General features: G+C 42.5%; 1 protein-coding gene, 1 long non-coding RNA gene and 1 pseudogene across 4 annotated transcripts; 1 reads left to right on the forward strand and 2 right to left on the reverse strand.

The window, feature by feature from the left end:
• Window positions 1-21,205: 21,205 nt before the first annotated feature.
• On the reverse strand, window positions 21,206-100,805 carry LOC139361720 (uncharacterized). 3 transcript variants are annotated; one of them, XR_011619301.1, is made up of 5 exons: window positions 100,756-100,805; window positions 94,488-94,661; window positions 80,920-80,985; window positions 74,897-75,130; window positions 21,206-22,101 (listed from the first exon to the last, which is right to left on the reverse strand). It is a non-coding gene; the product is annotated as an uncharacterized lncRNA (long non-coding RNA). The 3 variants fall into 3 exon arrangements; XR_011619300.1 differs by lacking the exon at window positions 100,756-100,805 and adding an exon at window positions 100,298-100,419; XR_011619302.1 differs by lacking the exons at window positions 21,206-22,101; window positions 100,756-100,805 and adding exons at window positions 72,929-73,238; window positions 100,298-100,419.
• LOC139361719 (ubiquitin carboxyl-terminal hydrolase 17-like) lies at window positions 76,806-78,380 on the forward strand. The gene has a single exon (XM_071090483.1). The coding sequence runs from the start codon at window positions 76,806-76,808 to the stop codon at window positions 78,378-78,380; it is 1,575 nt and encodes a 524-aa protein (XP_070946584.1).
• A 2,629-nt stretch (window positions 100,806-103,434) lies between the features above and the next one.
• On the reverse strand, window positions 103,435-117,561 carry LOC139361722 (zinc finger protein 705A-like; annotated as a pseudogene).
• Window positions 117,562-144,179: the final 26,618 nt, after the last annotated feature.

Genomic DNA, 144,179 nt, shown 5'->3' on the forward strand with positions numbered 1-144,179 from the left:
CTGGGATAGCAGCCCATGAATGTGAATGCTGCCTCCTACGGCAATTGCACATTTAGCTTTTTAAGAAACTGTCAAGCTGTTTTCCAGAATGGCCCTACCATCTTCCATTCCCACCAGCCAAGTGTGAGTGATCCGGTTTCCCTGCATCCTCACCAGCATTGGTCTTGTTACTACTTTTTATTTTAGGCATTCTGATAGGTGTATAGTGACGTGGCTTTAGTGTGCATTTTTCTGATGGCTCATGATGTTGCACATCTTTTCATGTGCTTATATGTTATCTGAAATGTCTCTTCAGGTCTGCTATTCATTTTCAAACTAGATGATTTGGTTTCACTGCTGAATTTGGATAGTTCTTTATATATTATAGATATGAGTCCTTTATCAGACATGTGGTTTGCAAATAGTTTCTCCCAGTCTCTATCTCCTCCTTTCATCTTTATTTTGTATTTCACGTTTTAATCCATGATCTATTTTGAGTTAATTTTTGTACGAGGTATGAGGTTTAGATCAGAGTTCAGGTTTTTTTTCGTATGAATAATCAGGTAGTCAGTAACTTTTTTTAAGAGACAAGGTCTCACTCTGTCACCCAGGCTGGAATGCAATGACAAGATCAGAGCTCACTGCAGCCTCAACTCCTGGGCTCAAGTTATCCTCCTGCCTCAGTCTCCTGGAGTAGCTGGCACCACAGGCAGGTGCCACGGTGACCAGTTCATTTTTTTAGTTTTTGTAGAGACAGGGTCTTGAGCCATGTTACCCAGGCTGGTCTGGAACTCCTAGGCTCAAGTCATCATCCCACTTATATGGGGCCAGGCAGTGGCACATGCCTGTAATCACAGCACTTTGGGAGGATGAAGCAGGAGAATCACTTGAACCCAGGATTCCAGACCAGCCTGAGCAACAGAGGAAGGCCCTGTCTCTGCAAACATTTTAAACATTAGCTGGGCATGGTGTTGTACACCTGTGGTCCCAGCTACTTGGGAGGCTGAGGTGGGAGGATCTCTCGAGCCTATGAGGCTGAGGCTGCAGTGAGCCATGATCGGACCACTACACTCCAGCCTGGGAGAAAGTCAGACGCTCTCTCCAAAAAAAAAAAAAAAAAAAAAAAAAAAAAAAAAAAAATCCTAGAGCATCACCCATATTAAAGACAGGTATTGTCTTTTTCAAATTTAATTACTGTTATATAATGGACATGTAAAATGTCCAGTTTGAAAGTTTGAAAATATATAACTCTAAGTATTCTTACCTTAAAATTCTGATTCCTACCTAAGATATTGCATACTGTTTACATAAGTATCACAATGCCTGGACAACAACTAAATATGTGTAAGAGTAAGAAAAATGAGCATGTATGCCTAGTAATTAAGGTATATTTCCCCCTTATTACATAAAAAAGTCATCACTGCAAATCCCTATGACCGTATCGAAAGTAAACCTACAGTTTTACTTCTCTATATTAAAAAATGCAAGGTTAAAAGTCGAATACTAAACATTTCCTGAAGCCAAGGGTAGTTTACTTAAAATAAATGCCTAGGGTCTATATCAAAAATATGAAAAAGCTAGCTACTTCATAGCCATTCCAATCTAAGTTCAGCTTTTTTTTAATTGACACATAATTGTGTACTGTACATATGTATGGAGTACACAGAGTGATGTTATAATACATGTAATGTATGTGATCAGCATAATTAGCATATCCACCATCTCAAACATTTATCATTTCTTTGTTTTGGAAACTTTCAATACCCTTCCTCCAATTATCTGGAACTATATATTCTTTTTTTTTTTTTTTTTTTTTTTTGAGACAAAGTCTTGCTCTGTTGCCCAGGCTAGAGGGCAGTGGTGTGATCTCAGCTCACTGCAACATCTCCTTCCCAGGTTCAAGCTATTCTCCTGCCTCGGCCTCCCTGGTAGCTGGGATTACAGGCACCCACCACTATGCCCAGCTAATTTTTGTATTTTTAGTAGAGACGGGGTTTCACCATGTTGGCCAGACTGGTCTCAAACTCCTGACCTCAGGTGATCCACCCACCTCAGCCTCCCAAAGTGCTAGGATTACAGGCATGAGCCACCGCACCCAGCCTGAAACTACATGTTCTTGTTGACTATAGTCATCCTATGTTATAGAACACTAGAACTTATTCCTATCCAGCTATAATTTTGTATCCTTTAACAAATTTCTCCCTATCTTCCTCTTCCCCCACCCTTCTCACCCTTTAGGATCCTCTGTCTACTTTCAACTTCAATGAGATCCACTCTTTTTTGCCTTCCACATAAGAGAACATGTGCTGTGTAACTTCCTGTCCCTGGCTTATTTCATAATATCTTCCAGTTCCATCCACGTTGCTGAGAATAACAGGACTTCATCCCGTGTTATGGCTGAATAGTACTCCATTGTGTATAAACACCACATTTTCTCTATCCATCATCTGCTGTTGGACACCGAGGCTGATTCCATATCTTGGCTATGGTGAACAGTGCTGGAGGAAACATAGAGGTGCAGATGCCCCTCCGACACTGATTTCCTTTTCTTTGGGTATCTACACTGTAGTGGGACTGCTGGATCACACTGTAATTTCATTTGCAGTTTTCTGAGGAACCTCCATACTGTTTGCCATAGTGGGTGCCCTAACTTACTCTTACTCTTTTTCTTTTTTCTCTTCGAGACAGTCTCACTGTGGCCCAGGCTGGAATACAGTGGTGCAATCTCAGCTTGCTTACTGTAGCATCCGCCTCCCGGGTTCCAGTGGTTCTCATGCCTCAGCCTCCTGAGTAGCTGGGATTACGGGCACCCGCCACTACACCTGGCGAAGTTTTGTATTTTTTAGTAGAGATGGGGTTTCACCACGTTGGCCAGGCTGGTCTTGAACTCCTGGGCTCAAGTGATCCACCCACCTCAGCCGCCCAACAGTGCTGGAATTACAGGTATGATCCACCGCTCCCAGCTAATTTTTGTGTTTTTAGTAGAGACGGGGTTTCACCATGTTGGCCAGGCTGGTTTCCAACTCCTGATATCAGGTGATCTGCCCGCCTCGGCCTCCCAAAGTGCTGGGATGTCAGCGTGTGCCCCACGCCCAGCCAGCTGCTCTAGTGTACACCCCCCTACAGTGTGTAAGAGCTCCTTTGTCTCCATATCCTCGCCAGCACTTGTTACTTTTTGTCTTTTTGATAATACTCATCCTAACAGGTGAGATGATACCTCACTGCGGTTTTGATATGCATTTCTCTGATTATAAGTGATGCTGAGCATTTTTTTCACGTATTTTTTGGCCATTTGTATGTCTTCTTTAAAGAAATGTCTGTTCGATTGGGTGTGGTGACACAAACCTGTAAGCCCAGCACTTAGAACGCTAAGGCAGGAGGACAGCTTGAGCCTTGACCAGCCTGGGCAGCATAGCAAAACCCTAGCTCAAAAAAAAAAAAAAAAAAAAAAGGAAGAAGAAAAAAGAAATATCTGTGTCTGTTCAGCTATTTGACCTCCAAAAACTAAGAGCCCATTTTGCAATCTAACAACCTGCCGGATTCAGAGACAATCTGTGTTTGGTTCTACTCTGCTACTTCTTATGTGACTTTGGGAAGTTCCCTTAGCCACTTTGAATTCAATTTTCTCAACATTAGCCAGGAATAAGTACCACCTGCCTCTGCTGGTTAACGCTGAGGACTGAAAGGAGAACCTCCACAACGCCACATGAAAATGCCGCCTGGCGGAAGCCCCTCAATGCGGGGCTGGTAGGATCATCTGAAGCTAAGTACAACTTTCCTTTCCACTATCCCAGGCTCACTCTGCATACGATTAGCAAGGAATAGAGAATAAAGGAAACAGAAATAATTGCTTAATTTTTAATAAGAAATTTTTAAAAAGTTGAGGTGGTGGAAAAATAGGAGGGAGAGGAGGGGAAGGAAAAGCAGTCGGTCACAAGTTTTAGTCCAGGGCTCATACCTGGCCTCCTCACTCAGGCAATCACCAGTCCCCACTCCCTGGGGAGGGGTACTTTCTCGGCTGGCTTCACCCACATGGAAGGCACTGCCACAGGTGTTCAGAAACCAGGAGCACCTTGAAATGGGCAATGTGCTTTGGGTAGGAGACCTACAATTTCCCCAAAGAAACCAGGGCATAAAAGTGACCCACATAGGAGGTACCAAGGCTGTAAATACTTGGTGGCAAAAACTGATGTCATATCTGCTGTACAGGAGACACACACCCAAATAAAACTTGCCAAAATAGCAGAGAAAAAAATACAGCAGACATCCAGTGCCATTCTGTTACATAAATATTTATATCCCAAAGCCAGGGACCTCTCTGAAACACTGTGTTTATTTCCACGTTTCATGGAAGATGTTTGAGTGCGCTCACGTGTGTGTCAACAAACTTCCAGTCCCTGCTCTAAACCCTGTGGCTCCTCAGCAAAACCCAAAAACAAATATCAGTTTTCCTTCCAAATGAGAAGTTTCCTGACTTAGCGAAACCAGCATCAAATCCACTTATTATGAGATAGCTGATTACAGGCGAAGCCCTCTAGTCCCAGGATGACTCCCCTCCTGCAGGAGCGGGAAGGATGGCCATAGCACTGGCCTGCCAGACCACATCTCCAGGCAGTTAGAAACCATGGCTGCTCAGGTGAGCCATGATAAAAATCGAAACCAAGTATCTCTGAAAAGTGTACATGTCAAGAACCAGACCTCGGACCGGACTCAGCAGAAATGGATGTTGCAAGGTTTGTTCAGAGACCTCCTTTCCATGCCCCCTTTCCCCGGGACCTCCCTCCTTGCACTAGGGGCCCAGGGCCAATGGACCTCTCCCTTATCTCTAGCCCAGTGCATTTTCAGGAACAGCTCCCAGACTGTACCAGACCCTGAAATGTATTCACTGAATGCACTATTTCTTCAAATGATCATAAATCATCTGACTATAACAACAATTGTTTTAAAAGTGTTCTCTCACTCTCTCTCTTGGGAATTCTGTCATGAGTTTGAGCAAGCAGCTTTGCTTCTCCTTACTGCAATTCTATCATTTGCAAAATGTTAACAATTACTGTGTTCACCCATAGCATTGTTGTAAAAAGCCTTAAGACCCACTTCATGTAGCCTGCCTGGAGCACAGACACTGTCACATGGTAAATGCCCACTGAAGGTGAGTTATCTGTAGCTATTATTACCCGCCACTCCAGCGAACGAAAGGAGTCGATCAGGTCTCATCGTATCACCATGAAAAGATGTCCATGGAGACTGTGCAGTGGGAGTAGGGGGACTCAGTGTTTATCAGGTACTATTTTGTTTTTTACAAAGTGTACATATATATTTGTAGGTACACTGGAAAAGATCTGGAAGGAAATACACCCAGTGTTAATAGTGACTACCCCAAAGACACATTCATCCAAACACACAACAGAAAAACACTCACTATCTTTCTGCCTTCCATATCATTTGAACTATTTTCAATAAGCATCTATGGCTTTTGTAAAGTTTTTGAAAGGAATTTATTGCAATTTTTTCTGGAGAAACAAGCAGGAGCATGAAAAAGGTGGAAACAGAAGGTAAAATGGAATGGGACTTAATGGAATTGAGTCCAAGCCAGGCACACGAACCACGCACCTCTCACTACAACTCAACACCAGCTCTCTCTTCTCTTGGTCCAATGGCCCAAGACTTAGAGATAAAATGTTTATTGTGATCACATCAATCACACCAAGGAGCTTGGAACCACCCTTTCAAACTCCTCTGGTTCTGTGTACCTGCCCGGGGCTGTTAGTTTTTCTCCTGTGTCTTTGCTGGACTGTAATCCCCTAGTGGTGGAAATGCACCCTGACACTTAGCCATCATCCCCACAACACTCAGCACCGCATAGAGACCAGGGCAGTGATGTCCACTCGGACTGTGATTCCACTTATAAAGCAAAGGACCAGGGACCAGATGCGACTTGTCTTTGGTAACTCACCAGCTGTGGCTTGAACCAGAACAAAGCCAGGTCTCCTGATGCCCAGAAAAGAGCTAGTGCCTGTCCCACTAGAAACGCGGTAAAAATGTTTTGCTTGCTGTGAAAAGATGCACTACTGGAGAAGATGGGTGCAACTTCTCATGGAGGCATTCAGCCCAGATCACCAGGAAACAGAGCTGCCGGATGAGACACTCGGCCCAGATCACCAGGAAACAGGGCTGCCGGATGAGACACTCGGTCCAGATCACCAGGAAACAGGGCTGCCGGATGAGACACTCGGTCCAGGTCATTAAGAAACAGGGCTACCCGATGAGACACTCGGCCCAGGTCACCAGGAAACAGGGCTGCTGTAAGAGACACTCGGCCCAGGTCACCAGGAAACAGGGCTGATGGATGAGACACTAAGCCCGTCCACTGGAAAGGAAATCTGACTGGGCAGTGGAGGGAAATTCACACAGCCCAATGGCAGCAACAACATGAACAAAAAATACCTGCCTGGAAAGCCATAGCCTGGCTAGCAAATTCGAAACAGAGCCACAATCCTAGTAGCACACATCACTGCAACACAGGGCTTCAGTCAGTGTGCGCACACTTTAAGTAGAAATGTAAAATGTCCATGTTTTATGGAACAAGGGGGCTATTTGTGTGTGTGTGATGTCAAAGAAAACAGCTGAGAAGAAACTGTTGGCAAGGAAATAGAAATAGGCGCCCTTACACATTGACAGTGAGATAACGGTATGGCCCTAACAGAAGGGAATCCAGCAACACCCATCAACATTTAAAATTCGCAGAACACTGGATCCCACAATTCCATTTCTAGCAATGCATCCTATGAACATATTCATGCAAATATGCAAGAATTATGTACAACTCAGCATTGATTAATCCAAACGGTTGGGAACAACCTAAATACTTACCGGTGGACAACCGTGTTTATCTTATGCCAACATCTGTGTTTTTAAAAACAAGACACATAGGCTGGGCACAGTGGCTCACTCGTGTAATCCCAGCACTTTGAGAGGCTGAGGCAGGTGGATCACTAGGCCAAGATATCCATACCATCCTGGTCAACATGGTGAAACACTGTCTCTACTCAAAATACAAACATTATCTGGGCGTGGTGGAGCACACCTGTAGTCCCAGCTACTCAGGAGGTTGACGCAGGAGAATCGCTTGAAGCTGGGAGGCGGAGGTTGTAGAGAGCTGAGATCACGCCAGCCTGGTGACAGAGCAAGCCTCTGCCTTGGAAAAACAAACAAACAAAAACTGCCAAGAGTGGTCACAGAGCAGTGATGGGAGTAGGACTGCCTTTCACTCTCCAGGACCTTTTGAATGTCGCTCATATTACGTATTCAAAATATATGACTATAGCAAATATTTTCAAAGTAACTATGAAAAACTGGGAGAATAATAATATCTAACACACAGGACTGCTGTATAATTAAAGGATGAAAAACATTAAGCACTATCAGAGTTCAAAGGAAGAAGGATTAATTCTAGCTTGGATGTCACAGCGGGGATCATGTAAAGGAAGTGAGTTTTTCAAGTCTTGAAGGATGGAGAAGATTTAAAGAGGCAGAAGTGTGGAGACGATGTCCCAGATGGAGATAAGAACATAGGCGAAGACGATGGCCCAGATGGAGATAAGAACATAGGCGAAGACGATGAAGAGATGAGAAGGTACAAATTCTAAGTGCAGCTCTCAGGCTGAGCTTCAGAACAGGGCTTAGGAAACAAGCTGGAGCGCAAGGCTCATGGCGGGAATGGAAACACTGAAACCCAAACTTGCATATCACGACCTGATCATGAGCCTTGAATGCCAAGCCAGGGAACCTGTCCTTGATCTTAACAATGAAAAATCACTTGGCCGGGTGTGGCGGCTCAAGCCTGTAATCCGGTGCTTTGAGAGGCTGAGGCGAGAGGACTGCTTCAGGCCAGGAGTTTGAAACCACTCTGGACAACACGGCAAGACTCTATCCTTACAAAAAATTTAAAAATTAGCTAGGCAGGATAGCACACCTGTAGTCCCAGCTACTCAGGAGGCTGAGGCGGGAGGATCACTTGAGCCCAGGAATTTAGGGTTACAGTAGGCTGTCAGGGCACACCTGCATTCCAGCCTGAGCAACAGAGCAAGGGCATGTCTCAAAAATCAAATAAAATGAAATAAAATCACTAAAAGTTTGTATAGACATAAAGTATAAAATCATACCCTATATGATTTAATCCAGATATATAATATAAATTAGAGGGGGAGAAGAGAAATTAGGAAGCTATTATAAGAAAAGAAGACAAAACTAAGACACGAGCAAAGGCCCTGGGCTCACAGCGCTATCTTTATATAAAGGAATGAACTACCACATTTATTTTCATGGCATCACCAACTCTGATACAGGCTACAGTATTCTGGAACCATCTCTGTATCAGTCAAATCAGATGGCCATAATACCGTAGGAAAATACCATCAAAAACACCATAGGCTGTGTGGTTTAAACATTAGTTTATTTCTCACAGCTCTGGAGGCTGGAAGTCCAAGATCAAAGTGTCGGCCAACTCAGTTCCCGGACAGGGACCTCTTCCTGGCTTGCAGACAGCCACCTTTCTTCTTGTTTCCTCACACCAGGGCAGTGGGAGCTCTCTGCTTTCTCCTCTTTTTTTTTTTTTTTTTTGAGACAGAGTCTTGCTCTGTCACCAGGCTAGAGTGCAGTGGCACAATCTCAGCTCACTGCAACCTCCGACCCTCTGGTTCAAGCAACACTCTGCCTCAGCCTCCCGAGTAGCTGGGATTACAGGCACGTGCCACCACACCCAACTAATTTTTGTATTTTTAGTAGAAACACGGTTTCAGGATGGTCTCAATCTCCTGACCTTGTGATCTGCCCACTTCGGCTTCCCAAAGTGCTGGGATTACAGGTGTGAGCCACCACACCTGGCCTGGTTTCTCTTCTTCTAAGGGCACTAATCCTGTCAGACCAGGGCCCATGCTCATGACCTCATCTAACCCTAATCACCTCCCAAAGGTCCTACCCTAATACCATCACACTGGCAGTTAGGGCTCCAGTACAAGAATCTGGGGGAGACATAAACATTCAGTTTATAACAATGTCTTTTCAATCCTGTTGGAAAAAACAACCAAATGAGTAGGCGACAAAGTACCTTATATGTAAACAAGTCGGGACTTTTCATATTTCTGCTAACACATTAAGGTCAATTTAAAATGTCTGATAACAAGAGTCAGAAGCAGAGATAAATGAAAGTTAGTTACTCTGCATTTTAGGCCCACATTGAGCTGTCTTTCAATGACATTGTGGTACAAGGAACACTGCTTTCTATTCCTGGTTTTGTCACCAAGAAAGCTGGAACATTTCCCTGTATTTCCATTTATCTTGAAAATCACTGGGCTGACCTAGCAGACCTCCAAGGTCCCTTCCATTCACAAATTCCACAAATAACTTCCTACCAACAGATACTACACAAATAAACCACACTGACGAAGGGGAAAGCTAACACTAGCAAACAATGAGATGTCAAACAAGACAAGACGTATAGAGAAGTGGATCAACCACAAACTGGTGGACGATGAGCCGGCAGTGGATGAAAACACATTCCCTATCGATGGACAGACAGGCAAGGGCGCCGAGGTAGTATTGTTGAAGACTTCCTATTTTAAACCTTCTAGATAAATGGCCCAATTGTTTATATTCATTCTGATTAAATGTGAACGTGAAAACTTCCTCCAGGGGACACAGACATCTAAAAAGTTCCCAATGTATCCAATTTGTCATTTGATATTTTTACTGACAAGAAAAATGAGGGACTGAATATACAAACAGACCATGCCTGATCATATGTAGACATACAGAACTCAGACCACAACCTGTAGCTGCCCACCCAGGAAACCAATCTCCTATCTACAGTCAACAGCCAGGAGGCCAGCCAGGCTAGCACTTCAGACAGGAAGCCAGACTGCTCTCTCTCCACAACCCAGAAACTAAGAAACGACTCTGTCCTAGGTGGCCAGGACTTGACTCAAAACTAACAGCCACCCTAATTTTGGCCCCTGTTTCCAGTTAGGATCATTCAGAGAAAGCCAAATATGCCCCTAACCAATCACATAGGACACCCTGCTTCTGCACAGCCGCCTCCAGCCCTCACAACAGCCTCCACTGGGAGCTGTTCTTTTCCATCCTGAAGCTTCCCCACTCCTCATCTGCCACTCACTTGCATATCAGTCTGTGCCACACGCAAGTGATGGTGCCAACTCCCTTGCCACAGCAGTTCTGAGAAAGTCACCTCTGCCTGTCTCATGTGGGCAGCCTTCCTTTATTTCCCCCAAAAAACAAGTCTTAAATTAGGGGCTTCTCTCTATATGGCCACGCTATACCATTCAGAAGCCCAGCATGGCAGATTCCAAGCCTGGAAAGGCCATACACCCCTCAGGTCCTCTTTCCACAAAACACAGCTTCCTTAAGTTCTTCAGTCACCCCCACCAACCAGGGAAGGAACCACGTGTTATGGAAAGACCAAGGGCCTTGACGTGAAACTTCTGGGTTCATCAAGTACTTCATCTTTCCACTTAAGAAATTACATGGCCTCGGCCAGGCGTGGTGGCTCACACCTGTAATCCCAGCACTTGGGGAGGCTGAGTCGGGTGGTTCAACCGAGGTTGGGAGTTCAAGACCAGCCTAACCAACATGGAAAAACTCCATCCCTACTAAAAATACAAAATCAGCCTGGCATGGTGGTGCATGCCTGTCATCCCAGCTACTCGGGAGACTGAGGCAGGAGAACCACTTGAACCTGGGAAGTAGAGGTTGTGGTGAACCGAGATCACGCCATTGCACTCCAGCCTGGGCAAGAGCAAAACTGAGTCTCAAAAAAATAAAAATAAAAATAAAAATAAAAAATTGACGTGACCTTGAACAATTTTCTTAACTTCTTTAAGCCTCTATCTTCATCTTCAATAAAATAATTTTACCTCCAAGATTGCATTAAATGGAATCCCACAGGAAAAACAGCTGACAAATTTAGGGGACCAACAGCTGTGCACTCCTACTGTCGCCCCACTTTACTCCAAGAGAGAAGCGGAAGATGTCCAGAAAAAGCCTGTTGATCCCTACACCTCAGCATCCTGTGTTCACACAAGGCGCAGTGGCACCCAGACTTACCGGGGTCACCCAAATACAAGACATGTTTTGATTTTTCAACTTAGGTACACATGACTTCTAACGTTCACCATATATGATCCATATTTTAGAAGAGATTTTCCTACACTACCCCGTGGTTCTATTTTAGCAGACTTAGATGTGCCATAATAGCTCACTATCTTAAGCCCTCTTCAGTATCAAAAACAAAACTTTAATCTGTAACACAGTTATCAGCAGTGAAAGTGGAAAAGGTACCTACGAGTCAAAATGACCCTCTGCCCTGCCCCACCCTACAAAAAGCTGTTCAGGAGGACTTGGGCTGCTTATGAGAATGCTGTCTGTATTCCCAGGGACAGACAAACGCCTACCCTGGTTAGAAGCTGCGCTGCTCAGCCTCCGGGCTAGAAAGCTCCCCACGCCCTCTACCCAAGGAGAAGAGAAGCAAATGGGGTGGCCAGGCTCCAGGATGTGGACTGTTTCGTTTGGTTTCTGCAGTCCAGGTCACCGCCATGGGTGAAGCTCTTCCTTCCTTCTTTTCCACCCAAGCAGTCCTACGGCTGCTGTGGGGCCTCTTCCCTATGAGTCAGCCTAGCCATTGTTCTTCTTCTTTTTTTTTTTTAAGACGGAGTCTCACTCTGTCACCCAAGCTGGAGTGCAGTGGCGTAATCTTAGCTCACTGCCACCTCTACCAACCGTGTTCAAGCAATTCTCCTGCCTCAGCCTCCCAAGTACCTGGGATTACAGGCACCTGCCACCACGCCCAGCTAATTTTTATATTTTTAGTAGAGACGGAGTTTCAACTTGTTGGTCAGGCTGCTGTCGAACTCACGACCTCAGGTGATCCACCTGCCTCGGCTTCTCAAAGTACTGGGATTACAGGCATGAGCCACTGCATCTGGCCGAGTCAGCCCAGCCATCCTGACTTTTTGTTCTGGTAAAATTACTGTCTTCCACGTCTACCTTCCAAGTAGCTAAATCAGAGATCTGGCCCTTGGAGCAGGCTTGAAGAATCCCTGTTTTTGGTCCTCAAGAGGTCCTACCAGGGTCTGGGACAATTCCAAGACTTGTGTTCTTAAAGAGGAAAGAAACCTCACAGACATGGCTCTCGCAGAGCTCAGGCGAGCCCGTATTGGAGGCAAGGTTTGGAAGGCGGCCCTAAGGTTTGGGTGTGCCATCTATGATAACAGATAAGAGATCTGAAGCCAGCTGTCTGGGTTCAAACCTCAATTCCAACAGCACCGGCTGTGTGATGTTAGACGACGTCCCCAGCCTCTCTGTGGTTCAGTTTCCTCACTGTAAAAGGGCCACAATAATAGAGCTGCTCTAAAAATTAAGTGAATTGGTGCATATAAGGTATTCAGAACAATGCTTGGCACATGGGGGAGTTCAATAGACACGTATTGAACAGAGTAACTTAGCAATTAGTAAATATACTCATGCAGGCCAGGCGCGGTGGCTTATGCCTGTAATTCCAAAACTTTGCGAGGTTGAGGCGAGACGGTCACTTGAGCCCAGGAGTTTGAGACTAGCATGGGCAACACAGCCATATTCCATCTCTAAAACTGTGTGTAACATACATGTCTATATACACTCAAATGTTCACAGTGTATTTATAGTATACAAAATAGCTGGAATACAGAGTTAACTATTCACAATGGTTACTTCTAGAGAAGGCGGAATGCAAATTTCAGCTTTTTACCCCACATATATATTCTTGTATCATCTGAAATATTTAAGCAAATTGTATGTATAAATTTGCCCCGAAACACATAGCAGAATAATGTAGTTTTGACTCAAAAATCTTCAAATCATGATGGAATTGTCCTGTGAAAGTAAAGTTATAGAGATGAAAAGCCTGCCTCCAGCCTAAATGCTCGTTCATATGACCTATAATACACAAACCAATGCAGACGCCCCAATCCTTTCCCCACTGTCATAAGAATTTTTCAGTGAACTGCATTCGCCTTTACAAACTAGATGATAGTTAGAGTTACCAGGCAAGAACGTGGATCCAGTTCTGCTTTTTCAAAGCCCAATGTTCCTCCCATAATAGCAATGCATTCTTCAACCGGTCAACTGCCCCCAACACCTGAGCTCTCTGTTGTACACAACTCAACGAGGCCTGGGAGAAAGCAGGTGCAAATTTCACTTACTCAGTAACAACACATCCCACCTGATTCCTCTGCTGGGCTAGTTCTCAAGTCATCTTTTTCTAAGCTTTCATTCGGCTCTACCACACGTACCTAGGCTGGGTAAAACACTTTACCAAGTTTTTTTTTTCGAGACGGAGTTTCACTCGGTCGCCCACGCTGGAGTGCAGTGACGTCATCTCGGCTCAGAAGCCAGCGCCCGGGTCCATGCAGTCCCCTCCGCGGCAGACGCGGGGATCCGGGGAGCAGTGGGGACCGGCCCCCACCCGCAGGGCGACCGGGACCCCCGCGCAGGCCCACGCGGTATCGCAGCAGGCGCGAAGCCCCCGGTGCCACCCGAGGCCGAGACAAAGCCCAGGCGCAAGGACCTCGGATCTCGACTTCGGATCCTGCGGAATCCAACTCCAAGCCGCCACGCCCGGCGTAGAGAACCCCGTCCGGTCCGCAGACCCCGTCACCCGGTCTCACCTCAGGCCGCCCGCTCACAGCGCCCGCTCCTCGCCGCGGCGCCTGGGCCGACTGGAGCGCAGCTGAGCAGCCTACAGAGCGGAGGCAGCCTCAACAATGGAGTCCCGGGGCGGGGCCGCCGCCGCCGCTTCAGCGCGTGTTCCCCGCTCAGGATCCGGCTCGGAGCAAGGAGCTGCAGCTGGCGCGGGGCTGCGGCCGGGACACACACCCTGCAGGTGCACACGGCCCCGCCCGCCGCCCGCCACCCCGCCCCCAGCGGAGGCGGGCGCCCAAGGCCCGCCCCCCGGCCAACGGAGAGCGAGCTGCACGGAGAGGGCGGGGCCTGGGGGAACAAATGGAGGTTGGGCGGGAAGGCGCTGGGACTGGGCGTACAGGGTTCCGCGGGAGGACTGGACCCAAGAGCTGACCGGATCCTGGCCTTCTAGAAGACCCAGCTCAACGTCCACCCGCAGTCTGGTCTACAGGACGCGCTCATCTCAAGCCCAGAACTCAGGCTTTTAGGGCAGAGAGCGAGAGACAGGCTTGCTTTACAAAAAGGGAAACTGAGGTCCAAGGAATAGGATTGCCTGCTGCCGGAAGTCACGTAGTCCCATTCACTCGTTCACCTTGTCATTCAGCAAACATTTGGAAGCACGTATGGTGGGCGGTAGGACTGAAGAAGGTCCGGGCGCGGTGGCTCGCGCCTGTAATCCCAGTACTTTGTGGGGCCGAGGCAGGTGGATCACTTGAGGCCAGGAGTTCGAAACCAGCCTGGCCAACAAGATGAAACCCGATCTCTGCTAAAAATACAAAAACTTAGCCTATCGTCGTGGCGTGTACCTGTGGTCCCGCTACTGGGAAAGCTGAGGCAGGAGAATCGTTTGAACCCGGGAGGTGGAGGTTGCAGTGAGCTTAGATCGTGCCACTGCATGTGCTCCAGCCTGGGCGACAGAGTGAGACTCTGTCTCCAAAAAAAAAAAATTAATAGATGGGAAGTAGAAGCGAACTTAGGCCTTCCCTGAAGGAGCTCGGCCAAGGAGTACCTGAAATGTCTCTGCATCTCTTTAAGGTCTGATAAAGGAACCAGGAGCAAGCACTAATCACTTCCCTTTCCTGCCTCAGAGCTTTCATGTGTTTGCTGTTCCCCACCCGAAATGCCAAGTACCAATGGTATTTATTTATTTATAGAAATGGGGTCTCCCTATGTTGCCCAGGGTGGTCTCAAACTCCTGGCCTCAAGCTATCCTCTCGTCTCAGCCTCCCAAAGTGTTGGGATTACAGGCATGCACCACTGTCCCCAGCCCTGATCGTCTTTAAAACCTCTTTCCTCATCTTATTTGAGATTCCTGCTTCATGTGCCCCCACACCCTTGGTTTTTCTGTACTTCCGTAGCTGCTCTGCCCAACTTGTATATGTCTGGGCTCAGGCCAAATGCCCTTCCATTTGCAGTGGGCACTGCCACAGGAAATCTCATGCCCTTCCGGGCTTCACAAACCATCCTCATGCTCTGCTGCCAGCCAGAGACATCCATCCCAGTCAGATGCCGAGCCCTCACCTTTCCCAAAGCCCCAGTTGGACACAGGGAAGCATCTCCAATTTTCCGCGGGCCAAAACAGAGTGCTTTATTAGTGCCCTAACCTGCTCATCCACATTCTTGTGATTCTCTGTAAACAGCCCCTCCATCCACCCAGCTGCTCAGGTGAAAATCTCAAATCCTCCTCCAGTCCTTCCTCCCCGAACCTCTCATGCAGCCCTCTGCCTTCCTAGGACACTGAGCACCCCTCACTCCCAGCACCAGCTGGGGTGCTGTCTGAGTCGCTGCCACCCACTTGGCATGAAGTGTGACCTCTCGCCCGGTGTGGTGGCTTACGCCTGTAGTCACAGCACTTTGGGAGGTTGTGGCGGGCAGATCGGTTGAGGCCAGGAGACTGGGACCAGCCTGGTCAATACAGTGAAACTAAAATACAACAATTAGCCAGGCATGGTAATGCGTGCCCATCGTCCCAGCTACCCTACCCAGGAGGCTGAGGCAGGAAAATTGCTTGAACCTGGGAGGCAGTGGTTGCAGTGAGCCAACATCACACCACTGCATTCCAGGCTGGGCAACAAGTGAGACTCTGTTGCAAGTTAAAAAAAAAAAAAAAAAAAACCCAAAAAAAACAAAAACAAAAAAACAAAAAAACAAAAAACGAAGAAGAAGGAGAAGTGTGACCTCTCTAAGGCAAGGCAGTGTCCTACTCTGATTCACTTCCATGTGCAAAACAGGACCTGCACCCTGAAGGCACTCACTCAGGGAGGCTGCTGGGATGGGTGGATGCTGGGGCTGACCCCATCCCCATCGCTTTTCCCACAGACACCTGTACACTCATCACTCCCACACTCGCACCCACCACTGAAAGCCTGGCCCCTAATCTGATTTGCCTAACAAGCTCCCCAGATGAACAACACATGCTTCCCTACCTCTCCCCTGCTAGGGCCCCACCGTGTTCTGGGATGTACTCAGGGATCAGGAGAACAAAACCTCAGGGAGTGAAAGGACATTCCAGGGTGCAGGCCTCTGCATCCCCCTCCATGCCCTCACCCCTGCCTGACACACCCTCACCCCTGTACCTGGCCAGCTCCTACCAACCCTTAAATTCTCACCAAGTTCAGTGGTGGCAGCCACACCCTAAAGTGACTGACTACCCAATAACCTATGCCCTTGCATAGTCTTCCTGACCTTGGGTACGAGCAAAACCGGTGACTGGCTTCTAACGCATAGAGCCTGGCAAAAGCAATGCGATGTCACTGTCACGGTGCATCACCTTCGCACACTAGAGAGAAAGGTTCCGCCTGCAGGCGCTCTAGGAAGGAGATGCTGTGCTGAGAAAGGACCTTTGGAGGGGCCCCCGTAGGCAAGGAAGCAAAAAGCTGGGCCCTTGCCAAGCGGGTCTGAGGAAATGAATTCTGTCAGTAACCTCAGTGGACCTGGAAATGGATTCTGCCCTGGTGGAGCCTCAGATGAGGATGCCTCCCAGCTGCTTGGCGTGAGATCCCAAACACAGGATCCGCTAAAATGTGCTCAACTACTAGCTTGCCAAAATTGGCTTAAAGGTGTGTGTTGTTTTAAGTTTCTCAGTTTTTAGTTATTGCCTACAAAAGTGTTAAAATGTGAGACAATAACTTAGGTCCCCTCCCCATCACACACATTCTTCTTTTTGGCATTCATCACAATTCTACTTATTGATTTAAAATCTCCCTCTTGACTGGGTGCAGTGGCTCAGGAGTTCCAGACCAGCCTGGCCAACATGGTGAAACCCCATCTCTACTAAAAATACAAAAATTAGCTAGACGTGGTGGTGCAATCCTGTAATCCCAGCTATTCTGAAGGCTGAGGCAGGAGAATTGCTTGAATCCAGGAGGCAGAGGTTGCAGTGAGCCGAGATGACACCATTGCACTCCAGCCTGAGTGACAAGAACAAAACTCTGTGTCAAAAAAAAAAAAATTGTCTCTTGCCACTAGCATGAAGGTCCCATGGGAAGAAAAATGGAAACTCTTGCTCATAACAGTGTCCCAAATGCCCAGCACGGTGTAGTTCTAGGGCAGTGGGTCGATGGTGGACACTGCTGGTTGGAGGACCCAGCTGGCCCTCCCAGCTGCCTTCTCCCTAGTCTGTTCCATTATAGAGAACAGAATAGTTTCCTGTCTTTCCAGAGTCCCTCTTAGTGGGGATCGGCCAAGTGACATTGTCTTGCCCCGGGAGACATAATTGGAAGTTGGCTGAAAGGTTTCTAGCCGTGGTGTGCTGGGGTGATTTGAACCAGGACATGAAAGCTGACCATCCATTGTTCAGGAATTCTGCAAGTTGATTGTTCAACACATTCAGTACTTAAAAATATCAAATAATATGAACTCGCAAATTAAAAAATGCATTAGACCAGATGCAGTGGCCCACGTCTAACATATTGGAAGCCTGAGGCAGGAAGATCACTTGAGCCCAGGAGTTCAAGACCAGCTTAGGCAAAAAAGGAAGACCCTGCCTCCACAAAAAATAATAAAATTAGCTACGCATGGTGGTTTGTGCATCCAATCCTAGCCACTCAGGAGGCTGACGTGGGAGGACCCCTTGAGCCATCTGTTCAAGGCTCCAATGAGCTATGATAGTGCCACTGCACTCCAGCCTGGGTGACAGAGCCAGACCCTATCTCAGAAATAAACATATTTCATATATTAATAAATTTATAGTAAATGTATGTTTATATACACATGTATTGTAATTATATATTTAGACATAAATACATATTTCTTGCTTTATTTATTTATTTATTTATTTTGAGACGGAGTTTAACCCTTGTCGCCCAGGCTGGAGTGCAATGACGCAATCTGGCTCACCGTAACCTCCACCTCCGGGGTTCAAGTGATTTTCCTGCCTCAGTCTCCTGAGTAGCTGGGATTACAGGCACGCACCACCACACCTGGCTAATTTTTGTATCTTTAGTAGAGATGGGGTTTCTCCATGTTCTCAGGCTAGTCTCAAACTCCTGACCTCAGGTGATCTGCCCATCTCGGCCTCCCAAATTGCTGGAACTACAGGTGTAAGCCACTGTGCCCAGTCTATATGATATATTTATATATTATAATTATGTATATTAATTTTATATAATTACATATAAATATACAAACTTCCTTGCCTTCTCTTGTTTCTACCTACAGTCAGTCCCATGACTTCAAATACTATCTACATGTAATAATTATAAATGTATATTATATATATACATATATATATATATTTTTTGAGACGGAATCTTGCCCTGTCGCCAGGCTGGAGTACAATGGTGCAGTCTCAGATCACTGCAGCCTCTGACTCCCGGGTTCAAGCGATTCTCCTGCCTCAGCCTCCCAAGTAGCTGGGCTTATAGGCACCCACTACCACGTCCAACTAATTTTTGTATTTTTAGTAGAGACAGGGTTTTGCCATATTGGCTAGGTTGGTTTTGAACTCCTGACCTTAATTGATCTCCCGCCTCGGCCTCCTAAAGTGCTGGGAATACAGGCGTGGGCCACCTTGGCCAAAATATTTTTCTGTTTCCAAGCATTTTACATGAGAGGAAAGTGGAGAATAAGTCATCTGACACTTTACTGTAAAAGAAATCTTTGTGCCTCTCTTCTTTTCATCTTTCCTAAGTGTACATATTACCAAAATGTCTTTAGGTTGAGGTCCCTCCGTGAAAACTTTACAGGGTGTTGTGTCCTCAGCCACCCTCCTGTCTTTCTCTAGTCCTGGAATTTTAAAACTGTCTGGGGATGACCCAGGATCCCACAGTGGCCATGTCTATTGGAGGGTCTAGTGAGTATCAGCCCCGGGGTCATCTCATCGCCAAGGACAGCCTGAGGTAGGGGGTAGAGTCGCTCAGGGGAGCAGCTGGATGCTCTTGGCCTTGGAGGAATCTCTTGGTATAGTTTTATCTAAAATGGTGACCCCTTGGGATTATTAAAATTTTAGGACATTAAAATGAATGGACAATTCAACGTAATGTCATTAAAGTTAGGTCATTAAAACTGTTCCTCCAGCCGGAGCTTTTATTCCTCGGAGACACATTGATGGTCTGCCAGTGGGATACTGATATTGAGAGGAAAAGGTAGAAATGATTTCTGCTCTCTAGATTGTCTCAGACTTGTGAAGAGAGAAAAACTGTCCCAAAGGACAAGGAAAACCCACCCCAGAGAGGATGTGCAACAACCTGAACATGAAAATGCACTGAAGGCGCACAGGAGGACAAAGAGCAGTGCCAGTGCCTCCTAGGTGGTCACTGAGCACTTTACTGAACAGGATGGGTGTCCCGAGGGATAGAATGGCCTGCCGTGACACTTAGAAAGCTCTGTGTTGGAGTCAGCACTGCCTCTCCCTGAGTTTGTTACCTTGAAAAGGCTTGTCCGCTGATTTGAGTTTCAGTTTTTCATTGACTGTAAGATACATTTTATCAGTACAGTTTGAAAGATAAACATACTATTTCCAAAGAGGCAAGGTAAAATGGTGTATTTTATTTGCTAAAAATTCGTATTTATTTCTTCCCCAGAGTGAGTGTAGTAAGTTTTAAAGGTCTGTTCTTTTTAAGGGTAATTTCAAATGGAATTGTAGGACTTAGCTTTATCAATGTTACTGGTGAAATAAAAGTGTGATAGATAAATTGATGATTTACAAAGATTCACCAAAATGTCAGTTTCCCTCTTGTAGCATGGTGAAGAATTAATGACAGTGGACACATCTGTATCCTCTTATCTGGATATTCGAGGGTTTTGTTTTGTTTTGTTTTGTTTTTGGAGACACTGTCTTGCTCTGTAGCCCGGCTGAAGTGCAGTGGCGCCATCTCTGCTTACTGCAACCGCCACCTCCCGGGTTCAAGTGATTCTCCTATGTCAGCCTCCCGAGTAACTGAGATTATAGGCACCCACTACCACACCCAGCAAATTTTTGTATTTTTAGTAAACAGGGGGTTTTAGGCCTGACACAGTGGCTCAGGTCTGTAATCCCAGCCCTTTGGGAGGCCAAGGTGGGCCGATCATGAGGTCAGGAGTTCCAGAGCAGCCTGACCAACATGGTGAAACCCTGTCTCTACAAAATATACAAAAAAATTAGCTGAGCCTGGTGGCAGGCATCTGTAATCCCAGCTACTCGGGAGGCTGAGGCAAGAGAATTGCTTGAACCCGGGAGGTGGAGGTTGCAGTGAGCCAAGATGTTGCCACTGCACCCCAGCCCAAGCGACAATGTGAGACTCCGTCTCAAAAAACAAACAAACAAACAACAGAAAGACGGGGTTTTGATATGTTGGCCAGGCTGATCTCAACCTCCTGACCTCAGGTGATCGCCCTCCTCAGCCTCCCAAGCTGCTGGGATTACAGGCATGAGCCACCATGCCCTGCCCATTGTATTTTCTTTTTATTCCCTAAATTTTAATATGTTTGAGTTTGTCTGTTCCTTTATCACTGTTTTCTTACATAAAAGAAATTCTGCCTAATCCTTCATAAAAAAAAATCTTCCTGTAACTTCTGAAAGTGTTCTGGTTTTATCTTCCATATTTGAATGTATAATAAGTTGATTATGGCTCACGGAATAGAGAAGAATGCAATGCATTTTCCCAAGTAGATGCCAGCCTGGTTTGCCTCATATTTTAAAGTGCATGTGATTTCTTTTTCTATTCTACGGTGCCTACTCTATCATTCCTTAATTTTCCATATAAATGCTGGGTCATTAAGACTTTCTTTTCCCTTGGTCTGCTTGCTCATCTCTCTGCTAATACTGTGCTGTCCTGAATATTTTCGTTTGAAAATCTTAGAAGTATGTTAGACAAGCCATCACTCTTTTTTTAGATGGCTAAAAATCATTAGACATTTGTCATTTTTACTACGTGTGAAAAAGTAGTTTTTCTTGCCTAAAAACAACCTGATTTGGGAATTTATGTGATTTCATAGGAATAGCATCTGGAAGTGTTGACATTAATGTCATTTTAAAAAACGTGTGTCGTATTTCCTCTTATTCTTTTCTGCCTTGACATTGTGCAATAGAAATTTTTAAAATTGTTCTATTAGTATTGTCAAATATCAATTATTGGTTTTATTTACTACTCAATTAAATTTAACGAGCCTACTCTGTCTTGGTGTAATCACATGGAATGGGCTCAACTCCCCAGTTAACAAGTGACAGCACGTGTAAAATATTGTCTACCAGGGAAACTCATTGAACACTTAGTGTTCAGACAGTGTTTTGGTGTCTGGTTCCCTAAGCACCACTGCAGTGACACAAAATAATAGACCTTCAGCAGAAAAAGTTTTGGCAAATACATTGCATAAGCCATTTACATGCAGTGAGTCATTCTTATTAGGGTTGGTGGAATCCCTTTCAAAATGTAAGTTACTAATACAAAGATGGAACTTTGCGAGCAGACGTTTTTAAGAATAAGTAGTCTCAGGACTGATAATATTAACTCCCTTATGCACATCAGGTAGGACTTTATTATGACAGATACTAGAAATGTACAAAGTGAAGTTAAAAGGTAACTCCTAGCAGCACATCTTACTCCCTGGATTCTCTAATAAGATGGGTGTTTCTACTTTGCTGTTGCCTTTTTGAATAGTTAGATTCTAGCATTAGTACTGCTGTATGGGAGGGAGTATGTGTGAACAGAGTAAGAGTTCTGACAATCAAGGCACAAAATAAATGCTTGGAAATTTTAGAATCATGCAAACAGCTTATGGATTGAGTACAGATTCCCAGTGCTGTCAGTCTCACCCATCCTTCTATCCCCATGTGTGGAATGTTCTAGGACTCCATGGCTTTTGAGGATGTGGCTGTGAACTGTACCCAGGAGGAATGGGCTTTGCTAGATTCTTCTCAGAAGATTCTCTGCAGAGAAGTGATGCAGGAAACTTGCAGGAACCCGGTTTCTGTAGCTGAGAATGACAAAACATTTCACTTAATTACAGAATTATTTCCCTATCATCAGTGCTATTTGTGATTTGGAATGTGGCAAGGGAATGATTTGGTGAAGAAATCAGGCATGGGCACTGTGTACAATGAACATTAAATCTAGTAATGTTTCTATAGTTTGTAATAATTCATGATAATTTTGTGGGTCTGTATTTTAGGAAACAAATGGAAAGACCAGAATATTGAAGATCACTTCAAAAAACCTGGGAAAGATATAAGATAACTTGCACTGAGAAGAGGAAATAAAGTCCTCTGAAGGAATCTTAGCTTGTCATGAACTTAAAAACAAGCAATCAAAACAAATGAGAGTCACTTGAAATTTATTTCTTTTTAGAAAAATTTCACCCGAAATGCAATGTACTTCAGTGTAGCAGTCAGTGTTTGGAAAACAGTTTACTTGAAAATAGTACTACAAAATTGTGTACATGAATGTTACTAATTTGGTCATAGCCATGCAAGTGGTAGCTGTGTTTTCAGTAGTAACCCATTTACTTTCAAATAATTCAGTCATGGCAAAAAAAAAAAAAAGCATTTTCCTTGGTATTGGTAGCAGTGTAAGTCCAAGACCTATTAGTAAGTAGAAAGTTATTAAACCAAGCAATAATTATGTGCTTTACATTTGTTTTTACAGAAATCATATGATACAGAGACTGTGTGAAAGCAAAGACGGTAGTCAGTATGGACTGTTGTCAGCCAAATTCCAATGCTTGATCTGAATGAGAACATTTCTGCTGGATTAAAACAATGTGAATGAAGTATTTGTGGAAAAGTCTTTGTACGTCATTCTCTCCTTAATAGGCACATCTTAGCTCACTCAGGATACAAACCATATGGAGAGAAGCACTATAAATGTGAACAGTGTGGGAAACTCTTCATTTCTGTTCCAGGTGTTAGAAGACACATGATAATGCACAGTGGAAATCCAGTTATAAATGTACGATATGTGGGAAAGCTTTTTATTTTCTCAATTCATTTGAAAGACATCAGAGAACTCACACAGGAGAAAAACCCTATAAATGTAAACAATGTGGTAAAGCGTTCACTGTTTCCGGTTGTTGTCTAATACATGAACAAACTCACACTAGAGAGAAACCCTACGAATGTAAGGAATGTGGAAAACATTCAGATTTTCTTGTTCTTTTAAGACGCGTGAAAGGACTCACACTGGAGAAAGACCCTATACATGTACCAAATGTGATAAAGCCTTCAGCTGTTCCACTTCCCTTCGTGACCATGGAAGCATTCATAGTGGAGAGAGACCCTATGAATGTAAACAATGTGGCAAAGTCTTTAGTCATTTGAGTTCCCTTTGTAACCATAGAAGTACTCATACTGGAGAGAAAGCCTATGAATGTAAACCATGTGACCAAGCCTTCAGTCGTCTCAGTTCCCTTCACCTCCACGAAAGAATTCATACTGGAGAAAAATCCTATGAATGTAAGAGATGCGGTAAAGCCTACATTCGTTCCAGTCATCTTACTCGCCATGAAAGAAGTCATGATATAGAGGCTGGGTGTAGTGACTCAGCCTATAATCCCAGCACTTTGGGAGGCCAAGGAATGTGTATTGCTTGAGCCCAGGAGTTCATAACCAGCCCGGATTAAAACAGCGTGAAACAACCTGGGCATCAAGGTGAAACCCTGTCTCTAGAAAAAATAAAATAATGCCAGGCACGGTGGCTAACACCAGTTACTCGGGAGACTGAGGCAGGAGAATGGCGCGAACCCAGGAGGCAGAGCTTGCAGTGAGCCGAGATCGCACCAGTGCACACCAGCTTGGGCGACAGAGCGAGACTCCGTCTCAAAACAAATAAATGAAAATAATTAGCTGGGCATGGTGGCACATTTCAGTTGTTTTAGTTCTTTTTCAAGGACATAAAAAGCAACGTTGGGTTGGGGAAAGCCCTGTGCATGCGGATCACGAGATCAGGAGATCGAAACCATCCTGGCCAACATGGTGAAACCTCGTCTCTACTAAAAATACAAAAAGTAGCTGGGTGTGGTAGCATATGGTTGTAATCCCAGCTTCTCAGGAGGCTGAGGCAGGAGAATCACTTGAACTCAGGAGGTGGAGGTTTCAGTGAGCCGAGACTGTGCCACTGCACTCCAGCTTGGCGACAGAGTGAGAATCCATCTCAAAATAAACAAACAAATAAATAAAGCCCCTTGAATGTAAGAAATGTGGTAAAACATTTACTCTTTCCCATTCCCTCATAAACATGAAAAGGCTAACACTGCAGAGAAACCTTAAGAATGTAGGAAATGTGGTCAAGCCTTCAGATTTTCCTGTTTTTGAAGATTTGGGAGGACTCAGAGTGGAGAAAAGCCTTTTGAATCTAAATTTGTGGTAAGGCCTTCAGTTGTGTTAGTTCCATTTGAAGACATCAGCTCATTCCTGAGAAAAACCCTATGAATGTCCAGAATCTGGGAATGTTTCATTTCTCTCATCCTCACTCAAGGACAAATGAAAATGCACACTATAGCTGGCTGGACCTTGTAAATACAAGAACGTACACAGGATTAAAACTCTAATAGTTTAGAAACTGCAAGAATATTTTCAGTTTTCACATTTACTTGAAACGTCATGTGAAAACTCCCACAGGAAAGAAGTTCTATAAGTGAAGCTTTTCTAATTTGGAAAGCCTAATGCAAATTAGTTATCGTGTAGTGCTTGAAAAAATGTATGAAATGTTACACAAGTTACAAGTATATTGTTTTTTCCGTGACTCATTCTTAAAGAGTCTTGAGAATGCATTTCACCTTGTTTTGCAGGGAAACCTTGAGGTGAGAGTTTTGTAAATGCTCTTTAAGCAGTAGTACTTGAGTTTCATAGATAATGATATTAAGTTTGTTGGTAGAATTTTTGTCTATTCATTTGATAATATGCTGTATTCATGGTTGAATTTTGATGTTTTTCTAACATGGAGGTAAGTTTAATTTTTTTGTTTCATTATTATCTTTTTTTTGAGATGGAGTCTCACTCTGTTGCCCAGGTTGGAGTGCAGTGGTGCGATCTCAGCTCACTGCAACCTCCACCTCCTGGGTTTAAGCGATTCTCCTGTCTCAGCCTCCTGAGTACCTGGGACTACAAGCGCCCACCACTACGTCCAGCTAATTCTTTGTATTTTTAGTGGAGACAGGGTTTCGCCATGTTGGCTAGGCTGGTCTTGAACTCCTGACCTCATGATTTGCCCTCCTCGGCCGCCCAACATGCTGGGATTACAAGCATGAGCCACCACACCTGGACAGGTAAGTTTCATTTGTATGTATTGCCCTGTGATTAATGGACCAGTGAATAATGATTGTCAATTGTTGGGATAGTCTTACTAGCCTCATTTGGAAAATTTTGATTATCCCTTGTTCATTATACACATTCCACCTTTCCTTGTTAAAGGAAAAACTACTCTTGATGTAAAGATGTTTATTTTTTGCTAATACTGAGTTGGTATTAATTCCTAAGTACATAAAGTTTACCATAGAGTATCATCTTGTGAGTTCTTTGCATCTGTTGCCCTTTATTCTTTATTATTTCTGTCTGTTATTTGGATCGTTCACTTTGAATGAAGGAGAGAGGACTGTGATAGGAGGATATGTTGTAACCAATCTGAGGGAGGAAGCATTCAGTCTCTCAGTCACATATGATAGCGTTGGGCTTTTCATCGATGCCTTTGGTATTGTAGTAGATCGTATTACACCATTATGGTATGATGGTTTATATATTGTATTTTAGAGTATTACAGTCTTACCAGTCAGTGTATCATGATTCAGTTCCCTACCAGCCAACAGACAAAGCAATCACGTACTCCTGTAGGAACAAAGGAACATCCTCGGCCTGGCGCGGTGGCTCACGCCAGTAATCCCAGCACTTAGGGAGACCGAGGGGGGTGAATCACAAGGTCAGGAGATCGAGACCATCCTGGCTAACACGGTGAAACCCCGTCGCTACTAAAAATGCAAAAAATTAGCCGCGCGTGGTGGTGGGTGCCTGTAGTCCCAGCTTCTAGGGAGGCTGAGGCAGGAGAAGGGCATGAACCCGGGAGACAGAGCTTGCAGCGAGCCGAGATCACACCACTGCACTCCAGCAAGGGTGATAGAGCGAGATTCTGTCTCAAAAAAAAAAAAAAAAAAAGGAAATTCCTCACGTTTTTTAATGTGATACCACTCTCTGCTCCCAAGTTAATCCGTGTTTGGGCCTGTGGGAACTTACACCATTCTCCTATATGTAATTAATAACTGATGACTGGTTTTTCTGTTTAGTAGGAGATGTTATGTGTTTAACGGTGCCAGTAAAAGTAGGGTGCGAATTCCTTCCTCACCAGTGGGGTGCATGAGACGGTATTGAAACAATTGACAACACAAATGGAATGGACCAGCCCTCATGAAGGACACCTGCTCAACTTGACCTACCTGCTGTCGGCTGATGGTTCCGTAACACATCAGCAGTCACCTGAGTCAGAACCATGAGCTGATGATGGGCCTTCCGTTTGGTCTGCACAGTGTTTTGTTTTCTTCAGGTGTTGTCATCTTCTCCCACACTAAAACGCTCTCATCTCCTAGACATGAATGTTTAATTGCACCCCAGCATGACATTTGACCTGTGCTTAGCAAGCGGTTTTGAGGCCCTGGCTTATTAATGCATGGAAGCACAGCACATAAGCCGACACTTATGTCCTAATTAGCAAGAATCCGGCTGTATCTCTGTAGTCCCTGCATCTACTCTGGTCACCATCTCTGTATGTTGAGGGCAGCCATGTGAACATTATTAATTATTGTACACTCCAATCAATAGTTATTATGTAGGCAGAAGTAGTGGCCTTGTTTGTTTCTTGTGCTGCTGCTCCCCTTGCCACTGTCCGCTACACCCTCCTGATCAGGTGTACATCCATGGTGCCTCATGGTTCAGTCACTGATGAGTAATGAAAATGGGAAGAAAGAGTTTGATATTAGCCACTATCGAAGCATATGAAGAAGCATCTCAGCTGCTTGCATTGAAAAATTCCTAGCCAGTGTGTGGGCTTTTCTTATCACTGCTGTTTATCAGCATGTCAAAAGTTGAATCTTCGGATTGCAAGTCTTGCTGGCCTTAGACATAATGGCCTTACTGCATGTGGAGCTAACCCCAGGAAGATGGAGTGACAGTCTCTGGAGGATTAGGTGGTCTCCTCCAATGTGGCTTGATGGGCTCCTGAACTCTTTTCTGTAACTATACAGAGAGTCTACACTGCCAGCGATCGTGTGCCTCAACTCTAGATGTAGAAATTAAAAATATTCAAAATATTCTGAAACAGTTTCCATTGAAAGGAAAGAGAAAAGCAGTCAGGTGCCACGCTCTGGTCAAGAGAACTAGTAGATGGCTCACAAGAACACTCTGTCGCTACTGTCTGTGCCTCTGTCACAACAAATATCCTGATCCTTCAGTTTGAAGGGTGCAGGGCCATTTTCCTCCCTTTCCTACTGGTAGTTCTCAAGATAACTGTATGATATGCTGGGAATGCAATATCCTGATAATCTGGTGACATTGGTCAGAACAGCCCAGGCTCTGTTAGAGTCCCTGCTCGAAACAGAACGGCCTTTAACGCTTGTGTCCAGCAAACCACATCGTAGGAGAAAACCCAAGATGAGCTGCTTTCTGGGGTCCCTCAGTTGTAGTGCAAGTGAAGCATTTACAGTCAAAACTCCATCCATCTGCTCTGGATAGCCTTCCTGATCTTGTGGTAGCGGTTCATATTGAATCCTGGACTTCTGTTGTCTTTTGTTTGCTATTTGTAAGTAATAAATTCACTTCATGGAATTTATGTATGAATGTGTTTGGTCTCATTGTACTCAGAAAAGTTGATAGCCATTGCACAGTGAACCCGCTTCATAATTGGTGAAAACACCTATGGCCCCCTTGTGCCACAGCAAGGAGGTTAATTCAGCCAAACATAAACTTCATGTTCGAAAAACCCTGTAGCACAATTATTACCATGTGGGAGGCCTTTAACAATGGTGATGCTGATTTGAATAACTCTGAAAGAAGAAATTTACACAAATGGATTGGGTACACAGGAGTCCCTCCTAACTTAAAGCAAACCTTGCTCCCCTCTGCCTAAAAAGAGTGGAGAGGCCAAGCACGGTGGCTCAGGCCTGTAATCCGAGTACTCTGGGAGGCTGAGGGGGGCAGATCACAAGGTCAGGGGTTCAAGACCAGCCTGACCAACATGGGGAAGCCACATCTCTATTAAAAATACAAAAAGTAGCCATGCATGGTGGTGGGCACCTGTAATCCCAGTCACTTGGGAGGCTGATGCAGGAGAATTGCTGGAACTTGGGAGGCGGAGGTTGAAGTGAATCAAGACCATGCACTGCACTCCAGTCTGGGTGAGAGGGCAAGACTCCGTCTCAGGGGGAAAAAAAAAGTGGATAAGAACTGAAACAGGTTAAAATTTCACCTAATTGGAAATACAAAGTTTACAAAAATAATATTTCAAATAAAATGCTAAATGAGTGCTCGTTGAATTTTATGCCTCCACAAAGTAGGTTGTGAATTAACTTCCACATCTGTTGAAAGCCACCAAAGTTGGGCAGCCTCCGTGTCTGAAATTCACATGTGGCTCAAATAAGAATTATACCTGGGGATACCCCAAAGTTTAAATATGGTATCCACTGTGATATTATGAGGAATTACTGTACATAAAACAGGTTGCCTTCCTTTAACTCTGTAAATAATATTATCTTGCCTAAATTCTCCAAAACGCATCGCTCTGCAGTATCCTATAATGGACATAGGTTTCCTGACCAATGAGCAGTAAAAGTAAGTGTGTGCGACTCACCTATGTTCTTATCAAAATGGAAATCCCCGAATCCCACCAGTTAGAACAACATGACAGAATGTCAGATTTTTGGAATATATAGGTTTTCTGTAAGGTTATTAGGTACTGATTCCATTTTTAAAATAGATATCAATATATTTAGATAACCTATTTCTCCTGTGTTTTAGTATCAATAGGTTGTGTCTTTTAATTCATTCAGTTGGTCTAAGTTATAACTTTGCCGTTATGGAAATTGTAATATTCTTTATTATTTTATCATCCATGGGCTTTCTAATATAAAGGCCTCTTTTAATTCTTCTATTATTAGGTTGGTGCCAAAGTAATTGTGGTTTTGGACCGTGAATTTTAAATTTTTATAATTAGACTGCAACATATCTTTATTAATCAAAATAGAACCCATTACAATGGACTGGGCACAGTGGCTTACACCTGTAATCCCAGCACTTTGGGAGGCTGAGGCGGGCGGATCAGGAGGTCAGGAGTTTGAGACCAGCCTGACCAACATGGTGAAATCCCCTCTCTACTAAAAATACAAAAAGTAACCGGGCGCGGTGGCATGTGCCTGTAATCCCAGCTACTCAAGAGGCTGAGGCAGGAGAATCTCTTGAACCCAGGAGGCAGAGGTTACAGTGAGCTGAGATTGCACCTTTGCACTCTGGCCTGGGCGACAGAGTGAGACTAGGTCTTTAAAAAAAAAAAAAAAAAAAAAAAAAAACAAAAAGAAACCATTACATTGAACACATTTTTGCCAAAGAGAAATAAACTTGTTTATTCCATGCTTTCAGGGTTCGATGAACTCTTGGAAAGCATTTTCTGCACTCTGCTGGTTGTGTAAGTGTTTTCCCTGCAAAAAGTTGTCAAGATGCTTAAAGAAGTGGTAGTTGGTTGGCGAGAGGTCAGATGAATATCGCAGATGAGACAAAACTTCACAGCCCAGTTTATTCAACTTTTGAAGTCCTGGTTGTATGACATGTGGTCACGCGTTGTGGAGAACCGGTCCCTTCATATTGACCAGTGCCAGCTCCAGGTGCTGCAGTTTTCCATGCATCTCATCGATTAACTTGGCATACTTCTCAGATGTAATGATTTCACCAGGATTCAAAAAGTGTAGTGGATCAGAAGACCGGCAGCTGACCACCAAACCGTGACCATGACCTTTTTTTGGTACAAGTTTGACTTTGGGAAGTGGTTTGGAGCTTCTTCTCAGTCCAACCAGTGAGCTGGCTGTTGGATGAAATCCACTTTTCGTGGCATGTCACAATCTGATCAAGAAATGGTTCAATGTTGTTTCATAGAAGAGAAGATGACACTTCAAAAGGATGATTTTTAAAATATTTGCTCAGCTCATGAGGCACCCGCTTATCAAGATTTTTCAGCTTTCCAATTGGCTTCAAAAGCTGGATAACCATACAATGGTCGACATTCAGTTCTTCGCCAACTTCGCGGGTATGTGTAAGAGGATCGAATTCAGTGGTTGCTCTCAATTGGTCGTTATCAACTTCTGGCCCAGAGCTTGGGGCTGAGGCTGCCATGACCACCCTGTTCTCTTCCTTCTGGGGTCCCCAGGAAGCTCCCAGGACTGAATGATCCCCATAAAACACAGTGTACAGGATGGGAGGGCTGGAGGTCAATTACGCCCAACACCTACCACCACAACCAAGAGGCCCCCATAGAGGTTGGCCCTGAGCTGTGTGTCCCTGTGGGATGCAGGCTCCCACGGATACCTCAGGGGATGAGCATGGGTCCTCCTGGCTGACAGAGCCTGGTGGGCACTGGGTGTGTGGGGCCTGTGTAGGTAGGTTGGACAGCACTGGGCCTAGCCAGGGAGCCAGGGACTGGTGTGGCCAAGTTGGGCAACAATATGTTGCCAGAACCGAAACTACAGTGCAATCAGCCCAGCTGGTAGGGAGAAGGAGTCCTGCCTGCCTAGCAGGACCATCCACCCCTGTACTGGCCCCAAGTCCAGACTGCCTGCCTGTACTGGACATTGCCTTGTCCAGGAGGCCTGGGCATGATGGTCAGGTGGTGTGTCCCTGGGTTCCAGGCCTTGGTGGTCCCTTGGGAGCCGAGCATCCTCTGGGCAGGAGGAGGGCCCGCGGTCCACTGTTTGCATCGGCCCCTGGGGGTATGCCCCCACCCCAGCTCCTCAGTGCACATGGGGACGTGGCCAGGGCTCCTTCCCTGCTCTGTGGCTCCAGCTCTGAGCAGCTCTTTGGGTGACTCTGACAGCTTCCTCCCCAAAGCTTGGGTCCTCCTCTGTGGGAATGGGGTGTCCCAGGCCCCCTGCAGGCAGGAACCCACCCCCAGCGCCTCTGGTGGGCCCTTCTGGGCTTTCTTACCTACTGGCTTGTGAGACCCGGTTGTCCAAACTTCGTGTCCTATTTTTATTTTGGCCTTTTTGTTAGTGTGTGTTTTCTGTAACTACTGCTGTGTAGATCTTCTATTTGAGTTTTAGGTAGAGAATCTTGCCCACCCAGAGGTCCCCCACCCCAGAGAGCCTTCACTTCTCCCCCCACCGGGCTGGCCCTGCCTGTGCTCCGCTTGGTGTGAATGTTGAGTGTGATGGATCCACACGGCTGCTTGACCCTGCATCTCCCTTCTTCTTGCTGAGGCCGGTTCTGTTCTCTCTTTCTCCACCTGAACTGCACTTGAAGCCAAGACGAAGGATGAGAAGTGGTTGCTACGAAGGACCCTCCTGCAGCGAATCTGCTGTGAGGAGGCCGCGCTGGCCCAGCCTGTCATTTCCTTCTGTAAGCTCATTCCAGAGGTCGGCAAGGGGCAGCCTGTCCCTGCCTGCTCTTGTCGCCTGTGAATCAAGAATGGATTTTACATTTCCAACTGGTTGAACAAATAAAAAAAATAACACTTCATGACACTGAGAAGTTTCCATGTCCATAAGTAAAGTTTGATGGGGGTGCAGTCATACCCATCTCTTCACAGGCCACCTGCAGAAGGCTGCTGTTGTGCAGCCATGGCAGAGTTGCATCCTTGAGGCAAAGGTCAGTTGGCAAAGCTGAAAATACCGACTCCTAGCTCTTTAGGGAAACAGTTTCCAGTCCCTGGTTTAAGGGTTGTGTGGCAGAACCCCAGGATCTTGGTCAGTTTGTTCCTCACTCAGGGCCTGCTGTGGCCTTCGCTAGTATGTCTGCAAAGTCTGTGTGTTATGGTGCCTCTCATGGGACGTTGAGCTCTGTCGTGCTAGATTTCAGGGTGTCTGCCTCATAGTCACCTGTCTCACCAACAGAGACCCTGTGGCCAGACTGAAACTAGTAGGAACTGTTGGTCTTTGGCAGCAAGGATACCTTAGAGCTGAGCTTCCACCCACCCTGAGGTGGTCCCATGACACTCAATGTCTGGGTCAAGTTTGGGGCAGGGCTGGTGTCCTGCACTGCCCTGCGATGTGGATCGTAATAGCCAGTGGGGAGAGGGGGATGCTATTACTCCCCATATCCCTCCTGCAATGTGTGTCCATTCTTAGCAGTCTCTTTTTTTCAGGATATTACGAACAATTTCAAAGGTTGTGTGTAAACAGCCTGCGATAGGAGAACGAATACCATCCTCTGCACCTCCGGATATTAGGAACCATATCACACAATGAGTGTACACTTTTTGGGAGATTTGGGATAATGTCGTCCTGTGTTTCCCTGAATATTTGGAGAAATATCACAGGGTGGCAGTATAGCCACTACTTCTTGGCTGGAACATCATACTTTACCTACTGGAAATTAGGAGCAGTATCACAGACTGGGTGTCAAGCCACTGTCATACTGGAAGTAATATCATGCTCTCCCCCACAAGTCATGAGGAACAATATCACAGCGGGTGTGTACCTTCTCCGGTAGTGGGAGTAGTATCATCATCTCTTCCTTTAGATGACAGGAACAATATCACAGGGTGGGTGTACAATCTGTGTGTTTTTGGAAGCAATGTCATTCTCTCTTCTTCTAGGTTTTACTACTCATATCACAGGTGGGGTGTACACTCCTTGTTATATTGGATGGAATCTCATCCTCTTTCAACCTGTAACTTTAGAACAATATTCCATAGGGTGTGTCCATCCCTTCAATATTGGTACTAATGCCATCTTCTCCTTTCCTGGATATGAGAAACAATATCACAGGAGGGTGTACACCCCTTGCAATGTTGGTAGTAATATCACCTCTCCCCTGTTGTTATTGAGGACAAAATCCCAGGGTGGCTGTACGGTTCCTACTTTATTGGGAGTAATATCAACCACTTACCCCCTGGATATCAGGAACCATATCAGACAAGAGGTGTCCACCCCCTTCGATATTGTCAGCCATATCATCTTCTTCCCGTCTGCATATTAGGAATGATACCCCGGCGCTGGGGGCGGTGTACACCCTCTGCGATATTGAAAGTAAAATCAGCCTCTTTCCCGCTAGATATTAGGAACTATATCACAGGTGTGTGTGCACCTTCTGGGATATTGGTAGTACTCTCAGCCTCCACCTCGCTGCATATTAGGAACAATATACGGGGGGCAGGGTGGTTACACGTCCTGCAATGTTGAGAGTAATATTCTTCCCTTTCCCCTGTACGTTAGGACTACATAACAGGGGTCTGTATGCCTTCTGCGATATTGGGATTAATGTTATCCTCTCCCCCACTGAATGTCAAAAACAATATCACAAAAGGGTGTACACCCCCTGCGATATGGCCAGTAACATCATCGTATCTACCTTTGGATACTAGAAACAACATCACAGAGGGTGTGTATACTCCCCTGCGATATTGGGCATAATGTTATCCTCTCTTCCCCTGGATATTAGGAATGATATCCCTGGTGGTGGGATGTGGAGTACATTAAGAACAACATCACTGGGTGGGTGTACACCCCCTGCGATATTGGGTGTAGTATCATCCTCTCTTCCGGATATTAAGAACAATAACACAGGAGGGGTGTACAGCCCCAGCCCCTGCGTTATTGGGAGCAATAGCATCTTCTCCCCCTCTCGATATAAGGAACAATATCCCAAGGTTGGTGTACATCCCCTGGGATATTGGGCGTAGTGTCACAGGGGGGTGTACGCCTTCTTTGATATTGGGAGTAATATCATCCTCTCCCCTCAGGATCATAGGCAAAATATTGAAGGGGTTTCACCACTCCTGTGATATGGTCAGTAATATCATTCTCTCCCCACCTAGATGTTAGGAACTATATTACAGGTGGTTGTACACTTCTTGTGATATTGGGAGTCATATCATCCTCTCTCACTCAGGATAGAAGGAACAAGATACTGAAGGGATGGACACCCACTGTGATAGTTTCAATAATGTCATCCTCTATCCCCTGGCTATTAGGAATAACATCATAGAGGGGTGTACACTTTCTTCAATATTGGGAATAATATCATCCTCTCCCAGCTGGTTATCAGGAACAAGTCTATTAATTATTAATATTAATAAATATAGTAAAAATTAATAGCAATCATCGATATTAATAATCACAATATAGTATAAATTAATACTGGTAAAAAATATTAATGATTAGTATAACCATCATAATATCACTATTAACAATAAAATGATGTCAGCAATTAATGTTACTTAAATCAATACTAAGTGATGTAGGTAATAAAATAATAATTAATATTAAGAACTAATAATATTGTTAAATGACATTAATATTACTAATTATTTTCAAGCGTCCATAATCATATATTTAAAATAATTATCCATAATTAATAATGGTATCCTATTAATAGTGTCATTGATAATTATTAAAATCGACATAGATGTTTAATAATTAATCATATTATTACTCCTAATACTGCAGGGGGTGTACACCTACCTGTGATGTTGTTCCTAATATCCAGGGACGGAGAGAATGATTTTAGTTTTAATATCATAGTAGGTGTGCACTCACCCTGTGCCACTGATGCTAATATCTAGGGGGTAGAGTATGACATGACTCCCAACATAGCAATGAATGGAAAGCCACCCAGTGATATTGCTCTTAATATTCAAGGAAGAAGCCTATGATATTACTCCCAATATTGCAGGGAGGGTACAGCTCTTCTGTGATATGGTTCCTAGTATCCAGAAGGGGAGAGGATGATAATAATTCCAGTATCGCAGGCTGTGTTCACCCACCCTGTGATATTGTTATTTATATCCTGGAAGGGAGAGGATGATATGACTCCCCGTAGAGCAGGAGGCGTACACCCAGCCTGGGATATTGTTCCTAATATCCATGGAGAGGAGAGGCTGATATTACTTCCAATATGGCAGAGGATGTACATCCACCCTGTGATATTCTTCTTAATATTCCAAGGCCGAGAGGTTGATATTACTCCCAGTATCGCAGACACTGTACACCTCCGTGTGATACTCTTCCTGATATCCAGAACAGGAGAAGATGGTTTTAATGCCCATATCGCAGGAGGTGAACACCCACTCTGTGATATCTTTCCTAGTATGCAGGGGGAGAGAGGATAATATTATTCCCAATATTGCAGAAGATGTACACATGTCCACCCGTGATATTGTCCTTAATAATCCAAGGCACAGATGATGATGTTACTCCCAATATCACAGAAAGTGTACACCACCCAGTGATGTTGTTCCTATGATCCAGGATGGGAGAGGATGATATTACTTTCAATATCGCATGGAGTGTACACGCCCCTGGTGATACTGTTCCTAATTTCCACCAGGGAGAGGATGATACTACTCCCAATATCACAGGGATTAAAAACATGGGGGTATACAGTGTCTGTGATACTAGGAGTAATATCAATCTCTCGGCCTTGGAATATAAAGAAGAATATCACAGGGTGGATGTACACCCCCTGCCACATTGGGAGTAATATCCTCTCCCTTCCAAGATATTAATAACAATGTCACAGGGCCGGTGAACACAGCCTGCAACACTGGAATTATTATCATCCTCTCCCCCTCCAGATATTAAGAATCATAACACAGAAGAACTGTACCCTCCCTGCAATACTGGGAGTAATATCATACGCATATTCCGTGAATATTAGGAGCTATATCACCGGGTGGCTATCTATTCATTGCTATGTTGGGAGTTATGTCATACTCTACTACACTGAATATTAGTGTAGCATCACAGGGTGAGTGTACACTTATTGTGATATTAAAACTAAAACCATGCTCTCCCTCTCTGATATTAGGAAAGACATCACAGGTAGCCGTATACACACTGCAGTATTAAGAGTAATAATATGATTAATTATTAAACATCAATGACTGATTTTAACAATTATTGATGATACTAATAATTAATAGGATACCATTACTAATTATGGATAATTATTTTAAATATATGATTATGCATGCTTAAAATTAATTATTAATATTAAAGTCACTTAGCAATGCTAGTAGTTCATAAAATTAATCATTATTTTATAACCAACATCACTTAGTATTGACTTAAGTAACATTAATTGCTGATATCATTAATTACTAACAGTGATATTGCTATTAATTATTAATACTAATCGTTAACATTTTTAACCAGTATTAATTTTTACTATCTTTATTATGATTATTATTATCGATGATTCCTATTAATTTCTATTATATTTAATAATAATAATAATTAACAGACTTGTTCCTGATATCGAGCTGCGGGAGGACGATGTCAGGTGGGGAAGCTTCGTGCAGGTTCCCCATGACAGGGGGGAAAGCAATGGAATCCAAATACTGGTCCTTACTTGGGAAGCCAAGAAGGCCACTGGGAGAATGGGAAGGTTGGCACATGAGGGAAGGTGCAGAGGTGGAAAGGGCATAAGAGTTCCATTTATTTATCACAAAACACAGAACAGGACTGGGCCAGAGACTGAATTCTTCCTGTCTCCTGGGGAAAACCGGATACATGGCCTGAACTTTTTCTCTTCTGCAGGCAACAAGACCCGCAGAGGAAGGCTCCCTTCCAGACCTTTTCTGGGAAACCTTTAGAGAAGCAGCTGCCAAATCGAAAAGAATCCATGGAATCTTGGATTTATCTGAGGGTGAGTGTCACCATGGGTCCCTGTTCTTTGCTCCACTAGGTCACTCTGGTTGATTTTCTTTCAGGTTCTCGTGTGTGTGAGGGGATCGGGGAACCCTTCTTCCCTGCCTTCTTGGGGTCAGGGACTCCACGATCCTTCCAGGTCCATTTGATTCCAGGTGAAGGCATCTGAAGATGCCATATTTCCTGTTGCTTTCTTTCTGTGCAATGATGGCAAGCCTGTCAACAACATCTTCCTAGCAGCGTGAGGAAATTAGTCCCTCAGGGGCCCCAAACATGGAGGAGGCTCACCCTAGGAACATGCATGTTTTCAGAAAAGGCGTCCTGGGAACCCTTGAGCCACCAACCTGCCTTCAGAAGGGCATTAGTCCGTCCCACTTCATGGAAGGCTGAGTGGAGGCGCTTTGATCCAGTGAATGCCCAAGACACAGTCTTTAGAAAAATGGTATTCTTAGATCATAGCTCAAGAGTGCATTTTTCATGGGTCTTGTCCCGATCAGCACTCACGTTAAGGATCTGTTCCTACTTCCAAGGACCGCCTGTCCATACCGTATTAAGAATTTCCTGCTGTGTGCACCTTGTCTTTGGATGTGGTTGATTTCCATATTGGCTCGATGCTGACGAACTTCTAACGTGTGTGGTCTCCTTTCTTTCAGGTTGTAAGCAGGCCAATGCCGGTCCACACAACCAATAAGAGGCCACGCGTGGACCCTGCCCTCACTGATGGCTCAGCTACGAAAATGTCTGACACGGTATCCGTCTTGGCTTCACTGTCTCCCCTCAGAAAAGCCAGTCCGAGCTCCTCGTCAAGTCTCCGACCAAAGGAACGACAGACAGGGGCTGTGGCCGACATCCCTCAGCCTGGAGTCAGGCAGCAGGGCCCGGAGCCTCTCGTCGTGGTGAAGCCGACACACAGCAGGCCTCAGGGTGGCAGTCGAGAAGTTCCCCAGGCTGCCTCCAAGCCCCACGGCCTGATCCGGGTCATCAGCCCCCAGGCACAAGACAAACGTGCTGCGGTGACCTCACAGCCCTGCCCACCAGCCGACACACACAGCTTGGGCCTCGGCTCCAATCTCAGTTTCAGGCCAGGAGCCAAGAGAGCTGCCCAGACTCCGACTCAGGCTTGCCTGAACTTCCCCAAGAAACCGAGAATGGGTTCCTTCCAGATGCCCGAAAATGCCCTCCAGGGAGGTGAGCTGGGGGTCCCGGAGACTCTCCAACCTCCGCCAGCTGCAACCGAACTCAGACCAAGTCCGTCACCCCAGATGAGCAGGGGGACACCCGCCCAGGTGCCCAGCACCAACCGGCAGCCTCTGCACAGCAGACCTTGCCTGCCTACTGCCCAGGCCTGCACCATGTCCCATCACCCAGCGGCCAGCCACGATGGGGCCCAGCCTCTCAGAATGCTCTTCTGGAGACTGGAAAACGGATGGTGGAGCTCCAGCCTCCTGACAGCTCCCTCGTTTCCCTCTCCTGAGAAGCCGGGAGCCTTCCTCGCTCACAGCCCTCATGTCTCAGAGAAGTCTGAGGCTCCCTGTGTTGCTGTCCCCCTGAGTGTCCTCTATGAGGACCTTCAGGTTTCCTCCTCCTCAGAGAACAGCGATTCTGACCTGGAGTGAGACTACAGGTGGCCGGGGCTCCATTGCATCCAGCTCCCGTGATTTGGAGGGGTCTGTGGGACTGAGGAGCACAGAGCAGAGAGCAGACTGTGTGTGGTGACTCCCAAGCTCCCCGGCTGGGGTGCTTCTGTGGATGTTGGAGCCCAGCCCAGGCAGGGACCAGATGCAGAGACTCTGCCTCATCAAATTCTGGTGAGGGACATTGTAGTTCGCCGGGATCTCCGGAAACCCGCCACCAGAAGCTTCTGTGCCAGTGATTCGTTGCCTCAGAAACTGGGTGACGGTGACGCGCGGGATTCAGACTTCCGCTGTGATGTCAGTAGGAAACCGGGGAATGACTGTGTGTTTGCTCTCTAGATGACTGAATCAGGGAACAGTTAGGCAACCCTGAGAGATGCAGGCCTTCAGCTGTGCCCCGCCCTGACAGCAGTGTTTTGGACGCTGTGAAGCGTTCTGCGCAATGCGTTCTTGGGGTGTTTCCTCAGCCTCGAAAATTGGGCTCTGGAATGCCATTAGAAATAGGTGTGTTTAATTTGTTTTGAAGTGAATAAAATTCTCAAAAAAGATGACGTACTCTCTTTTGACTTTCATTCCGTGTTTGTGTGTAACTGATTTTCCAAGGGCTTGAAAATTTCTTGACTTGTCAGCAATCCAAGTCATTATGTCTCCGAAACAGAGTTGATTGAAGGGACCACAGGTCTTCGCAGGACCTGTGACTTCTTAAACATCCACAGGGGCAAGAGAACCTCAGCCCCACTCTACCAACACGCACCTAGTCAAATTCTGCCAAGTGAATCTCACGCACGCTAACACGTGGGGAGGGTTGCTTGCACCACGAGTCCCCATTTGGCTCACGGCGATGCCACGTGTCGGGTTTCACACGTATGTGTTGCACCACAGTCCATTTCACAGTGGTAGAATAAATGTATTGGCTTTCTGTCGGTTTGTTGGAGGCAAAAACCTGTGATGTTCTTGGTTTTTGGTGGGAGAGTTTCACTCTGGAAAAGAAAATATTCTGAAAATGGAGGTTTTCCTAGATTGTATTTCAAGGTGAGTCTACTTGATGCCAGTGAAGCATATTTTGGCATATAATACACATGGTTGTATTATATTTTGTCTCTATTACCTCATTTTAAAAAACCATTTTGTGAAAAATGTCAGAGTTAGATATACCAATGTTAAATTTCTGATCACGTGTCCAGAAGCACTGGAAAATGCGGCCTAGAATGCAAAATTCCCAGCCACTTCTTTGTTGAACTCTCTGCAGAGCGGCATTTACATCCAGGGGTTTTCAAGGTGCACTAGTGTGGCATGAGCTGGTCTTTGGCTTCCTGTTGTAGTTGGAATCGTGCAGATTGTTTAGGGGTGGTGTCTGCTTGTCCCATCTTTCCAAATCATCATTAACCTTTCCTCAGCACCCACATGGACTCAGAACTTACCTAGAGTCACAGGCAGGTCTGGGAAGCTGCCCTTGAGCCTTTGTGCAGTCCATGATGGTTCCATCCTCTGATCCGCTGGGGCACATTCTGCAGAGGGACAGGCTGGCATAAGCTGTCCCTACCTTTCTGAAAATCATGGAGATTCCTGGTACCTGAAGCCACATAGAAATATCTGTGGAGTCTCAGGCAGGCCATGGATGCCATTCACAGGCTCCTGTTCTTCCACTTAATGGCAGCAAGAGTGATTCCTGAATTTTCTAATTGACGTCAAAACATTTTGGTGACTTTGTTGTGTCAATGACCACTCCTGTTTCTGTGGCATCCAGTTCACCTGTAAGGTTTTTGGGGATTATGTGGAAATTCGTGCATTTTTTCAGAGCCTCACTTCATCCTGGATGCTCTCAGGCATGCACAAGCAGATTCCTGCCTTGGTGGCATCTTGGAGCATTGCAGGAGACCCCTTAGGTCTAGGAGGCACTAGGAGGTCCATCAGGAATTGGGAGGGCATGTGTCTGCCCATCTGTAGTGTGAACTTCTATTCACCTTCAGAATGCAGATTCTTCCTGAACTAATAAATTATCTTCATCTTGGTGTAAGTAGCCACAAAAGAATAATTCATACTAACTCCATTAATAAAAATAACTGAAAAGCAACAATGAAGTTAATAATGACAATGTTAATTATTATAATATTGATAGTAATAATAAAACAAAGGCATTAGAGATTAGAGATTCCCTTAAGTGAAGGACAAGGTGAAGATATAGGGATACATGAGTTGTTTGGACTCAGAGTCCAATGAAACATGTTCCTCAAAGGCAAAGACAAGAAGCATAAGGAAAATATAAAGTTCATGGATGACCACCTGGGCTACTTTGGAACCCATGTGGGAACACTGCAGGCAAAGTGTACCTTGTCCTGGGACTGCCCACCACCCAGCCCCCACTCACCTTCATGAGGTAGGACAGCAGGATAACGGGGAAGGAGTCCATGCAAGGGATGCAAGACTTGTGTCACACCTGATTCAAAGAAGCACTGCTTATGACAGATGTTTCTCTCCTAACACTGTGTCACCTCTAACTGCCTGGCTGCATGTCTGCCATCTGTTCTTCTTAGGTCACAGGAGGGACAGACATTACTGTCCACCTATCTGCATACAGAGCCATTGGAGGACGTTATCCCTGTTGCTTCCTCTTTGAAAAAGGGCAACATACACGGCAGATGCCATTCTCTGTCTCTTTGGAAAACTTTGCCACCACATTTAAGGTTTTCTTCAGCCACAGAAAGCCACCTGCTTCAAAGTCTCACCCTCCACAAGTGGCAAGCACACAATTATTAATGGAGGCAAGGGATGCATAGGTTTTGCCATTTGATTCAATTGGGACAAATAGGGGAGGTCTTCTTAGCTGAACAGCTCTGTCTGTGCGGCCAGTTGACAAAGTCAGGCTGCATTGCCATTAGACTTGTCCCTTTGCACATAAGGCTTCCCTCCAATCCTTTCCACAGATGTGGATCCTGACATTACTTCCTAATAAACATCCTGCACACTAAACTTCATCTATATCCAGCTCTCTGGGAACCAAACCTGTGACAAAAGTGAAGTTTCTAGGGAAAATATGGTTTCCTTATCAGACAGGGATCAAATTCTGCTGAGCTAGAAAATAAGGTAAAGTCTGATGCCATCTCATGATTTTTTTTATTAGGACATTACCACTGCCAGCAAGAATTATGTGTATAAATTCATGGGGACAAAAATCATATTGGAGTGGGATGAGGTTGTTGTGAGTTGAGGAGAAATTTTGACAAATGAATTTTACCCTCAACTTGAGTTCAGGAGAGGAGATGAAGATGAAAACAGCTGGAAATAAAAGGTGTCCAAAAATATTTTTCTGGTTTTTCAAAAATCAAATTTCAGGTTGGGAGACACTATGTTTAAATTCTAAAAGGATGTAGCATACTGAGAGGAAATAACTATAGATAAATTGTCCTTTTTGTAAATAATACACTTCATGATATGACAGGAGACCAAGGGACACAACACAAATTTGGAGTTAAAGAAATGAACAGACATTCTCGATATTCAGCTGTTATGGCAGAGATGCCAGAATGATGGATGTCCATGTAGCAGTACTTTTTTTTTTTTTTTTGAGACGGAATCTTGATCTGTAACCAGGCTGGGGTGCAATAGTGTGATCTCAGCTCACTGCAACCTCCGCCTCCTTGGTTCAAGAAATCCTCCTGCCTCAGCCTCCCAAGTAGCCAGGACTACAGGTGCGCACCACCACACTCAGCTAATTTTTGTATTTTTAGTAGAGATGGGGTTTCACCATGTTGGCTAGGATGGTCTCGATCTCCTGATCTTGTGATCTGCCCCCCTTGGCCTCCCAAAGAGTTGGGATTAGAGGTATGAGCCACTATGCCCAGCCCATGTAGCAGTACTTTTGAACTTAATGGCTGAAAGCATCCACCTCCAATTATTATATTTGCAAAAGAGTACAAACCATGTAATGAATTTTAAAGGGAAGACAAGCCTGTGGGAGCTCAACAGCCATAGCAATGTTTTGAACTTCTTTTTATTAAACACGTAAGAAGTAAGTGAAGTTCAAAACCTAACAGAATTGCCAGGAATTATTTGAAGAACTACCAAGATGACTTAGACACTATGAAATCCTTATGATACCCTCTGGTGGAGTTTCCTCCTGGAGCCAGTGATTTTAAGCCAGAGGCAAATGTCTCTGCAGGCATAAGAATTCGACCCAAATGTACTATTCAATTTTAAATGAGATGACAATAAAATTATCTGCTATATAGTAACAACTTTTTTTTTTTTCTTTCGGACAGAGTCTTTCTCTGTTGCCTAAGCTGGAGTGCAGTGGGGCACTCTTGGCTCACTACAATCTCTGCCTCCTAGGTTCAAGTGATTTTCCCACCTCATCCTCCTAAGTAGCTGGGATTGTAAGCATGTGCCACCATGTCTGACTGATTTTTGTATCAGCAAAATTATTTCTGGGGTGGAGAGTTAGGGACCTTTATTCTCCCACATCCAAAAACGTGTTCTCCAAGTGATCTGTCAATAGAAATAACTGATACCTATATTTGCTAACCTATCTTTTTCTTTCTTTAAATTCAGAACTAGAGTGTGGAAAAGTTATATTAAGAAGGTTCTCTCAATTTTCAACACAAGTGATGGGCTAGGCACTATTCTAGGTGCTACACATACACATTCACATACCCACAATAGTTTTGCCTTATTACCTCCTACATTCTAATAATGCATCAAAAGAAAAGTATAGATTAGCTTTTTATTTTTTTGAGATGAAGGTTAATTCTGTCACCCAGGATGGAATGCAGAGGCAGGATCTCAGCTCACTGCAACCTCTGCCTCCTGCGTTCAAGCGATTCTCCTGCATCAGCCTCCTGAGTAGCTGGGATTACAGGCACGTGCCACCATGCCCAGAAAATTTTTGTATTTTTCAGAAAGACAGCTTTCATTATGTTGGCCAGGCTGGTCTCAAACCCCTGACCTCAAGTGATCCATGCACCTCGACCTTCCAAAGTGCTGGGATTATAAGCATGAGCCATAGTTCCCAGTCAAAGAGAATAGCTTTAAATAGAAAGCATGAAACCAAAAGAAATGTATGTCCATCAATTTTATACTGTATTTGGCCAGGTGCAGAAGATCGACTTGTAGTATTGTAAGGGAATAAGGTCAGTTCACATCTAATTGTTTGGACAAGTCGCCAGAAACCAAAAGTTGGAGGAGTTGTATCTTTTGAGGTGGGTTGCACAGGCAAGCAGCAAGTTGTTATCTCTCCAAAGTCCTAAGCTGTTCTATTTCTCCTACTGTGGAAAAATATATCTCCTACTTGATTTCAATTTATATAGGAAATTGCTTAATAAAACTAATAAGGGCTACATTCTAGGGACACAGCTAGACCACACATATACTGAATCTTGATTCTGGAAACACATCTTGTTCAATGTAATTGGATTTTCATGACAACAAAAATGTAACCCTGACACAATATTGGAGAGTCAAAAGGAAAGGACATTTTGGATTGAAATTTTTTATTTTAAAAATATGTCCAGGCCGGGCGCGGTGGCTCAAGCCTGTAATCCCAGCACTTTGGGAGGCCGAGACGGGCGGATCACGAGGTCGGGAGATCGAGACCATCCTGGTTAACACGGTGAAACCCCGTCTCTACTAAAAAATACAAAAAACTAGCCGGGCGAGGTGGCGGGCGCCTGTAGTCCCAGCTACTCGGGAGGCTGAGGCAGGAGAATGGCGTGAACCCGGGAGGCGGAGCTTGCAGTGAGCTGAGATCCGGCCACTGCACTCCAGCCTGGGTGACAGTGCGAGACTCCGTCTCAAAAAAAAAAAAAAAATATATATATATATGTCCTTGAGTTCTATTAACAATAGCCAAAACCTGGGAACAACTCAAATGTCTATCGAGAGGAAATCAAGAAACAAATTATATGCATATTATAGAGCAATATTGGGCAATAACGGGGGATAATCCACTCTATTAATCAATAACTTGGATCAATATAATCTTTCTCACCCTGAGTGGGGAAAGCTAAGCTAAAAAGTGTCCTGTAATATAAATAAATGTACACAAAATTCTAGAACAGACAAACCCAATATAAGCTAAAAAAAATTTAGAAAAGCCAGGTGCAGTGGCTCATGCCTGCTATGCCAGCACTTTGTGAGGTGGGTGGATCACATGAGCTCAGGATTTTGAGACCAGCCTGGCCAACATACTGAAGCTACTCCGTCTTTACCAAAAATACAAAAATTAGCCCAGTGTGGTATTGTGCGCAGGAATAGAAAACCAAATACTACATATTCTCCATTGTAAGTGAGAGCCAAACATTGGGTTATATGTTGTTTAGCTCTCACTTATGTGGAAACAATAGACACTGGAGATTCTTAGAGGGAGGAGGGAGGGTTGAGTACAAGGACTTAAAAACTGTCTATTGAGTATTATGTTCACTAGGTGTGTGATGAGATCATTCATACTCTAAACCTCAGCGTCACACAATACATCCATGTAACAAACCTGCACATGTATCCTCTGTGCATAAAATTAAAATTAAAAAACTAAAATGAACAAACAGATACGAGTAGGAATTTCTCAAAAGAGGAGATACAAATGGACGACATATATATAAACAATTCTTACCCTCTCTAGTCATCACGGGAATGCAAATGAAAATTACCATGAAATATCACTTCACACCTGTTAGAATAGCTATTATCAAAAAGATGGATGATAACAAGTGTTGGTAAGGATGTGGAGAAAAGGGAGCCTTTGTATACTGGTGGTGGGAATGTAAATTAGTATGGCCATCTTGGAAAATAGTATGGCGGTTTCTCAAAAAATTCACAATAAAAATACCACTTTGTTCCAACAATCCCACTTATTTTTTATATATATAAAATGGTATTTTTATATGAAGTGGTATATATATATATATGAAGTCATTGAAATCAGTATGTGAAAGAGATATCTGCACTCGTATATTCTTTTCAGCACTGTTCACAACAGTCAAGATATATGAAAACACATATGTTATCATTCATTCATGGACGGAAGAATTAACGTTATATATATATATATATATATATATATATATATACACATATATATATATATATATGTATGCACAATGGAATATTATTCAGTATTATACAATAATGAAACCCTGTCATTTGTGACAGCATTGATGGATCTGAAGGGCATGAAGTCATGTGAAATAAACCAAACACAGAATGACAAATATTGTATGATTTCACTTGTATTTGAAATCTCAAATGAACTCAGAAGCAGAGAGTAGACTGGAGGTTGCCAGGAGCTGTGGTGCAGGTAAATGAGTAGGTGTGATTATAGTACAAAGTTTAAGATATACAAACATAAATAAGTTCAGGAGGTCTAATTTACAGCATAGTGCTTTTAGCTATGAATGCTGTATTGCATACTTAAAATATAATAGGAGGGTGAATTTTTTGTTAATTGTTCTTACTAATAGAAATAATAATTAGAATGGGAGGGAGAACTTCAGGAGGTGATGATTATGTTTATAATCTTGATGGTAGTGATGCTTTCACAACGTATCCTTATCCTCAAACTCACTGAGATATACACATTAAATAGGTACAGCTTTTTAATGTAATCATATCTCAACAAAGTGTTTTTAAGGGAGGTTGGTTAAAAAATGTAAAAAGGAAAAGTAGATGTTCCTTTGCCCTTCTCCCACGCCTTTTTTCTCCCTGATGTCTAGAATTCAGAAATAATAGGTGGAAATTTAGCAGCCAAACTAGGGTATTTTCTAAAGTATAGCAGAGCAGATACCTGGAAGGGACCAGCATCCCTAATGACATTAGAAATAATCTGTACTAGCCCTGAATGGTGTAACTACAGGATAATTTTGAGTGAAAAAGAAATCAACTTCTGTCTTGTTTAAGTAACTTCATTCAGGCATTAATTTTATAAACATGTAGAGAATACATACTCCTTATGAGTAGAAACAATGTTTATAAATAAAACAATGGTGATAAATAAAAGAAAATAAAAAGCCTTGAAAAAAAGTGGTTTAATAGCTATACATAGTTATTTTGTTGAAAGATTCTGCTGCTAATATTATTCAATATTTTTGCACGCTGGTGCAAGTAAGGAAATTTACATTGTCTAATAAAAATTATTTATCAGTTTATAAAACAGTAAACATTTCATAGAATGGGGCTAACAATCTGCATTGCAAAATAACTTTCAGTTGATTTTATGCACAGTAATTATTGAGAATCCCAATAGATCTGGACCTACATAGGTGCTATCAAGACTTAAGGAAGAAAATTTTCCTGACTCTATCCCTACCTCCAGTTATTAACAGATCTAGAGATTCAGAACTCAAATCCAGACCTCCTGCTTCCATGTGCAGTGGCCTTTCACTGTCCTGTTTCGCTTCACTTGTTGAAGAGGATTTGAGAATAAATGACCACGTGATTCAACTCTCTCCTCAGCTCTGAGGAATATAGCCCTGTCCTGGCAAACAAGAAGCTCACACAGTTGTAGAGGAGGCAAATAGACATTCACTAATCTAGCATACAAGCAGTAGGCACTGTACCATAAACAAGGCACTGTAGGGGTTCAGACCAGGAGCAAAGCAGGGATTAGCAGGGCTAGTAAAGTCTGGGAAGTGTTCACTAACAAAATGTCTAAATCATTAACTAAACCAAATTATTTCTCAACATGGCCTAATTAATTGTAACTTAATATAAATTGTTGGTTGCTCATAAACCTTAATCTTTTGCCAAAATATTTGTAGCTTATGTTCCCATTTAACAAGGTTTTCTGGTCAAAACTATGCACCCACATCCTCCTAATGAACTTAGTGTCCAATAAAACATGGACTTTCAGTCATCCCATGAAGGTGATTTTATGTGCATAGTACATCTCTGTCTGCGAATATGCCTAATGAGGTATGGAAGGACACTTATTATCCAAACAAAGACATTCCACTGGTGCTAGAGAGCTACAGACGGAAGTTTTTTCTGCCTACTGGAAATAAAGCCAAGCTTTCTTCTTCCTTCAGCAGTGAGGATTGCTGTCCTCCTCTTTATCATTCTCTCTCTCTCTCTTATTTTTTTTGAATGGGCCAAACTCTACCAAATAACAAGATAAACTTTGTGTAAGCCTTGGTAAGAGCAGAGTGTCTGACACCTTATGACCTTATGGTGCTATAATACTCAAAGCAAAAGCAAAATCACCTATGACCAGAAAAGGGAGTCACAGGAAATCTAGAAGACTTATTGGCCAAGAGACCTGCAGCCTCATAGTTCCTTAGCTCTCCAGAAGAACTCTCACGTGAAATGAAGTCAGTGGTGTTTCAAGTGCTTGAAACCCTCGTTACTCTACCTCTAAATGTGAATTAATTAGGCAAGTTTACTAGCAGTTACTAGACCTCAAAAGCAAGATAATCAGGCATTATTCTACTAAATATTGGTCTCCATAACTCCTCTATTTTCTTTAGGAAAAGTTAGTTAGCCTAAGACATTTGGCATAAGGCCTATGCCAAAGCTATGTTGGGGTCAGCCAGGAAGGATTCCTGGGGGTCTCCTTGAAAATATTATAGTAATCGAAGAAATCTTCAACCTATTGCCCCTCAGTACTGTTGGTCCCTTGTACTTGATTTTTCCCCTTAAGTTTTATTCCAATTTCTAACATTACCATTCCCTCTTCCTTCTCAGCAACTAGTCCTTCAAAGTAGAACTTAAACAATGACCAGACATGGCCCTGCAACAGAGCGTATCCTTCTACGTTTAGCATGCAATCATGAATCACAGGTATAAGACCCCTTGAACAGACGTGGTTTTGGTGACTACATGTAGGACTTACTGCTTTTACCCAAGAAGAGTATCAGACATCCTAAGTAGCTCAGAAATTTTTCTGGAGCTCTTGAATGTGTAGAGGCAAGAAAGATTAAGCAACCTGTTGCCTTACATGAGGCATACTATCTTCTTATGTTTTCTTTTGAATTCAGGATTTCAAGGTTGGGGGAGGAGTGGGAAAGTAGCCATGGACATGTGAGAATGTGGATGATCCTTTTACATAGTCAGGAACGGTCAAATTCTATGCTTTATGTTGTTTGCTAAAAGACACTTTCCAAAGCTTTCAACAGAAAATGTAATGGCACACATTCCTATTCTTGGTGAACCCAGAGTTTTTGTCTAGTCTGTGATAGTCAATTTTGAAGGACTGCTTAGGGTAATGAATCCTTCAAGTTGTAAAGATGAAGGGCAGTTTTTGGACAATTCCCATTTTGCTGTAGGAAAACTAATCTGGAAGAAGTAAAAGGGAGAGATTGAAGTGGGAGAGAACGGAGGTGGAAAATGAGTTCCGTTGATCAAATATTTGTTAAGCACCCACTGTATGTCGGGCCCTTACAAGGAAGCAAGCAAAGAACAAAAGCATGTGATGGCCTTGCTCCTAAGAAGCTAGAGACCAGTAACTTGGATTGCTATAGAGCAGAAAAACGTCCACAAGCCCCTACAATACAGCACTGGCATAGGATGAAGAAGAAGTTTCTTTCTATGAGATCAATAGCATACAACCAAATAAGAAAGTCAAAAGTTACACAAAGTTCAAAAACCTAAGGCACCAACCTTTAAGAGATCTGACTGTTGGTGGTGACTTTGGAAGGAAAGTTATTATTAGGATTATTTTAGTACTAAGAGTTTTGAGCTGTCTATCCAATATTTTCATCTGCACCTCTGCTTTGGTAATACTGTGTGTGTGTGTGTGTGTGCGTGCGTGTGTGTGTGTGTGTACGTGTGCCTTTTCATGTGTTTGAAATATATTATCTATCCCACACTCCACATTGGTTTGGGGGTTAATTACATACAGGCTGATCTGAATCTATACTCTTAGGAACGGGGTTAAGCTACTCTACCACATTGTGAAGAGTTGATATGTAAGAGACTCTGAACATCTTATAAATTATCTTTAAAATGTTTCCTTTTTCGTGAAGGGAAGAATAAGTATTTGTAAACAAATGCAAAAATTTCTTTAACTAAATGAAAGAACAGTTAGTTAACCTTGTTGTGATTAGCAGAGAGGATAGCTGCAGACACTATAAAATCACTCAGCAACAAGATTTGACAAAACGTTAAAGATGGCTCTATTTTTCCTGTTTTATACAGGAAAATATTAAGGCCCTGGGAATTGAAGTACTTTTCCCAACAGTGGAGTAAATGTCAGAGTCAAGGCTGTGTTTTACATCTCGGTTTCCCCACACATCCCACCCTATGGTTCTGTTGTGCTGTTCCTTTGTGTGACTCCTCAAAGCCTGGTTAAAGGTGATACCGTATCAAATTGTATTAACTCAGTAGCACAAAACACCAGGGAATTGATTTATAAGAGTATTAACCTTGTGGCATTACTGAAGACCCATCTGATTAGTAGTTATCGAGTAGTCACCCTGGCTAAATATATGGGTTTGATTTTTAATTTTGAAAATGAAAAATATTTTAAAATCTATGTCTTACATCCATATCCCCAGGAAATTTTAATCAAGTTTTAAAACTTCCAAATTTAGATAAACTCATGTTTTTTGTTGTTTTAATTTTCACTCAATGAAAATAGAAAAAAACTAATTGGATAGAACAGCACAGCAGAAGCATTACTTATCGCCAAAAATGGGATGCAACAAGACTGAAGAAGAAAATGCAGGACAGTGCTTAAAAAAGCAGTCTAATGAAAAGTGGGGTCTCCTCAGGGTGTCCTTAGGTAGACATTGCAGCAGAACTGCAAAGTTTTCTTTAGAAGGCTAGGGAAGAGAGGAGGAAACAGAGAAGGGGCAAGAGTGGAAAATAGAATGAGGCTCAGAATACCAAGCGTTAGTGCTGTCCCTATCACCTTCCTCACTTGATCACTGGGTGATCTTGGGCAAGTTTCTTCCTTTCCCTCAGCTCATTTCCTCATCTGGAAGGTAAGTCACTAGACAAGATAGTCTTTGATGTTCGTTGTAACTCTAACTGATCTTCCCCAAGCAAATAGCTGGGAAAGACACTGTGCCCACAATATGCAAGACACAAGGTTTACAAGCAAAGAGCAAATCAAAACAAAAGATGTTTTAAAACCCCTAATGTCACTTGAATTCTTACAAATAAGCAATGGTACATCATACTTTTACAAAGTCCTTCTGTGATTTCATTTTTAAAATCATTTCAAGTTTTATTTTACTTCATATTAAGATAATGGGAGATAAAGTGTTACATGGGTTCATGCAGGAATATATGTAAGAGACACAAAAATCCACAATAGGTAATTGTTATGTTAGTAGTTCCCTTTACTGAGGGGGAGCAGACAAAAGAATGTTAGAAAAAGCTTCATAAAGTGGATTATATAGAATGTGCTTTAAAAGAGTTTGGTATTTTATTGAGTGGGAAAGAGAAATATGAGGAGTTATTGTTCAAGGGTTAACGCTATGCAAAATGAGTCAATTACAGAGATAGGCTCTAAAACATAGTACCTATAGTTATTACTGAGGTATTTTGTATTTAACAATTTGTTAAGAAGGTCTATCTTAGGGGTTCTGACAACAACAACAACAACAACAATAAAGGGACATAGGAAACATTTGGAGGTGATGGATATATTATTACCTTGATATTGGTTGTGGTAACAAGAGTAATATCTATGTGCAAATTTGCCAAACTGTATGCATTAATTACGTACAGTGTTTGTATAACAATTTTACTTCAGTTCCTACTATATTACCTGGCAAACAATACTTTATACTTAAAGTAAGAGCAATGATTATTGCATGTGCATGTTGAAAATAATAAAGAAAGCAGGTGACAGTAAGACATCCTGAGTCTTTTGGAAATAAATAGCATTCACCTGCTTTCTCATCCATTGAGATATCACCACATTTATGTACTTGTGTGTCCCTGGAAGTTTCTTGTGGGAGATTTAGTTATTCTCTTTTCGTTAGGCTCTACTAACCAAGAACAAATCACAGACTCAGACAGCATCATAAAAAGGCCCAGACCCACGATGTCCAGAGACTCCAGGCTCAACCCACATTGATGCTGGCCCTTCAGCCATGAGACTCCATTTGCTTCTTCTTATTCTCCTTCTTTTTTCAATTCTTTTATCCCCAGGTAAGTTGGTAGCTGATTACTACAAGGTTCTGCAGATTAGAAGGCTATATCCCTGGCCAGACAAGATCCTAGAATCAGTCCTGTGGGTTCAAGAACCTAATATTTACAGCTTCACTAGGACAATAATAGGGAAAAATAGAAAAGAGACTCATTTAGCAGTAGTTCCTGTTGATAAGATTCCATCCATGTTTTTTGATCTAGTGAGTGGATATAATAATGGATGCTGCTGAAATTCAATCCTGTCAGATCAAACTGCCTACATATAAATTTCCATGTCCCGCCAAGGCATCTCAAGATACAAAGTAAGAATACAACAGAATGTGACCTCAATGAGATGTCTTTGTGGGACCTGGAAATTTATATGCAGGCAGTTAGATCTGACAGGATTGAATTTCAGCAGCATTTATTATTATATTTGCAGAGGTTGCAGTGAGACAAGATGGCGCCATTGCACTCCAGCCTAGGCGACAGAGTGAGACTCCAAAGAGAGAGAGAGAGAGAGAGAAAGGAAGGAAGGGAGGGAGGGAGGGAGAGAGGAAGGAAGGAAGGAAGGAAGGAAGGAAGGAAGGAAGGAAGGAAGGAAGGAAGGAAGGAAGGAAGGAAGGAAGGAAGGAGAGAGAAAGAAAGAAAGAGAAAGAAAGAAAAGCAAGCAAGCAAGCAAGCAAGCAAGCATTAGTGAGGGAGAGTGAGTGAGAGTGAGTGTGTTTGGGTCCCTACTGATGATGCTAAACTATCACAAGCCCACACTCAGCCTTTCAACATTTGCTGGAGATTCACTTGTTTCCTTGTTATCTCCACCAAGGGCAGCTTCCTCCTGCTTCTGCTGCTGCAACTCAGCTAGGCACAAAGCATCTGTGGATCCGTTCTTTTTTCAGCAGGGCTTCATCACTCTGAATTTAAGTTAATTAGCTTTTTTTGAGACCTCAGTTCTGTGTTTTAAAATGAAATCTATGATCTATAGATTATCCAGCTTATTCTCTTTGTCAGGGCAAGAGCATTTTTCTATAACTTTCTAAATTCTAAACAAAAGTAAAAGTTCACTTCTTTTCAGAATCCCCACGTGTCAGAAAGTGTTACTATTATCATCAGTTTAGTGATATTTATGGAATACCAAGTTGACTCTAATATCAGCTTTTGGGTTAAATTCTTTCTTTCTGATATGTAGCCTTTGAAATTTTATTTGCTGCAGATCTCTTGGTAGTGAACAATTTTCATTTTTATCTGTCAATTTCATATTGTGATTTTTGATCTGGAAAGACAGCATTACTGAGTACCCAATTCTGTATTAACAGTTATTTGCTCTCAACATTTGTTGATACTAGTTTACTCATTTTTAGTTTTTGCTTTACTACAATAATCAGATAAATATTATTTCATTATAAATTATCCTTTTTTTCAATGTTTGTATGGTCTGGTGTTTGGTTTTAATGTTTTATAATTTAACTAAAGTGAGTTTATTTTTATATCATCTGTTAGAAATATATTCTTTGAATCAATGGATTTATACCTTTTCTTAATTTCTTTTTGAGAATCTCTTGAAATGGTGAATCCTTTTACACTTCTCTCCCCCCATATTTGAATTAAATAAATGTTAGACCTTGTGTTTCCATGTTACATTCTGGGTATATCATTTAAACATTTTTTTCTTCACTAGTTATCCTCTTACCTGTGTCTAATATATCATTAATAACTTGCATTTATTTAAAAAATTTTTTTTTGGAGATGGAGTCTCGCTCTGTTGTCCAGGCTGGAGTGCAGTGGTGCAATCTTGGCTCACTGCAACCTCCACCTCCCGGGTTCAAGCGATTCTTCTATCTCAGCCTCCTGAGTAGCTGGGACTACAGGCACCTGCCACCATGCTCGGCTAATTTTTATATATATATTTTTTAGTAGAGACAAGATTTCACCATCTTGGGCATGCTGTTCTTGAACTCCTGACCTCGTGATCCACCCATCTTGGCCTCCCAAAATGCTGGGATTACAGGCATGAGCCACCACGCCCAGCCAGACCTGCCCGTTTTTTCTATCATCTACATTGTTTTACTATTGTTTTTACATCTTTGTAATAGTAGATTGTTTCTTTAAACAATTGATACATACCTGCTTAATTATTTCTCCACATTGACGATTTCAATACATCTAGTTTTAAAGGGTTTAGATATGCTATTCATTTCATTAACTTTTATTCATGGTGTCTTGCTTACCTGATCATTTTTAATACTGAACTCATTGTTCATCCTTAACCTGACATCATTTTATGGTCTGAAATGAGAATGCTATTATCCAGACTTCCTCTGTGAAGCTGACTCAATGCTTTAACTCAATATAGAAGTTTCAGCATTAACAAACTGGAACTTCTGATGGCCCAAGAGTCAGTAGTACCATCATTAGCATTACTGATCATAGCAGATCTTCCCAGAAGCTCTGGGAAACCCTCACCCCCTCCATCAGCTATCCAATACAAAGTGCCCACTGCTCAAGCTCCAGTTCACAGACTATTTTTGTGTTTGAAAGAGGAGATATTTTAAGAACTTGCCTAACCATTTTCAGGGATAGAAATGTTTCAAAGAGATCCTCTACTATATATATGTTCTATAGCAGCAGTCACTTGAGAGCAGCTCACTTGCAGTCATGGCCAAAAGCCTAAATCTTTCTTTCATTCTAGTCACACCTATTTTGTATCTTTTGGGGATATCTCAGATTCAGATGCATTCATAGTATTCTATGATTTGCAACACTACTATAGATTCTTCAAAATGTTACAACATTCCAATGGTATGTTGGGAGGTATAGAAGGAGAGGAAAAACAATGGGCTCAAATGTCCTCTGACTTCTCTTCTTACAATATGTTTCATTGTTCAAAACTTTTAGAACTATATTAATACAGCATTGACAGTGGGCATTCTTCTTTTCCTTCTGACTTTAATAGGATTGAAGGAAGTGTTTTGCTATGAAATTGCTATATGGGTTGTATTCAGATAAATTTTGACTTTATAAAGCCAATATTCTCCTCATTATTTTTAAATGCTTACCAGGATTCACAGTATTATTTTCAGTTCTCCCTGTTTAAAGGCATATTTAAATAACTTGATGACTTGGGTATAGTATATATGTTACTGTGCTACAGAAACAGAAAAACCACCACCATATTATATTCTAAGATACTTGGTACACCAATTGCACCATCTTTTTTTCATCTAAGACATTCAATTCTTCCACAGGTGGGAGCACATGAATTAGCATCATTTACTACTCGTAGCTTTCACTACAGACTTTCAGACTTATGGTGCCTAAAAGAAATAGAATACTTCTAGCTGGGTTTAAAAGCTACAAATAAACATAGAAAATATACACTATTTTGAAAGTATCACTTGAGTGTTATGCATGTATTTCAATATTATATTGCTAATTTTAATTGTCCAAAGTTAAAGAGCTTAAACCTCCGCCTCATGCATTCCTGAATCACCCACTATTCCCACACATACATTGTTCGATACAGCATAAACCTAAGTAAATAAAGATGTGGCAAAATGAAAAAAATAAAATAACATTATACCATTCTCATCTGTGAATGGCATCAGTAGACAAATGTGAATAAAAGTAATGTGATTATAATTTTAAAAATCATATTTAATAGGATCCATTTATTATTAAATGAACATTAGGCTACTTAATGAATAATAAATCTTTGACACAATGAAAACTCTTAATGCAGAGTGAGACCAAAATGAAAGTAATAACTGTTTTTCTCCTAACCCTTGCTTTAGTTGGTCTTTCCACTAGACTGTCACTTTAAGGATATTATAATAGCACAAAGCCACCAGCTTTACCATTAGAGAGATCTTCATTAAATTATCTTTGTTGTAATAAAGGTTATCTGGAGGAAATACTGGTCTGGACACAATAATAAATGTCAAGCTTTCTAATATTTTCCACTTTTAGACACAAATTGAAAGGATCATTTATAATGTCAAAAATATACTTTTTTCTAACTAATCTATCCTATGACTAAGACGCTATTAGCAATTAAAGTAGATAGAGCAAATCTAAATGTGGAGAGAAAAAGTAATTTCCACTTGTTTGAACAGATGAAAGCACGAATAAATTGAAAGCCTGAAATATTAGCTTGGGGGAATAAAATCACTCAGGGGAGCAAAAGCAGGATATACCAGCCTTTAACTCTACACTTCCCCCAAGAAAAAATTTATAGATAGCTATGTACAAACCAAAATAGCGCTGGGAAGGTTCAAGGGACCACTTAAGAAACTATAGCAACACAGTGAAGCCAAAAAAAAAAAAAAAAAAGAGAGAGAGAGAGTGAAAGAAAAAACAAACAAACAAACAAACAAAAAAAACAAAAATGAATAGCCATATAGAAAAAACAACTCCTGAAATCAGCATACCTGAGACAGCAGAAACATCTTTTTTGGCTAGGAACGAAAAAAGCAGAAAGGGACTATCAGTATCAGCCACAAGGTGGAACCACTATGGCCCTCAGTAACCCTCTCTGGCAGAAGACACTGGCATTTTTGCCCTGCAGTAAGCAACAGCCATTTCTGAGAGAAAATCCAGAGGAAAAGATGAAGATGTACCATCCCCTCCCACATCCCTTTTCCCCCACCAAAAATACCGTGACTGTTGTGCCAAACCAGGATCGGAACTACTACCTTTCTTAATCTGCATGTGTCTCTGACATATGAGCAGCAACCATTTCAAAAGCTCCCACATAGAAACGCTCATACTAAATTTATTCTGTTACTTAAGAGTGTTTATGGATTTACATTCCATTTGTGGACTATCTCACTGGATCTTCTTTCCTGCAGTAAGAGGTGGTTTGGGTGCTGCTGAAGGTCATTGTCTCAATTTGTCTGGTGTTTGCTGAAGAGATGTCTGCAAAGTAGTAGAAGATCAAATTGGTGACTGCCGAAGAAGGATGAAGTGCTGTAGAGCATGGTGGATTTTAATGCCAATTCCAACACCACTTATCATGTCAGATTATCAAGAACCCCTTAAACCTAAGTTGAAATGAAACTGATGTAAAATAAAAATACATCAAAAGTGAAGTTATTTGCATCTAAGAATATTGAAGTATACATATTAAGTACTTCCATCTTGATAACCGTCTTGTGTTTTCACTTATCAACATAAATGAATAAATACTAATTTCAAATATACCCAATACTATTTCTTTGTGAGTCATTAACAGATCTTAACAAAACCTTTAAAAATGAGAAAACTGTTACTTTTGTTTTCCAAGATGGTGGATTGAAGGCATTGTTAGCCTGCCTCTTGCACTTGGAAAGACAAAATGGTGTGTAGAGATTCACACTGAACTTTCTTTCAAGAAGCAACACAGGAACTTAACAGGAAAATTGAAATAAGCCACAGACCATTTGAAAGAAGCAGCAGGATGCAGCTTACACCATAAGCTAGGCAGAAAATTTTGAGTTTCCAGGGTGTGAGAGGGGGATAAACTGACTGTAAGATATACACTTCCATTGGGAAACCTATCAATCTAGGCCATGGGGGAAGGCCTTAATAGTACTCAGGGCTGGAGTTGATTCAGTGAAGAGTGACGAGTATATGAGGAGTGGCATTGGGATGTGCTTTGAGTCTCCAGCACGTTCCCAGTTTCTGGCAGGATGGAGGGAAGCCATTTCTGATTCTACCTCAGAGAGGACCTCCCAGAAGTCTGCCAGCTAACTCAAATGGTGGTCACAGGTTGAGAGAACCTCCCAAATGAAATGTTTGATATAATTTTCTGTGGGGACAAACTCCCCAGGCCAGAACTGAGAGGTGAGTGGGACGTGTGATGCAGCAGCAAGCACAGGAGCTGGATGCCCCTGCTCTGCAGGTGGATCAGGAGGGGTTTGGCCTGAAGGCTGCAGTTACTGTCTCAATAGGAGAGGCTTATGGTATGGGTCAGTTTTGAGCTCTGAGTTTAGACTTCTTGAAACTTAGCTAACTACTCCCAGTGGAACACTGTGGGTGTGAGACCTGCCTCGCCAAGGATGTGGGAGCTGGATGGGGCTTACTGCCAAGCTGCTACTCCCCATTCTTCATATGGACTCTCCTTGTGCAGAGGCAGAGGCAGCTTCACTTCTCTCTGGAAAATTACCCCAGTGGCCTAAGAACTGCCTTCCAATTCCCACTGGAGCCACTGCTTGTCCCACACGTAGAGAGCCAGAGCATCACTTTACCTGACCTAGTTCCCACTTGGTTTTGCTCAACCACCTACCCTGGTAGATTAACACAAATAACAGAAGAAACTTTTAGAAGCCCTTTGGCTCTACCCATTCCCTGAGACACCAGAGTACCTCCCATGGGTAACATAAGGCAAGTCCAAATCTCACCACTACCACCACAGCTGGCAGTCTTTTGCAAGCACCACCTCCTGGCTGAAGGCCAACTGACACAGTCCATTAGAGCATCTTGAATTCAGAACATACAATGTCATGACAGGCCAGGGAGCCTCCTCTGCCCTAATTTGGCTCTCTATCACACATTCACACACACACACACACGTCACACACACACATCAACCTACTGGCAAACCGAGGTAAACACACACACACACACACACACACACACACACACACACCTGCTCAATTCAGGCCATTATCCCTGATGAACATCGATGCAAAAATTCTCAATAAAATACTGGCAAACCGAATCCAGCAGCACATCAAAAAGCTTATCCACCACGATCAAGTGGGCTGCATCTTTGGAGTGAAAGGCTGATTCAACATACACAAATCAATAAATGTAATTGATCACATAAACAGAACCAAAGGCAAACACCAGACAATTATTTTGATACACGCAAAAATGCCTCTGATAAAATTCAACATCCCTTCCTGTTAAAAATTCTCAATAAACTACGTATTGATGGAACATACCTTAAAATAATAAGAGCTATTTCATACAGCCAATATCATAAAGAATAGGCAAAAGCTGGAAGCATTCCATTTGAAAACCGGTACAAGACAAGGAAGCCCTCTGTAACCACTTCTATTCAACATAGTATTGGAAGTTCTTGCCAGGGCAATCAGGCAATAGAAAGAAATAAAGGGTATTCCAATAGGAAGAGAGAAAGTCAACTTGTCTCTGTTTGCAGATGGCATGACTTCCTATTTAGAAAACCCCATCATCTCAACTGAAAAACTTCTTGAACTGATAAGCAACTTCACCAAGGTCTCAAGACACAAAATCATTGTGCAAAAATCACAAGCATTCCATTACACCAACAATAGTCAAGCAGAGAGCCAAATCAACAATGAACTCCCATTCACAATTGCTACAAAGAGTAAAATACCTAGGAATACAATTAGGAGTACAACGGATGTGAAAGACCTCTTCAAGGACAACTGCAAACCACTGCTCAAGGTAATAAGAGAGGACACAGACGAATGGAAAAACATTCCATCCTCATGAATAGGAAGAATCAATATTGTGAAAATGGCCATACTGCCCAAACGTTATAGATTCAATGCTATACCCATCAAAATACCGTTGACATTTTTCACAGAATTAGAAAGAACTATTTGAAATGTCATATGGAATCAAAGAATACCCCAGATAGCCAAGACAATCATAAACAAAAATAACAAAGCTGGAGGCATTATGCTAACTTCAAACTGTACTAGAAGGCTACGGTACCAAAACAGCAGGCTACTGTTGCCAAAACAGACATATAGACCAATGGAGCAGAGCAAAGACCTCAGAAATAACACCACACATCTATGACCACCTGATCTTTGACAAACCTGACAAAAACAAGCAAGGGAGAAAGGATCTCCTATTCAGTAAATGATGCTGGGAAAACTGGCTTGCCATATACAGAAAACCAAAACTTGACCCCTTCCTTACACCTTATACAATAATTAACTCAAGCTGGATTAAAGATTTAAATGTAAAATCCAAAACCATAAAACCCTAGAAGAAAACCTAGGCAATATCATTCAGGACACAGGCAAGGACAAAGATTTCATGACAAAAATGTCAAAAGCAATTGCAACAAAAGCCAAAATTGGCAAATCGGATCTAATTAAACTAAAGACCTTCTGCACAGCAAAGAAACTATCATCAGCATGAGCAATCAACCTACAGGATGGGAGAAAATTATTGCAACCCACCCATCGGACAAAGGTCTAATAACAAAAATTGACAAGGAACTTAAACATATTTACAAGCAAAAAAAAAAAACAACCCCATCAAAAGTGAGCAAAGGATATGAACAGAAACTTATCAAAAGAAGACATTTATCTAACCAACAAATATATTTTTTAACAGCTCAACAATACTGATCATCAGAGAAGTGAAAATCAAAACTACAATGAGATACCATCTCACACCCATCAGAATGGTGATTATTAAAAAGTTAAGAAACAATAGATGCTGGTGAGGCTGAGAAGAAAGAGGAACGCTTTTACACTGTTGGGGAAACTGTAAATTAGTTCAACCATTGTGGAAGACAGTATGGTGATTCCTCAAGGATCTAGAACCAGAAACACCATTTGACCCAGTAATCCCATTAGTGGCTATATACCCAAAGGAATAGAAATCATTCCACTATAAAGACACATGCACGAGCTGGGAAGCTCGAACTGGGTGGAGCTCACAGCAGCTCAAGGAAACCTGCCTGTCTCTGTAGACTCCACCTCTGGGGACCGGGCACAGTAAATTAAACAAACGCAGCAGACACCTCTGCAGACGCAAACAACTCTGTCTGACAGCTTTGAAGAGAGCAGTGGATCTCCCAACACGGTGGTTGAGATCTGAGAAGGGACAGACTCCCTGCTCAAGTGGGTCCCTGACCCCTGAGTAGCCTAACTGGGAGACATCCCCCACTAGGGGCAGTCTGACACCCCACACCTCACAGGGAGGAGTACACCCCTGAGAGGAAGCTTCCAAAGCAAGAATCAGACAGGTACACTTGCTGTTCAGAAATATTCTATCTTCTGCAGCCTCTGCTACTGATACCCAGGCAAACAGGGTCTGGAGTGGACCTCAAGCAATCTCCAACAGACCTACAGCTGAGGGTCCTGACTGTTAGAAGGAAAACTATCAAACAGGAAGGACACCTACACCAAAACCCCATCAGTACATCACCATCATCAAAGACCAGAGGCAGATAAAACCACAAAGATGGGGAAAAAGCAGGGCAGAAAAGCTGGAAATTCAAAAAATAAGAGCGCATCTCCCCCGGCAAAGGAGCGCAGCTCATCACCAGTAACGGATCAAAGCTGGACGGAGAATGACTTTGACGAGATGAGAGAAGAAGGCTTCAGTCCATCAAATTTCTCAGAACTAAAGGAGGAATTACGTACCCAGCGCAAAGAAACTAAAAATCTTGAAAAAAAAAGTGGAAGAATCGATGGCTAGAGTAATTAATGCAGAGAAGGTCCTAAACGAAATGAAAGAGATGAAAACCATGACACGAGAAATACGTGACAAATGCACAAGCTTCAGTAACCGACTCGATCAACTGGAAGAAAGAGTATCTGCGATTGAGGATCAAATGAATGAAATGAAGCGAGAAGAGAAACCAAAAGAAAAAAGAAGAAAAAGAAATGAACAAAGCCTGCAAGAAGTATGGGATTATGTAAAAAGACCAAATCTACGTCTGATTGGGGTACCTGAAAGTGAGGGGGAAAATGGAACCAAGTTGGAAAGCACTCTTCAGGATATCATCCAGGAGAACTTCCCCAACCTAGTAGGGCAGGCCAACATTCAAATCCAGGAAATACAGAGAACGCCACAAAGATACTCCTCGAGAAGAGCAACTCCAAGACACATAATTGCCAGATTCACCAAAGTTGAAATGAAGGAAAAAATCTTAAGGGCAGCCAGAGAGAAAGGTCGGGTTACCCACAAAGGGAAGCCCATCAGACTAACAGCAGATCTCTCAGCAGAAACTCTCCAAGCCAGAAGAGAGTGGGGGCCAATATTCAACATTCTTAAAGAAAAGAATTTTAAACCCAAGAATTTCATATCCAGCCAAACTAAGTTTCATAAGTGAAGGAGAAATAAAATCCTTTACAGATAAGCAAATGCTTAGAGATTTTGTCACCACTAGGCCTGCCTTACAAGAGACCCTGAAGGAAGCACTCAACATGGAAAGGAACAACCGGAACCAGCCATTGCAAAACCATGCCAAAATGTAAAGACCATCGAGGCTAGGAAGAAACTGCATCAACTAACGAGCAAAATAACCAGTTAATATCATAATGGCAGGATCACGTTCACACCTAACAATATTAACCTTAAATGTAAATGGACTAAATACTCCAATTAAAAGACACAGACTGGCAAACTGGATAAAGAGTCAAGACCCATCAGTCTGCTGTATTCAGGAGACCCATCTCACACGCAGAGACATACATAGGCTCAAAATAAAGGGATAGAGGAAGATTTACCAAGCAAATGGAGAACAAAAAAAAGCAGGGGTTGCAATACTAGTCTCTGATAAAACAGACTTTAAACCATCAAAGATCAAAAGAGACAAAGAAGGCCATTACATAATGGTAAAGGGATCAATTCAACAGGAAGAGCTAATTATCCTAAATATATATGCACCCAATACAGGAGCACCCAGATTCATCAAGCAAGTCCTTAGAGACTTACAAAGAGACTTAGACTCCCATACAATAATAATGGGAGACTTCAACACTCCACTGTCAACATTAGACAGATCAACGAGACAGAAAGTTAACAAGGATATCCAGGAATTGAACTCATTTCTGCAGCAAGCAGACCTAATAGACATCTATAGAACTCTCCACCCCAAATCAACAGAATATACATTCTTCTCAGCACCACATCGTACTTACTCCAAAATTGACCACGTAATTGGAAGTAAAGCACTCCTCAGCAAATGTACAAGAACAGAAATTATAACAAACTGTCTCTCAGACCACAGTGCAATCAAACTAGAACTCAGGACTAAGAAACTCAATCAAAACCGCTCAACTACATAGAAACTGAACAACCTGCTCCTGAATGACTACTGGGTACATAACGAAATGAAGGCAGAAATAAAGATGTTCTTTGAAACCAATGAGAACAAAGACACAACATACCAGAATCTCTGGGACACATTTAAAGCAGTGTGTAGAGGGAAATTTATAGCACTAAATTCTCACAAGAGAAAGCAGGAAAGATCTAAAATTGACATCCTAATATCACAACTAAAAGAACTAGAGAAGCAAGAGCAAACACATTCAAAAGCTAGCAGAAGATAAGAAATAACTAAGATCAGAGCAGAACTGAAGGAGACAGAGACACAAAAAACCCTTCAAAAAGTCAATGAATCCAGAAGCTGATTTTTTGAAAAGATTAAGAAAATTGATAGGCAGCTAGCAAGACTAATAAAGAAGAAAAGAGAGAAGAATCAAATCGACGCAATTAAAAATGATAAAGGGGATATCACCACCGACCCCACAGAAATACAAACTACCATCAGAGAATACTATAAACACCTCTACGCAAATAAACTGGAAAATCTAGAAGAAATGGATAATTTCCTGGACACTTACACTCTTCCAAGACTAAACCAGGAAGAAGTTGAATCCCTGAATAGACCAATAGCAGGCTCTGAAATTGAGGCAACAATTAATAGCCTACCAACCAAAAAAAGTCCAGGACCAGATGGATTCACAGCTGAATTCTACCAGAGGTACAAGGAGGAGTTGGTACCATTCCTTCTGAAACTTTTCCAATCAATAGAAAAAGAGGGAATCCTCCCTAACTCATTTTATGAGGCCAACATCATCCTGATACCAAAGCCTAGCAGAGACACAACAAAAAAAGAGAATTTTAGACCAATATCCCTGATGAACATCGATGCAAAAATCCTCAATAAAATACTGGCAAACCGGATTCAGCAACACATCAAAAAGCTTATCCACCATGATCAAGTGGGCTTCATCCCTGGGATGCAAGGCTGGTTCAACATTCGCAAATCAATAAACATAATCCAGCATATAAACAGAACCAAAGACAAGAACCACATGATTATCTCAATTGATGCAGAAAAGGCTTTTGACAGAATTCAACAGCTCTTCGTGCTAAAAACGCTCAATAAATTCGGTATTGATGGAACGTACCTCAAAATAATAAGAGCTATTTATGACAAACCCACAGCCAATATCATACTGAATGGGCAAAAACTGGAAAAATTCCCTTTGAAAACTGGCACAAGACAGGGATGCCCTCTCTCACCACTCCTATTCAACATAGTGTTGGAAGTTCTGGCTAGGGCAATCAGGCAAGAGAAAGAAATCAAGGGTATTCAGTTAGGAAAAGAAGAAGTCAAATTGTCCCTGTTTGCAGATGACATGATTGTATATTTAGAAAACCCCATTGTCTCAGCCCAAAATCTCCTTAAGCTGATAAGCAACTTCAGCAAAGTCTCAGGATACAAAATTAATGTGCAAAAATCACAAGCATTCTTATACACCAGTAACAGACAAACAGAGAGCCAAATCAGGAATGAACTTCCATTCACAATTGCTTCAAAGAGAATAAAATACCTAGGAATCCAACTTACAAGGGATGTAAAGGATCTCTTCAAGGAGAACTACAAACCACTGCTCAGTGAAATAAAAGAGGACACAAACAAATGGAAGAACATACCATGCTCATGGATAGGAAGAATCAATAGCGTGAAAATGGCCATACTGCCCAAGGTAATTTATAGATTCAATGCCATCCCCATCAAGCTACCAATGAGTTTCTTCACAGAATTGGAAAACACTGCTTTAAAGTTCATATGGAACCAAAAAAGAGCCCGCATCTCCAAGACAATCCTAAGTCAAAAGAACAAAGCTGGAGGCATCACGCTACCTGACTTCAAACTATACTACAAGGCTACAGTAACCAAAACAGCATGGTACTGGTACCAAAACAGAGATATAGACCAATGGAACAGAACAGAGTCCTCAGAAATAATACCACACATCTACAGCCATCTGATCTTTGACAAACCTGAGAGAAACAAGAAATGGGGAAAGGATTCCCTATTTAATAAATGGTGCTGGGAAAATTGGCTAGCCATAAGTAGAAAGCTGAAACTGGATCCTTTCCTTACTCCTTATACGAAAATTAATTCAAGATGGATTAGAGACTTAAATGTTAGACCTAATACCATAAAAATCCTAGAAGAAAACCTAGGTAGTACCATTCAGGACATAGGCATGGGCAAAGACTTCATGTCTAAAACACCAAAAGCAACAGCAGCAAAAGCCAAAATTGACAAATGGGATCTATTTAAACTAAAGAGCTTCTGCACAGCAAAAGAAACTACCATCAGAGTGAACAGGCAATCTACAGAATGGGAGAAAATTTTTGCTATCTACTCATCTGACAAAGGGCTAATATCCAGAACCTACAAAGAACTCAAACACATTTACAAGAAAAAAACAAACAACCCCATCAAAAAGTGGGCAAAGGATATGAACAGACATTTCTCAAAAGAAGACATTCATACAGCCAACAGACACATGAAAAAATGCTCATCATCACTGGCCATCAGAGAAATGCAAATCAAAACCACAATGAGATACCATCTCACACCAGTTAGAATGGCAATCATTAAAAAGTCAGGAAACAACAGGTGCTGGAGAGGATGTGGAGAAATAGGAACACTTTTACACTGTTGGTGGGATTGTAAACTAGTTCAACCATTATGGAAAACAGTATGGCGATTCCTCAAGGATCTAGAACTAGATGTACCATATGACCCAGCCATCCCATTACTGGGTATATACCCAAAGGATTATAAATTATGCTGCTATAAACACACATGCACACGTATGTTTATTGCAGCCCTATTCACAATAGCAAAGACTTGGAATCAACCCAAATGTCCATCAGAGACAGATTGGATTAAGAAAATGTGGCACATATACACCATGGAATACTATGCAGCCATCAAAAAGGATGAGTTTGTGTCCTTTGTAGGGACTTGGATGCAGCTGGAATCCATCATTCTTAGCAAACTATCACAAGAACAGAAAACCAAACACCGCATGTTCTCACTCATAGGTGGGAACTGAACAATGAGATCACTCGGACTCAGGAAGGGGAACATCACACACCGGGGCCTATCATGGGGAGGGGGGAGGGGGGAAGGATTGCATTGGGAGTTATACCTGATGTAAATGACGAGTTGATGGGTGCAGCACAGCAACATGGCACAAGTATACATATGTAACAAACCTGCACGTTATGCACATGTACCCTACAACTTAAAGTATAATAATAATAAATGAATTAAAAAAAAAGAAACCTATTGGTCTAAAAATAAAATTGATATGAAAATCAATGTTATTTATAAGCAAATAAATGAGAATTAAAATAAAAAAAAAAGACACATGCACATGTAAGTTTATTGCAGCACTATATACAATAGCAAAGACATGAAACCAACCCAAATGCGCTTCAGTGCTAGACTGGATAAAGAAAATGTGGTACCTATACACCATAAAATACTATGCAGTCATAAAAAGGAATGAGATCATGTCTTTTGCAGGCACATGGATGAAGCCATCATACTGAGCAAACTAACACAGTAACCAAAAAATCAAACACCGCATGTTCTCACTAATAAGTGAAAGTTGAACATTGAGAAAACAAGGACACAATGAGGGGAACAACACACAACACGGCCCGCTGGGGATTGGGGGTGAGGGAAGAGAACTTAGAGGATGAGTCAATAGGTGCAACAAACCATCATGGCAAAGGATACCTATATAACAAACCTGTACGTTCTGCACATGTATCCCATATTTTTTAAATTTAAAAACAGGAAATACTTATGTACATACATACATACACACACACATTCTTCCCGGATCTTCATTCCTGGTAAGCCAAGGAACCTGGAGAAACACCAGAATTCTGTCCCTCTGAAAATGCAGGACAGGTCTACCTTCATCAGCATAAAATTTTGGACCAAATGTGGTAACTGCAGGTCCACCCCACAATGAGTAACTGAAAATTGAGGCAGTATTTCAGATCCAAAAAAACGGATGAAGCAATTCGTGACACATTTGGGTTGTTTTTGCCTTTTCCTACTATGAAGAATGCTAGTAGGAAGAAGGAAGAACGGTGTACAAATATCTGTTTGATTCTCTGCTTTCAGAATCCTTTGTTTGTTTGTGTTTTGTTTGTTCTTTCTTGAGACAGGACATCACTCCAGTCAGCCAGGCTTTTCCAGTCTGTAATTTTTGTTCTTTCCTTTTGTCAAGTTTTAGAAGATTTTATTTAATTTCTATTGAATTTTAAGGCTTTTTAGATGTGTATGAAAACATTATCTCACATGCTGTGTGTTACATTTCATTTATTTTCATCGTCCCTTTTTTATTTTATTATAGTTTATATTCTAGGGAATATATGCACAAAGTGCAGGTTTGTTACATATGTATACATGTGCCATGTTGGTGTGCTGCACCCATTAACTTGTCATATACATTAGGCGTATCTCCTAATGCTATCCTTCCCTCCTCCCCGCACCCCACAACAGGCCCTGGTGTGTGATATTCCCCTTCCTGTGTCCAGGTGTTCTCATTGTTCAATTCCCATCCATGAGTGAGAACATGTGGTGTTTGGTTTTCTGTTCTTGCAGTAGTTTGCTGAGAATGATGGTTTCCAGCTGCATCCATGTCCCTACAAAGGACATGAACTCATCCTCTTTTATGGCTGCATAGTACTCCCTGGTGTATATGCACCACATTTTCTTAATTCAGTCTATCATTGATGAACATTTGGGTTGGTTCCAAGTCTTTACTGTTGTGAATAGTGATGCAATAAACATATGTGTGCATGTCTTTATAGCAGCATGATTTATAATCCTTTGGGGATATAGCCAGTAATGGGATGTCTGGGTCAAATGGTATTTCTAGTTCTAGATCCTTAAGGAATTGCCATGCTGTTTTCCACAATGGTTGAACTAGTTGATAGTTGACAGTTCCACCAACGGTGTAAAAGTGTTCCTATTTCTCCACATCCTCTCCAGCACCTGTTGTTTCCTGACATTTTAATGATCACCATTCTAACTGGTGTGAGACGGTATCTCATTGTGGTCTTGATTTGCATTTCTTTGATGGCTAGTGATGATGAGCATTTTTTCATGTGTCTGTTGACTGCATAAATGTCTTCTTTTGAGAAGAGTCTGTTCATATCCTTTGCCCACTTTTTGATGGGATTTTTTTTTTTTCTTGTAAATTTCTTTGAGTTCTTTGTAGGTTCTGGATATTAGCCCTTTGTCAGATGAGTAGATTGCAAAAATTTTCTCCCATTCTGTAGGTTGCCTGTTTATACTGATGGTAGTTTCTTCTGCTGTGCAGAAGCTCTTTAGTTTAATTAGATCCCATTTGTCTATTTTAGCTTTTGTTGCCATTGCTTTTGTTGTTTTAGACATGAAGTCCTTGCCCATGCTTGTGTCCTGAATGGTATCGCCTAGGTTTTCTTCTAGGGTTTTTATGGTTTTAGGTCTAACATTTAAGTCTCTAATGCATCTTGAATTAATTTTTGTATAAGGTGTAAGGAAAGGATCCAGTTTCAGCTTTCTACTTATGGCTAGCCACTTTTCCCAGCAGTATTTATTAAATAGGGAATCCTTTCTCCATTTCTTGTTTTTGTCAGGTTTGTCAAAGATCAGATAGTTGTAGAAGTGTGGTATTATTTCTGAGGGCTCTGTTATGTTCCATTGGTCTATAGCTCTGTTTTGGTACCAGTACCATGCTGTTTTGGTTACTGTAGCCTTGTAGTATAGTTTGAAGTCAGGTAGTGTGATGACTCCAGCTTTGTTCTTTTGACTTAGGATTGTCTTGGCAATGCGGACTCTTTTTTGGTTCCATATGAACTTTAAAGTAGTTTTTTCCAATTCTGTGAAGAAAGTCACTGGTAGCTTAATGGGGAAGGCATTGAATCTATAAATTACCTTGCACAGTATGGCCATTTTCACTATATTGATTCTTGATTCTTCCTATCCATGAGCATGGAATGTATGGAATGTTCTCCCATTTGTTTCTGTCCTCTTTTATTTCATTCAGCAGTGGTTTGTAGTTCTCCTTGAAGAGGTCCTTCACATCCCTTGTAAGTTAGATTCCTAGATATTTTATTCTCTTTGAAGCAATTGTGAATGGGAGTTCACTTATGATTTGGTTCTCTGTTTGTCTGTCATTGGTGTATAAGAATGCTTGTGATTTTTGCAAATTGATTTTGTATCCTGAGACTTTGCTGAAGTTGCTTATCAGCTTAAGGAGATTTTGGGCTGAGAGGATGAGGTTTTCTAAATATACAATCATGTCATCTGCAAACAGGGACAATTTGACTTCCTCTTTTCCTAATTGAATACCCTTTATTTCTTTCTCTTGCCTGGTTGCCCTGGCCAGAAGTTCAACACTATGTTGAATGGGAGTGGTGAAAGAGGGCATCCCTGTCTTGTGCTAGCTTTCAAGGGGAATGCTTCCAGTTTTTGCCTATTCAATATGATATAGGCTGTGGGTTTGTCATAAATAGCTCTTATTATTTTGAGATATGTTCCATCAATTCTGAATTTATTAAGTTTTTAGCATGAAGAGCTGATGAATTTTGTCAAAGGCCTTTTCTGCATCTATTGAGATAATCATGTGGTTTTGTCTTTGGTTCTGTTTATATGCTGGATTACGTTTATTGATTTGTGTGTGTTGAAACAGTCTTGCATCCCAGGGATGAAGCCCACTTGATCATGGTGGATAAGCTTTTTGAAGTGCTGTGGATTTGGTTTACCAGTATTTTATTGAGGATTTTTGCATGGATGTTCATCAGGGATATTGGTCTAAAATTCTCTTTTTTTTGTTGTGTCTGCCAGGCTTTGGTATCAGGATGGTGTTGGCCTTATAAAATGAGTTAGGGAGGATTCTCTCTTTTTCTATTGATTAGAATAGTTTCAGAAGGAATGGTACCAGCTCCTCCTTGTACCTCTGGTAGAATTCGGCTATGAATCTTTCTAGTCCTGGACTTTTTTGTTGGTAGGCTATTAATTATTGCCTCAATTTCAGAGCCTGTTATTGGTCTATTCAGGGATTCAACTTCTTCCTGGATTAGTCTTGGGAGAATGTATGTGTCCAGGAATTTATCCATTTACTCTAGGTTTTCTAGCTTATTTATGTAGAGGTGTTTTTAATATTCTCTGATGGTACTTTGTATTTCTGTGGGGTCAGTGGTGATATCCCCTTTATCATTTTTTATTGCATCTATTTGATTCTTCTCTCTTTTCTTCTTTATTAGTCTTGCTAGCTGCCTATCAATTTTGTTAATCTTTTCAAAAAATCAGCTTCTGGATTCATTGACTTTTTGAAGGGTTTTTTGTGTCTCTGTCTCCTTCAGTTCTGCTCTGATCTTAGTTATTTCTTATCTTCTGCTAGCTTTTGAATGTGTTTGCTCTTGCTTCTCTAGTTCTTTTAGTTGTGATATTAGGATGTCAATTTTAGATCTTTCCTGCTTTCTCTTGTGAGAATTTAGTGCTATAAATTTCCCTCTACACACTGCTTTAAATGTGTCCCAGAGATTCTGGTATGTTGTATCTTTGTTCTCATTGGTTTCAAAGAACATCTTTATTTCTGCCTTCATTTCGTTATGTAACCAGTAGTCATTCAGGAGCAGGATGTTTAGTTTCCATTTAGTTGAGCAGTTTTGATTGAGTTTCTTAATCCTGAATTCTTGTTTGATTGCACTGTGGTCTGAGAGACAGTTTGTTATAGTTTCTGTTCTTTTATATTTCCTGAGGAGTGCTTTACTTCCAACAATGTGGTCAATGTTGGAATAAGTGCGATATGGTGTTGAGAAGAATGTATATTCTGTTGGTTTGGGGTGGAGAGTTCTGTAGATGTCTATTAGGTCTGCTTGGTGCAGAGCTGGGTTCAATTCCTGTATATCCTTAACTTTCTGTCTCGTTGATCTGTCTAATGTTGACAGTGGGGTATTAAAGTCTCCCATTATCATTGTGTGGGAGTCTAAGTCTCTTTGTAAGTCTCTAAGGACTTGCTTTATGAATCTGGGTGCTCCTGAATTGGGTGTATATATATTTTGGATAGTTAGCTCTTCCTGTTGAATTGATCCCTTTACGATTGTGTAATGGCCTTCTTTGTCTCTTTTGATCTTTCTTGGTTTAAACTCTGTTTTATCAGCGACTAGGATTGCAACCCCTGCCATTTTTTGTTTTCCATTTGCTTGGTAGATCTTCCTCCATCCCTTTATTTTGAGCCTATGTGTGTCTCTGCACGTGAGATGGGTCTCCTGAATACAGCAAACTGGTGGGTCTTGTCACTACCAGGCCTGCCCTATAAGAGCTCCTGACTCTTTATCCAACTTGCCAGTCTGTGTCTTTTAATTGGAACATTTAGCCCATTTACATTTAGGATAATATTGTTACATGTGAACTTGATCCTGTCATTATGATGTTGGCTGGTTATTTTGCTCATTAGTTGATGCAGTTTCTTCCTAGCATCGATGGTCTTTACATTTTGGCATGTTTTTGCAGTGGCTGGTATGGGTTGTTCATTTCCATGTTTAGTGCTTCCTTCAGGAGCTCTTGTAGGGCAGGCCTGGTGGTGACAAAATCTCTCAGCGTTTGCTTGTCTGTAAGGATTTTATTTCTCCCTCACTTATGAAACTTAATTTGGCTGGATATGAAATTCTGGGTTGAAAATTCTTTTCTTTAAGAATGTTGAATATTGCCCCACCCCTCCCTTCTGGCTTGTAGAGTTTCTGCCGAGAAATCCACTGTTAGTCTAATGGGCTACCCTTTGTGGGTAACCTGACCTTTCTTTCTGGCTGCCCTTAACATTTTTTCCTTCATTTCAACTTCGGTGAATCTGACAATTATGTGTCTTGGAGTTGCTCTTCTAGAGGAGTATCTTTGTGGCGTTCTCTGTATTTCCTGAATTTGAACGTCAGCCTGCCTTGCTAGGTTGGGGGAGTTCTCCTGGATGATATCCTGCAGAATGTTTTCCAACTTGGTTCCATTCTCCCCCTCACTTTCAGGTACACAAATCAGACGTAGATTTTGCCTTTTCCCATATTCCCATATTTCTTGGAGGCTTTGTTCATTTCTTTTTACTCTTTTTTCTCTAAACTTCTCTTCTCCCTTCATTTTATTCATTTGATCTTCAATCACTGACGCCATTTCTTCCAGTTGACCGAGTCGGTTACTGAAGCTTGCGCATTTGTCATGTAGTTCTTATGTCATGGTTTTCAGCTCTCTCAGGTCATTTAAGGACTTCTTTACATTGGTTATTCTAGTTAGCCATTCAGGAAATCTTTTTCCAAGGTTTTTAGCTTCTTTGCTATGGGTTCGAACTGCCTCCTTTAGCTCGGAGAAGTTTGATCGTCTGAAGCCTTCTTCTCTCAACTCGTCAAAGTCATTCTCTGTTCAGCTTTGTTCCATTGCTGGAGAGGAGCTGCATTCCTTTGGAGGGGGAGTGTTGCTCAGATTTTTAGAATTTTCAGTTTTTCTGCACTTCTTTTTCCCCATCTTTGTGGTTTTATCTACCTTTGGTCTTTGATGATGTTGATGTACAGATGGGGTTTTGGTGTGGATGTCCTTTCTGTTTGTTTGTTAGCTTTCTTTCTAATAGTCATGACCCTCAGCTACAGGTCTGTTGGAGTTTGTTCAAGGTCCACTCCAGACCCTATTTGCCTAGGTGGCAGCAGTGGAGGCTGCAGAAGAGTGAATATTGCTGAACAGCAAATGTTTCTGCCTGATTATTCCTCTGGAAGCTTCGTCTCAGAGGGGTACCCGGTTGTGTGAGATGTGAGGTGTCAATCTTACCCTAGTGGGGGTGTCTCCCAGTTAGGCTACTCCAGGGTCAGGGACCCACTTGAGCAGGCAGTCTGTCTGTTCTCAGATCTCAAACACCATGCTGGGAGAACCACTACTCTCTTCAAAGCTGTCAGACAGGGACATTTAAATCTGCAGAGGTTTCTGCTGCCTTTTGTTTGGCTATGCCCTCTCCCCAGAGGTGGAGTCTACAGAGACAAGCAGGCCTCTTTGAGCTGTGGTGGGCTCCACCCTGTTTGAGCTTCCCCACCGCTTTGTTTACCTACTCAAGCCTCAGCAATGGCAAGCGCCCCTCCTCCAGCCTTGCAGCCTCCTTGCAGTTAGATCTTGGACTACTGTGCTAGCAATGAGGGAGGCTCTGTGGGCGTGGGACTCTCCAAGCCAGATGCGGGATATAATCTCCTGGTGTGACATTTGCTGAGACCCTTGATAAAGGACAGTGTTAGCATGGGAGTAACCCAATTTTCCAGGTGCTGCGTATCACGGTTTCCCTTGGCTAGGAAAGGGAATTCCCTTCCCCCTTGCACTTCCTGGGTGAGGTGATGCCTCGCCCTGCTTCGGTTGTTGCTCTGTGTGCTGCATTCACTGTCCTGCCCCCACTGTCCAACAAGCCCCAGTGAGATGAACCCGGTACCTCAGTTGGAAATGCAGAAATCACCCGTCTCCTGTGTTGCTCACGCTGGGAGCTGGAGGCTGGATCTGTTCCTATTCGGCCATCTTGGAACTGCCTCTCATCGCTCCTTTAATGAACAAAAGGTTTTAGCTTAGATATCTTCCTGTTTGTCAAGTTTTTCTGATTTTGACTTTTCAAAATATGCTGTCATATACAGGAAACCCTTGGATATAAAATTCCATGAATATTTCTCTTTTCTTGCAGTCATCACTTCGGTGGATGTCATCAATTAATCTCTGGGTTATAGCATGTTTTCTTGAAAGTGTTCTGCAGTCTATTTTGGGCATTGAGAATTTCATCAAACTTAAGTGAATATTTCTACAAATTGAACGCATAGTCCCTTTTGATGCTTTATTATTTGCATATATTGCTTCCACAAGACCATTTCATGCAAATACTTGTCTTGTCCCCACAGCCAGATCATTGCAACATGATATAGAATCAATTGGTCAAAAATGGGAAGGTTATCTCTGGAATGTCTATTTGACTCCATTGATCTCTCCATTTTAATTAAGACACAATATGCTGTGTTAATTACATAACATCACTGCACATTCTCAAATCAGAAAGTGTAGTTCCAACTTCTTGTCGTTCAATTGCGGAAAGAATGATCTTATCTCCCAGATGCACATGCTTGGAAGTACTTCTCAACACACACACACACTCTCACATCCAGACACAAAGATACAAATACACACACAGACACAAACTGTTTAATACGTACACAATTGTTAACTGGCATTGTTTTACATGAAATAAGGCAAATATGTAGCCACTGTCCTAACTCAGTTCCACTCCTATCATATTTGCCCATAACACTGATTAGTAAATCTGATTCAACTGTTCTATAATCACAATTTAAGCTGTGTCCATTAAATTCCCTGAGGAATGCAAAAGGATACAACCTAAGACACAAAACTTAATTGACTGCTGATATTTCATTGTTAAATTGGGTAATTGATGGGTAAATGTAGTGGAACCGGTGGGTGGGCATTAGTTATATAAGGGGTGAAGCAGCAAGATACTTCATTATTAAAAGGTGTTTGAAAGAAATTGAAACACAGGAGTGTGTGTATTCAGCTGAAATGATATTAGAAAACCCGGAAATAAATCTCACTTGGGGTGTTAAAAAATTGCATTAGGGGAGATTCTGGGTCAATCGTCCAACTGTGTAAACTGGATCTTGGAAGCAGGATCCCTTTCCTGCAATGAGACTTGTTTATTGGTGGTGGTGTTTCAGTGGAAACGATTTTAGAGAATGGCCCCTTCCTTTTGTGTATCTGCTGATTAGATTTCATGGCTGATTAGATTTCATGGGAAATCTGGGGTTTTAAACTCTATTTAAATATTAACATAATTCATTCAAATGACAAAAAAATCAACAGGTTCTTTGATGTGGAATCATCACAGATCCCTTTCTTCTTAGGTACAGTTATTAAAGTTGACCTACCAGAGTGAAACAATTATGGAGAATGGCCCCTTCCTTTAGTGTATTTGCTGATTAGATTTAATGGTACATTTATCATTAGGTATAGTGATCAAAGTTGACCTACGCAAGAGTAGAGATGTCCAGGACAGAACTCAGGACTCTGTAGAATCACAGAATCTTGGATGCAACACTGTTCAAGCACATAAATATGCTCATTCAGAGTGTTTCGGTGTGACATGTGTGTGAATTGCAGTGTAATGAGCATGACACGCAGACAGGTTATCAAGTGGACTCACCTCAAAATCAGTTATGGGCATTACAGAACACTGATGCCAAGTTCCCGGATCCAGAGGAAAGAAACTCCAGCATCCTGTGTAAAGCCACGGCATCTGGATTTCTCATGCTTCTGGGGATCATGCTCCTGAAAATAGTGGCTCCTTCCTCCTTGTGGAGCATCTTTCTCAGCAGCGCTCATTTCTTCTTCCAGGACTCTGTCCAACAGAAAGGGGAAGCCTTCTGATAGAGCACACCTGACCCATGAAAAGAAAAGGGAAAGAAAGGAGGCCAAAGGTCACACTCTCCCCATTCCACCATCCTCCCTAAAATCATCCTGATTTCATGGGCCCTGAGACCGGGGATGCTTCTGTACACCTCGAGGCCTTGCCACCTGGCCTAAATTCTATTCTCTTTCTCATTATCTGAAAATTTTTAAGAAAATCCCTAGAGCCAGGATCTTTATTCCTAGTAAGCCAAAAGTCCCAAAGAAACACCCAAATTCTGTCCCTCTTAGTTTGGGAAACAAGTCTACCTTCATCAGCATGACATTTTCCACCAAATGTGGTAACTGCAAGTCCACCACACAATGCTTAACTGGAATTGGAAGCAACATCTCAGACGATGAAAAATACATGCAACAATCCCTAAGACAAATGGTTTATTTTTCTCTTTCTTACTAAAACAACCGCCAGTTTTAACAATGGTATGCAAATCTCTTTTAGACGCCCTGCTTTTAAATCTCTATGTTTCCTCCTGAGACATGGACTCACTCCCATCACCCAGGCATTTACAGTGTTTAATTCTGGTTATATGCTATTCTCAAATTTACAACTATTTATTTCATCTCTCTCAAATGTTGATCCATTATCACATACGTATTAAAATATTATCTCCCATGCTGTGTGATATGTTGTTTTTATATTCATCCTTTCTTAAATGAACCAAAGGTTTTAGTTGGATTAAATTGTGATTAGTCAAGTTTTCTGATATCATGATTTCTTAAATTGCGGTCATAGGACCTCAATCACTGGAAATAGAATGTCATGAGTATTTCTCTTTACTTGCAATCATAAATACGGGGAATGTCATCAATTGGTATGTCGGTGATTGCATGATTTCCTGAAAGTCTTTCACAGTCTAATTTGGGCACTGAGTATTTCGTCTAAGTTCAGTGCATGTTTCCAACACTTGATGCTTTATGATTTCGGTATATAGCTTCCACAAGAGCATTTCCTGCAAAGACATGTCTTGGTCCCCACTGGTAAGTCATTTCACTCGAACACAGAATCAATAGGCTGAACATGGAAAGGTTATCGCTAGAATACTTATTAGACTGCACGGATTTCTTCTTTGATATTAAGGAAACAAATACACTATGTTATTAACTGTACTTCATTGATGATTCTCAAGTCAGAAAGTACAGGTCTGACTTCCTGTCCTTCAGTGCCTGAAAGGATGATCGTAACTGCCAAAAGCACATAGTTAGAAGCACATCGCAGCTCAAACACACACACACCCAGACATATAAACAAAAACAAAGAAACACTCACATGGGCATGATTCCGCATGCCCACAAGTTCACGCAAGCAAACACATACACACAAACACACACATTGTTTTGTAAGGACAGAATTGTTCCCTACCACTGTTTTAAGTAAACTAACGCATTCCCCAGGAGTTTTAAGTGAACTCCCTGGGGAATACAAGGGGACATACCCTATGACTCATTCTTTAACTGAGCGCTGATATTGGATTGGTGCACCGCGTACCTGATGAGTGGGTGGGGTGTTCGCGGTAGGCGGGGTTGAGTTATATAAGGGCTGATGCAGCCAGATGGCGCGTCATTTGAAGACTCTCTCGGAAGAGATAGCGTCTTTCTGCAACGTGTGGTCTCAGCAGAAAAAGCTTGTGATCCTTGCTCCTGGCGACATGGAGGCCGATTCTCTCCACTTGGGAGGTGAGTGGCAGTTCAACCACTTTTCAAAACTCATATCTTCTCGGCCAGATGCAGCTTTTGCTGAAATTCAGCGGACTTCTCTACCTGAGAAGTCACCACTGTCATCTGAGACCCAAGTCAACCTCTGTGATGATTTGGCTCCCGTGGCAAGACAGCCTGCCCCCAGAAAGAAGCTTCCTCTCAGTAGCAGGAGACCTGCTGCGGTGGGGGCTGGGCTCCAGAATATGGGAAATACTTGCTACTTGAATGCTTCCCTGCAGTGCCTGACATACACACCGCCCCTTGCCAACTACATGCTGTCCCAGGAGCACTCTCAACTTTGTCAGCGTCACAAGTGCTGCATGCTGTGTACGATGGAAGTTCACATTACATGGGCCCTCCACTGTCCTGGCCACGTCACCCAGCCCTCACAGGCATTGACTGCTGGCTTCCATCGAGGCAAGCAGGAAGATGCCCATGAGTTTCTGATGTTCATTGTGGATGCCATGAAAAAGGCATGCCTTCCCGGGCACAAGCAGGTAGATCATGACTCTGAGGACACCACCCTCATCCACCAGATATTTGGAGGCTGCTGGAGATCTCAAATCAAGTGTCTCCACTGCCAGGGCATTTCGGACACCTTTGACCCTTACCTGGACATCGCCCTGGATATCCAGGCAGCTCAGAGTGTGAAGCAAGCTTTGGAACAGGTGGTGAAGCCCGAAGAACTCAATGGAGAGAATGCCTGTCTCCAGAAGGCGCCTGCCTCCAAGACCTTCACTCTACACACTTCTGCCAAGGTCCTCATCCTTGTATTGAAGAGATTCTCCGATGTCACAGGCAACAAACTTGCCAAGAATGTGCAATACCCTGAGTGCCTTGACATGCAGCCATACATGTCTCAGCAGAACACGGGACCTCTAGTCTATGTCCTCTATGCTGTGCTGGTCCACGCTGGGTGGAGTTGTCACAACGGACATTACCTCTCTTATGTCAAAGCTCCAGGAGGCCAGTGGTATAAAATGGATGACGCCGAGGTCACTGCCTGTAGCATCGCTTCTGTCCTGAGTCAACAGGCCTATGTCCTCTTTTACATCCAGAAGAGTGAACTGGAAAGATGCAGTGAGAGTGTGTCAATAGGCAGGGAACCAGGAGCCCTTGGCGCTGAACACAAAGACAGGCGAGCAACGCAAGGAGAGCTCCAGAGAGAACCCTGCCTCCAGGTACCTGACTTGGAGGAGCACTTGGTGGAAAGAGACACTCAGGAAAGCACCTTAGACCATTGGAAGTTCCTCCAAGAGCAAAACAAAACCAAGCCTGACTTCAACGTCAGAAAAGTCGAATGTACCCTGCCTCCCAACGTGCTTGTGATTCATCCATCAAAATACAAGGGTGGGATGAACAACCGTCATCCTGAACAGCAAAGCTCCCTGCTGAACCTCTCTTCAAGGAACCTGACACCTCAGGAGTCCATGAACACTGACACACTCACTTCTCTGCAAGGGAGGACCAGGAGATCCAAAGGGAGGAACAAACACAGCAAGAGGGCTCTGTTTGTGTGCCAGTGATCTCAGGAAAAGTCTCCACCCAAACGCAGGAGTGCATGCGCACACACACTGACACACACACACATACACGTACACACACACACACCCACGAGGGGGTTCACGCACGCACACACACACACCATCACATCACATACACAGTCAATCCGACATAAAGTAATGAGGAGCCCAGGTTTCTGTCTACACAAGAGGGACAACTGGATAGTGATGGCTGCGTTTCAGGATGAGCCCAGACATGGCAAACATCGAGTTTTGCAGTCGTGAGTCTTCTGAACCTGTGGAGGCAGTGTCTGTGTGTTTGTGTTCATGGTAGATGACATTCAGTGTGAATTTCTGAATATGACATATTGCGGTGTAGGATTGCGCATGAGGTTATTGCAGGGGACGGGGTTGACTATTTTCTCTTGGGGTGTGTTTCATTCGTCAGTTGTTGGTGAGCACCAGAAGTTGAAATGTTGCGAACGTGGGACTTCTGTGGATCCTTCTCCCTACCTTGAGTAGTGGAAACTGGGACGCATTTGAAGAGAGGAAGGGTGTTCTTCTTTTGAACCTGCCTCGCCGTTTTTACATTGCTTGTTGAATGGACCTCAGGCACCCTAGGACTTGTGCCCTTGGTGGAACCCACAGAATGCTGGAGACAGACAGACAGACACACTTGCCTATTGAATGCTGTCCATTTCCAATGAATTGAAGCAGAAAATCATCCCACTGGTATGTGAGTCATTTGGAAGTAAGTCGTATTGATAATAAAGGAAATCAAACACAGGAGCGTGTGTGTATTCAACTAAAATAAAATCAGCAAGTACTGAAATAAATCTCATTTGGTGTGTATCAAAATGGCATTTGGGAGATTTCGGGTCAATCGTCCAGCTGCAAAAGGTGCATCTCTGAAGCACAGTCCCTAAGCTGCAATGAGACTTGTTCATCCGAGGTGGTGTTGCAGTGGAAATGATTGTGGGAAATGGCCCCTTCCTTTTGTGTATTCGCTGATTGGATTTCAGGCTCCGTTTCTCGTTCGGTACAGTGATCCAAGTTGACCAACCCGAGAGTAAAGATGTCGAGGGCATAACTCAGGGCTCCGTGCAACCACAGAATCTTGGGTGCAACCCTGCTCAAGCACACAAATGTGCGTATTAACAGTGTCTCTGTGTGACGTGTGTGCAAAGTACAGTGTGATGAGCATGACTGGCAGACAGTATGTTGCCATCGTATGTCCCCAACCACCGGAAATAGAATGTCATGAGTATTTGTCTCTTCTTGCAATCATAAATTCGGGGAATGTCATCAATCAGCCGGTCGGTGATTGCATGATTACCTGAAAGTCTTTCACCGTCTAAACTGTGCATTGAGTATTTCATCTAACTTCAGTGCATGTTTCCAACACTCGATGCTTTATTATTTGAGTATCTAGCTCCCACCAGAGCCCTTCCTGCAAAGACTTATCTTGTTCCCCACTGGCAAGTCATTTCACTCGGATATAGAATCAAGAGCCTGAACATGGAAAAAATCAAGAGGCTGGAATGACTATTGGATTCCCCGGATCCCTACACACACACACGCACACAGGTGTACAGTCATTTCTACATAACATAATGTGGTCCTCAGGTTTTTGTCTATGTAAAAGGGACAACTGGTTAGTGATGGCCGCATTTCAAGATGATCCCATATCTAATATGTTGTTGTGGAGTTGTGAGTATTCTGATCATGTGAAGGGACTGTCTCTGTGCATGTGTTTTCACAGTAGATGACATCCTGTGTGAATATCTGTAGACTACATTTTGAGGTGTAGGTTTTCCCCTCAGGTTACTGGATGAATTTGAATTTATTGTTCTGTCTTGGTTTGTTTTGATTAGTCAATTGGTAGGCGAGAGTAGGTGAAATTTTGCTAAAGTGGGATATAGGTGAATCATTCTCGTGAATGTGAATAATTGAGACTAGGATGCATTCGTAACATTTGAAGGGTGTTCTTACTTTTTATTCCAACTTTTTTGCATTTGTTTTTCAACTGATCTCAGGTGCCCTGGGTAGAACCTAGGTAATTCTTGGAACAGACAAACAGATGCTGCTAATTTTATGGTGTGAGTTTAAGTTTAATTTAAAGGGAAAATTTTCTCACCAGTATGTAATTCATTTTCAAATAAGTTATACTTATCATCAATGGAATAATACACAACACACTGAAATGTGTGAGTATGAAACTACAGTCAAATTAGAAAGTTCTTAAATAAACTGCATTTCATGAGTAAGGGATGGAATTTTCAGAAATTTGAGATCAACCATCCAGCTGTGAAATCTGTGTCTTTGAAGCAGTATCCCTGTCCTGAGAGTTGTTTTTCTCTGGTGGTATTTCAGTGGAAACTACTTTGGGGAATAGCCCCTTCACTTTTTATATTTGCTTGTTACTTTTCATTGTAAATCTGCGTTTTTAAACTGTATTTAAATGTTAATAGAATCCATCCCAATAAAACATAACCAACAGATCTTCTCATTTCTAATCATCACAGATCAATCTCTTGTTAGTTATGGTGATCAGTTTACTTACCTGAGAGTAAATGACACCTGGGCAGAACACAGGGCTCCATAGAAGTACAGAATCTTGGGTCCAACCCTGTCCAAGCATCAAAATGTGTATATTAACAATGTGTCTGTGTGAATTGTGTGTCAAGTAAACTGAGTTTAGTAAAACTTCCAGTAGATTATTAATTTGGCTCACTTAGTAATCAGCGAATGAGCTTTACAGAGTATCAATGACCAGTGCCTACCCCTTAGAGATAAGAACTTCCAATGTCTTGTGTGAAACCATGGCATCTGGATTGCTCATGATTCTGAAGATAATTCTGTCCCCCATGGTTTCAGAATCACGGCAGGAGGTGGAAACAGATAACACATCAGTCCCTTGCTCTCTCTGCTCTCTTCACTCAGGAAAAGTCTCACTGGGACCAAGGAAAATCCTATCGTTTCCTAGGGAGAAAGATTTTTCTCAGGAGAGAAAATGGTGACTCCTTCCTCCCTGTTGAGCCTCTTCCTCAGGATTGCCCCTTTGTCTCTCCAGGACTCTGTTCATCAGACCTGAGATGCCCCCTGGTTGAGCACATCTGGCCTATGAACAAATAAGGGGAAGGAATGGTTCCAAAGACTGTACTATGCTCACTCCACCATCCCCTCTGAAACTATCCTGACTTCATGAGCCCTGGGTCAGAAGCTGTTTCTTTATATCTCTAGGCTTTGCCTCACAGCCTAAATCCTGCCCCATTTCCTACATCTTGTAAATTTTGACAAAACCTGTAGAGTCTAGATCTTTATTCCTGACAGGGCAAAGGGAGACACACCAGAATTCTGTCCCTCTGAGACTGCAGGACATCTCAGCTTCCATCAACATGAAATTTTGCATCAAATATAGTTACTGCAGGTCCACCTCACAATGAGTAATGGAAGTTGAGACAACATCTCAGACCCTGTACAGTTTTTGATCAAGCTCATTTAGTTTGGCAATGCTTTTACTCTATAAATCAGTTGTGAAAACACTTAGGATTCATGTTATTTAGTCTTTTAATCAGTCTGTTCTTATTTTCAATGTATTTACTACACATTAGCTTAATATTTCTGATAAACTTTGTTGCAAAATTCTCAATATAATAGTGGCAAACCAAATCCAGCAATACATCAAAAAGCTTATCCACCAAGATCAAATCGGCCTCATCCCTTGGGTGCAAGGCTGGTTCAACATATGCAAATCAATAAATGTAATTCACCACATAAACAGAACTAAAGGCAAAAACCCCATGATTATTTCAGTTGACTCAGAAAAGGTCTTTGATAAAATTCAACATTCCTTTATGCTAAAAACTCTCATGAAACTAGGTATTGATGGAGCATGCCTCAAAATAATAAGCGCCATTTATGACAAACCCACAGTCATTATCATATTGAACAGGCAAAAGCTGGAAGTATTCCATTTGAAATTTGGCACAAGGCAAGGATGCCCTCTCACCACTCCTATTCAATATAGTGTTGGAAGTTCTGGCCAAGGCAATCAGGCAAGAGAAAGAATAAAGCATATTCAAACAGGAAGAGAGGAAGTTGGACTTTCTTTTCTTGCAGATGGCATGATCCTATATCTATAAAATCTCATCACCTCAGCCCAAAAGATTCTTAAGCTACAAGTAACTTCAGCAAAGTCTCAAGATACAAAATCAGTACGCAAAAATCTCAAGCATTCTTATACACCAACAATAGACAAGAAGAGAGCCAAATCACAAATGAATTCACATTTACAATTGCTACAAAGAGTATAAAATACCTACCTAGGAATACAGCTAACAAGGCAAGTGAAGGACCTCTTCAAGGAGAACTACAAACCACTACTCAAGGAAATAAGAGAGGACACAAACAGATGGAAAAACATTCCATGCTCATGGGTAAGAAGAATCAATATCATGAAAATGGCCATACTTCCCAAAGTAATTCGTAGATTCAGTGCTATTCCCATAAACTACCATGGACATTCTTCACAAAATTAGAAAAAACTACTTCAGAATTCATATGAAACGAAAAAAGAGCCCATATACCCAGGACAATCCTAAGTAAAACTAACAAAGCTGGAGGCATCCTGCTACCTGACTTCAAACCATATTACAAGGCTACAGTAACCCAAACAGCATGGTAGTGGTACAAAACAGACACATAGACCAATGGAATGGAATAGAGATATCAGAAATAAGACTGCACATCTACAACCATTTTATTTTGGATGAAAACAAACAATGGGGAAAGGATTCCCTATTTAATAATAAATGGTGCTGGAAAAACTATCTAGACATATGCAGAAAACTAAAACTGGACCCTTCCTTATACCTTATACAAAAATGAACTGAAAATGGATTAAAGATTTAAATGTAAAACCCAAAACTATAAAAATCCAACCCCATATAAAAGTGGGCAAAAACTGGGTGCAGTAGCTCATGCCTGTAATCCCAGAAGTTTGGGAAGGTGAGGTGGGCAGATAACTTGAGGCCAGGAGTTCAAGATCAGCCTGGTCAACCTGGTGAAACTCAGTCTCTACTCAAAATACAATAAATTAGCCAGATGTGGTGGCAGGTGCCTGTAATCCCAACTACTCAGGAAGCTGAGACAGAAGAACCACCTGAATCTGGGAGGTAGAGGTTGCAGTGACCCGAGATTGTGCCACTGAACTCCACCCTGGGTGACACAGCAAGACTCTGTCTTAAAAAGCGAAAATAAAAATATTTTTAAAAGTGGGCAAAGGATATGAACAGACACTTATGCAGCCAACAAACATATGGAAAAAAAAGCCCAACGTTACTGATCATTAGAGAAATACAAATCAAAACCACAGTGAGATGCCATCTCATGCCAGTCAGAATGGCGATTATTAAAAAGTCAAGAAACAACAGATGCTGTGAGACTGTGGGGAAACAGGAACACTTTTACACTGTTGGAGCGAATATAAATTCAAACGCTGTGGAAGACAGTGTGGTGATTTTTCAAAGACCTAGAATCAGAAATACCATTTGACCCAGCAATGCCATTACTGGGTATATACCCAAAGGAATATAAATTCTTGTATTATAAAGATACTTGCATGCGTATGTACATTGCCACACTATTCACAATAGCAAAGACATGGAATCAACCCAAATGCCCATCAGTGACAGACTGGATACAGAAAATGTGATACATATACACCATGGAATACTATGCAGCCATAAAAAGGAATGAGATCATGTCCTTTGCAAGGACATGGATGAAGCTGGGAGCCATTATTCTCAGCAAACTAATGCAGGAACAGAAAACCAAATACACATGTTCTCACTTACAAGTGGCAGATGAACAATGAGAAAACATAGACACAGGGAGGGTAACAACATACACTGGAGCCTGTCTGGGGGTGCGGAGGGAGTGCGTCAGAATAAATAGCTAATCCATGTGGAGCTGAATACCTAGGTTACGGGTTGATAGGTACAGCGAACCACCATGGCACACACTTACCTATGTAAAAAACCTGCACGTCCTGCACATGTATCCTGGAACTTAAAATGAAATAAAATAAAATTTTTAAAAACTTTATTTTTTCTAAGTCGTGTTTGCAATTTTCAATGTGAACTTTCTAGTAGACATTTATCATATATAGAATTATATAGTTGATTTTTGAACAACTATGGGTCTGCCATTCTTTAAAATGCAAATTCTTTATGAGTGTGTGTATATGTACACATATGTGTGTATATATATTTGTGTGTGTATATATATGTGTACGTGTGTGTGTGTGCAGATAGATAGATAGATAGATAGATAGATAGATAGATAGATAGATAATGCTCCTGGTCTTCTGTTTGAGTAGGCTGAGAAGGAGGACGGGGAGGAGTGATTGTTCTTGCAGTCTCAGAGGTAGCTAGGTGGAAGAGAATCTGTACAAATGAACACATGAAGTTCTCATTTGTAAGTGTGATTTAAATAATTGTACACCCGGACATAGAAGTGGAATGATAGACACTAGAGATCTGGAAGGGTGAGAGGGTGGGAGGGGCAAATAATAAACAATGGTTCAGATATCTGGATTCCTTGATCCCAAATGGTGTACAATTATTTCTCTTTAATTTGTGTCCATTTACCAGCAAGTTTGAGAGGAGTGAGCCAAGCTCAGAAAGGCATTCAGCTCTAAAATCAGATGTGCATGGCAATGGGCAGAAGTACCCTCTCCCTTTCTCAGAACAAATCCAAGCTTCCTTTATACTCCTTACGTACAGGAAAGTTATGTTCCAAAATGTATTTCTGCTGGAGGCAAAACATTTTATATTTTATGAAAAAAAAAAACTTGTAACTTGGTAAAACTTAGAAATTAATATTGGAAAAACAGTAGGGCACTCTCTTTGGGACTTAATCTTTGAGACACTTCAGCAGCATATACAGCTTGTAATTCGTCCTGAGAAAATCCAGATAGTATAAACTTGAGAATGTTCATGAGGAACGGAAAAGTACACATTTACTCACATATTTTACATTAAAGTTTATCAAGGGTATAAATTCAAAAATCTGTTTTACTATGAACGTTCATATGAAAGTACAGACATTCACCTAAATTTTCCTGAAATTATTTAAAAATTAATTTGTCATTGGTAACAGAAACTTCCAAACATCTCCTTTTTACAAGTTTCATTATCCTTATTTTCTCTAAAATATTCAGAAGTAGAAAAAAAAATATAGATTAAAATAGCTCATATTTTTCAAATTTAAAATAATTGTTCAGTAACTGGGAAGAAAGGTTTACACAAATTGGAAATTCTGTATGTATATAGAAATTAATAAGATGAGAAAATTATGGCAAATAATAGGGGGCTTTAATAAGTTCATGCAAAATAACAATTATGAAAAAACTATGCATGAACTTTTAGCTTTTGCATCAAAACACACATATGCTAGTTTATTTTAACTTTTTTTAATTTTTGAGACAGGGTTTCACTCCTCTCACCGAGCTTGCAGTGCAGTGGAGCAATCTTGGCTCAAAGTAACCTCTGCTTCCCAAGTTGAAGCGATTCTCCTGCCTCAGCCTTCCAAATAGTTGGGACCTTGTCTGGTTAATTTTTGTATTTTTTGTAGAGGCTAATTTTTGTATTTTCTGTCGAGGCAGGGTTTTGCCATGTTGGCCAACCTCCCAAAGTGCAGGGATTACAGGCATGAGCCACCATGCCCGGACCTGTTTTAACATATGTGAACAGGATTTAAAACATCAGTCTGAAAAGAGCCACATGAATTCTGCCGAACTTGAATTCTGCCAAACCTGAAATAAGAACAAACATCAAATTTATGGGGAAGCTACAAAAAACGGTGAAATAAATTATTCTTTATGAAAAGTCTATGGGAAAAATGACCTGAAGGATCAGTCGTATACAAACGGATACCTGATTCTAAGAAGAGGTAAGACAATGTTGAAGATGAAGCCCACAGAGGAGGGGCACCCATTCCAATTTTTGAGAGAAAAAAAAAATTGTTTCTATGCCCTAATTGAGGAGAACTGACAATTAACGAGAGATATTATAGCCAACACCACAGACATCTCAATTGGTTCAGCTTACACAACACTGACTATAACGTGAAAGTTGAGAAACTTTACATTTGATGAGTCCCGAATACCCTTGTGCCTAGATCAGCTATGGACAAAAGCAGAGCTATTAGTGACTATTTTGAACAAGCAGAATCAAGATCCTGAAGCATTATTTTGAAAAATTATAACAGGGAGTGAAATTGACTTTATCAATAGGATCCTGAAGGCAAAGCACAATTAAAACAATGGCTACCAAGAAGTAGAAGCGCTCCAGTCAAAGCAAAAGCAAACTTCTCAAAAGCAAAAGCCATAGAGGTTTTGGGGATGCTCAAGGCATTTTGCTTGTTGACGTTCTGTAGGATCAAAGCACCATAATATTTGCTGAGTAGGAGAGTTCTTAGAGAAAATTAGCAAATACTTTTGCAGAAAAGTGCCCTGTAAAGCTTCACTAGAGAGTCCCTCTGCACCACAACAACACTTCTGTTCCTTCCTCTCGACAAACACCATTAATTTTCAAAGAGTTTTCATGGGAAATTATTAGGCATCAACATTACAGTCCTGATTTGGTTTCTTCTGACCTTATTTTTCCTAATCTTGAAATAACTGTAAAGGGCACCCGTTTTTCTTTAGTTAATAGTAGAAGACTGCATTGACATGGTTAAATTCCGATGACCCTCAGTTCTTTAGCAATGGACTGAATGGTTGGGATCATCCCTTAATGCAGTGTCTTGACCTCAGTAGAGATTATATTGAGAAATAAAGTTGATATTTATATTTTTATTTTTAATTCCATTTTCACTGACATTTTAAAATCCCTTCACAATTCGCGTTTGTCTCAAAGGTATTTAAATTTAGAAATCATATCCAGTGAGGTTGGTGCCACAATGGCCGAATAGGAACAGCTCCAGCCACCAGCTGCCAGCGTGAACAACACAGAAGATGGGTGATTTCTGCATTTCCAATTGAGGTACCGGGTTCATCTCACTGGGGCATGTTGGACAGTTGGTGCAGGACAGTGGGCACAGCCCAACGAGTGAGAGCCGAAGCAGGGCAAGGCATCACGTCACCTAAGAAGTGCAAGGGGGAAGGGAATTCCTTTTCCTAGTGAAGGGAAACTGTGACACAGAACACTGGAAAATTGGGTCACTCCCACCCAATACTGTGCTTTACCAAGGGTCTTAGCAAACAACACACCAGGAGATTATATCCCATGCCTGGCTCGGAGGGTCCCAAGCCCACAGAGCCTCTGTCATTGCTAGCACAGCAGTCTGAGATCTAACTGCAAGGCGGCAGTGAGGCTGGGGGAGGGGTGCCCACCATTGCTGAGGCTTAAGTAGGTAAACAAAGCAGTCAGGAAGCTCGAACTGGGTGGAGCCCACTGCAGCTCAAGGAGGCCTGCCTGTCTCTGTAGACTCCACCTCTGGGGACAGGGCATAGCTAAACAAAAAGCAGCAGAAACCTCTGCAGATGTAAATGTCCCTGTCTGACAGCTTCGAAGAGAGTAGTGATTCTCCCAACATGGAGGTTGGGATCTGAGAACTGACAGACTACCTGCTCAAGTGGGTTCCTGACCCCCGAGTAGCCTAACTGGAGAGCCTAACTGGGAGTAGCCTACCGGAGTGGACCTCAAGCAAACTCCAACAGACCTGAAGCTGAGGGTCCTGACTGTTAGAAGGAAAACTAACAAACAGAAAGGACATCCACACCAAAACCTCATCCATACATCAACATCATCAAAGACCAAAGGTAGATAAAACCACAAAGAGGGGGAAAAAGCAGTGCAGAAAAGCTCAAAATTCAAAAAATCAGAGCACCTCTCCCCATCCAAAGGAATGCAGCTCCTCACCAGCAACAGAACAAAGCTGGATGGAGAATGACTTTGACAAGTTGAGAGAGGAAGGCTTCAGTTGATCAAACTTCTCAGAACTAAAGGAAGAACTATGAACCCAGCACAAAGAAACTAACAACCTTGAAAAAAGATTTGACGAATGGGTAACTAGAATAACCAATGCAGATAAGTCCATAAATGACGTGATAGAGATGAAAACCATGACACAGGAACTACATGACAAATGCACAAGCTTCAGCAACCGACTTGATCAACTGGAAGAAAGAGTATCAGAGATTGAAGATCAAATGAAGCAAGAAGAGAAATTTAAAGAAGAAAGAGTAAAAAGAAATGAACAAAGCCTCCAAGAAATATGGGATTATGTGAAAAGACCAAATCTACATCTGATTGGTGTACCTGAAAGTGATGGGGAGAATGGAACAAAGTTGGAAAATGCTCTGCAGGATATCATCCAGGAGAACTTCCCTAACCCAGCAAGGCAGGCCAACATTCAAATTCGGGAAATACAGAGGATGCCACAAAGATACTCCTCAAGAAGAGCAACTCCAAAACACATAATTGTCAGATTCACCAAAGTTGAAAAGAAGGAAAAAATGTTAAGGGCAGCCAGAGAGAAAGGTTACATTACCCACAAAGGGAAGCCCATCAAACTAACAGCAGATATCTTGGCAGAAACTCTACAAGCCAGAAGAGAGTGGGGGCTGATTGTCAACATTCTTTAAGAATTTTCAAACCAGAATTTCATATCCAGTCAATTAAGTTTCATAAGTGAAGGAGAAATAAAATCCTTTACAGACAAGCAAATGCTGAGAGATTCTGACACCACCAGGCCTGCCCTACAAGGGTTCCTGAAGGAAGTACTAAACATGGAAAGGAACAAACAGTACTAGCCATTGCAAAAAGATGCCAACATGTAAAGACCATCGATGCTAGGAAGAAACTGCATCAACTAATGAGCAAAATAACCAACTAACATCATAATGACAGGATCAAGTTCACACATAACAATATTAACTTTAAATGTAAATGGGTTAAATGCTCCAATTAAAAGACACAGACTGGCAAGTTGTATAAAGAGTCAAGACCCATCGATTTGCTGTATTCAGGAGACCCATCTCACGTGCAGAGACACACATAGGCTCAAAATAAAGGGATGGAAGAAGATCTACCAAGCAAATGGAAAACAAAAAAAATGGCAGGGGTTACAATCCTAGTCTCTGATAATACAGACATTAAACCAAAAAGATCAAAAGAGACAAAGAAGGTCATTACATAATGATAAAAGGATCAATTCAACAAGAAGAGTTAACTATCCTAAATATATATGCACCCAATACACGAGCATCCAGATTCATAAAACAAGGCCTTAGAGACTTACAAAGAGAGTTAGACTCCCACACAATAATAGTGGGAGAATTCAACACCCCACTGTCAACATTGGACAGATCAACGAGACAGAAAGTTAATAAGGATATCCAGGAATTGAACTCAACTCTGCACCAAGCGGACCTAATAGACGTCTACAGAACTCTCCAACCCAAATCAACAGAACACACATTCTTCTCAGCACCACATTGTACTTATTCCAAAATTGACCACATAGTTCAAAGTAAAGCACCCTTCAGCAAGTGTAAAAGAACAGAAATTATAACAAACTGTCTCTCAGACCACAGTGCAATCAAACAAGAATTCAGGATTAAGAAACTCAATCAAAGTCACTCAACTACATGGAAAATGAACAACTTGTTCTTGAATGACTACTGGGTACATAACGAAATGAAGGCAGAAATAAAGATGTTCTTTGAAACCAATGAGAACAAAGATACATCATACCAGAATCTCTGGACACATTTAAAGCAGTGTGTAGAGGGAAATTTATAGCACTAAATTCTCACAAGAGAAAGCAGGAAAGATCTAAAATTGACACCCTAACATCACAATTAAAAGAACTAGAGAAGCAAGAGCAAACACATTCAAAAGCTAGCAGAAGGCAAGAAATAACTAGGATCAGAGCAGAACTGAAGGAGACAGAGACACAAAAAACCCTTCAAAAAATCAATGAATCCAGAAGCTAGTTTTTTGAAAAGATCAACAAAATTGATAGACCGCTAGCAAGACTAATAAAGAAGAAAAGAGAGAAGAATCAAATAGATGCAATAAAAAATGATAAAGGGGATATCACCACCGACCCCACAGAAATACAAACTACCATCAGAGAATACTATAAAAACCTCTACGCAAATAAACTAGAAAACTTAGAAGAAATGGATACATTCCTGGACACATACACTCTGCCAAGACTAAACCAGGAAGAAGTTGAATCCCTGAAGAGACCAATAGCAGGCTCTGAAATTGAGGTTATAATTAATAGCCTACTACCCAAAAAAAGTCCAGGACCAGAAAGATTCATAGCTGAATTCTACCAGAGGTACAAAGAGGAGCTGGTACCATTCCTTCTGAAACTATTCCAATCAATAGAAAAAGAGGGAATCCTCTCTAACTCATTTTATGAGGCCAGTATCATCCTGATACCAAAGCCTGGCAGAGACACACCAAAGCAAGAGAATTTTAGACCAATATGCCTGATGAACATTGACACAAAAATCCTCAATAAAATACTGGCTAACCGAATCCAGCAGCACATCCAAAAGCTTATCCACCATGATCAAGTGGGCTTCATCCCTGGGATGCAAGGCTGGTACAACATATTCGAATCAATAAACGTAATCCAACATATAAACAGAACCAAAGACAAAAACCACATGATTATCTCAATAGATGCAGAAAAGGCTTTTGACAAAATTAAACAACCCTTCATGCTAAAAACTCTCAATAAATTCAGTATTGATGGAACGTATCTCAAAATAATAAGAGCTATTCATGACAAACCCACAGCCAGTATCATACTGAATGGGCAGAAACTGGAAGCATTCCCCTTAAAAACTGGCCCAAGACAGGGATGCCCTCTCTCACCATTCCTATTCAACATAGTGTTGGAAGTTCTGGCCATGGCAATCAGGCAAGAGAAAGAAATAAAGAGTATTTGATTAGGAAAAGAAGAAGTCAAACTGTCCCTGTTTGCAGATAACATGCTTCTCTATTTAGAAAACCCCATCGTCTCAGCCCAAAATCTCCTCAAACTGATAAGCAACTTTAGCAAAGTCTCAGGATACAAAATTAATGTGCAAAAATCACAAGCATTCTTATACACCAATAACACACAAACAGAGAGCCAAATCATGAATGAACTCCCATTAACAATTGCCTCAAAGAGAATAAAATACCCAGGAATCCAACTTACAACACATGTGAAGGACCTCTTCAAGGAGAACTACAAACCACTGCTCAATGAAATAAAGGAGGACACAAACAAATGGAAGAACATTCCATGCTCATGAACAGAAAGAATCAATATTGTGAAAATGGCCATACTGCCCAAGGTAATTTATAGATTCAATGCCATCCCCATTAAGCTACCAATGACTTCCTTTACAGAATTGGAAAAAAAACCACTTTAAAGTTCATACGGAACCAAAAAAGAGCCCGCATTGTCAAGACAATCCTAAGTCAAAAGAACAAAGCTGGAGGCATCACACTACCTGACTTAAAACTATACAGCAAGGCTACAGTAACCAAAACAGCATGGTACTGTTATGAAAACAGAGCTATAGACCAATGGAACAGAACAGAGCCTTCAGAAATAATACCACACTTCTACAACCATCTGATCTTTGACAAACCTGACAAAAATAAGAAATGGGGAAAGTATTCCCTATTTAATAAATGCTGCTGGGAAAACTGGCTAGCCATAAATAAAAAGCTGAAACTGGATCCTTTCCTTACTCCTTACACAAAAATTAATTCAAGAGGGATTAGAGACTTAAATGTTAGACCTAAAACCATAAAAACCCTAGAAGAAAACCTAGGCAATACCATTCAGGACATAGGCATGGGCAAGGACTTCATGTCTACAACACCAAAAGCAATGGCAACAAAAGCCAAAATAGACAAATGGGATCTAATTAAACTAAAGAGCTTCTGCACAGCAAAAGAAACTACCATCAGAGTGAACAGGCAACCTACAGATAATATCCAGAACCTACAAAGAACTCAAACAAATTTACAAGAAAAAAACAAACAACCCCATCCAAAAGTGGGCAAAGGATAAGAATGGACACTTCTCAAAAGAAGACATTTATGCAGCCAACAGACACATGAAAAAATGCTCATCATCACTAGCCATCAGAGAAATGCAAATCAAAACCACAATAAGATACCACCTCACACCAGTTAGAATGGCAATCATTAAAAAGTCAGGAAACAACAGGTGCTGGAGAGGATGTGGAGAAATAGGAACACTTTTACACTGTTGGTGGGACTGTAAACTAGTTCAACCACTGTGGAAGACAGTGTGGCGATTCTTCAAGGATGCAGAACTTGAAATACCATTTGACCCAGCCATCCTATTACTGGGTATATCCCTAAAGGATTATAAATCATGCTGCTATAAAGACACATGTTCATGTATGTTTACTGCAGCACTATTCACAATAGCAAAGACTTGGAACCAACCCAAATGTCCATAATGACAGACTGGATTAAGAAAATGTGGCACATATACACCATGCAATACTATGCAGCCATAAAAAAGGATGAATTTGAGTCCTTGGTAGGGACATGGATGTAGCTGGAAACCATCATTCTCAGCAAACTATCACAAGAACAAAAAACCAAACACCGCATGTTCTCACTCATAGGTGGTAACTGAACAATGAGATCACTTGGACACAGTAAGGGGAACATCACACACTGGGGCCTGACGTAGGGTGGGGGGAGGGGGAAGGTATAGCATTAGGAGGTATACCTAATGCAAATGCCAAGTTAATGGGTGCATCACACCAACATGGCACATGTATACATAGGTAACAAACCTACACATTGTGCACATGTGCCCTAGAACACAAAGTATAATAAAAAAAATCATATCAAGTGTGAAATAAAGAAAACTATATAGAGAGAGGGAGAACTGAATCTATAAATATGCATATTTGTGTACATACATCCATATACATACATATGTGTGTGCATGCAGTAATTTTATTCTCCTAAAGCAATGCCTCTGCCTTCCACCCCCACTGTACATGTCCTAGTCCTGTGATGTCCCTAGAACTGAGCACCTGATTTCCTTCTCTGCCTCCCACATGAACAGGGAATAGAAATGGAAACTACACTCTGTGGTTACTGTTGTGAAAATCCATGTCCCTCACAGGCTAGTTTGGCATCTTACATTCCAGTTCCCATTGTAAAAAAAAGCAAGCAACAAACAAAAACTACAAAAGAAAAAATGAAATATTTGAAAGTCTACAGCCACAGAGGTTCCGGATTCACCCACCACCCACAGTGACCTCCGCCGCCCTCCAGACCTGAGGGCAGTTGTGCCTGAACAGCCTGCCTCTTCACCATCCATGAAAAGAGGTGACCTTAAACTTCAATAGATTTTACTCTGTTCAAAAGGAAGCAGGTCAACATTCAAAGTCAGTGGTCTGGCAACTCTCAACTTTGGCCAGAAAGTATTGGAAACATTTAACGTGCAGTGGATGAAGCAGCCTGGCCCCACTGCACACAACACACTCGTGGGGACTCAAAGGAGGATACTCAAGATCCGCTGGGTGGAAGTGAGGACAGACCCAGAAACACAGGGGGTAGGGGGGTCAAACCAGGAAGGCTCAGGCCCTGACCTCCTCCTAGGCCCTGCCCCTCCAGAACTTGCAGTTTTTTCTGACCCAGAAGTGGATTTCACTGATGGAAAAGAAGTTCAGTTTTTCTGGTCCAGCCCAGTAAGCTGCTCCCGTCGCCCAGCCTTCCACACCCCTGCAGACGTCACAATGCCTACTCCCACTAACCCCACAAGGGAGCTGTGCATCGCCTAGAGACGGTCCTTGGCCTGCAACCCCACGATGGGGTCCAGGGTCTGTGTCCATTTCCGGTTAAAATTGCTCTAAGGCTGGTCGCTGTCTTGGCCTTCCCTGTTTCCTCTCTGTTTACTTCTCCCCTCCTCACCCCATATGAAGCTTTTACTCAGGAGATGGATTATCGCCCCTCTTCGAATATCAAGGACACCACCACGACACCGCACTGTCTCCTTGACCCTGGGATTCTGCAGACCTCAGTCTTCCTCTGAGGTCCCCTCACTCCCTACCTCATTTTTTCCATCCTTCTGGGGCCTGGGTCTGCTATACCTCAGGCTTCCTCTTCACAGTCACAGACGGAAGGAGCCCCCTTCATCCTTGGGCTCTGGCCACAGTTCACCTGCTGCAGGACACTCAGTGGCTTTCAGTAGTTCATCCAGACATCCAGATGGAAGTGGGATTTCCTGGAAGAAAAGCAGGACCCCAGAATTACACTGAATTCTAACACAAGAGCCCAGAGTCCCCTTCTGCATGGGACATTAAGCTGCAAACACTACATAGGCACCTAATGCTCAGCTGCCCTTTTAACATCTGGTCCAGTTGTGTCCCTCCTCCTTGGAATATCTCAGAAAATATATCTCCACATAGAGTTGTTTAAACGCATCATCCTATGTGATTCCAGACCATCGGAGGTACAATGGGCCCTCACCAGAACTTCCACTCTGCTTGGAAGACTTAGAAAATCCTAGGGCTGCTCAGAGGGTCAGATTCCCATTTCTGGGTTTCAGAAAAACTTCAGTCTTCCCCGGACAAGTGAGGAGACAGAAAATGTCTAGTCTCTGGCACATCTTTTGCAAGCAATGGCGGCTCCCAGGAATCAAACCTATCAATGAATATATTTTTGAGACTCTGGTCAAAAGAAGAGTCATTCTGCAATTTCAGGTAGGATGGAATGGTTTTGTGGCTCCTGAGGTGATTGTGAAAAGATCTGGACCCTCACAAGAACCATGGAGGACATTTCTGACATTTCCAGACCAGGAGGAGTGACTGATGGACCTCCAGTGTTACTAGGAAAACTTTTTGTTGGACAGCTTTGCTTTGGCTTTCAGGCCTTCACATAGGTTGCTTAGATCATGGAAGTGCTTCTGCATTTCTGCATAGGCTCAGGATGCCTTCTCAAGTCGTCCCTGCAATTATGAGACAGTTTCTGTCTCCAGAGGTCACTTAGAATAACACAAGAGGCTTCACCTTCAAAGGGACACCAGACAATATAGCCACAGTTCAGCCAAGATTATCTGTGTTTACATACCTGTAAAGTAACACTCCTAGTTACCTCCATTAACGTGGACATCTTTCATGAATAGAGAAACTCTAGTGATTGTTATATAACAGCTGCCACAAAAATTAACCAATAAAAATAAATGATAAATGAAAAATATTTAATAATTATGATAGTGAACGCAATGACCTAAATAGTAAGAATTTTAATACTGGTGACAATATGAACATAAGGATACAAAAATCAATGTGGAGATTCTCCTAAATATATGAAAAGTTCACAAATTTGGTCCTCCTTGTGTAATTCGGAGTCAGGGTCAAAGAATTTCACTATGAAATGTGTTCCATGACGGCAAACATGAGAAACAGGTGAAAGGAAAGCAAGCCACAGGAGAGCATGGGCTAATAGGACCACTTGTGTGCAAACCTCTCTAGTCAAGGACTACCAGCCAGAGGTGAAGAGAGTTTGGCTTGTGTCTTGCCTACCACTGGGCACACAAAAGCTTTCAGTAGTGCAACCAGATGGCTGGTTTGGCCTGGCTCCCTGCAAAGAAGACATGTATCTCATCCCCACCAGCCCATCAGTCCTGGAACTCAGAATCCTACATGCATTAAACATGAAGCTCCAACTCCATAGCTGACTTCACCTCCTTACTGTCCTTCTGCCATCTGGTGTTTCAGGTGCTCTCCAGATCTGGACTTCGTGGCTCCCCTACCTTTATCAAGTGAAGTCAGGATGTATCATTCTCAGAGTTCTCCTGCCAGTCCAATTTGAAACTCACCAATACAGGCATACCCTGGATGGACTTCCTTGGAATATTTAGAAAACAATGAGCTTGCTCGGGGGTGGTGTGAGCTCTAGGAGTAGAGTTACAGTTTCCCATGGAAACCTGAGAGGACTTAGAATAGTCCCAGAGGCCTAAGCAGTCCAATCTGCCCTGGAAACATCAGGAATGATATACTTGGTCTTCCTGAGGCTCCAAACTTTTTCTAAATAAACTCAGAGGTTACAGAACCATTTTTCTCTCAGGAACTGAAGTGGAGTTATTTGCCTTCTGCCAGCATCTCACTTTTTTTATTATCTAAGTTAGCTTTTGAACCCAGAAGTAGATATTCCTTGTATTTGATTTACACAGGGAGCTTCCTAGAATGCCCATGCGTCTGGATACTTTCTGCATTCACTCAGGTATTCACAAAATGCTGCAGTTCTGCTGAAAATCTATGAGATGATCATTTGATCACCCGAGCAACTTTAGAATGTGTCTTCTATGGAAGCCCTGGAGCCTCCCTTCTGGTATTTCATCCATTGCTGGTACTGAGTACCCAGGGTGAAACCCTCCATCAGACATTGTCAGTAATTCCAGTATGGGGATGGCACTTACGTGATGGGGCTCAAGAATCAGATGGTAGAAGACCAGCCAGGAGGTGAAGTCTCAGTAGGCTTGGGGGCTTAATGTTCGATGCACACCAGACTTCTGAGACTCAGGAAGCGGGTGTGGATCTGTCTGCCCAGTGCTTCTCATCTACAGCCTGGACCAGCCATTTCTTGGGGCGAACTACTGAAAGTTTTTGTATGACCTGTGTCAGGCAGGACTCTGGCCAGACCCTTTTCCATAGTCCATTTGTAATGTATTTCCACGTGGCACAGGCATCTCCACTTTTGCCCAAGCCCTCGTGTGGCTCAGAATTATTCTCCCTACTGCCACTCTTCTTTGCCATTACAGAAGATATTTCAAGATGCAGCCCCAAGCCTCTCCCTGTAATCAATAACATGAGGGCTCATATGGGAACAATGCCACAGGCTTACAGGAATATGCTCTTAAATATCTGCTTTTTTATTATTCTCTTCATTAAAATGACATTTATATCACACCATTGTGATTGCTATTAATATTATTATGTGGGTACAGTTCTTTATCATGGATAGATTTGTGGTAGTTATTAGGCAATGTTGAATAATTTTGTTTATGTTCTGAAGACTGTTGAATTTGCTGAAGATGATTAAAAGACAACCTGAAAACATACATACCACAGCAACCCCAAGACTCCTACTGTACCAGCTGGTGTCCTGTAGAAGAATGGGCTTCCTGACTTATTCTTTTCTTTTTCGGGCAAGTACCTATTCATACCAGCATAGGAGATGGATGAAGTGCACCCTGGTCTTGCCATGGGCTCAGAAAGAATTCATACATATGCTTTATGTGCTAGGAACTCTATGTGTAGGCCTGTGAGCCCTAGAATGCACTTTCTTTCACCAACTAGTCCACCTAAAAGTTTTCTAAGTCAAATTCCCCCTCCATGCTTGGATAGGTCATGAATGGCTTTCTGTTACTCACCTAAGATGAAGGGATACCGCTAAATCAGGTTTGTGGCCAAGAAACTTTTACCTGGAGTGGCAGGAGAGGGACTACCTGTTCACCAGAGTCTCTGCAACATTTTCTTTTTCTTCTTCTTCTTCTTTTTTTTTTTTTTTTTGCGATAGAGTCTCACACTGTCGCCCAGGCTGGAGTCCAGTGGCACAATCTTGGCTCACTGCAACCTCCGACTCCCAGGTTCAAGCGATTCTCCCGCCTCAGCCTCCTGAGTAGCTGGGTTACAGGTGCATGCCACCACGCCTGCCTAATTTTTGAATTTTTAGTAGAGACAGGGTTTCAGGTTGGTCTCAAACTCCTGACCTCGAAATCTGCCCGCCTCGGCCTGCCAAAGTGCTGGTATTACAGGCATGAGCCACCGCGCCCAGCCTCTGCAACATTTTCTAAGTCAGTACAGTAGTTCTTTGAGCCACTTTTTCAGTCAAAGAACTTGTGAAAAAGTCCTCCAAGAACTTGTGACCTTCTGGAAATTGTCAAAATCTCTACAGGTGTCCAGAGTCATTCAGAGCTGTATTGCAAACCACTGACTGGGTTCCACCATTAGTAAAGCAAATGCAAAATATGCCATGCCCACCAAAAAGAACCCAGAAGCCATGGTATTTAGCTCTTTCCATCTTTCTTGCCTCCTGCAGGTGGGAGAGTACTGAGTATGATGCCCTCCTACAGCCTCTGGAGGACATGCCAGTGCCTAGAGGTACCAGTAGAGAGGGACCATGAAAGAGCAGATGACAGTCAGGTGGCTGGGAATGACATTGTCCTGGGGTTTTTTGCTTGTCATGAACTCTGCCGCTGGGCAAATGTACGGGTCTGGACATGTATCTTCTCTGGATCCCTGCCCCATCAGCCAGCTATCTTATCTCCTGAAAGCTGGTAGGAGTTGGTCAGCATGGTGTTGCAGGACCAGGGTTATATTAACATTCCCTCTTAGGCTGAAACAGCAGAAGTTAACACAGGAGTCCCCAGGTGTGCACATGCCAACCTCCAGATTGTTTTTCTTCTCGTTCTAGATGTTCATCCTTGCTTTCTGGGACTTGAAATAACCCTACACCACCAAATATTTATGCCTATTATCCACTTAGGGAAAACTTGTATGTCCCAAGTCCATAGGGTTAGTATTATTATCAGTATTATAACCACTAGTACTAGTATCATGATGATCATCATTCCTGTTAATATTCATCAATATTTTTATTGGTACCATTGTTAGTATGGATTTTTCATTATTGTACAGCAAGAAATATAGTTTATCCATTCACAAATGGTGTTCAGTTACTAAAGATGACCACAAGGCATGCTCTGCAGACATATACACACACAGCTGTCCTGGAGACCCAGCTTTGCCACCAATTGCTCTTTTATAAGATGAGCTCCCCCAATACCCACCAGTTTTTCAGGACTCGACCTGAGCTGGTTGGGCTAGACCTGGAAAAGTTTCCTATTCTCAGCTGTACCTGGAAAAATTTTAAAGACTCTTCCAAGGCCCAGTAATAGCTTTTGGCAGCTTCCAAGACCAGAGAGGGTTTCTTGGCCATTCAGAGCCATTCAAATATTCTAAGTAAACTCAAGGAACCAGAAACCCCACTTGCAGTCATGAAATACCAGTGAATGGCTTCTGTGACTCTCTTCAAGTTTTTCAAAGATAACTGCCTGGAAAGGCTGGCCAGGAAGTCACCCAAGCCCATCCCTCTGCAGGATGTTCTATGTCAGCCAGGGACCCAGTGAATTGCCATTGAACAGAAGGGAGGAACAGAGACAGCATGCCTGAGCTTCTGGAAACATTCTAAGTGCCCTTGTTGGCCCAGAAAAGACTGGTGCTGCCATACGAGGCACAGATATGGCAACCTAGCCACTGTAGGACCCACACAAGATTTAAAGGCTCCCAGGAAGTCCAGGAAGGGCAAACATGGCCTTTTAGAGCCATCAGATTTTATTCTAAGTCTACGTGGGAGACAGTGCACTGGCTTCATAAAAACACCAGTGGAGGTGATATCACTTGCCCCAGTATCCGGTCTTTTCCACCTCATCTCAGAGCCAGGCAGCCACCATTTCCCAAAGCTGCTGTGCAATGAAAGGGGAATATTCTAGGTGCTCTCCTGTGCCCACGAAATTCTGTGGCTGCACTAAAGGCAGGGGTTGTCCTCCGGAATGCTCTTCAGGAATCTGACAACACTAGTCAAGATTAGAGAAGTTCAATTCAACGTCATACAAAACCAATCACAAAAAAAAAAAAAAAAAAAAAAAAAAAAAGCATAGTGAGACAAAATGATGAACACACCTGCTAATAATCATGAATGACAATAACAACAATGATGATCTTAGTGATAATGCCACCAACACTGTTAATGGAAAATAACAATAAACCTGAGGTAATGGGTGTTAGGGTCCCGATTCACTGATGTGAAGGATGGCGCCAATTTCTGGCCTTCCAGAAATAAAGGAAAAGTAAACACCTGAAGGAGGAGGAGGTGAACCTGGAGCTCCCGCCGGCCTCTGGGCGCTCCTTGGTGGAAGGAGAGGGACTTGGTCCTGAGCCTGCCCAGGATCCACCCGCACCAGAACTCGGGAGTCCCAGTCTCTGGATGGGCTCAGTCCCACCCAGGCCAGACGCCCCGGAGCCCCGGAGCCCGGGTCCTCCAGCCCTCGCTGCCGCCGCTCCTCGCGGAGCCCGGGCCCCCCGCGCCACCTCAACCTCAGCGCGGCTCTGCGAGGGCAGCGCCAAGGATGCTCCGGGCCCAGCGGGGGCATCCTGCCCCAACGGGATACTGACGCCCTGAGGGCGCGGAACAGCGCGGCCTGTGCAGGGCCCGCCATCTTGGGCCTTGCAAAAAGAGCTGCCTCTTCAACGCCCCCACCCGGAACCTCCCCAGAGGCCCCAGCCCCAAAGCCAGGGCGGCGGCGCATTCCTCACCCTGGGTAAAGAAAACTCAGGTCCTTCCTGGAGACCCGGCTCGCCGCGGCCAGCAGACCGCGCATGCGCCCTGCATGGCCGGACCGATGGGTTTCATTGCCCTTTGCCGGCCATGAGGTGGCAGCACAGGACGTTTGGCCTTTACTGCTTAGCGGTGGACCTGAGTCTGAATCAATGAAATTCAGGTATGGATTATTCAGTACCTTTCTTTTGGAAGATCAAATGGAAATTGAGTACGATATCTTGTGCTTTAATTAAAGAAGATGGGAATAAAGAAACAAATTCGAAAGTTAGTATACAAAAGTCGATTGATTCCCTCTATGTGAAGGGAAGAAGAGCTTGAATAAGAGAAGCATTCTGTGTTATGCTTTAATGCTGGAGAATTGCCACCATGCATTTGTCAAATCCCGTAGAATTTCACAGCACAAATAGTACATCTTAATGTGGTTCAGGACTACATAGAATGTCAGCCACAGTTTGAGGGTAAATTACTTATTTAATTAAATAGATTAAACAATAAATAATGTTATGAGCTCTACCTGGACACGATCCTTGCCTCTCCAACCAGTTTGCCAAGGGCTCGAATTTCTTGCTCGTTATCCTCACACTTGACATAAACCCTGGCTGCTGAGTAAAATCAATCACTTGTGGAGATTTTTAAATATAATGATGTGTCAATTTCAACCATGGATAAGGCCATTTAGCCTTAGTAAGGCCTATCGTATTAAGATTGTGCCTGTTTTGCAAGATTTCAAGTCATCATCCCACTTATTATTCAGGAAACGTTTTCTCTTGAGTTTTAGGTTCAGTACTGAGGCTCCTTGATGGACAATACATTTTCCAATTCTGAGGACAAGGCAGAGGAGGCCCCGTCTGTGAGAACTTTCATTTTGCTTCTTCAAATATAGGAAAGGCTTGCATGGTGGCTGACAGGTTCGGCTGTTTTAGCATGCCGGTGTTTTACCTTCTGGACAGAAGTAAAAGGAACACAGCTGTGTCTGTCTCTGTGTAATAACTCAGGACTTACCTGAGTAAACTCTGGGGTGTCATGAGATGAACTGCTACCTCCACTTAGAGAGGCTTCAGGGACAAAATTTCAAGAGATTTCTGAGGGATAGAAGAGCAGGGCTGCCTTATTCTCTGATCCCAGGTAACTACTCAGAGACAGAGGCAAAGGCTGGGGACACCCAAATGCATATACTAGGTGTCTTTGATCCAGCCTCCGTTTCCTTGCTAAATCTATGCAATGACACACTGAGAAATCTGGCGAGTGGGGCTGAAGATCCCTGATGTGTCAGTTCGAGGGTTGGATGGAAACAAGTGGTTTTAGTGGACATGGAAGTAAAGGGAGGTGAGCTGTGAGGAAAGAGCCGTTGAAGACTGGGGAGACTCAGAAGTTGGGGTAGAATCTCGACCCATAATCCGAGGAGTGCAGATGCAAATCAATTTGTTAGGGCTGCATAAATGAAAGAAGGACTTTACCAACACACTAAGTTTTTCCAACAACCGATTGTATTCTTTGAATATTTGTAAGTATTGATATTTTGGAAATGTTTAATGAGATTTCATATATAATTCTGCATTCAATTTATGCCCAGGTCACTTTGCTATTATACGTTTATGTGCTGCATTTTTATGAATAGACATTTTCTCAAATTTCTGAATTATTTTGCCAAACTATGTGTTAAGAGTTTTTTCTAGAGGTCCACCTTCTTGACTCACTTTTCTGATGAGAAACTTATCAGGTTTCTCCATGGTGATTTTCAATTTTAATAGCTCCTCAATGTGAGAAACTTAATGTTAACTAAGAAATGAATTACCACTAAAGAATCTTCTCCTTTCAAGATGCTAACCGTGTTTTGTCCAGTGTGAAATCTCACATGTGCCACAAGCGTTACTCTGTGAAGAAAGGATTTCTCTTGATTTTTCAAGGCATAACTTCTCCAGTAAGAAGTGTTTGGTATTCCAAGAGAATTCATTGCCCTTGGAAAGACTTTCCCTTCTTATTTAGCTTATAAAGGATTTCCTCTCTTATTTTCCATTTTAGCAGCATTTTATCACTGTGTTTTCTTGTGAACATCAAGCCTAGTGCTTGGCTGAATGTTTATTCTCAGAAAATACAAATAAAGGGTTCATCCAAGTAAAGTTTTCTTACGTTATTTGGCAACAAATTGCACATAAAAACATTTTCACACTGAACGCAGAGCTAGAGATTCTCTACCTGAAAGTCCCACACGTTTTAAGTTATTAAAACTGTTGCTGAAGACTTTTAGTTTATTATGTTGACAGTTTCAGCTCTCTCGTGTCATTTATGATCAGATCACTAACAAGCCTTTGGTACATATATGTCGTACAATTTCTCTTCCATATGAATTTACTGATGTGGACTGAAGAATAAAGGTAACTGAAGTAACGTCCATGTTGATTATAGTAATTCTTCAAAATGTGAGTCCTTTGGCATGTTTAGATGTTACAACTGCAGCTGAAGTCTCTTCCATATTCCTTACATTCGTCATTCCTAACACCATGTCATCTAAAGTCAGAATATGTTCTGAAGACATTTATCATTTTCTCTCCAGGGTGAATTTTCTGATGTTATTTAAGATTAGTACACTGACTGAAGGCTTTCCCACATAAATGGCATTCATATGGCTTTTCTCCAGTGCGTGTTCTCTCATATCATCTAAGGTCAGAAGATAGACTGAAGGCTTTCCCACATAGAAGACAAGCATGTGGTTTCTCTTCAGTGTGAATTCTTGTGTGTCCTCTAAAGCCAGAGGTTTGACTAAAGACCTTCCCACTTTTATCACATTCATAACGCTTTTATCCAAGGTGAGTTCTCTCATGTCTTTGAAGATTAAAGGTTTGAATAAAGCCTTTCCCACACTGATGACACTTATACGGTCTCTCTCCCCTGTGAGTTTTCTCATGTCTTCTAAGGTGAGAACACTGAGTGAAGGATTTTCCACATAGATGACATGCATATGGCCTCTCTCCAGTGTGAGTCATGTGCCATCTAAGGTGTAAGTAATTAGTATAGGCCTTTTCACATATATTACATTGATATGATTTACCTTTAGTATGAATTTGTTTATGTGGTTTAAGGAACAACTGATTGCTAAGGGATTTTCCACACTGTTTGCTGATGTAGGGTTTCTTTGCACTCTGAGTTAACAAACGCTGAGTCATTGTGGAACTGTGAGTGCAATCTTCTTCCAAATCATTACATTCAAAGGGATCCTCCAGAATGAGAGAGTTCTCCTTTAGGGACAAAGATTAAAAGCTCTTAATGATTTACCAACATACATCTATACATTCATTTCACCACCTTTGAATTCTAGACCAACTATTCAGTGGTAGAGCCCAGTTGAAATCTTTCCAATGTCACTTGTGTGAAAGGAAATTAAATTTTGGCACCCCAAACTCATTGAACCAAAGGGAAAAATCGAGCTGGGAACAGGGTCACACAAACCTGCCTCCTCCTTCTGGTTCCTAAATAGTATGGCTACAAGATGAAAAGCTACATGCCTCCCCCATATTTTGCCCACAAGGAAATTCCTCATGAGCTGTTAAAGTTACACCATGGCAATGCAAACTGACAGCTTGTCTTTATAGGCGCAGTCATCCCCAGTTCACCAGACACAAATGCATATCCGATTGTTTCCCTGCCCCATTTTGCCTATGTTGTCTTATATAAAATGCAGCTCTCCTGCATTATTCCTCTGCCTCATTTGTTTATGTCATCTTATGTAAAAAAAATCCAGATTCACTGAGCCAGAAAAATGCATGAATATTTTTTTCTACGCACCTTTTACATGAAAATTGTGTACTTCTCAATATCCCACCCTTTCCCCCTTTAAATTTAGAGAAAATCATCTTTGGAGAAAGGTATACACCTGGCCCCCAGGTACATGTCCTTAACTCTGGCAAATAAATCTCCTAAAATGATTGGGACTTGTCTCGTCACTTTTCTCGATTGACACTTGCGTACACATTGTCTCCTGCAGACACAGATATTTTCTCTTTTGTAAGATCCCAACTGCAGAGTTATTCCATTGATTGTGATGATATCAATATCTTTCAAAGTCTGAACATGAGCAATGTATATGCACTTGTTCTATTTTAAAGATCTCATGTTATGGTTTAGAACACAGGTCACTTTATTCACTGAATTCAAACTATCAAATTTTTTTTTGCTTAGAAAGCCCTTAATGCCAGCCTAATTACGCTCAGGTGACTGTGCGTCATTACTAACTTAACCCATTACCAGGTCTTTAACTTAGATGACTGGTGTACACAGCTATAAAACTCACCATTGTCATACCGGTGGATGCGTCTTTTCTGATAGGATGCATGAATATCGTGTGTTTTTTCTTAAGGGCACTTTCCTTGTCTGAAATAATTGAAAAATAAATTGTTACCTTGGTATTATGGTAATAAAATTGTTTGAAAAACCCCAAGGCCCTTTTACTTTTTTTCAAAAATTGACACTTAGATGTGGCAAATGTGTCAAATGAAGAAAATACTTCAATAGAAGAAACAGATTGTACAGCGTCAGCAATTAGAAAAGTGCTTTAAAATTAAAATGTGAAAAGAGATAAAATGGAGATGAGATATCAGGCAGGTAAATAGAGGGATAGTCTTCACAGGGGTATCGGGAAAAGAGTCAGCATGTGACAGTTTAACCCCAACAGGTACATGAATTATCCTTTTCCCGAAAGTAAAAGAAAAGGCAAGAGGACACAAGAGTAGCATCTGACACATATGAACAAAATGATAATAACATCTAAGGAATTCTGCTCCAGTAGCTTAACCTACATTTTAGAAATTACCACTCATTTAATAAAACTGCTAATTAATATTTGACTGATATTATTCATTGACAAAGCACTTCCTCCTGTTAAAGCACAGGACCTTGTTCCTTACACAGATTCTGGCCTTGGAGAAATTCTCTTCCTTCCCGCCAGAGCTCTTTTCCTTGCTCCAGCTGCAAAGTTATATAGGATTTGCTTATCTGTACCCTGTTAGTGGAAACAGTACATGTGTTTTGAGTTCACTGTCAATAAATGTGCATTATCACCAACTGTAAGGCAGGCTACCGAGGAAGAATAAAAACAGTGAAGGTCAGCTCAGGCCACAAGACCTAGAACACAGAAAACTCCCCAGGATTTTTCTGACCCAACGTGAGACTAGAAAATAAATCCAAACAAAAGGTCCATCAGGAAAAGGAAATTCAAAACAGTCAGGACCTATGAATGCTGAGTCCATGCCTAAGTTCCAAGACACAATGCATAATACACAGTCTTTTCAGAAAGAGATTAATTAAATCTCTGCACAGTATGTTTATTATTATTCTCATGCAGAACAAAAAAAAACATTCGATTTACAAAAATAATTGGTGTTCTATACAGAAAAGATATTGCTATTGTTTTCACTAATTGGTCTCAGCCTAAGCATAGCGACTGAAGCAGAAGAGTTATTTAGAAAATAGTTAATTTAATACATTGAAAATATTCATTAAGTTCCTAGGTCTATTCTGAGTATTAGAGACTTAGTACCAAGGAAACCATGAAATCCCTGTCAAGATTACATTCTAATTGCGTGACACACTAAATAAAACAAAATAAAATAAAATAAAATAAAATAAAATAAAGATATTTATTTAGATAGATTTAGAGAGCTCAAACTTTTTTCAGATAAGATCTGTGAGAGAATCAGAGAAGAGATTAGAGTGAGATATGGGGAAGCTGTTCCAACACTTATTGAATGGATGAGTCAATGTGTGTCTACATACATATGTGAATGTTGAGGGACTCACCGAGGGACACCAGGTGACACACGTTTTCCAGCATTACATCTCTGTACAGCTTTCTCTTGGATGTGTCCATCATGGCCCACTCTTCCTGGGTGAAGTCAATAGCTACATCTTCAAAAGTCGCTTTGTTCTAAAACATCACAGACATTTTAGTTTAGACAGAGAATCCCTTTTAATGTCCAGAGGAGGAAGGCTGAAATGACATAGGTAGGAGCTGGGTATGCAGAACACTCAGTGTTTTAGGTTCCAGCCAGTTAATTCTCAATACTAAGCTGGTATCTGCCTTTCAAATTCACTCACAGAGACATACCCACTCTTACTCCATTAAACTTTCCTATGAAGAAATATAGCATGAGATGTGGCATAATATAGCCCAGATATTTTTTAGTAATGTGTTAATCACCTGTACATAACTGATTATAAAATTTTCACTTGAACCTTCATAAATAAAACAAATTTACCATGAATTTCAAGTAAATTACAGATTTGTCACAAGGCAAATAACCATGATTTACTACTTTTTAAACACGACCGTGATTAAATGAATTATTTCTCTAGATAAAACACAGGTTTCTCACCAATCAAATGGTTAAAAGACCTATTGTGTGTTTTGAATAATCTAAAGAAGTAATAGAAAACATGGTTCCTATCTAGCAAATATTTATTAAATACAGGTCATTTGTCCCTTATTCATTAAAAAGTTAGAAAGTGATGAACCAGACTCCAGCATTCTTCAGAACTGAACAAGTTTTACACAGAATATAGGATTCAATTCATACATATAGTCACTCTAATGTTATGTAATTCAGGTGTTCATGACAAGGCTTAAAGACAGTCCAGCCGCACAAGACAAGACCGCTGAGGCTGCTATACTGAGGAAGTCTTAGTCTGATGATTCCTGTGATATGAAGCCTCCTGTTCTCAACTTTCTCTGATCAACCCAAACATCAGTTATCACTGCCTCTCTTTTAACTTTACCTTGTCACTTGGCTTGTTCAAGGATAAAAAGGCCTCTTTACTGTTTGTTTTTTTCTAACCAGCCCTTATAGAGCATTTCCACAGAACCCTAAATTGTACTATATCTACTATATTCCTTCTCCTGAGTGTGCAACCATAATTAAGTAATTGTATTTCTTATATGTTACTTTCAGTTACCAGAAGGCAAAAAGGTTAATTATCAGAAGGCAAAACGAATGGGGATAAGAATAATAATGACTTCTTTAGTTGTCCTTTTGCAAAGTTTTTAAAAGCATAAATATATTTTATCAAACTCTCCTTTTTCCTCAACACTGTGCAGCTCTTGCCCAAGGCCTATCACACGGGATTTATTGAACTCAGCTGCTAGAACATCAGCCTCATTATTGGGCTGTGATCTTCTGCTCTTCACGCATCTCTATTGCCTGCATTCATCACAATCCTAAGTCTATGTCAGCCAACGGGACAGTTAATGGGTCAATTATTTCCCTATGAGGTTATAGGATGGATAGAAGAAAAAGAAATACATAAATGAGACCTCCATGTCTTTTCTTATAAATAGCCTGCATAGGGGCTGGAATAAAGTAGTGTAATATTAGAAATTATACTGATAATTTAGGAATCATTGACACATGATACCCAACCTAGAGTCCTGAGAAAACTTAATTGGAGGCCAGATACCTGAAAGTCTCCTGATTGCATTTGGAACACCCAGGCTGGGTGGATTTTGCATCATAAAAACAAACAAAAAAAGAATAAAAATGAAACACCCATGCAAACTGGAGAAAACTGCCCATTTGCCAGCAATATGGGTATAATTTCAGTAGAAAGAGCCATCCCCCACTCACTAGTGAATGTATTGTCAAGAACTCAGTTTCTCTCTGTCTTCTTCTGGATTTCCACTTGCAGACGCTTCAGGCACTAAGAAAAGCTGAGGTTGGAGAAAGAACACGTGAGACACCAGCCTTGTACATAATTTTCAGACCAACCTGTGATGAAAAGCCAGACCTTCACTGAAGGGTGACAACACCTGCACCACAGCCTGACCAACAGACACAAACACACAGAGGCCTCTCCTCTTTTCCCATGGTCAAAATTAGGAAGCCTATGACTATGGTTTCTGACAAAGAAGGAACACAGATATCTTATGAATGAGAGCATCAAAAGCACTGGGTTTTGTATGTGAATTGACACAAGTCCAGATATTCAATTCCCTCACTGATTTTAAAACACAGGGATCCCTGACTCCGCCTACATGTGGAATATGATTTCCACCTGTAGATAAACACTGTGGGATTTCTCAGATTTTATTATCCCAGCTTTATGCCCTAGCAATGTTTCTCCAACACCAATCACAGCCTTCTGAAACCTTACTCCACTTTTACTTTCTCTCAATTTTGACTTTTGTATTTCCCTTTGGAACTCAGAAATCAATCAAGTAAGAATCTGTTTTAGGGACAAGTGCGGTTGCTCTCGCCTGTAATCCCAGCACTTTGGGAGGCCAAGGCAGGTGGATCACCTGAGGTCAGGAGTTCGAGACCAGCCTGGCCAAAATGGTGAAACTCCATTTCTACTAAAAATACACAAATTAGCTGGGCATGGTGGTGTTTGCCTGTAATCCCAGCTACTCAGGAGGCTGAAGCAGGAGAATTGCTTGAACCCAGGAGGCAATTACAGTGAGCCGAGATCCTAACACTGCACTCCAGCCAGGGCAACAGAGCAAGACTCTGTATCACACACACACACACACACACACACACACACACACACACACATACACACACACAAAATCTGTTTTAGGATGGGGATAATCAACTCAGGAATTTATTTCACTTGGAGGGTCAACACTCCCATCCTGCTGATCTAGCCCTTAAAATCCCCCGCATCAGAAATTCGCAGCAGTACCCTGCGTCATGGTGTTTTTGTCCTGTGTATACAGTCACAATCCTCTAGGATGCTCAGAAAATACAAAATGACTTAGGGCTGAGAGAAATTTAGCGGCTCAATCTGATATTTTACTAAGGTGGTATCTAAAATTCTTGCAATCATGGTTTATATTAGTCTTTGTTAGTGCAATATCTCTGATTATCATGATACATATTTGCTGAGAAATACTGATGTTCATGTGTATATTCATACATAGATATGTAGGTATATAGATGGATATGTTTATATGAACGCATGTGTTTGAGATGGGGGAAAACATGCATGTATTATTTCCCTGCTAAAAATATAAAAATAATTAAATATATTTTATGTACAAATGATAATTATGTGTCATAAACAAAAAATTAACTGACCTATTTGTACATGAAATCCAGGAAAAATAAAAAGGGTAGCTTTGTATTAATTGTGACATTGTGCTTACAGATATACACAAATTTCCTTATTTAACCCTTATAATAACCCTGCTGATTATAGTTTACTTACCAGTTTAATAAATGATCAACAGAGTTTGACAAATATGACAAAATTACAAAACTAGAAAATGACACAGCAATACTTTTAATTATATTCTGCCTTGTCACTGCCTCTTCTTGCTTTTTTACAAAATTACTCCCCTAACCAAGGTTCTCTATGATTCTGGGGACTCCAGGATTTAGACCCCAGTTCCCAAACTTCACTGTGTTTATTTTTACTGCCACATTTTAATGCACATTTACAGACTTCAACAAGCACTTTTCAATATCAACTTTTTTCTTATTTCTTGGACTATTTCCTACATCTGTTCATCAAGACTCCAGTAACATATGACTCCATCTGCCTGTCCCTTCCATGAATGTACCTGACAGTACATGTATTATGTAGTCTATAATCCAAGCAGAACAGATATTCCTTCAAAACAGTAAGGTATTAGAGAATGCCTACAAAGCTTCAGTGAAACCAGCTGTAACCCTTAATACTATTACCATGTAAACTCTTCCTCGAATATCAAAATAAGATTTGGACTTTAGAGAATATCTGTGTGTGATTATAACCCAAACATGAACTAAAAGTAATTTAAATGGTCATATACAGACTGTGCCAGGGACAAAAAAGGACAAATATTATAAGAAAATTAAAGCACACTTATTTCCTAAAGGACTCTTGTGTGGAATCTATAAAAACTATTTCAAGATATAGAGATTAAATATATTTCAAAACACATACATACACAAGCAATCTTTAGGAGAAATTTTTTAAAACTTATGAGTCTAAAATTTTCATTAATTCATGGAAAAAATGTATTGACAAACTTCTCACCAGAGCAGGAATAACAACTTACGTATTTGGTGACTTCAAGATAAGAGCCTGCACAGCTTAGTATCTCCCTCCAGATCTCTCTCTCTCTCTCTCTCTCTCTCTCTCCTTTTTTGTTTTTTGACAGAGTTTCGCTTTTGTTGCCCAGGCTGGAGTGCAATGGTGAAATCTCAGCTCACTGCAACCTCCACCTCCCAGGTTCAAGCTATTTTCCTGCCTCAGCCTTCCAAGTAGCTGGGATGACAGGCATGCGCCACCTCGCTTGGATAATTTTGTATTTTCAGTCGAGACGGGGTTTCTCCATTTTGGTCAGGCTGGTCTGGAATTCCTGATCTCAGGTAATCCACCCGCCTCAGCCTCTCAAAGTGCTGGGATTACAGGCGTGAGCCACAGCGCCCAGCCCAGATCTCTTAAAAAGTCATGAGGAAGGAGCCATTCTGCATCCTCAATATTCCCTTAATATTTTAAGGACACTCATAACAACTAAGAGGCAGACTTGTGACTTCCTAGCCCTTTCAGGGCTATTTAGGCACACCTTAGTGAAGTATTAGGAATGCAGTATTAGGTCTCAAGTTCCTGGACACCAAAACCATGTTCTCCAACAGATCTTCAGTAAAAATAGCTGATGTCTATATTCTTTTGCCTGTCCTTTCCCTTCCTTTTAATTCAGAACTGCGGTCTTGAAAAGTGCTATTATTTAGTAGGTTCTCTCAATTCTCAACACCAGCACTATACAGTGTTGAGTAACATCTCAGGTGCTAGGGAAACAGCAGCCGACATTCTAGCAATGCACAAATAGAAAAGCAAAGATCACCACAGAGTAAAAGAGAATAGATTTTTTAAAACTATGAAACCAAAACGAATATATATCAGATTACACTACAAATGGAAAATCCTATTATCTTGACTGGATTGCAAGTCAAAACCTCTCATGACTTCCAACATCCAATATATTCAAAGCAGTTCAGGAATGGTGAAAGTGGAATGGAATTTAAAATTATTCTAAGGTTGCATGTGTGAAAGCACCATGCCTTGAAACAAAATATTTATTTTTAAAGTGCATAATGAACACTGCATACAAAGTTTGTGTAACAAGAGAGAGAAAAAAATCTCACATTTTTTAAAAAGGAATATGCAACATATTTACATATAATAAAATAAAATTAAACTAAAATAACAACAATGAAAGACACAATCTGACCTCTGAAAATCAAGGGAGAAATCTCTTTTAAATAAACTTGGCACAATTTTTAAAGTAAGTTATGAAAAATAATAATACCTGAATATAGTATGTAAAAGTACCAACACAATAAAGCTAAAACAATATCCGTGGAAAAATTATTTGCTGTAGATTACTTTTAAAAAATGATCTAAGTCCTTTCCTGAAGAAGGTAAATGAATGAAATTTAAAAATTGCCTGAGAAAAATCTGTGAAAGGAAATGAATATAGAGAAGCAGAATATAATTTAACTATAAAGCACACAAATAGAATTTAAAAATAAGGCCGCGTGCAGTGGCTCATACCTGTAATCCCAGCACTTTGGGAGGTGGAGGCAGGCGGATCACCTGAGGTCAGGAGTTTGAGACCAGCCTGACCAACATGGAGAAACCCCGTCTCTACTAAAAATTGAAAAAAAAAAAAAAAAAACTGGCGGTCGTGGTGGCACATGCCTGTAATCCCAGCTACTAGGGAAGCTTAGGCAGGAGAATCGCTTGAACCTGGGAGGCAGAGGTTGCATTGAGCTGAGATCACGCCATTGCATTCCAGCCTGGGCAACAAGAGCAAAACTCTGTCTCAAAGAAATAAAAAATAAAAATAAAATAAAAATAAGTGGCAGCCAACATGCCCAACATGATTTTCTGTGATGAAAGAAATTCTCTGTATCTACATTGTCCAATGCAGTAACTACCACACATATGTAGTCACAAAATTTCTACTTTGGCCACAAATTTGGCTATTACTACTAAGGATATGCCATTTAGTTATTTAATTATAATTAATTTACAGTTTATAGCCACATGTGACTAGTAGTTACTCTATTGGTCAATGCAGATCTAGAATCTTGGAGAAGGCAGTTAAAATAATGAGATATGGTCAAAACAAAAATGGAAAAGGTGCGCAAATAGTGAACACAGAATATGAGAATGTGAAGTAACAATTCACACAGTAAAATTTAATAATGAGATGCTGCCTTGATGGGACACATGTCTAATGATATTCAAGGCTTGTCTTGTTACAGGTAGAAGAGCAGGAGCAGGGCAGGAGAGGGCTCTTCCCCTACCCACTAGAAATGTCAGCTGATGGTCTGTTAATGATCACTTTGCCTCTCTAAAAATGACAATTAGGCAGCACCAGAGAGAGGCCATTTCATGGTGGTCTACACCTGTTAACATCAAAAATGTTAACTAAATGCAGACCCCAGGAAGAAGCAACTTCTTGGGCATTTATGTTAAGAGACAAAAATGGCAAAGCATAATCTTCTGGGGACACACTCCACTGGAAAAAGAAAGAAAACTTCAGATGGACATGCACGTAACTCCCTAAACGCACCGTGCATGCTCAATTCCAAAGGGTAAGGAAAGCACTGTGCATGCCGGAAACTCTCCCTAAAGGAAGAATCATGGGAAAGAGGCAAGCCCATCCCAGGATCAAGGTTAAAGGCCCTTCTCTTTTCTCTCTTGGACCTTCAGGCATCCACTTGGGTCTCTTCCAAGAGAATTTTCCTTTCCTTTCTGTTCTAAAGCCTTTTTAAATAAACTTCCACTCCTGCTCTGAAACTTAGCCTCTTTTTCCGCTGTATGCCCCTCAGTCAAATACTTTCTTCTGAGGAGGCAAGGACTGAAGTTGCTTATGGACCCATGCAGATATGCTGCCAGTAACTCGAATCTCTTCTACTGGAAACAGTATCATTGTAAGGGAATGAGACCAGTTCACATCTCAGTGCTCAGAGAACTCACCAAAAATAAAAAATTGGAGGATGCTGTGAACTTATCTACCTTCCAAGGCAAGTCCCACAAGCAAGAAGCAAGACTCTCTTCCCCCAAGGTCTTAAACTCTTCTGATCTCCTTCTCCGGGAAAACGCATCCTCTGATTGGCTTCCCCTTATATAGGAAAAAACAATTAATAAACCTAATCAGCACTACATTCCAAGAGACATGCCCTGATTGCACAGATACTGAACCTCATCAAAACTTCATTCTGGAGACACATCCGGTTCAATTTGATTGGATTTTTGAGACAACTACTAAAAACCCCACATCAACTTGGAAACCAAAGAGTTAAGGTTATTTTGAAGGAAAAATAGGAAGATTCATTCCTTTTTTCATTCATAAGTACTTTTTTATTTTATTTTATTTTTTTTGAGATGCAGTCTTGCTCTGTCGCCCAGGCTAGAGAGCAGTGGTGCGATCTCGGCTCTCTGCAAGCTCCGCCTCCGGGGTTCATGCCATTCTCCTGCCTCAGCCTCCCGAGTAGCTGGGACTACAGGCGCCCGACACCACGTCTGGCTATTTTTTTGTATTTTTTTTAGTAGAGACGGAGTTTCACCCGTGTTAGCCGGGGTGGTCTCGATCTCCTGACCTCGTGATCCGCCCACCTCGGCCTCCCAAAGTGCTGAGATTACAGGCGTGGGCCACCGCATCCGGCCTTATAAGTACTTTTGAGTGTATTATATGTACTAGAAAGCTTTCTCAGTCATGGGGTACAGCAAGAAACCAGACAAACTCGAGTCTTATGGAGACTCTATATTCTAAAATTATTTGGAAGTAAACTGGACTTGAAAACAAATGGGAAGTGAATAGATCTAAAAAGTTTCAATATTCATGATGATGTAAAAAAATAAAATATATTGCAGAAATGAAGTCAGGAAGTGTTAGGGGGCATATGGTACTTTTAAGGCCATTGGTATCCTCTGAAATTCAAGCAGGCTGAATACATTTTCATAACTAAAAGGAAAGCAGATGCTAATAGAAGACAATGAAGAAAGAGCCTGAAAGACATTTCAGAGACGTTGGCTGGTGGCAGCCCCTCCCTTCAAAGGTCTGGAGGCCTATAAGGGAAGACTGGTTTTGTGGGCTGGGCCTAGGGCTGCACCACCCAGGGCAAGCGCAGGACAGTGCTCACAGCATTCTACCTCCCAACCACTCCAGCTCCAGCCAAGGCTAAAAAGGCCCCAGACACAGTTTGGATCACTGCTTTGAGGGTGCAAGCCATAAGCCTTGGCAATTACCATGGGATATTAGACCTGCAGTTGCACAAAGTACAGGAGTGCACTGCTGATAAAGACACATCCGAGACTGGGCAATTTACAAAAGAAAGAAGTTTCATTGGACTTCCAGTTCCACATGGCTGGGGGGAGGCAGAAGGCGAAAGGAATTTCTTACATCACAGCAGGCGAGTGAGAGAATGAGAGCCAAGCAAAACTGGTTTCACCTCATCAAACCATCAGAACTCGTAAGACTTATTCACTACCACGAGAACGATATGGGAGAAACTGCCCCCATGATTCAATTATTTCCCACTGGGAACCCTCACAACATGTGGGAATTGTGGGAGTACAATTTGAGGTGAGATTTGTGGGGGGACACAGAGCCAAACCGTATCAGAAGCCTTCACCTGGATTTCAAAAGATGTATGGAAAAGCCTGTATGTCCAGTAGAAGCCTGCTGGGGTGGAGACCTCATGGCAAATGTCTACTATAGCAGTGCAGAGGGAGAATATGGGGTAGGAGCCCCCACAGAGTCCCCACTGGGGCACTGCCTAGTGGAGCTCTGAGAAGACGGCCACCATCCTCCAGACCCCAGAATGATAGATCCACTGACAGCTTGCACCCTGAGCCTGGAAAAGCTGCAGGCACTCAACGCTAGCCCTTGACAGCAGCCATGGGGACTGACCCTTGTATCCAAAAGAAAATAATTGTTCTACCATAAAGACATGTGCACTCATATATTTATTATAGCATTATTTGCAATAGCAAAGACATGAATATTTTCTCTATCATTGGATAGAGAAAATGTAGTATATATACACCATGGAATACTATGCAACCATTAAAAAATTATGTCCTTTGCACCAACATGGATGCAGCTAGAGACCATTATTCTAAAATAATGCAGGAAGAAAAAACCAAATACCATACGTTCTTAGTTATAAGTAAGAACAAAGCGCTGATTACACATGGATGTAAAGATGGCAACAACGGATACTGGGGACTACAAGAAGGGGAAGGGAAGGTGGGGACCAAGACCTGAAAAACATATACACCATGAAATACTATGTTTTCTACCTGGGTTACAAGATCATTCATACTCCAAGCCTCAGCATCACACAATGTGCCAATGTAAAACCCTGCACATGCATTCACTGAATCTAAAATAAAAGTTGAAATTTTTTTTAAATAGGTGAAGATCTGAATAGACGTTTCCCAGAAGAAGAGATACAAATGGCCAACAAATATATGACAAAATTCTTACCATCTCTAATTGTCAGGGGGATGCATACAAAAACCACCATGAAATGTCACCTGACACCTCTTAGAATAGCTGTTATCGAAAAGATGAATAGCAAGTATTAGTGAGGATGTGGACAAAAGATAACCCTTGTATACTTGTGGTGGAAATGCAAACTACTATGGCCATTTTGGATAATAGTATGAAGGTTTCTCAAAAAATTTTTAAATAAAACTACCTGCTGATGAGGCTGTTGAGATATAGGAACACTTTTACACTGTTGGTGGAATGTAAATTAGTTCAACCATTGTGGAAGACAGTATGGTGATTCCTGAAAGACCTAGAACCAGAAATATCACTTGACCCAGCAATCTCATTACTGTGTATCAACCCAAAGGAATATAAATCATTCTGTTATAAAGATACGTGTACACACATATTCACTGCAGCACTAGTCACAATAGCAAAGACATGAAATCAACCCAAAGGTCCATCAATGATAGACTGGATAAAGAAAATGTGGTACATATACACCATGAAATACTATGCAGCCATAAAAGGGAATGAGATCATGTCCTTTGCAGGGACATAGATGGAGCTGGAAGCCATTATCCTCAGCAAACTAACCCGGGAACAGAAAATCAAACACTGCATGTTCTCACTTACAAGTGGAAGCAGAACAATGAGAACATATGAATACTGAGAGGGGAACAACACACATTGGGGCCTGTTGGGAGGCAGGTGGAGGGAGAGTATCAGGATAAATGGGTAATACATATATGCATTGGAATATTATTCAGTGTTACATAATAATGAAATCATGTCATTTGTGACAACATGGGTGGACTTCAAGGGCATTATGTTATATGAAATAGGTCAGCCACAGAATGACAATTACTATATGATTTCACTTGACAGAGCAAGACTCCGTCTCAAAAAAAAAAAAAAGAAATCTAAAATAGACAAACTCACAAAAGCAGAGAGGAGAATGGTGGTTGCCAGGGGCCCTGGTGCAGGGGAAATGGGTAGATGTGGTTAGAGCACAAAGTTTCAGATATACCACAGAAGTAAGTTCTGGAGGTCTCATTTACAGCATAGTGCTTAGAGCTAAGAATACTGTATTGCACACTTAAAATTTGCTAAAAGGGTGGATTTTGTGTTCTTACCAAAATTTCTTACCAGTAATAATAATAATAATGGGGGGGGGACTTTAAGAGGTGAAGGATATGTCTATAATCTTAAGGGTAGTGGTGTTCATGATGTATACTTACCCCAGACTCACTGAGATGCATACCTTAAACTTGTACAGCTTTTTAAATGTAATCATAGCTCAACAAATTGGGTTAAAAAAATAAAAAGAGGGGGTTGGTTAAAAAATTTAAAAGGAGGGGTAGATGTTCCCTTGTTTTTCTCTCTTGGCTATTTTCTTTCCTGGTGCCTGGAATTAAAAAATGATAGGTGGGCATTTAGCAGCCAAACTGGAGCCTCTTCTAAAGTACAGCAGAGCAGACAGCTGGAAGGGGCCTGCGTCCCTAATGAATTTGGCAAGCATCTGTACCAGCCGTGATAGGTGTAACTATAGATTTAAGTGAGAAAGAAATAAACTTCTGCCTTGTTTAAGCCACTTTGTTCAGACATTAATTTCATATGTATATAGAGTATATATGCTCCTTATGAGTAGGAAAAATGTTTATGCCATATGGTTCGTAATGGGTATTCCGCAATGTAGGATGATGCTGATTATGATGACAATGATGACAAACAGCATGAAATAATAAGTAATGAAAAAAAGTGGCTTAATAGTTGTATATGGTTACTTTATTTAAATATTCTGCTGCTAATATCATTCAATGTATTTGTATGCCGGTGGGAGTTTTATTTGATGTAGACTAAGAAAGTTTACATTATTTAATGAAAAATACTAGATCAATTTTAAAAAACAGTAAAAATATCATGAGATGGAACTAAGCATCTGTATTACAAAGCAACTGTCCCAGTTGATTTTATGCATAATAATGATTGAGAATCCCATGATCTAGATCCAACATATCTCAACCTTTATAGGTGCTATCAAGGAAGCACCTAAGGAAGACAATTTTCCTGACTATATCCATACCTCCAGTTGGTAATAGATCTAGAGATCTAGAACCCAAATCCAGACCTCCTGCTTCCATGTGCAGTGGTCTTTCGCTGTTCTGTTTTGTTCCACTTGGTGAAGAGGATTTGAGAATAAATGGCCACATGATTCAACTCCCTCCTCTGCTCTGAGGAATATAGCCTTGTCCTAGCAAGCAAGAAGCTCATACAGTAGTGGAAGAGGCAAATATACATTCACTAATCTAACATACAAGGCAGTAAGCACTGTAACATCAACAAAGCACTTTGGGGTTTCAGATCAGGAGCAAGTGGGGTGATTAATTCTTAGCAGGGCCAGAAAAGTCTGGGAAGTGTTCACTAACAAAATGTCTGGTCATTAACGAAAGCAACTGGTTTCTCAACACAGTCTAATTTATTGTAACAATATAAATGGTTGTTTGTTCATAAACTTTCATCTTTTGCCAAAATGTTTGTAGCTTATGTTCCCATTTAACAAGGTTTTCTGGCCAAAATTGTGCATCCACATCAGTCCTCCCATCAAAGCAATTTTGCATGCATAGAACACCTCTATCTATGAATATCCCCAATGAGGTACAGAAAGTCTCTTCTTGTCCAAACAGAGACATTCCACTGGTGCTAGAGAGCCATGGACGGAAGTTTTCTCTGCCTCCTGGAAATGAAGCCAAACTTTCTTCTTTCTTCAGCCATGAGGATTCCTGTCCTCCTCTTCACCATTTTCTTCTTTATGAGCCAAGTTCTACCAGGTAACAAAATAAACTTGGTAAGAATGGAGCACCTAACACCTTACAGGGATTCAGAGCAATCACCATCATCTATGACCAGATAGGGGATCTCATAGGAAATCTGGAAGACACACCAGTCTCCGGCTCCCTGGTTAGGCCCAATTCTGTCCAACCCACCTGTACAGGCCCCGCACACCCAGTGCCCACCAGGTCCTGTCAGCCAGGAGGACCCGTGCTCATCCCCTGAAGTATCCGTGGGAGCCTGCATCCCACAGGGACCTACATCTCGGGGCCAACCTCCATGGGGGCCTCTTGGTTGTGGTGGCAGGGGTGAGGGGTAGTTGACTTCCAGCCCTCCCATCCTGGCCACTGTATTTGTGGGGATCATTCAAGCCTGGGAGCTTCCTGGGGACCCCAGAAGGAAGAGAACAGGGTGGTCATGGCAGCCTCAGCTCCAGGCTCTGGGCCAGAAGTTGATAACGACCAATTGAGAGCAACCACTGAATTCAGTCCTCTTACAGATACACGAGAAGTTGGCGAAAAACTGAATGTCGACCATTCTATGGTCATCCAGCATTTGAAACCAATTGGAAAGCTGAAAAATCTTGATAAGTGGGTGCCTCATGAGCTGACCAAATATTTTAAAAATCATCCTTTTGAACTGTCATCTTCTCTTATTCTATGAAACAACAATGAACCATTTCTTGATCAGATTGTGACATGCCACGAAAAATGGATTTCATCCAACAGCCAGCTCACTGGTTGGACTGAGAAGAAGCTCCAAACCACTTCCCAAAGTCAAACTTGTACCAAAAAAAGGTCATGGTCACGGTTTGGTGGTCAGCTGCCGGTCTTCTGATCCACTACACTTTTTGAATCCTGGTGAAATCATTACATCTGAGAAGTATGCCAAGTTAATCGATGAGATGCATGGAAAACTGCAGCACCTGGAGCTGGCACTGGTCAACATGAAGGGCCCAGTTCTCCAGAATGCGTGACCACCTGTCATACAACCAGGACTTCAAAAGTTGAATAAACTGGGCTATGAAGTTTTGTCTCATCTGCCATATTCACCTGAACCCTCGCCAACCAACTACCACTTCTTTAAGCATCTTGACAACTTTTTGCAGGGAAAACGCTTACACAACCAACAGGGTGCAGAAAATGCTTTCCAAGAGTTCATCGAACCCTGAAAGCACGGAATAAACAAGTTTATTTCTCATTGGCAAAAATGTGTTCAATGTAATGGTTTCTTTCTTTTTTTTTTAAGACCTAGTCTCACTCTGTCGCCCAGGCCAGAGTGCAAAGGTGCAATCTTGGCTCACTGCAACCTCTGCCTCCTGGGTTCAAGAGATTCTCCTGCCTCAGCCTCTTGAGTAGCTGGGATTACAGGCACTTGCCACCACACTGGCTACTTTTTGTATTTTTAGTAGAGACGGGATTTCACCACGTTGGTCAGGCTGGTCTCAAACTCCTGACCTCCTGATTCACCCGATGCAGTCTCCCAAAGTGCTGGGATTACAGGTGTAAGCCACTGTGCCCAGTCCATTGTAATGGGTTCTATTTTGATTAATAAACATGTGTTGCAGCCTAGTTATAAAAATTTAAAATTCACGGTCCAAAACCACAATTACTTTGGCACCAACCTAATAATAGAAGAATTAAAAGAGGCCTTTATATTAGAGAGCCCATGGATGATAAAATAATAAAGAATATTACAATCTCCATAACCCACAAACTTGGTAAATTAGACCAACTGGATGAATTAAAAGGCACAATCTATTAATACTAAAACATAGGAGAAATAGGTAATCTAAAAATATTGATATCTACTTTAAAAATGGAATCAATACCTAATAACCTTGCAGAAAACCTATATATTCCAAAATCCTGACATTCTGTCATGTTGTTCTAACTGGTGGGATTCGGGGATTTCCATTTTGATAAGAACATAGGTGAGTCGCACACACTTACTTTTAGTGCTCATTGGTCAGGAAACCTATGTCCACTATAGGATACTGCAGAGCGATGCGTTTTGGAGAATTTAGGCAAGATAATATGATTTTCAGAGTTAAAGGAAGGCAACTTGTTTTATGTACAATAATTCCTCATAATATCACAGTGGATACCATAGTTAAACTTTGGGGTATCCCCAGGTACAATTCTTATTTGAGCCACATGTGAATTTCAGACATGCAGGCTTCCCAACTTTTGTGGCTTTCAACAGATGTGGAAGTTAATTCACAACCTACTTTGTGGAGGCATAAAATTCAATGAGCACTCATTTAGCATTTTATTTGAAATATTATTTTTGTAAACTTTGCATTTCCAATTAGGTGAAATTTTAAACCTGTTTCAGTTCTTATCCACTTTTTTTTTTTTTTCCCTGAGACGGAGTCTTGCCCTCTCACCCAGACTGGAGTGCAGTGTCATGGTCTTGACTCACTTCAACCTCCACCTCCCAGGTTCAAGCAATTCTCCTGCCTCAGCCTCCCAAGTAGCTGGGATTACAGGTGCCCACCACCACGCCCGGCTAATTTTTGTATTTTTAGTAGAGATGTGGCTTCCCCATGTTGGTCAGGCTGGTCTTGAACCCCTGATCTTGTGATCTGCCCACCTCGGCCTCCCAAAGTGCTCGGATTACAGGCCTGAGCCACCGTGCCTGCCCTCTCCACTCTTTTTAGGCAGAGGGGAGTAAGGTTTGCTTTAAGTTAGGAGGGACTCCCGTGTACCCAACCCATTTGTGTAAATTTCTTCCTTCAGAGTTCTTCAAATCAGCATCACCATTGTTAAAGGCCTCCCACATGGTAATAATTGTGCTACAGGGTTTTACGAACATGAAGTTTATGTTTGGCTGAATTAACCTCCTTGCTGTGGCACAAGGGGGCCATAGGTGTTTTCACCAATTATGAAGCGAGTTCACTGTGTAATGGCTACCAACTTTTCTGAGTACAATGAGACCAAACACATTCATACATAAATTCCATGAAGTGAATTTATTACTTACAAATAGCAAACAAAAGACAACAGAAGCCTAGGATTCAATATGAAGCGCTACCACAAGATCAGGAAGGCTATCCAGAGCAGATGGATGGAGTTTTGACTGTAAATGCTTCAGTTGCACTACAACTGAGGGACCCCAGAAAGCAGCCCACCTTGGGTTTTCTCCCACGATGTGGTTTGCTGGACACAAACGTTAAAGGCCACTCTGTTTTGAGCAGGGACTCTAACAGAGCCTGGGCTGTTCTGACCAATGTCACCAGATTATCAGGATATTGCATTCCCAGCATATCATACAGTTATCTTGAGAACTACCAGTAAGAAAGGGAGGAAAATGGCCCTGCACCCTTCAAACTGAAGGATCAGGATATTTGTTGTGGCAGAGGCACAGACAGTAGCGACAGAGTGTTCTTGTGAGCCATCTACTAGCTCTCTTGAACCATGAGGCACCATGGATGTACACCTCATCAGGAGGGTGTAGGGGACAGTGGCAAGGGGAGCAGCAGCACAAGAAACAAACAAGGCCACTACTTCTGCCTACATAATTACTATTGTCTTGGAGTGTACAGTAGTTAATAATGTTCACATGGCTGCCCTAAGCATACAGAGATGGTGACCAGAGTAGATGCAGGGACTACAGAGATACAGCCTGATTCTTGCTAATTAGGACTTAAGTGTCGGTTTATGTGCTGTGCTTCGGTGCATTAATAATCCAGGGCCTCAAAACTGCCTGTTAAGCACAGGCCAAATGTCATGCTGGGGTGCAATTAAACATTCATGTCTAGGAGATGAGAGCATTTTAGTGTGGGAGAAGATGACAACACCTGAAGACCACAAAACACTGTGCAGAACAAAGGGAAGGCCCATCGTCAGCTCATGGTTCTGACTCAGGTGACTGCTGATGTGTTACGGAACCATCAGCCGACAGCAGGTAGGTCAAGTTGAGCAGGTGTCCTGCATGAGGGCTGGTCCATTCCACTCGTGTTGCATTGCCAATTGTTTCAATAGCGTCTCATGCACCCCACTGGTGAGGAAGGAATGACACCCTAAGTTTACTGGCACCGTTAAACACATAATATCTATTACTAAACAGACAAGCCAGACATCAGTTATTAATTACATACAGAAAGATGGCATAAGCTCCCACAGGCCCAAACAGGGATTAACTTGGGAGCAGGGAGTGGTATCACATTAAAAAAGTGAGGATGTTCCTTTTTTTTTTTCCTTTTTTTTTGAGACAGAATCTTGCTCTATCACCCTTGCTGGGGTGCAGTGGTGTGATCTCGGCTCACTGCAAGCTCCGTCTCCCATGTTCATGCCATTCTCCTGCCTCAGCCTCCCTAGAAGCTGGGACTACAGGTGCCCACCACCATGCGTGGCTGATTTTTTGTAGTTTTAGTAGAGACGGGGTTTCACCATGTTAGCCAGGATGGTCTCAATCTCCTGACCTCGTGATCCGCCCGCCTCGACCTCCCTAAGTGGTGGGATTACAGGCGTGAGTCACTGTGCCCGGCCGAGGATGTTCCTTTGTTCCTACAGAGTACGTGATTGGTTTGTCTGTTGGTTGGTAGGGAACTGAATCATGTGACACTGACTGGTAAGACTGTAATACTCTAAAATACAATATATAAACTACCATACCATAATGGTGTAATACGATCCACTACAATACCAAAGACATCGATGAAAAGCCCAACGCTATCATAAGTGACTGAGAGACTGAATGCTTCCTCCCTCAGATTGGTTACAACGTATCGTCCTATGACAGTCCTCTCTCCTTCATTCAAAGTGAACGATCCAAATAACAGACAGAAATAATAAAGAATAAAGGGCAACAGATGCAAAGAACTCACGAGATGATACTCCATGATAAACTTTATGTACTTAGGAATTAATACCAACTCAGTATTAGCAAAAAATAAACATCTTTACATCAAGAGTAATTTTTCCTTTAATAAAGAAAGGTGGAATGTGTATAATGAACAAGGTATAATCAAAGTTTACCAAATGAGGCTAGTAAGACTATCTCAACAATTCATAATCATTGTTCACTGGTGCATTAATCACAGGGCAATACATACAAATGAAACTTACCTGGCCGGGCACGGTGGCTCATGTCTGTAATCCCAGCACATTAGGAGGCCGAGGCAGGCAAATCATGAGGTCAGGAGTTCAAGACCAGCCTAGCTAACATGGCGACACCCTGTCTCTACTAAAAAGACAGAGAATTAGCTGGATGTAGTGGCGGGCGCTTGTAGTCTCAAGTACTCAGGAGGCTGAGGCAGGAGAATCGCTTAAACCTAGGAGGTAGAGGTTGCAGTGAGCTGAGATCACACCACTGCACTCCAACCTGGGCAACAGAGTGAGACTCCATCTCAAAAAAAGATAATAATGAAATAAAAAAATTGAACTTACCTACATATTAGAAAAACATCAAACTTCAACCATGAATCCAGCAAATTATCAAATGAATAGACAAAAATTCTACCAACAAACTTAATATCATTATCTATGAAACTCAAGTACTACTGCTTAAAGAGCATCTACAGAACTCTCACCTCAAGGTTTCCCTGCAAAACAACGTGAAATGCATACTCAAGAATCTTTAAGAATGAGTCACTGATAAAAACAATATACTTGTAACTTGTGTAACATTTCATACACTTTTTTCAAACACTGCACGATAACTAATTTGCATCAGGCTTTCCAAATTAGAAAAGCTTCACTTATAGAGCTTCTTTCCCATGGGAGTTTTCACAGGACTTTTCAAGTAAATGTGAAAACTGAAAATATTCTTGCAGTTTCTAAACTATTAGAGTTTTAATCCTGTGTACGTTCTTGTATTTACAAGGTCCAGCCAGCTACAGTGTGCATTTTCATATGTCCTTGAGTGGGGATGAGAGAAATGAAACATTCCCACATTCTGGACATTCATAGGGTTTTTCTCAGGAATGAGCTAATGTCTTCAAATGGAACTAACACAACTGAAGGCCTTACCACAAATTTAAATTCAAAAGGCTTTTCTCCACTCTGAGTCCTCCCAAATCTTCAAAAACAGGAAAATCTGAAGGCTTGACCACATTTCCTACATTCTTAAGGTTTCTCTGCAGTGTGAGCCTTTTCATGTTTATGAGAGAACGGGAAAGAGTAAATGTTTTACCACATTTCTTACATTCAAGGGGCTTTTTTTTATTTATTTGTTTGTTTATTGATTTATTTATTTAGAGATGGAGTCTCACTCTGTCACCAGGCTGGAGTGCAGTGGCACAGTCTCGGCTCACTGAAACCTCCGCCTCCTGGGTTCAAGTGATTCTCCTGCCTCAGCCTCCTGAGTAGCTGGGATTACAACCATATGCTACCACACCCAGCTACTTTTTGTATTTTTAGTAGAGACGAGGTTTCACCATGTTGGCCAGGATGGTCTCGATCTCCTGACCTGGTGATCCGCATGCACAGGGCTTTCCCCCAACCCCCTGTTGCTTTTTATGTCCTTGAAAAAGAACTAAGACCACTGAAATGTGCCACCATGCCCAGCTAATTATTTTTATTGATTTATTTATTTATTTGTTTTGAGACAGAGTCTCGCTGTGTCGCCCAGGCTGGAGTGCACTGGTGCGATCTCGGCTCACTGCAAGCTCCGCCTCCTGGGTTTACGCCATTCTCCTGCCTCAGCCTCTCGAGTAGCTGGCGTGAGCCACCGCGCCTGGCATTATTTTATTTTTTGTAGAGACAGGGTTTCACCATGATGCTCAGGTTGTTTCACATTGTTTTAATCCAAGCTGGTTATAAACTCCTGGGCTCAAGCAATACACACTCCTTGGCCTCCCAAAGTGCTGGGATTATAGGCTGAGTCACTACACCCAGCCTCTATATCATGACTTCTTTCATGGCGAGTAAGGTGACTGGAACGAATGTAGGCTTTACCGCATCTCTGACATTCATAGAGTTTTTCTTCAGTATGAATTATTTCATGGAGGTGAAGGGAACTGAGGCGACTGAAGGCTTGGTCACATGGTTTACATTCATAGGCTTTCTCTCCAGTATGAGTACTTCCATGGTTACAAAGGGAACTCAAAGGACTAAAGGCTTTGCCACGTTGTTTACATTCATAGGGTCTCTCTCCAGTATGAATGCTTCCATGGTCACGAAGGGAAGTGGAACAGCTGAAGGCTTTATCACATTTGGTACATGTATAGGGTCTTTCTCCAGTGTGAGTCCTTTCATGCGTCTTAAAGGAACAAGAAAATCTGAATGTTTTTCTACATTCCTTACATTCGTGGGGTTTCTCTCTAGTGTGAGTTCGTTCATGTATTAGACAACAACCGGAAACAGTGAACGCTTTACCACATTGTTTACATTTATAGGGTTTTTCTCCTGTGTGAGTTCTCTGATGTCTTTCAATTGAATTGAGAACATAAAAAGCTTTCGCACATATAGCAAATGTATAACTGGATTTCCACTGTGCATTATCATGTGTCTTCTAACACCTGGAACAGAAACGAAGAGTTTCCCACACTGTTCACATTTATATTGCTTCTCTCCATATGGTTTGTATCCGGAGTGAGCTGGGATGTGCCTATTAGGGAGGGAATGGCGCACAAAGACTTTTCCACAAATACTTCATTCACATTGTTTTAATCCAGGAGAAATGCTCTCATTCAGATCAAGCTTTGGAATTTGGCTGACAACTGTCCATACTGACTACCTTCTTTGCTTTCACACAGTCTCTGTATCACATGATTTCTGTAAAAAAAAAATGACAAGCACATTATTATTGCTTGGTTTAATAACTTTCTACTTATTAATAGGTCTTTGACTTACACTGCTACCAATACCAAGGAAAATGCTTTTTTTTGTTGTTGCCATGACTGAATTATTTGAAAGTAAATGGGTTACTACTGAAAACACAGCTACCACCTGCATGGCTATGACCAAATTAGTAACATTCGTGTACACAATTTTGTAGTACTATTTTCAAGTAAACTGTTTTCCAAACACTGACTGCTACGCTGAAGTACATTGCATTTTGGGTGAAATTTTTCTAAAAAGAAATAAATTTCAAGTGACTCTTATTTGCTTTGATCGCTTGTTTTTAAGTTCATGACAAGCTAAGATTCCTTCAGAGGACTTTATTTCCTCTTCTCAGTGCAAATTATCTTATCTCTTTCCCAGATTTTTCAAAGTGATCTTCAATATTCTGACCTTTCCATTTGCTTCCTAAAATACAGACCCACAAAATTATCACAAATTATTACAAACTATAGAAACATTACTAGATTTAATGTTCATTGTACATAGTGCCCATGCCTGATTTCTTCACCAAATCATTCCCTTGCCACATTCCAAATCACCAATAGCACTGATGATAGGGAAATAATTCTGTAATTAAGTGAAATGTGTTGTCATTCTCACCTACAGAAACCAGGTTCCTGCAAGTTTCCTGCATCACTTCTCTGCAGAGAATCTTCTGAGAAGAATCTAGCAAAGCCCATTCCTCCTGGGTAAAGTTCACAGCCACATCCTCAAAAGCCACGGAGTCCTAGAACATCCCACACATGTGGATAGAAGGATGGGTGGGACTGACAGCACTGGGAATCTATAGTCAATCCATAAGCTGTTTACATGATTCTAAAATTTCCAAGCATTTATTCTGTGACTTGATTGTCACAACTCTTACTCTGTTCACACATACTCCCTCCCACGCAGCAGTACGAATGCTAGAATTGAACTATTCAAAAAGGCAACAGCAAAGTAGAAACACCCATCTTATTAGAGAATCCAGGGAGTAAGATGTGCTGCTAGGAGTTACCTTTTAACTTCACTTTGTACATTTCTAGTATCTGTCATAATAAAGTCCTACCTGATGTGCACAACGGAGTTAATATTATCAGTCCTGAGACTACTTATTCTTAAAAACGCCTGCTCACAAAGTTTCATCTTTGTTTGTATTAGTAACTTACATTTTGAAAGGGATTCCACCAACCCAAGTAATAAGAATGACTCACTGCATCTAAATGGCTTATGCAATATATTTGCCAAAACTTTTTCTGCTGAAGGTCCATTATATTGTGTCACTGCAGTGGTGCTTAGGGAACCAGACACCAAAACACAGTCTGAACACTAAGTGTTCAATGAGTTTCCCTGGTAGACAATATTTTACACGTGCTGTCACTTGTTAACTGAGGAATTGAGCCCATTCCATGTGATTACACCAAGACAGAGTAGGCTCACTAAATTTAACTGAGTAGTAAATTAAACCAATAATTGATATTTGGTAATACTAATGCCACAATTTTAAAAATTTCCATTGCACAATATCAAGGTAGAAAAGAATAAGAGGAAATGTGACACATGTTTTTTAAAATGACATTTATATCACCATTTCCAGATGTTATTCCTATGAAATCACGTAAATTCCCAACTCAGGTTGTTTTTAGGCAAGAAAAACTACTTTTTCTTATGTAGTAAAAATGACAAACGTCTAATGATTTTTAGTCATCTAAAAAAAGAGTGATGGCTTGTCTAACATACTTCTAAGATTTTCAAATGAAAATATTCAGGACAGCACAGTATTAGCAGAGAGATGAGCAAGCAGATCAAAGGGAAAAAAAAGTGTTAATGACCCAGCATTCATATGGAAAGTTGATGAATGATAGAGTAGGCACTATAGAAGAGAAAAAGAAATCACATGCGTTTTAAAATATGAGACAAACCAGGCTGGCATCTACTTGGGAAAATGCATTGCATTCTTCTCTATTCCATGAACCATAATCAACTTATTATATATTCAAATATGAAAGATAAAACCAGAACACTTTCAGAAGTCACAGGAAGATTTTTTTTTTTTTTAACGAAGGATTAGGCAGAATTTCTTTTATGTAAGAAAACAGTAATAAAGGAACAGACAAACTCAAACATATTAAAATTTAGGGAATAAAAAGAAAATAGAGTGGGCAGGGCATGGTGGCTCACCCCTGTAATCCCAGCAGCTTGGGAGGCTGAGGAGGGCGATCACCTGCGGTCAGGAGTTTGAGACCAGCCTGACCAACATATCAAAACCCTGTCATTTTGTTGTTTGTTCGTTTGTTTGTTTTTTGAGACGGAGTCTCACATTGTCGCTTGGGCTGGGGTGCAGTGGCAACATCTTGGCTCACTGCAACCTCCACCTCCCGGGTTCAAGCAATTCTCTTGCCTCAGCCTCCCGAGTAGCTGGGATTACAGGTGCCTGCCACCAGGTTCAGCTAATTTTTTTGTATTTTTAATAGAGACAGGGTTTCATCATGTTGGTCAGGCTGCTGTGGAACTCCTGACCTCATGATCGGCCCACCTTGGCCTCCCAAAGTGCTTGGATTACAGACCTGAGCCACTGTGCCAGGCCTAATACCCCGTGTTTACTAAAAATACAAAAATTAGCTGGGTGTGGTGGTGGGTGCCTAAAATCCCAGTTAATCGGGAGGCTGACACAGGAGAATCACTTGAACCTGGGAGGCGGAGGTTGCAGTAAGCAGAGATGGCGCCGTTGCACTCCAGTTGGGCTACAGAGCAAGACAGTGTCTCCAAAAAACAACAACAACAACAACAACAACAAAACAAAACCCTCAGATATCCAGAGAAGAGGATACAGATGTGTCCACTGTCATTAATTCTTCACCATGCTACAAGAGGGAAACTGACACTTTGGTGAATCTTTGTAAATCATCAATTTATCTATCACACTTTTATTTCACTGGTAGCATTGACAAAGCTAAGCCCTACAATTCCATTTGAAATCACCCTTGAAAAGAACAGACCTTTAAAACTTACTACACTCACTCCGGGGAAGAAATAAATACGAATTTTTAGCAAATAAAATACATCATTTTACTTTGCCTCTTTGGAAATAGTATGTTTATCTTTCAAGCTGTACAAGTAAAATGTATCTTACAGTCAATGAAAAACTGAAACTCAAATCAGCGGACAAGCCTTTTCAAGGTAACAAATTCAGGGAGAGGCAGTGCTGACTCCAACACAGACCTTTCTAAGTGTCACGGCAGCCATTCTATCCCTCGGGACACCCATCCTGTTCAGTAAAGTACTCAGTGACCACCTAGGAGGCACTGCCACTGCTCTTTGTCCTCCTGTGTGCCTTCAGTGCATTTTCATGCTCAGGTTGTTGCACATCCTCTCTGGGGTGGGTTTTCCTTGTCCTTTGGGACAGTTTTTCTCTCTTCACAAGTCTGAGACAATCTAGAGAGCAGAAATCATTTCTGCCTTTTCCTCTCAATATCAGCATCCCACTGGCAGACCATCAATGTGTCTCCGAGGAATAAAAACTCTGGCTGGAGGAACAGTTTTAATGACCTAGCTTTAATGACATTACGTTGTATTGTCCATTCATTTTAATGTCCTAAAATTTTAATAACCCTAAGGGGTCACCATTTTAGATGAAATTATACCAGGAGATTCCTCTAAGGCCAAGAGCATCCAGCTACTCCCCTGAGAGACTCTACCCCCTACCTCAGGCTGTCCTTGGCGATGAGATGACCCCAGGGCTGATACTCACTAGACCCTCCAATAGACATGGCCACTGTGGGTATCCTGGGTCATCCCCAGACAGTTCTAAAATTCCAGGACTAGGAAAAGACAGGAGGGTGGCTGAGAACACAGCACCCTGTAAAGTTTTCACAGGGGGACCTCAACCTAAAGACATTTTGGTAATATGTACACTTAGGAAAGATGAAAAGAAGAGAGGCACAAAGATTTTTTTTTCTACAGTAGAGTGTCAGATGATTTATTCTCCGCTTTCCTCTCCTGTAAAGTGCTTGGAAACAGAAAAATATTTTGGCCAAGGTGGTTCGTGCCTGTATTCCCAGCACTTTGTGAGGCCGAGGTGGGAGATAAATTAAAGTCAGGAGTTCGAAACCCACCTAGCCAACATGGCAAAACCCTGTCTCTACTAAAAATACAAAAATTAGTTGGACGTGGTGGTGGAAGCCTATAAGCCCAGCTACTTGGGAAGCTGAGGCAGGAGAATCGCTTGAACCCGGGAGTTAGAGGTTGCAGTGATCTGAGACTGCGTCATTGCACTCCAGCCTGTCTACAGGGCGAGACTCCGTCTCAAAAAAAAAAAAAAAAATATATATATATATATATAAATATACATTTAAAAGTATTACATGTAGATAGTATTTGAAGTTATGGGACTGACTGTAGGTAGAAACAAGAGAAGGCAAGGAAAGTTTTTATATTTATATTTATATATAATTATATAAAATTAATATACATAATTATAATATATAAATATATCATATAGGCTGGGCACAGTGGCTTACACCTGTAATCCCAGCAATTTGGGAGGCCGAGGTGGGCAGATCACTTGAGGTCAGGAGTTCGAGACTAGCCTGACCAACATGGAGAAACCCCATCTCTACTAAAGATACAAAAATTACCCAGGCGTGGTGGTGTGTGCCTGTAATCCCAGCTACTCAGGAGACTGAGGCAGGAAAATCACTTGAACCCGGAAGGTGGAGGTTGTGGTGAGCCCAGATTGCGTCATTGCACTCCAGCCTGGGTGACAAGGGTTAAACTCCGTCTCAAAATAAATGAATAAATAAAACAAGAAATATATATTTACGTCTATTGTAATACATAAATGTATATATAAATATACATTTATTATAAATTTATTGATATATGAAATATGATTATTTCTGAGATAGTGTCCGGCTCTGTCACCCAGGCTGGAGTGCAGTGGCACTATCATAGCTCATTGGAGCCTTGAACAGATGGCTCAAGCGATCCTCCCACCTCAGCCTCCTGAGTGGCTAGGATTGCATGCACACACCACCATGCGTAGCTAATTTTAAATTTTTTTGTGGAGACAGGGTCTTCCTTTTTTGCCTAAGCTGGTCTTGAGCTCCTGAGCTCAAGTGATCTTCCTGCCTCAGGCTTCCAATGTGTTAGATGTGGGCCACTGCATCTGGTCTAATGCATTTTTTAATTTGCGAGTTTATATTATTTGATATTTTGAAGTATTGAATGTGTTGAACAACCAACTTGCAGAATTCTCGAACAATGGATGGTCAGCTCTCATGTCCTGGTTCAAATCGCCCCAGCACACCATGGCTAGAAACCTTTCAGCCAACTTCCACTTATGTGTCCTGGGGCAGGACAATGTCACTTGGCCAATCCCCACTAAGAGGGACTCCAGAAAGGCAAGAAACTATTCTGTTCTCTATAATGGAACCTGACTAGGGAGAAGGCAGCTGGGAGGGCCAGCTGGGTCCTCCAACCAGCAGCGTCCACCATCGACCCACTGCCCTAGAACTACACCGTGCTGGGCATTTGGGGTGCTGTTATGAGCAAGAGTTTCCATTTTTCTTCTCATGGGACCTTCATGCTAGTGGCAAGAGACAAATTTTTTTTTTTTTTGAGAGAGAGTTTTGTTCTTGTCACTCAGGCTGGAGTGCAATGGTGTCATCTCGGCTCACTGCAACCTCTGCCTCCTGGATTCAAGCAATTCTCCTGCCTCAGCCTTCAGAGTAGCTGGGATTACAGGATTGCACCACCACGTCTAGCTAATTTTTGTATTTTTAGTAGAGATGGGGTTTCACCATATTGGCCAGGCTGGTCTGGAACTCCTGAGCCACTGCACCCAGTCAAGAGGGAGATTTTAAATCAATAAGTAGAATTGTGATGAATGCCAAAAAGAAGAATGTGTGTGATGGGGAGGGGACCTAAGTTATTGTCTCACATTTTAACACTTTTGTAGGCAATAACTAAAAACTGAGAAGCTTAAAACAACACACACCTTTAAGCCAATTTTGGCAAGCTAGTAGTTGAGCACATTTTAGCGGATCCTGTGTTTGGGATCTCACGCCAAGCAGCTGGGAGGCATCCTCATCTGAGGCTCCACCAGGGCAGAATCCATTTCCAGGTCCACTGAGGTTACCGGCAGAATTCATTTCCTCAGACCCGCTTGGCAAGGGCCCAGCTTTTTGCTTCCTTGCCTACGGGGGCCCCTCCAAAGGTCCTTTCTCAGCACAGCATCTCCTTCCTGGAGCGCCTGCAGGCGGAACCTTCCTCTCTAGTGTGCGAAGGTGATGCACCGTGACAGTGACGTCGCATTGCTTTTGCCAGGCTCTATGGGTTAGAAGCCAGTCACCGGTTTTGCTCGTACCCAAGGTCAGGAAGACTATGCAAGGGCATAGGTTATTGGGAAGTCAGTCACTTTAGGGTGTGGCTGCCACCACTGAACTTGGTGAGAATTTAAGGGTTGGTAGAAGCTGGCCAGGTACAGGGGTGAGGGTGTGTCAGGCAGGGGTGAGGGCATGGAGGGGGATGCAGAGGCCTGTACCCTGGAATGTCCTTTCACTCCCTAAGGTTTTGTTCTCCTGATCCCTGAGTACATCCCAGAACACGGTGGGGCCCTAGCAGGGGAGAGGTAGGGAAGCATGTGTTGTTCATCTGGGGAGCTTGTTAGGCAAATCAGATTAGGGGCCAGGCTTTCAGTGGTGGGTGCGAGTGTGGGAGTGATGAGTGTACAGGTGTCTGTGGGAAAAGCGATGGGGATGGGGTCAGCCCCAGCCACCATGAAGACCTTAACTGTGCATCCACCCATCCCAGCAGCCTCCCTGAGTGAGTGCCTTCAGGGTGCAGGTCCTGTTTTGCACATGGAAGTGAATCAGAGTGGGACACTGCCTTGCCTTAGAGAGGTCACACTTCTCCTTCTTCTTCGTTTTTTGTTTTTTTTTTTTTTGTTTTTTTTTGTGTTTTTTTTTTTTTTTTTTTTTTTTTAACTTGCAACAGAGTCTCACTTGTTGCCCAGCCTGGAATGCAGTGGTGTGATGTTGGCTCACTGCAACCACTGCCTCCCAGGTTCAAGCAATTTTCCTGCCTCAGCCTCCTGGGTAGGGTAGCTGGGAAGATGGGCACGCATTACCATGCCTGGCTAATTGTTGTATTTTAGTTTCACTGTATTGACCAGGCTGGTCCCAGTCTCCTGGCCTCAACCAATCTGCCCGCCACAACCTCCCAAAGTGCTGTGACTACAGGCGTAAGCCACCACACCGGGCGAGAGGTCACACTTCATGCCAAGTGGGTGGCAGCGACTCAGACAGCACCCCAGCTGGTGCTGGGAGTGAGGGGTGCTCAGTGTCCTAGGAAGGCAGAGGGCTGCATGAGAGGTTTGGGGAGGAAGGGCTGGAGGAGGATTTGAGATTTTCACCTGAGCAGCTGGGTGGATGGAGGGGCTGTTTACAGAGAATCACAAGAATGTGGATGAGCAGGTTAGGGCACTAATAAAGCACTGTTTTGGCCCCCGGAAAATTTGAGATGCTTCCCTGTGTCCAACTGGGGCTTTGGGAAAGGTCAGGGCTGGGCATCTGACTGGGATGGATGTCTCTGGCTGGCAGCAGAGCATGTGGATGGTTTGTGAAGCCCGGAAGGGCATGAGATTTCCTGTGGCAGTGCCCACTGCAAATGGAAGGGCATTTGGCCTGAGCCCAGACATATACAAGTTGGGCAGAGCAGCTATGGAGGTACAGAAAAACCAAGGGTGTGGGGGCACATGAAGCAGGAATCTCAAATAAGATGAGGAAAGAGGTTTTAAAGACGATCAGGGCTGGGGACACTGGTGCATGCCTGTAATCCCAACACTTTGGGAGGCTGAGACGAGAGGATAGCTTGAGGCCAGGAGTTTGAGACCACCCTGGGCAACATAGGGAGACCCCATTTCTATAAATAAATACCATTGGTACTTGGCATTTCGGGTGGGGAACAGCAAACACATGAAAGCTCTGAGGCAGGAAAGGGAAGTGATTAGTGCTTGCTCCTGGTTCCTTTATCAGACCTTAAAGAGATGCAGAGACATTTCAGGTACTCCTTGGCCGAGCTCCTTCAGGGAAGGCCTAAGTTCGCTTCTACTTCCCATCTATTAATTTTTTTTTTGGAGACAGAGTCTCACTCTGTCGCGCAGGCTGGAGCACATGCAGTGGCACGATCTAAGCTCACTGCAACCTCCACCTCCCGGGTTCAAACGAGTCTCCTGCCTCAGCTTTCCCAGTAGCGGGACCACAGGTACACGCCACCACGATCGGCTAAGTTTTTGTATTTTTAGCCGAGATGGGGTTTCATCTTGTTGGCCAGGCTGGTTTCGAACTCCTGGCCTCAAGTGATCCACCTGCCTCGGCCCCACAAAGTACTGGGATTACAGGCGCGAGCCACCGCGCCCGACCCTTCTTCAGTCCTAACGCCCACCATACGTGCTTCCAAATGTTTGCTGAATGACAAGGTGAACGAGTGAATGGGACTACGTGACTTCCGGTAGCAGGCAATCCTATTCCTTGGACCTCAGTTTCCCTTTTTGTAAAGCAAGCCTGTCTCTCGCTCTCTGCCCTAAAAACCTGAGTTCTGGGCTTGAGATGAGCGCGTCCTGTAGACCAGACTGCAGGTGGACGTTGAGCTGGGTCTTCTAGAAGGCCAGGATCCGGTCAGCTCTTGGGTCCAGTCCTCCCGCGGGACCCGGTACGCCCAGTCCCAGCGCCTTCCCGCCCAACCTCCATTTGTTCCCCCAGGCCCCGCCCTCTCCGTGCAGCTCGCTCTCCGTTGGCCGGGGGGCGGGCCCTGGGCGCCCGCCTCCGCTGGGGGCGGGGTGGCGGGCGGCGGGCGGGGCCGTGTGCACCTGCAGGGTGTGTGTCCCGGCCGCAGCCCCGCGCCAGCTGCAGCTCCTTGCTCCGAGCCGGATCCTGAGTGGGGAACACGCGCTGAAGCGGCGGCGGCGGCCCCGCCCCGGGACTCCATTGTTGAGGCTGCCTCCGCTCTGTAGGCTGCTCAGCTGCGCTCCAGTCGGCCCAGGCGCCGCGGCGAGGAGCGGGCCCTGGGAGCTGGCGGCCTGAGGTGAGACCGGGTGACGGGGTCTGCGGACCGGGCGGGGTTCGCTACGCCGGGCGTGGCGGCTCCGAGTTGGATTCCGCAGGGTCCGAAGTCGGGATCCGAGGTCCTTGCGCCTGGGCTTTGTCTCGGCCTCGGGTGGCACCGGGGGCTTCGCGCCTGCTGCGATACCGCGTGGGCCTGCGCGGGGGTCCCGGTCGCCCTGCGGGTGGGGGCCGGTCCCCACTGCTCCCCGGATCCCCGCGTCTGCCGCGGAGGGTACTGCATGGACCCGGGCGCTGGCTTCTGAGCCGAGATGACGTCACTGCACTCCAGCGTGGGCGACCGAGTGAAACTCCGTCTGGAAAAAAAAAACTTGGTAAAGTGTTTTACCCAGCCTAGGTACGTGTGGTAGAGCCGAATGAAAGCTTAGAAAAAGATGACTTGAGAACTAGCCCAGCAGAGGAATCAGGTGGGATGTGTTGTTACTGAGTAAGTGAAATTTGCACCTGCTTTCTCCCAGGCCTCGTTGAGTTGTGTACAACAGAGAGCTCAGGTGTTGGGGGCAGTTGACCGGTTGAAGAATGCATTGCTATTATGGGAGGAACATTGGGCTTTGAAAAAGCAGAACTGGATCCACGTTCTTGCCTGGTAACTCTAACTATCATCTAGTTTGTAAAGGGGAATGCAGTTCACTGAAAAATTCTTATGATAGTGGGGAAAGGATTGGGGTGTCTGCATTGTTTTGTGTAATATAGGTCATATGAACGAGCATTTAGGCTGGAGGCAGGCTTTTCATCTCTATAACTTTACTTTCACAGGACAATTCCATCATGATTTGAAGATTTTTGAGTCAAAACTACATTATTCTGCTATGTGTTTCGGGGCAAATTTATACATACAATTTGCTTAAATATTTCAGATGATACAAGAATATATATGTGGGGTAAAAAGCTGAAATTTGCATTCCGCCTTCTCTAGAAGTAATCATTGTGAATAGTTAACTCTGTATTCCAGCTATTTTGTATACTATAAATACACTGTGAACATTTGAGTGTATATAGACATGTATGTTACACACAGTTTTAGAGATGGAATATTGCTGTGTTGCCCGTGCTAGTCTCAAACTCCTGGGCTCAAGTGACCGTCTCGCCTCAACCTCGCAAAGTTTTGGAATTACAGGCATAAGCCACCGCGCCTGGCCTGCATGAGTATATTTACTAATTGCTAAGTTACTCTGTTCAATACGTGTCTATTGAACTCCCCCATGTGCCAAGCATTGTTCTGAATACCTTATATGCACCAATTCACTTAATTTTTAGAGCAGCTCTATTATTGTGGCCCTTTTACAGTGAGGAAACTGAACCACAGAGAGGCTGGGGACGTTGTCTAACATCACACAGCCGGTGCTGTTGGAATTGAGGTTTGAACCGAGACAGCTGGCTTCAGATCTCTTATCTGTTATCATAGATGGCACACCCAAACCTTAGGGCCGCCTCCCAAGCCTTGCCTCCGATACGGGCTCGCCTGAGCTCTGCAAGAGCCGTGTATGTGAGGTTTCTTTCCTCTTTAAGAACACAAGTCTTGGAATTGTCGCAGACCCTGGTAGGACCTCTTGAGGACCAAAAACAGGGATTCTTCAAGCCTGCTCCAAGGGCCAGGTCTCTGATTTAGCTACTTGGAAGGTAGACGTGGAAGACAGTAATTTTACCAGAACAAAAAGTCAGGATGGCTGGGCTGACTCGGCCTGATGCAGTGGCTCATGCCTGTAATCCCAGTACTTTGAGAGGCCGAGGCAGGTGGATCACCTGAGGTCGTGAGTTCGACAGCAGCCTGACCAACAAGTTGAAACTCCGTCTCTACTAAAAATATAAAAAGTAGCTGGGCGTGGTTGCAGGTGCCTGTAATCCCAGGTACTTGGGAGGCTGAGGCAGGAGAATTGCTTGAACACGGTTGGTAGAGGTGGCAGTGAGCTAAGATTACGCCACTGTACTCCAGCTTGGGTGACAGAGTGAGACTCCGTCTCAAAAAAAAAAAAAAAAAAGAAGAACAACAATGGCTAGGCTGACTCATAGGGAAGAGGCCCCACAGCAGCCGTAGGACCTTGGCCACTTGGGTGGAAAAGAAGGAAGGAAGAGCTTCACCCATGGCGGTGACCTGGACTGCAGAAACCACACTAAACAGTCCACATCCTGGAGCCTGGCCACCCCATTTGCTTCTCTTCTCCTTGGGTAGAGGGCGTGGGGAGCTTTCTAGCCCGGAGGCTGAGCAGCGCAGCTTCTAACCAGGGTAGGTGTTTATCTGTCCCTGGGAATACAGACAGCGTTCTCATAAACAGCCCAAATCCTCCTGAACAGCTTTTTGTAGGGCGGGGCGGGGCAGAGGGTCATTTTGACTCGTAGGTACCTTTTCCACTTTCACTGCTGATAACTGTGTTACAGATTAAAGTTTTGTTTTTGATACTGAAGAGGGCTTAAGAGAGTGAGCTATTATGGCACATCTAAGTCTGCTAAAATAGAACCACAGGGTAGTGTAGGAAAATCTCTTCTAAATTATGGATCATATATGGTGAACGTTAGAAGTCATGTGTACCTAAGTTGAAAAATCAAAACATGTCTTGTATTGGGGTGACCCCGGTCTGGGTGCCACTGCGCCTTGTGTGAACACAGGATGCTGAGGTGTAGGGATCAACAGGCTTTTTCTGGACATCTTCCGCTTCTCTCTTGGAGTAAAGTGGGGCGACAGTAGGAGTGCACAGCTGTTGGTCCCCTAAATTTGTCAGCTGTTTTTCCTGTGGGATTCCATTTAATGCAATCGTGGAGGTAAAATTATTTTATTGAAGATGAAGATAGAGGCTTAAAGAAGTTAAGAAAATTGTTCAAGGTCACGTCAATTTTTTATTTTTATTTTTATTTTTATTTTTATTTTTATTTTTTTGAGACTCAGTTTTGCTCTTGCCCAGGCTGGAGTGCAATGGCGTGATCTCGGTTCACCACAGCCTCTACTTCCCAGGTTCAAGTGGTTCTCCTGCCTCAGTCTCCCGAGTAGTGGGATGACAGGCATGCACCACCATGCCAGGCTGATTTTGTATTTTTAGTAGGGATGGAGTTTTTCCATGTTGGTTAGGCTGGTCTTGAACTCCCAACCTCGGTTGAACCACCCGACTCAGCCTCCCCAAGTGCTGGGATTACAGGTGTGAGCCACCACGCCTGGCCGAGGCCATGTAATTTCTTAAGTGGAAAGATGAAGTACTTGATGAACCCAGAAGTTTGACGTCAAGGCCCTTGATCTTTCCATAACACGTGGTTCCTTCCCTGGTTGGTGGGAGTGACTGAAGAACTTAAGGAAGCTGTGTTTTGTGGAAAGAGGACCTGAGGGGTGTATGGTCTTTCCAGGCTTGGAATCTGCCATGCTGGGCTTCTGAATTGTATAGCGTGGCCACATAGAGAGAAGCCCCTCATTTAAGACTTGTTTTTTGGGGGAAATAAAGGAAGGCTGCCCACATGAGACAGGCAGAGGCGACTTTCTCAGAAGTGCTGTGGCAAGGGAGTTGGCACCATCACTTGCGTGTGGCACAGACTGATATGCAAGTGAATGGCGGATGAGGAGTGGGGAAGCTTCAGGATGGAAAAGAACGGCTCCCAGTGGAGGCTGTTGTGAGGGCTGGAGGCGGCTGTGCAGAAGCGGAGTGTCCTTGGTTGATTAGGGGTATATTTGGCTTTCTCTGAATGATCCTAACTGGAAACAGGGGCCAAAATTAGGGTGGCTGTTAGTTTTGAGTCAAGTCCTGGCCACCTAGGACAGAGTCGTTTCTTAGTTTCTGGGTTGTGGAGAGAGAGCAGTCTGGCTTCCTGTCTGAAGTGCTAGCCTGGCTGGCCTCCTGGCTGTTGACTGTAGATAGGAGATTGGTTTCCTGGGTGGGCAGCTACAGGTTGTGGTCTGAGTTCTGTATGTCTATACAAACTTCTCAGCAGTGAGCTGAGATTGTGCCACTGCACTCTAGCCTGGTGACAGAGCAAGACTCTGTCTCAAAAAAAAAAAAAAAAAAAAAAAGAGGAGAAAGCAGAGAGCTCCCACTGCCCTGGTGTGAGGAAACAAGAAGAAAGGTGGCTGTCTGCAAGCCAGGAAGAGGTCCCTGTCCGGGAACTGAGTTGGCCGACACTTTGATCTTGGACTTCCAGCCTCCAGAGCTGTGAGAAATAAACTAATGTTTAAACCACACAGCCTATTGTGTTTTTGATGGTATTTGCCTACGGTATTATGGCCATCTGATTTGACTGATACAGAGATGGTTCCAGAATACTGTAGCCTGTATCAGAGTTGGTGATGCCATGAAAATAAACGTGGTAGTTCATTCCTTTATATAAAGATAGCGCTGTGAGCCCAGGGCCTTTGCTCGTGTCTTAGTTGTGTCTTGTTTTCTTATAATAGCTTCCTAATTTCTCTTCTCCCCCTCTAATTTATATTATATATCTGGATTAAATCATATAGGGTATGATTTTATACTTTATGTCTATACAAACTTGTAGTGATTTTATTTCATTTTATTTGATTTTTGAGACATGTCCTTGCTCTGTTGCTCAGGCTGGAATGCAGGCGTGCCCTGACAGCTCACTGTAACCCTAAATTCCTGGGCTCAAATGATCCTCCCGCCTCAGCCTCCTGAGTAGCTGGGACTACAGGTGTGCTATCCTGCCTAGCTAATTTTTAAATTTTTTGTAAGGATAGAGTCTTGCCGTGTTGTCCAGAGTGGTTTCAAACTCCTGGCCTGAAGCAGTCCTCTCGCCTCAGCCTCTCAAAGCACCGGATTACAGGCTTGAGCCGCCACACCCGGCCAAGTGATTTTTCATTGTTAAGATCAAGGACAGGTTCCCTGGCTTGGCATTCAAGGCTCATGATCAGGTCGTGATATGCAAGTTTGGGTTTCAGTGTTTCCATTCCCGCCATGAGCCTTGCACTCCAGCTTGTTTCCTAAGCCCTGTTCTGAAGCCCAGCCTGAGAGCTGCACTTAGAATTTGTACCTTCTCATCTCTTCATCGTCTTCGCCTATGTTCTTATCTCCATCTGGGACATCGTCTTCGCCTATGTTCTTATCTCCATCTGGGACATCGTCTTCGCCTATGTTCTTATCTCCATCTGGGACATCGTCTCCACACTTCTGCCTCTTTAAATCTTCTCCATCCTTCAAGACTTGAAATACTCGCTTCCTTTACATGATCCCCGCTGTGACATCCAAGCTAGAATTAATCCTTCTTCCTTTGAACTCTGATAGTGCTTAATGTTTTTCATCCTTTAATTATACAGCAGTCCTGTGTGTTAGATATTATTATTCTCCCAGTTTTTCATAGTTACTTTGAAAATATTTGCTATAGTCATATATTTTGAATATGTAATATGAGCGACATTCAAAAGGTCCTGGAGAGTGAAAGGCAGTCCTACTCCCATCACTGCTCTGTGACCACTCTTGCCAGTTTTTGTTTGTTTGTTTTTCCAAGGCAGAGGCTTGCTCTGTCACCAGGCTGGCGTGATCTCAGCTCTCTACAACCTCCGCCTCCCAGCTTCAAGCGATTCTCCTGCGTCAACCTCCTGAGTAGCTGGGACTACAGGTGTGCTCCACCACGCCCAGATAATGTTTGTATTTTGAGTAGAGACGGTGTTTCACCATGTTGAACAGGATGGTCTGGATATCTTGGCCTAGTGATCCACCTGCCTCAGCCTCTCAAAGTGCTGGGATTACACGAGTGAGCCACTGTGCCCAGCCTGTGTGTCTTGTTTTTAAAAACACAGATGTTGGCATAAGATAAACACGGTTGTCCACCGGTAAGTATTTAGGTTGTTCCCAACCGTTTGGATTAATCAATGCTGAGTTGTACATAATTCTTGCATATTTGCGTGAATATGTTCATAGGATGCATTGCTAGAAATGGAATTGTGGGATCCAGTGTTCTGCGAATTTTAAATGTTGATGGGTGTTGCTGGATTCCCTTCTGTTAGGGCCATACCGTTATCTCACTGTCAATGTGTAAGGGCGCCTATTTCTATTTCCTTGCCAACAGTTTCTTCTCAGCTGTTTTCTTTGACATCACACACACACAAATAGCCCCCTTGTTCCATAAAACATGGACATTTTACATTTCTACTTAAAGTGTGCTCACACTGACTGAAGCCCTGTGTTGCAGTGATGTGTGCTGCTAGGATTGTGGCTCTGTTTCGAATTTGCTAGCCAGGCTATGGCTTTCCAGGCAGGTATTTTTTGTTCATGTTGTTGCTGCCATTGGGCTGTGTGAATTTCCCTCCACTGCCCAGCCAGATTTCCTTTCCAGTGGACGGGCTTAGTGTCTCATCCAGCAGCCCTGTTTCCTGGTGACCTGGGCCGAGTGTCTCTTACAGCAGCCCTGTTTCCTGGTGACCTGGGCCGAGTGTCTCATCGGGTAGCCCTGTTTCCTAATGACCTGGACCGAGTGTCTCATCCGGCAGCCCTGTTTCCTGGTGATGTGGACCCAGTGTCTCATCCGGCAGCTCTGTTTCCTGGTGATCTGGGCTGAATGCCTCCATGAGAAGTTGCACCCATCTTCTCCAGTAGTGCATCTTTTCACAGCAAGCAAAACATTTTTACCGCGTTTCTAGTGGGACAGGCACTAGCTCTTTTCTGGGCATCAGGAGACCTGGCTTTGTTCTGGTTCAAGCCACAGCTGGTGAGTTACCAAAGACAAGTCGCATCTGGTCCCTGGTCCTTTGCTTTATAAGTGGAATCACAGTCCGAGTGGACATCACTGCCCTGGCCTCTATGCGGTGCTGAGTGTTGTGGGGATGATGGCTAAGTGTCAGGGTGCATTTCCACCACTAGGGGATTACAGTCCAGCAAAGACACAGGAGAAAAACTAACAGCCCCGGGCAGGTACACAGAACCAGAGGAGTTTGAAAGGATGGTTCCAAGCTCCTTGGTGTGATTGATGTGATCACAATAAACATTTTATCTCTAAGTCTTGGGCCATTGGACCAAGAGAAGAGAGAGCTGGTGTTGAGTTGTAGTGAGAGGTGCGTGGTTCGTGTGCCTGGCTTGGACTCAATTCCATTAAGTCCCATTCCATTTTACCTTCTGTTTCCACCTTTTTCATGCTCCTGCTTGTTTCTCCAGAAAAAATTGCAATAAATTCCTTTCAAAAACTTTACAAAAGCCATAGATGCTTATTGAAAATAGTTCAAATGATATGGAAGGCAGAAAGATAGTGAGTGTTTTTCTGTTGTGTGTTTGGATGAATGTGTCTTTGGGGTAGTCACTATTAACACTGGGTGTATTTCCTTCCAGATCTTTTCCAGTGTACCTACAAATATATATGTACACTTTGTAAAAAACAAAATAGTACCTGATAAACACTGAGTCCCCCTACTCCCACTGCACAGTCTCCATGGACATCTTTTCATGGTGATACGATGAGACCTGATCGACTCCTTTCGTTCGCTGGAGTGGCGGGTAATAATAGCTACAGATAACTCACCTTCAGTGGGCATTTACCATGTGACAGTGTCTGTGCTCCAGGCAGGCTACATGAAGTGTGTCTTAAGGCTTTTTACAACAATGCTATGGGTGAACACAGTAATTGTTAACATTTTGCAAATGATAGAATTGCAGTAAGGAGAAGCAAAGCTGCTTGCTCACACTCATGACAGAATTCCCAAGAGAGAGAGAGAGAGAACACTTTTAAAACAATTGTTGTTATAGTCAGATGATTTATGATCATTTGAAGAAATAGTGCATTCAGTGAATACATTTCAGGGTCTGGTACAGTCTGGGAGCTGTTCCTGAAAATGCACTGGGCTAGAGATAAGGGAGAGGTCCATTGGCCCTGGGCCCCTAGTGCAAGGAGGGAGGTCCCGGGGAAAGGGGGCATGGAAAGGAGGTCTCTGAACAAACCTTGCAACATCCATTTCTGCTGAGTCCGGTCCGAGGTCTGGTTCTTGACATGTACACTTTTCAGAGATACTTGGTTTCGATTTTTATCATGGCTCACCTGAGCAGCCATGGTTTCGAACTGCCTGGAGATGTGGTCTGGCAGGCCAGTGCTATGGCCATCCTTCCCGCTCCTGCAGGAGGGGAGTCATCCTGGGACTAGAGGGCTTCGCCTGTAATCAGCTATCTCATAATAAGTGGATTTGATGCTGGTTTCGCTAAGGCAGGAAACTTCTCATTTGGAAGGAAAACTGATATTTGTTTTTGGGTTTTGCTGAGGAGCCACAGGGTTTAGAGCAGGGACTG

This window comes from Macaca nemestrina, unplaced genomic scaffold, assembly GCF_043159975.1.
Source record: "Macaca nemestrina isolate mMacNem1 unplaced genomic scaffold, mMacNem.hap1 Scaffold_98, whole genome shotgun sequence".
In the NCBI taxonomy this organism is placed as follows: domain Eukaryota; kingdom Metazoa; phylum Chordata; class Mammalia; order Primates; family Cercopithecidae; genus Macaca; species Macaca nemestrina.

Excerpts from the sequence above, each read along its gene's own strand:
- LOC139361719 (XM_071090483.1), top strand. The coding sequence starts at position 76,806 with ATGGAGGCCGATTCTCTCCACTTGGGAGGTGAGTGGCAGTTCAACCAC.